The sequence below is a fragment of the Gigantopelta aegis genome, chromosome 2 (genome assembly GCF_016097555.1).
Source record: "Gigantopelta aegis isolate Gae_Host chromosome 2, Gae_host_genome, whole genome shotgun sequence".
NCBI lineage: Eukaryota > Metazoa > Mollusca > Gastropoda > Neomphalida > Peltospiridae > Gigantopelta > Gigantopelta aegis.
Genome location: NC_054700.1, coordinates 32,715,227 through 32,829,645, shown reverse-complemented (window position 1 = coordinate 32,829,645; position 114,419 = coordinate 32,715,227). Strand labels below are relative to the sequence as shown.

Sequence of the window (114,419 nt, the reverse complement as noted above, 5' to 3'; positions counted from 1 at the left end):
TCCTCCAACGGGGATTGATCCTAAACTGACCACACATCAGGCGGGTGCTTTAATACTGAGCTACGTTTGGCCCGCTGCACTAAAAGTGATTTTTGCAGATTACGTATACCCTCCGTGGGGTCGGGGGGGGGGGGGGGGGGGGGGGGCAGCTGCCTCCCTGAGAATCTTTTTTGTTTTTGTTTTTTTTACTCCAGAAAATAGCATACACATTTCATCTACCAGTCGTGGTGCATTGGCTGGAACGAGAAATAGCCCAATAGATCCACCGACTGGGATCGATACAAGACTAACGCTTTACCACTGAGCTACGTCCCGCCCCTCTAAAACAAAAACAAATACACCCCCAAAACACCTACTAAATACATTTTGGTATTATGCAACTTTGATAAAATAGACCTAATGTAATACAGATATGCCGCTTCTTCAGTATAAAAAATTATGACCAATCATCGCCAATATGAATTTCGACTAAAGGCTCATATACACTGAATTTTTTCGAAATGTATTAGTTTCAATGAGAGTCTCGACTAGATGTGTGCGATGCCAATCTAATTAAAATTAGCTCCACTATTACATGTGGATCTAACACCAGCCAGTTGGAGCTCATGTCCACCAATCAAAACCTTACTTGCAGAATCCTGCCAGTGATTTAAAAATAATTTGAAAACATTCCGAATTATCCTGAGGGTATACGACATGTTTCGTATGAATTACGAATGCCTCAAAACATGTTTTATTTTATAAAATAAATAATTTGTAATGTAAAACTGAAGACTGATTATTATTTTTTTTTTTATAAATAAATAAATAATTTGTAATGTAAAATTGAAGACTGATAACCCACCCCGTACGTATTGGTATGGTTCGCTGTACTGCGGCCACTAAAATAGACTCGCCCGATGTTTTTAGAATTTGTATGCTCCCAAATAACGTTATAAAAGGCGAAGTGTGATTGGTCAATATTTAAATTATTATTTACCGACGAAATGTTACCTGGACATTGGGGACTACGCAGTGTTGTTAGTTTTAAATCACTGGCAGGATTCTGCAAGTAAGGTTTTGATTGGTGGACATGAGCACCAACTGGCTGGTGTTAGATCCACATGTAATAGTGGAGCTAATTTTAATTGGTGCGATGCGTTCGTCTGCAAAAACGCACGCGGCCAGTCGCAATGGAATAATTGTATATGGTGTATATGGCCAAAACGCAAGTCGCAGACACACCAGACAAAACAGTCGAACCGCACGCATGCAGTCTGTATGAGCCTTTATAGATCAGGGACCTAATTCACTAAAAACCCAGTCTAATTAAAATGTAAAACTGAAGACTGATTTAGTTTTTAGTTTTTTTTATAAATAAATAAATAATTTTTAATGTAAAATTGAAGACTGATAACCCGTGTACGTATTGGTATGGTTCGCTGTACTGCGGCCACTAAAATAGACTCGCCCGATCTTTTTAGAATTTGTATGCCCCCAAATAACGTTATAAAAGGCGAAGTGTGATTGGTCAATATTTAAATTATTATTTACAGACGAAATGTTACCTGGACATTGGGGACTACGCAGTGTTGTTAGTTTTGATTGGTGGACATGAGCTCCAACTGGCTGGTGTTAGATCCACATGTAATAGTGGATCTAATTTTAATTAGATTGCTAAAAACCGGCCTCGGTGGCGTCGTGGTTAGGCCATCGGTCTACAGGCTGGTAGGTACTGGGTTCGGATCCCAGTCGAGGCATGGGATTTTTAATCCAGATACGGACTCCAAACCCTAAGTGAGTGCTCGGCAAGGATCAATGGGTAGGTGTAAACCACTTGCACCGACCAGTGATCCGTAACTGGTTCAACAAAGGCCATGGGTTGTGCTATCCTGCCTGTGGGAAGCGCAAATGAAAGATCCCTTGCTGCTAATCGGAAAGAGTAGCCCATGTAGTGGCGACAGCGGGTTTCCTCTCAAATCTGTGTGGTCCTTAACCATATGTCTGACGCCATATAACCGTAAATAAAATGTTTTGAGTGCGTCGTTAAATAAAACATTTCTTTCTTTCTAATTCACTAAACTCTCGCAACTTTGCGATCTTGCATTGCAATGCTAAAAGACTTGCAAAGAGGATGCTTTGTAGTCTAACAGAGCCTAAGATACCTCTGTGAATTAGGCCCCAGATACGGATGTTCTTCAGCACGAAATTAGAAAATGTCAATCGCTGCAATAAGATCTTCGATTTTTATGACGAACAAAAAAAAAGAAAAAAAAAAGAAAAGCCCCCCCCCCCCCCCCCCCCCCCAAATCTCTTCAACCTTTCCATGTAAGAGACGTGGGTGGCTTTGGATCTGATGGAAGTACTGCAGCGGGTCGACCATTAGCATTAAATCCATCGAGTTATTCATTTGCGAATGAATACAGTTGGTGTTTTTAACGCCAAGACTGGCTGTCGACAAACCTGTAATTTCATTTCGTTACCACCACAGTCTCAAAGCATAGGAACCTCCTAGGACTTCAGAACTAATCACATTCTGTTGTCATCGGTTTGAAAATTTAATTTGTGGAGCTGGAAGGGGTTAATTGATGATTTCTCTGTAGATTGTGATAGTGAAAACAAACAACAGTGGTAGTCTAATGACTTCAGATGTAGCTAATAATGCTCGCTAGGACGACGAAAGGGAAGCGTAGGTTCAGCGAACCCTCAGCGCGTTGGCGAATCATTTGGCTAATTGTACAACATTTAAACCGTGTTAGCTGTGTAATTACTGACAATTGTATTTTCCGTCCGTGTATGGATGTAAGGAAATGTAATGTAATGCTGACCGTATACTTTTCCTTACATTCTGTGATACAAATGTCTGGGACTTATCCACCGGGAAATCTGAGAGAATGTGCCCAAGACAATCGTGTTTGAACCTTCAGTGGGTGTAAGCACGAGTCAAATGGTTCATTGATTGATTGTAATACAATTTGTGTACACACACACACACACGCACACATACACGCGCCACACTCACACACCACACACACACGCCACACACACACACACACACACCATACGCACACAACACACACACACACACACACACACAAAACACACACAGAGACACACACACACACAGACACACACGTAAAGACACACACACACACACACACACACACACACGTAAAGACACACACACACACACACACGTAAACACACACGTACACACAAAACACACACGTAACAACACAACACAACACACACACACACACAACACAACACACACAACACATACACACCACAACACACACACATACACCACAACACACAAACAAACACAGCACAACACACACACACACACACACACAAAACACAACAGACAGAGAGACACATACAACACACACAGGCACACACAACACAACACAACACAACACACACGTACACATACACGCACACTTAAAAGAAGCACGTACACATACACACACACGTACACACACAAACACAACACACACACACACAACACAATACAAACACACAACACAGCACACAGAGGCAGACAGACACACACACAGACACACACAGATACACACACACATACACACAGAGAGACACATGTACACACACACACGTACACACAGACACACACACACACATAAACACACAGGCACACACATACTCAATACATACACACACACACACACACACACATACACACAGACACACATACATACACACACAAACAGACGTTCACACACAAACAGACGTACACACACACACAGACGTACACACACACACACACACTCACACACACACACACACACACACACACACACACACACAGACGTACACACACACATTTGTTTGTTTGTTGCTATTTTAACAATATTTGACTTATGGGACTACAATCTTTACAAATATGACAAATATCCATATAGCAATGCGTATGAAATATTAAATTGGACCACCCGATATATAGATGTGTGTGTGTGTGTGTGTGTGTGTGTGAGAGAGAGAGAGAGAGAGAGAGAGAGAGAGAGAGAGAGAGAGAGAGAGAGAGAGAGAGAGAGTTCTAACATGTCAGAATGGGGGGGGGGGGGGGGGGGGACCTAACCCAGTGGTAAAGCGCGTTCCTGATGCATACTCGATCTAAAATCGATCTCCGTCCAGTGTTCTCATTGGGCTATTTCTCGTTCCAGTCAATGCTGCACAACTGGTGTAACAAATTATATGAAAACAAAATTTTAAAAAGAAAAAAAATATGCAGCGAAATAATCATGGTCTGCCCTTTTTTCAAGATAGGGTCTATCTTCCTACATATGGTCGGGCTAGCGGATAAATACTCTCTTTGCCTGTCTTTTATGCTATAATAAATGTCACATCATGTTACAGACCATTTGTTCATTAAATCTACCGATTGACACCCTCCCTGCCTACTGGACAAGACCCGCCACTGTTACCGACTGACACCCTTCCTGCTTACATGACAAGATCCGCCACTGTTGCCGACTGACACCCTCCCTGCCTACACGACAAGATCCGCTACTGTTACCGACTGACACCCTCCCTGCCTACACGACAAGGTCCGCCACTGTTACCGACTGACACCCTCCCTGCCTACACGACAAGGTCCGCCACTGTTACCGACTGACACCCTCCCTGCCTACACGACAGGGTCCTCCACTGTTACCGACTGACACCCTCCCTGCCTACACGACAAGATCCGCTACTGTTACCGACTGACACCCTCCCTGCCTACACGACAAGGTCCGCCACTGTTACCGACTGACACCCTCCCTGCCTACACGACAGGGTCCTCCACTGTTACCGACTGACACCCTCCCTGCCTATACGACAAGATCCGCTACTGTTACCGACTGACACCCTCCCTGCCTACACGACAAGGTCCGCCACTGTTACCGACTGACACCCTCCCTGCCTACACGACAGGGTCCTCCACTGTTACCGACTGACACCCTCCCTGCCTATACGACAAGATCCGCCACTGTGGCCCGACTGACACCCTGCCTACACGACAAGATCCGCCACTGTGGCCCGACTGACACCCTGCCTACACGACAAGATCCGCCACTGTAGCCCGACTGACACCCTGCCTACACGACAAGATCCGCCACTGTGGCCCGACTGACACCCTGCCTACACGACAAGATCCGCCACTGTAGCCCGACTGACACCCTGCCTACACGACAAGATCCGCCACTGTGGCCCGACTGACACCCTGCCTACACGACAAGATCCGCCACTGTTGCTGAGTATTGTTAAGCTATATTATTATGATTACCTGTTAAGTAACCTTATATTTATATAGCTGAATTATTTCCCTATATCAGACTGCAGAACTGGACATTATCGACTGGTTCTCGGGTTGCCTCTGCTGACACCAAGGCAGCGGTTCAACACTCGAATCGTAGATAATGACGCGCCAGAAATAGATTGTTGTTTTCGCCAAGGCTGATAACCTAAAGTTGTATCTTTTCTCAAAGTCCTAAAATCGATGTCTTCATCCCACTCAAATAAAAAAGTACTCAGCGATGTTCCGGAAAACGTGGTGTTCGCAGATGGTTACACATTCCGAATACGAAGGAAGATTTCGTTTGATATCAGTGACAAAAAAGAAAGAAATGTTTTATTTAACGACGCACTCAACACATTTTATTTACGGTTATATGGCGTCAGACATATGGTTAAGGACCACACAGATAGTGAGAGAGGAAACCCGCTGTCGCCACTACATGGGCTACTCTTCCGATTAGCAGCAAGGGATCTTTTGCGCTTCCCACAGGCAGGATAGCACAAACCATGGCCTTTGTTGAACCAGTTATGGATCACTGGTCGGTGCAAGTGGTTTACACCTACCCACTGAGCCTTGCGGAGCACTCATTCAGGGTTTGGAGTCAGTATCTGGATTAAAAATCCCATGCCTCGACTGGGATCCGAACCCAGTACCTACCAACCTGTAGACCGATGGCCTACCACGACGTCACCGAGGCCGGTGATATCAGTAACAAGGAATATTTGTTTTTTTACGACACTGACCGCATCGCATTTTAAAACTAGGCTGCTTCTAGGTGATGACCCGGTCACCACAACCATACCATCCATTGAAATAAATACAAATGAAATTGATTGTTCTGTGCGTACAACTTAATTTGAAAATTATTGCTCTGTTAACTGCATGCACCTTAAATAAGTTTTAGTTGAAAAAACTAAAACATTTAAAATTATTTTAAGCTTTTATTATTATTATGTTTATATATATATATATATATATATATATATATATATATATATATATATATATATATATATATATATATACTACTACTCAAAAGAATTTAAGGGTCAAACATTTATAACCAAATAAGTTTTAGAGTGTATTAGATTGATGATGTAAACTACACCAAAAATTTAATTTATTGTTCCATATTTACAAAAAACCACAAATAAACGTCACTGCATACAAGAAAGTCACATGACATGCTGTCAAAGTTGAAGGTTGTCAAACATGGATTTTACACATTAGAACATTCGTTTAAAAGTGTGTGAATCCACCCCTGGCGCGAATACACTCGACACATCGTTGCCTCATGCTGTTGATCAGACGTCTGAAGAACTCTTGGGGAATGGCCTGCCACTCTGCCATAAGAAGTTGACCCAGATCATGAAGGTTGGCCGGAGGGGCATGGTTATCCCGAACTCTCCTGCCTAATTCGTCCCAGGCGTTCTCTATTGGGGCCAAGTCAGGCGAATATGCTGGCCAATCCATCCTGGCGATACCTTGTTGTCTGAGAAAGTCCGTTACCACCCTGGCGCGGTGGGGTCTGGCATTGTCATCCTGCAGAACTGCCCCACCGCCAATCTGCTGAAGGCCTGGGATAACCAACGGCCGGATAATCTCATTCAGATAGCGGATTCCATTCAGATTGCCATCCACCACATAGAGGGGGGTCCTGTGGTGGATAGAGATGCCGCCCCACACCATGACGCTGCCACCACCGAACCGGTGACGTTATCTAACGTTAACGTCAGCGAAGCACTCCCCAGGACATCTGTAGACACGAACCCGACCGTCGTTGAACTGGAGACTAAACCTGGACTCATCAGTGAACATCACTCGACCCCACTGAACACGTTGCCACCGCAGATGAAGTGTGCACCAGTGACGTCTGGCCGTTCTGTGACGTGGTAGGAGTGGTGGTCGAACAGCCTGGCGACGGCAGCGTAGATTATTGGCTCTCAGATGATTGCGTATGGTTTGATCAGACACTTGAGTTCCAGTCGCAGTCCGCAGATTGTCACGTAATCGGCGTGCAGTGGTTGTGCGTTGACGTAGAGCCATATTGGTGATGTAGCGGTCCTCTCTATTTGTAGTGCTTCGGGGTCTTCCCGAACGTGGACGATTTCGAACAGAATTCGTTGCTTGGTACCGTTGCCACAGTCGGCCAACGACACTCTGACTGACACCAAGTCTCAGAGCAACATTTCTTTGCGTATTGCCATCCTGAAGCCAAGCAATAGCCCTTCCTCGATCTTCGATAGTCAGTTGAAGTCGTACCATTGTCGAATTTGGAGTGTGCACCGTACACGAACGCAAGCTCCAATTATACGGAAAGTCAGCATTGGGAACATGGAATACACGTGCAAAGCGTGCAAATGAAGCTATGGGCACTTAGCAGACCTTTCGCTTTCGCCCTAATTTACGTGCAAATGTAAGCATGTTTTCGCCATTAGAACTAGTCGACAGTGTCAATGACAGTGGATTTTAATTCATTTATGGGTTGCTTAGACCCACTTTCGTCAAAATGGAACAATACCATGCGTGACATTATGGTCTAGCTAATATAATTGATATATATATATATATATATATATATATATATATATATATTTACATATTTATGTTACAACTCTGTATTTAAAGGCGTATCTAACACGCTTTCGCTTGTGAGATACGTTTTGAAACAACTCTTTGTAGGATAAATGGTATTTAACGACCTTTCATAGTATTCTCTATTGACGCAAACAGGACAATCTGATTAAAATTAGCTCTACTGGGTCTACCAATAGATCTAACAGCATTGCGTGGACTCCCATGTCCAGGTGACATTTCATCTATAAATAACAATTTAAATATCAACCAATTACACCTCGTCTTTTATAGCGTTATTCGGGAGCATACAAATTCAAAAAATATCGGGCGACTATTTATGCAATAGGCGAACTTGTTGGTCTATTTCAGCATTGAAAAAAACAGGGAGAAAAGTGTAGTAATAAACTCTAGATTATATACTAGTATAAACAGATTGTATGGCTATACCAGCACGATTTGTTTTTGTGTTCTTTGTCTTAAAACGAATTTTATATAAAATTTTATATTGAAATTAATTTCCGGCATACTTCGTAATTCACCCGAATCATTTCGTATACCCTCGGCATAATCCCGAATGTTTTCAAATTCTTTTCAAATCAGTGGCATGATTTTGCAAGTAAGGTTTTGATTGGTCGAATGAAAGGTCAACTGGACATGAGCTCCAACGGGCTGTTGTTAGATCCACATGTAATAGTGGAGCTAATTTTAATTAGATTGCAAACGGAACTACAATTATAATAAATTCATCTGTTTTCTCCATCAACATACACCGTCGTAAACAGTTTGGGAAAAAGATGCATAAGATAACTTCAGCGTTTTCAACTTTCCCTTGCTCAAGACACTTACATTCCATTTAGTGCACCGCCAGATGTTGTCTATTTTACTAAAACGCCTGTTTGAATGTGTCCTAGATTGTAAACATGATCTGAAAGAAGTCGAAGAATAGCAGGTCACAGCACTATGTATGTATGTATGTATGTGTGTGTGTGTGTGTGTGTGTGTGTGTGTGTGTGTGTGTGTGTGTGTGTGTGTGTGTATGGATGTATGTATGATTTTAATAAAATTTAATAAAATAAAAAAGAAAAGAAAAAAGGTTTAATCGGGGTGGGTCATGGACCCCGTGCTCCCCCCTCGCTACGCCACTTGGTCACAGGAAGATAACAAAGGTTGATTATTCATTCAAATGCGTGGGTATTAAATGTATACCAGACACGCCAGATTTACCTGCAGTGAGAATGGTTTGAGTTTGTTTGATTAATTAATCATCAGCTATTGGATGTCAAACATTTATTGTTACGAACCCGTATTTAGAGAGTTAGCAGTGTTAGTTTTACCTCTCAATAACATCCCTACTTAAAGGGACATTCCTGAGTTTGCTGCAATTTATAAGAGGTTATCGACTAACAGACTTTTTAACGATTGTAATTACATATCAAATATATTTAAACGTGTTTCTGATCGTTCTAATATTTTGTATTAGATTAAATTTCATTTTACTTCCTAAACTATTTTGTTTCATACGTATAAAATTATTTGAAGACAACATCCAGTTTGGGCTTCTTACAAATATTAAGACGACCAGAAACACATTGAATATACAGACACTGATATTCTAAACCAGAAAATATATTTAATAAGTAAGTTTAATCGTAGAAATATTTTATTAGTCGGAAACATCTTACAATGCAGCAAACTCAGGAATGTTCCTTTTACACTGTTTTCACTAAAAGCTGAACAGTCAGTGTTCGTCTTTTAGGGGAAAACATTGTTAAGTGGTGGTGCGAGTGTAAAAGCCGATTACACGACTAAGCTGTGAGTCGTATGTCTTACCAATGATCTTAATACTAGAACTCTATCCGTCTGTTTCAGAAATAAGCAGATTTCATGGGAATATTTCCACTACTGGTACATTATAGAAGTGATGTAGGACTGATTTAGGTAAAGCCTAAAACACTGGGTTTAATGAATGAATGAATGAATGAATGAATGAATGTTTAACAACACCCCAGCACGAAAAATACATCTTCTATTGGGTGTCAAACTATGGTAAATGATATTGGGTCTAGGTCTGGATCTGGATCTTGCGAATACCAGTCGAAAATATTTCATTTTCATTTCAACTTATTTTCGTGCTTTTATCCAATTAAGGTTCAAGCACGCTGTCCTGGGCACACACCTCAGCTATCTGGACTATTGTCCAGGACAGTGAGTTAGGTGTTTGTAGTTAGTGGTTAGTGAGAGAGAGAAGAGTGTGTAATGGTCTTACACCTATCTATCGAGTCGCTATGGGTGGGAGCCGGTACTGGGCTGCGAATCATGTACCTACCAGCTTTCTGTCCGATGGCTTAACCACGACACCATCGAAGCCGGTAGTAGAAAACAGAAACGCACCGCATCTGTGCTGGCGCGAACTGTCCAGGGTGTATACCACCAAATCAAATTCTATGGACGACAATAGTAACATACTTGGCTAAAATTCCTACCAGCAGCGTATCAATCGACATATATACCATGGATATACATAATACCACCCCTCACCTTTAAAGTAAATCAGACAAAATTGGGGGTTACGCTGCTCATTTCAGAGATAACGAGTGACATTTATGACTACCCTAGTTCCGCACACAATTTGACTACTTTGCTTTTTTACAAGTACCCCATACATATTTCAAGCACACGGCTACTTTTACACAGTGGTACTAGATGAAATAAAATTGCATAAAGTTTGACGATCTCATAATTACAGAGGTCTAATATTAACGTGTTGTAAATATTATGACATAATGTAAATAATGTCAACACGTTATACAAGTATTAAACATAAATACCCAATTATTCATAATTGGCATATTGGATTTTCTTAGCGTTCTGACACACCAAACCTTGTGTGGACTCTACTTCTTAAAATGATTAGCAGACAAATATTTGAATACAAGAACACATGAACTGTCTGACTTTTTTTCTCCAGTCTTTTATACTACAAACCATTCTATAATTAAACAGTACTACAACAAATAACATGAATAAAAATAATACATCTGCAATGACACATTATAAATAGCCAAAGTAGTGTCGGAAATTGAATAAAACTGATTTTCGTCGAGTATTTCTTTCATATTAAACTGACAAGTAAATATTTTGTAAATACCTATTTAATGATAGTCTACCTAATTTAGCATTTACTTGTTTGGGCTCTCATTGATGTACAAGGTGGTGTTTACTCTTGAAATTAAAAGAAAAATGTCAGTAAACAGGTGATTTGTGCACTTTATTGGAACAGACTATAACAAATTGTGATCAACATAGTCTATTCCAAAAAAGTGCACAAATCACCTGTTTTCGTTTAATTTCAAGAGTAAACACCACCTTGTACATCAATGAAAGCCCAAACAAGTAAATACTAAATTAGGTGTTTACTTGTCAGTTTAATATGAGACATAATCGACGAAAATCAGTTTTATTCAATTTCCAACACTACTTTAGTTACTCCACCTCCCCATCAAATCGATTATAGGTGTAAGACAATTTGATGTACTAAGCTCTGCGCTATTGCATTTATATGTGAATGATTTATTACAATACATACAATCTGAATGCATATATAAGCACATGTTTGCCGATTACATACAGACATCATTAAACACCCGACAGTAAGACGAAACTTAACTAATAACATGAAATATAAATACGGCGGTTAAATATTAATATACCAGGATAATTACAGACTACCATTTCAACGATAACGGGCAAGCACTTGAAATGAGATTTTTCATTAAACGGAAATACTTACGAACGTGGAATCACGCAATTCTCTAGACTTTATCTGGGCTCCTTGACTGATATGTAAACAGTCTTGTGCCTATGAGAATGAAGGAAAGAAAAAATGTTTTATTTAACGACGCACTCAACACATTTTAATTACGTTTATATTACGTCGGGAATATGGTTAAGGACGTGCCTGTGAGAAAAAAAGGTTTTGTTTAACGACACCACTAGAGCACACTGATTTATTAATCATCGTGCTCATGATAAAGACCGTCCTCGGTGGTGTAGTGATTAAGCCGGTGGACGTTAGGCTGTTTGGTTCCGGGTTCGCATCTTGGTACCGGTTACCACCCAGTCGAATTTTCACGACTGAATGGGTAGGGATAAGGCCACTACACCGATTTCTCTCTCACCTACCACTAACCCACTGACCTGAGCTAGGTACCCAGGGCAGTGTGCTTGAACCTTAATTGGATATAAACACGAAAAATAATTATTAAAAAAAAAGAAATGAGATGAATGAAGGAAATGTTTTATTTAACGACGCACTCAACACATTTTATTTAAGGTTATATGGCGTCAGACATAGTGTTAAAGACCACACATATATTGAGAGAGGAAACCCGCTTTTGATTCTTTTCATGGGCTTCTCTTTTCGATTAGCAGCAAGGGATCTTTTATATGCACCATCCCACAGGCAGGATAGTACATACTGGCTGGAACGAGAAATAGCCCAATGGGTACACCGACGGGGATCGATCCTAGACCGACCGCGCGTCAAGCGAACGCTTTACCACTGGGCTATGTCCCGCCCAGAAGAGATGAGAAAGTCCATATAAAAGTGTCGTTGCTTCTATTGGTCAGCTTTAGTCTACATCGAACAGCGGGTTTCATCTCTCATATTAACACGTTAACCTACGTTCTTTATAGAGAGCCTACTTTATGTTCTCAGGAAGGCAGGCTTCAACATAGTAAACACAAATATTTGTCATCATCATCATCAGCACCACCACCATCGCCACCACCACGACAATTATCATCATCATCACCATTATCATCATCACCACGTCAATCATCATCACCATCATCATCATTGCCTTCATTTCTATCATCACAACCACCACCACTACCATCATCGTCGTCGTCGTCGTCATCATCATCATCATCATCACCACCACCACCACCACCACTACCACCACTATTATCATTAGCAGCATTAGCATCATCACCACCACCACCGCCGCCGTCACCACCACGACAATCATCATCATCACCACGTCAATCATCATCACCATCATCATCATTGCCTTCATTTCCATCATCACAACCACCACCACTACCATCATCGTCGTCGTCGTCGTCATCATCATGATCACCACCACCACCGCTACCACCACTATTATCATTAGCAGCATTAGCATCATCACCACCACCGCCACCACCACGTCAATCATCATCACCATCATCATCATTATCATCACCACCACGTCAATCATCATCACCGTCATCACCATCATTGCCTTCATTTCCATCATCACAACCACCACCACTACCACCATCGTCGTCGTCGTCGTCATCATCATCATCACCATCACCACTACCACCACTATTATCATTAACAACATTAGCATCATCACAACCACCACCACTACCACCATCGTCGTCGTCATCATCATCATCATCATCATCACCACAGCCACCACTATTATCATTAACAGCATTAGCATCATCACCACCATCATCACCACCACCACCATCATTATCACCACTATCACAACCACCACCACTACCACCATCTTCATCATCATCATTATCATCACTGGAAATCAATGTGCGTGAAAACAATAATGTAAACATTTCTCGTCCTGGCCTAATGCGCCGTGTAGAACACAGCGTTGTTTTAATCATAAGAAAACGTTATATACTATATCCATTCTGCCTGTCTACACACGTTATGGGTTTACTAATTACGTGATCTCATTGCAATAAGTCGTCTTGACATGAGGGTAGTACGAGTCTGCTATCAGGAGAATTCATCGTGAAGTCATCACTATGATGCTGAAATGAGTTCATCGATGTCTTGGTGTCAGATACAGACCACTCACTGACACACGGAGAAGAAACGTGTAAATCTGTCATTGTTCATCTTCAGAACCATCAATCGAACCCGACCAGGACGACATAATTCCTTCTAACAAAAAACGTAAAAGTTTGTTTTGTTTAACGACACATTGATTTGTTAATCATCGGCTGTTGGATGTCGAACATTTGGTAATTTGATATATAGTCTTAAAGAAGAAACTCGCCACATGTTTCCAATAGTAGCAAGTGATCTTTTATATGCACCATCCCACAGACAGGATTGCAAATTCCACGGCCTTTGATATACCAGTCGTGTTGGATGGAACGAGAAATAGCCCAATGGGTTACATCCCGCTGACCCCCCCCCCCCCCCCCGTAACAAAATTAAAACAAATTACTCCCCACAGACGGGGGTGAAGAAAATTTTGCAGGAGGGGGCTCTAGATTGAGGCGAGCAAAGTTTCTAGGGGGGATTCTGATCATGCTACCCTAGAAACTATATTTAAAAATAAAATCGCTTTCTTACACACCCGTTGGTGTGAACATCATTCGTTAGTTTTGAGAACACATACTTGTTTACATATGTACGTGTGTTAACAATTTCAAGACATACCACTGGCTGCTCCTAAGTGATGACCAGGTCACCCAATGTCATACATCCAATGAAAAAGCAGCACGATCGAAATCGATTACACTGTGACGTATAGTTAACCAGACAACCATTTGTCTGTGACACGTAAGTTAGCTACAAGTACAAGGGTTTGTAAATAACTTTTAGTTGAAAAAGATGTTAAAATGTGCTTATAACCTGGTTTTTGAGGATATGTAAGAAATAGAATAATAAATTCGTTGTTTAAAAACGTTTCAAACTCGCTTTCGCTGGTTTGATATATTTTAAAACAATTCGTTGTAGGATATATGGTATCTAACGGCCACTCATGTAGTATTCTCTATTTAAACAGTTGGGTTTCGACTCTAAATTCCCCACATTTTAAACACCCACAGAACACCACTACTAAACCAACACCACCAGACCAGAAAGCTAGAAACGTTAAAAAATTGTATTGTTTAAGGGGGCGGGTCGTATCTCAGTGGTAAAGCGCTCGCTTGCTGCGTGATCGGTCAAGGATCGATCCCTGTCGGTGGGCCCATTGGTCTATTTCTCGTCCCAGCAAGTGCACCTCGACTGCTATACCAATGGCTGTGGTGTGCGCTATCCTGTCTGTGGGATGGTGCCTATAAAAGATCCATTGCTACTAATAGAAAAATGTAGCGGGTTTCCTCTCTAAAACTACATGCCAGGATTATTAAATGTTTGACATCCGGTGTGTCGATGACTAATAAATAAATGTGCTCTAGTGGTGTTGTTAAACAAAACAAACCTTTTAACATTGTATTGTTTAACGACCCATCTCTGGCTCACATTGATATATTAATCATCGTTTATTGGATGTCAACAATTTGGTAATTCTGATACGTAGTCTTCAGAGGAAACCTGTTACATTTTTTTCATTAGCAGCAAGCATTCTTTTGTATGCAAATTTCCTACAAACAGAACACACACCACGGCTCTTGATGTACTAGTCGTGGGCCACCGGTTGGAACGGGAGGGAGGGGTGGGGGCTGGAAAAAAACTTGTTAAAAACGATAAAGAAGAAACTGTTGTGTGTGTGTGTGTGTGTGTATATATATATATATATATATATATATATATATATATATATATATATATATATATATATATATATATATATATATACTTTAACGTACATAGCAATGGTACAACTATTTTCAATTAGTGCATGTTTAATGACCAGTAATGCGACGAAACTCGTCATTTAGATATAAAGAAAAGAAAGAAATATTTTATTTAACGACGCACTCAACACATTTTATTTACGGTTATATGGCATCAGACATATGGTTAAGGACCACACAGACTTTGAGAGGAAACCCGCTGTCGCCACTACATGGGCTACTCTTTCCGATTAGCAGCAAGGGATCTTTTATTTGCGCTTCCCACAGGCAGGATAGCACAAACCATGGCCTTTGTTGAACCAGTTATGGATCACTGGTCGATGCAAGTGGTTTACACCTACCCATTGAGCCTTGCGGAGCACTCACTCAGGGTTTGGAGTCGGTATCTGGATTAAAAATCCCATGCCTCGACTGGGATCCGAACCCAGTACCTACCAGCCTGTAGACCGATGGCCTAACCACGACGCCACCGAGGCCGGTCATTTAGATATTGTCCAGTAACATAAGTAGCGGAGATAATAATCATATAAGTCTCTCTCTCCCTTCATGCAACTAAGAAAATGCAGACGGCAAAAAACCTTAAGGTAAACAAAAGTGCAGCGGGGAATTAAAAACGCCGTGGGCAATTGCAGGGGTTGTTCACGTCAATTCAAAATGCTACAATTATAGCCACTATTGTAATATATAATATTCAAATTTAAAAGTCAGCTTCTGCAAATATACACCCTCGGCCTCTTGGAAGATATACCTTTAACTCCTGTCTTGTCTTGGGGTTTGGTTTTGCGGTATGTCTTTTTTGTAGGTGTTTTGTTTTAGAATTTACTTTCATAATGTTGTGACGTTGATCTTCAAGTAAATTTGTCAATTGCTTTCGTTAGTTAAAATATACCACATCCCCTCCTAATGTATATGTGCATACGATGGCATTTTCTTCTCGTGGGATCATGATGGTATTGCGATTACTGGCAACAAGGGTTCATTCATGCAATCCTGGAGAAAATTTAATGACTTAGTAAAAGTAGAAACCTGCTCTTAATAAGAAGCAAAAAAAGACTGTTTTAAGACCATTTTCTAAGAGACAGGATATCACATACCAGTAATGGATGACTGGGATGGTTTATTTTAACACTTCCAGCAGTTTCTAAAGAAGTCCAGCAGTCATAAAAAACCCATCCCAGAAAGACAGACTTGACCAACATTATACTTAAGTAGAGTGCGTCCGGCAGTCGGAAAATGACTGGTAAACTGAATACAGTATTGACCAGAGTATCACCTTAAAGGTAGTACTAAACCAAATAACTTCCGGCTGGGTTAAAGTTCGAGGTGCACCCAACGTTTGATAGAGAAGTGAACACCACAAGTCCTGTGATTGGTTATAAATGTGTGTGTTGGTTATATTAAAAACATATTTTCATCTGGGCAACATATGTATGCACTTTTATTTTATCTAGTACCACTGTTTTAGATAGCCTTGTGCTTGAAACATGTATGGAGTACCTGTAAAAGAAAATACTCAAATTGTATGCGGAACTAGGGTAGTCATAGACGCTACCCGTTATTTCTGAAAGTGTTGTGTGATTTACTTTAAAGGTGAGGGGTCGTAGTATTTATATCTGTGGCGTTTATGTCGATTAATACGCTGCAGGTGAGAGTTTTAGCCACATATGTTGCTATTGTCGTCTATGGGATTTGATTTGGTAGTATACACCCTATAGACGCAGACCCGTTTCAACCCGCGAGGATGGACATCAAGTTTGGATTTGAATAGTTACAATAGAGCGAAACAAGAGTTTCTGGCGTTGAAATGGAGGAAATACCCTTACAAATACACTAGAGCTCATCTCCTTTACAATTACTTCTTAGAGATACGTGCGTTTTTAAAAATATGAAAGATGAATTTTATGGTGTTAGAAACACCAAGGTAACCAGAAACACTTCGGACATACGAAAATGGATAATCATTATCAAAATTATAAAATCTAAGCAATGTCCGATTTCAAATATCAAAAAGGGCTATAATAGCGAAAACTACGCTATTTTTAAACATTAAAGATGCATTTTATGGTACTAAAAACGCCTGGAATATACGGAAATGGATAATCTAAATGATAAAATCTAAGTAATGTCTGAATTCAATCATACAAGAAAACCCGGCTCTAACAGTGAAACATACGCTGAGCATAGCGTTTAAAAACTAGGGTCTGTCGCTTTAATATCGCAACAGTTTATTTTTAAACTCACGTAAGAGATCTTTCACATGGTCACGTTTACCCGACAGACGAAACGTTCCATCTGTGGTATGCATAACAAGGAACACGACCAATGCTTTGTCACCGACTTAAAGCCTGCAGTAATTTATCTACGCAGCATTCCATTTGTGAGGAATTATCGCCAAACTCAACAAAGCACGAGTGTCGTCCGTCATGCTTACGTTTAATGCGACTTGTAAATTTACTCTTTTCCTTCTCGATTGACGAAAATTCCTCCTGAAATTGTGATGCACACGAGATCGTCCGACGACAGATATATTTGGGGTTTATTCTGTTACGTTCGTTTGAATATCGATAAATCTGATTTCTCAAGCTGAGTTTGAAGTGCAGCCTGCAGAGCGCTAACAGCCAGACGATATCGAGTATACATCGTCTGTGAGACAATAATATATATGTATAAATAGATAGATAGGATGATGACAAGAAACAAGCAGCATCAAGCATACATTATTGAGCAGTCGGTAGGGTAAAAACGGTATCAAGCGGATGGCACCAAGAAAACGCCCAAAACAAATACAGAAAAGAAACCTATATATTCCAGTGGAAGACACGAAGACTACATGAAGAGTAGAATGCAAGATCGGGCAGGACCTTGACCTTTGCAGTGTTTCCGTAAAAAGAACGCCAAACTCTTGAATGTCAGCGTAATATCGACGTCAATGTTGTATTGGTGAAAAAAGAACACAAACAATTTTGCTATGTTACCAATAATATTGTCAGCCTATCTACGTCTTCTCGGATTGTAGGACTGAGCACGACCTTAACCTTTGTTTTGTTGCCGTAAACAGAACGCCAAACGTTCACATGTCAGCATAATATCAACATCAATACTGTATTTGTAAAAAAAAGAAAAGAATACAAACAATTGTGCTATGCTACCAATCGTATTGTCAACCTATCTACGTCTTCTGTGTGTGTTATCAACCAATGTGTCAGCGGAAACTATACCTTCACGTAACCCAATGTCGACATGCGTATTTCAGTCGTGGAAGTAGAAGGTAAAACCTGTTCTGTATGTAATGGTATCTCACCTTGATATCTATTGCGTAAACTATGGTAGACGTGTCAAGGCAATACTAAATCCTCTCGTTCTGTCTGGGATTGTGTCTGCATATTTTTATTCTTAGTATTAAAACCGTCCTGTCTCAATATGAGGAATAAAGAATACCATTTATGCGTGATTGCGTGCCGTGAAAATCTGGTTTATTCGTAGAAGGAAAATGAGACAACGTTATCACATTATGGCAGCTTTATACGTCATCATTTGCCTTCGAGTCACCAAGAATGTTTGGTAAGGGTTTGTGTTTTGTTATGTGTGGGCCTGGTATATTTTATGGTTAATATTTAATGTTTTTCAAAGCAAGGAATTGAAAAAAGAAGAAGAAAAGAAAGAAAAAGAAAAAAAGAAGAAACAAAAACCTATAAAAGAGGGGTTCGTTTGTTTCCTTGGCTCATCCTCACCCCTGATGACGCACCTGATTTGTAACTACTGTGGTTGCCGAAACGGCAACAAAAGGAAAATAATCTACAATGTAATTTCGTCCGATGAATGCTATTCTGATAGTGAAATCAGTCATTGAAAGACGCTCTGCTTGATAACCGTGTGTGATGGTCGTGTCTGGCGTCGAGATTTACACTGTTCATACAGAATACAGGACGTTTTCTCAGTGTGATGATTCATGCCCGTGTCTGACGTTGCCGTGTGCGTTTAAAAGACTACAAAACGCTCCCTGGGTGATGATGATGATGTGTTACCGTGTTTGACGTTGACGATTGTGTATAAAGACCGCAATACCCTCCCTGTGTGATGACGATGTGTTACCGTGTTTGAAGTTACCGCGTGTGCCGACGCCGTTGATGCCGTGTTGTGTGAGACAGATGACGACGTCTAACGCCGCTGACATCGAGATGTCGGAGAAGGTGTCGTTACACGCCGTGGAGGACGCGGAAACCAACTCAGGAGAAGAAGACAAATCGTAAGTTGGTTTTTTTTTTTTTTTTTTTTTTTTTTTTTCCTCTTTTTTTTTTTTTTTGTCTTTATGCAGGCGCGGATTTGAACCGAAGCCCAACGGGTCCGCCTCTATATTGGGTCAAAATTTGTTTTGTTTAACGACACCAATAGAGCACATTGATTTATCGACTATTAGATGTCAAACATTTGGTAATTTTGACATAGTGTCTTTGTTTGTTTTGTTTAATGAAACCACTAGAGCACATTGATTATTACTCATCGGCTATTGGATGTCAAACATTTGGTAATCCTAACATAAAGTCTTAGAGAGGAAACCCGCTAATTTTTTCCATTAGTAGCAAGGGATCTTCTATATGCACCTTCCTACAGACAGGATATCACATACCATGACTTTTGATATACCAGTCGTGGTGCACTGGCGGGAACGATAATGTATGTATATATATTTGGTGCGGATTTGAACGGGAGCCAAAGGGCCTGACTATTTTGTGTGAATTACCGGTAATTCATTTTTAAATACCTATAATGTTTTTAATAAGGTGAGGCGCATTGGGGTGGGGAAGAGGGGGTACTGACGTTGGGGGTAACAACCACACTGTTTATGAATAGTGTTATGCGGCGATACAAAAACAAAGGGGTGTGTTGGGAAGGGGGTTGACCCTAATGACCACCACACCCCAGTCTAATCTAGTCGTAAGCAGTCGTGTTTGTCAACGCCACAGAACTATCTTAAATTAGGGGGCGGAACGTAGCCCAGTGGTAAAGCTCTCGCTTGATGCGCGGTCGATTTGGAATCGTCCCCGTCGGTGGGCCCATTGGATTATTTCTCGTTCCAGCCAGTGCACCACGACTGGTATGTGCTATCCTGTTTGTGGGATGGTGCATATAAAAGGTCCCTTGCTACTAATTAAAAACATTTAGCGGGTTTCCTCTCTAAGACTATATGTCAAAATTACCAAATGTTTGACAAATTAATAAATCAAGGTGCTCTAGTGGTGTCGTTAAACAAAACAACCTTTACCTTAACTTAATGTTACAGTTTACCCATTAAAACATTCTATATAATTTTCATTACTGTTTTTCACTGAGCACAATTACTATTAAAATGTAAATATTTCTCATGGTCTTCCAAATGTCTTTTCATAAAGCATGCATTAAATATGATCCTGGGCCCCGTTCCACAAAGCGATCTTAGCCCTAAGATCACCTTAAGTGCATAGCTACCTTATGCACTTAGGTGATCTTAGTGCTAAGATCGCTTCGTGGAACGGGGCCCTGGCGAATATCAAAATGTATCTGCATATAATTACTACATGTATGAGTTTCTTGGGTCGTGTTTTTAATGGTATACATACTTTAACAGACCAAGATGCACATCAATGTTATATTTTGATTGTACATGTATTAATAAACCACGACATGTGGCACCACTCCTACCGTAATGATGTCAGTAATGATCCCCCCCCCCCCCCCACACACACACACACTCAAAAACACTGATTTGATTTGATTTGATTTTACACAGCTGCAGGCTTTAGTGGAAACTCACATCAATTATGTCACTTTTCAAGGGAGTTAATTCAATTATCTTTTTTTCCTTTTAGCCAAAAACAATTTTAGTGCAGGATTTTCAATAATTGTTGTGTTGTGTTGTGTTGTTTGTTTCTTTGTTATGAATACTGAAGTTCTCATTTTAAATATTGCACCCTCCCTGGATATTTCAGGTTCCCTTTTTCAAACATTTCTCCAACTCCCTGGAAAAACCCTACATTAGCCCCTCAGTAAAGAAAAGATAACTACTGAAACTGATGTTGCCACAGTTACTCTATTTGTGTTGAAAACGCAGAAAAAAACATACACACAAGTGCACAGCCATAAGACTGTTATAGGTGTGTTGTTATTCAAATAGTGTGTGCGATGTAGACCAATGACAAAGCTCTCGCTTGATGCGCGTTCGGTCTCGGATCAATCCTCGTCATTGAACTATTTCTCGTTCCAGCCAGTGCACCACGACTGGCCTTGGTATATGCTATTCTATCTATGGTATGGTGCATATAAAATATCCTTTGTTAGAAACATGTAGCGAGTTTTCTCTCTAAATATAAAAAACCCAAATCTTTGATATTCAGCAGCCGATGATTAATAAATCAATGTGTCGTTAAAAACCCAAAGTTTTTTGTTTGTTAGAAGGAATTATGTCGTCCTGGTCGGGTTCGATTGATGGTTCTGAAGACGAACAATGACAGTTTTACATGTTTCTTCTCCGTGTGTCAGTGAGTGGTCTGTATCTGACACCAAGACGTCGATGAACTCATTTCAGCATCATAGTGATGACTCCGTGATGAATTCTCCTGACAGCAGACTCGTACTACCCTCATGTCAAGACGACTTATTGCAATTGCGATCAAGCAATTAGTAAACCCATAACGTGTATAGACCGGCAAAAAAGGTTTACTTTTATAACCATCGGTGGGCCCATTGGGTTATTTCTCGTTCCAGCCAGTGCACCATAACTGGTATATCAGCTTGCCTGTAGGATGGTGCATATAAAAGATGCCTTGATACTAATAAAAAAAACCCCAACAGTTTCATCTCAAAGACTATATGTCAAATTACCAAAGGTTTGACATCCAGTAGCCGATTATTAATAAATCAATATGCTCCAGCGGAGTCGTTGCACAAAACAAAGAAACTTATTAAACTATTTCGTTACAACTCGCTAAAGGTGCTTACTATTAAAGTAACTATCCTGAGTTTTTGGTGACTGTTATGATGATGTCGATCAGCAGAGACGTTTTAACGATTATATTTACATACTAAATCTATTTATCTAAATAAAATATTGGTGGTTGTATATTAAACGTGTTTCTGATCGTTTTGATGTTTAGGTCATGATCGTTTTTCATGTTTTCCTAAACTAGGTCATTGAGTATAACTTCATTTTATTTCCTAATACCCGGTATATATATATATATATATATATATATATGTATATATATATATATGTGTGTATATATATATATATATATATATATATATATGTATGTATGTATGTATGTATGTATGTCAAGACGATCAGAAACACGTTTAATATACAACCACCAATATTTTATTTAGATAAATAGATTTATTATGTAAATATAATCGTAAATATAATTGAAATATATACAGGCATTAGGATGATCAGAACCACGCTGACTATACAGACACTGATATCGTAAAGAAGAAAACGTATTTAATATGTAATACTCGTCGTTACAAACTGTATCAGTGGAAATCACCTCACACTGTAGCAGACTCAGGAGAGTCCCTTTACAAATACAATTCTTGTTAACGACGTAGCCCAGTTTTTAAGTGCTTGTCTGCTGCGCGATCGGTCTAGGATCGATTCCCATCGGTGAGCCCGTTGGGCTATTTCTCGTTCCAGCCAGTGCACCATGACTATTATATCAAAGGACGTGGTATGTATTGTCTGTAGGATGGTGCATATAAAAGATCTCTTGCTACTAATGGAAAAATGTAGCGGGTTTCCTCTCTAAGACTATGTCAGGATTACCAAATGTCTGACATCCAATAGCTGATGATTAATATATCAATGTGCTCTAGTGGTGTCGTTAAACAACGTTTCTTGTCTCTGACCCCATAATGTCTATAGTTTCGGTAAAATAACTCGCTACTATGGTGTAACGCCTGTATATATACTGACACACAATGAAAACGCAAAACAGATATTTTTCAATATTTTGTTGTGATTAATGAAAACTATATTTATTGGACTTAAAATAATAATTTATGATTGGTACTTTTGTCTGGGTTTAATCCTGGTTTTGTTCTCGTTACACATACAATAGCAGAAACACACAAAATGGTGTGAAATGCGTTCACTACATGCTCAATCATGCTGCATGCAATGCACGTGAAATGCCAGTATGTGGACACATAAAAGTCACGTAACGGTGTCATATTCCTCGTCACATTAAGAATGCCACCACTCGGAGAAGAACAAAGGGAGCGAGCGTTGGGCATGGTTCAAGGGGGGACTTCGCAAAGTCAAGTTGCTAGGACCTTCAGAGTCCATCCATCAACTATTGGACGACTTGTTGAACGTCATCGACAAACCGGGAGTGTCCGTGATCGACCTCGACCTTGTCAACGTCCCGTTACGACCCCACGTCAAGATCGGCAGTTTCGACGACACCACCTCCGTGACAGGTTCAGAACTGCGACGATGACAGCAAGCAACACGATAGGACGTCATGGAAGGCATATCCATCCGATGACGGTCATCCGTCGACTCAGAACGGCTGGACTCAGATGCAGACGCCCGTACAACGGTAACATGATGACACCGCGACATCGTGCTGCGAGACTACAGTTTGCTCTCCAGAATGGTAATCATCCACCAGCCTTTTACCAGCATTGTTTTCTCAGATGAGTCCCGTTTCTCTGTCTCCTTTGCCGATGGGAGAGCACGTGTGTACAGGAGACTCCATGAACAGTACGCTGACGGATGTGTGAGGGAACGTGATCGGTTTGGCGGCGGTTGTCTGATGGTATGGGGGGGGGGGGGGGGGCAATCAACTGTGATTTCAGGAGTTTCATTATTGTACACGATGCCCTTACAGCCCAGCGTTATGTTGACGTTATTCTAAGACCAGTTCTCCAGCCACTTTTGCGCCGTCACCGAAGACCAGGAGGTCCCCTTCTGTTTTAACAAGACAATGCCCGTCCACATAATGCAAGAATTACCCAGGCATTCCTGCAACAAGCCGGTATCACCGTTATGAACTGGCCCGCCGTTTCACCGGATTTGAACCCAATTGAACACATGTGGGATGAGTTAGGACGTTGTGTACGTCACCGCCAGCCACCACCGCGTAACGTCGCTGAGCTTGCACAGGCGTTGCAGGAGGAGTGGAGGAACATTCCTGTGGCTTATTTGAGATGTTTGTGCCAATCCTTTCCCCGTCGTCTTCACGCATGCTCACGGGTCAATGGTGGACACACCAGATACTGACCTTGATATGGGGGGAGGGGGGGGGGGGGGTTCGATTACGAATGCAACTCGATTACTGATGATAACTGGCCATGTTTCCATGTGAATGTATCTCATGAATACCAGTCATTAATGTCATATTACATTATCCATCAATTCATTAATAGTTTGTCGTTATTTGCAATGAAAAGTTGTTTTTGCATTTTCATTGTGTGTCAGTATATTATCGATCATCATATACTCATGTGTTGTTTTTATCATGAATAGCGAGTCTCTGATTCCACAATAATATCACATTGGTCTTTTATCATCGTGATTCATTACCCAGCCTGGTACGGTAACACTAATAATCTCTCTATTACTATAACTCGGCCGAAAATGGAAAATATGTATTTATTGTTTCTTTTTGGAGTTGGTAAATTGTTTTAATATGGATTAATTGTAATATATTTTTGTGTTTTTATCCAAATAAGGCTCAAGCACGCTCAGCTGGGCTTAAACGAGAAAGAAGTCATTGCTATAACCTTATATCTACCTGGTTAGAGAGAGAGAGAGAGAGAGAGAGAGAGAGAGAGAGAGAGAGAGAGAGAGAGAGAGAGAGACATACATACATACATACATACAGACAGGCACACATACACACAGACAGACACACAGACACACAGACAGACATGCACATACACAGATAGACAGACAGACATACACACAAACAGAAACACACAGACAGAGACAGACAAACAGACAGACGGACACACACACACACACACACACACACACCTTACATAATACAGACACCACACACTCATACGAAAATAAACCCGGATGTACATCTTTCTTGACGTTCTGGATTATTAAACTGACACGATCGTCTGCTTGCTTTGGACAGGTTGAATAGTTAACATAATCTCGAGACTGCACTCGAGGAGACGGCGACTGCTGCGCGGGGAGATTGTCGGTTCTCTATCAGGAGTCACTGCGGCAGTTACGTGCCATCTAATAATGTTCACTTCCATAGGAGTCAAAGAAATCAATGAAATATCTTTTAGAGAAAAAAAGAGAAGAAAAAAAAGAAGAAAAGGAAATGGTTTATTTAACAACGCACTCAACACATTTTATTTACGGCTATATGGCGTCAGACATATGGTTAAAGACCACACAGATATATAGAGGAAACCCGCTTCATGGGCTACTCTTTTGGATTAGCAGCAAGGGATCTTTTATATGCACCATCCCACAGACAGGATAGTATATACCACGGCCTTTGTTATACCAGTTGTGGAGCACTGGCTGATGCGAGAAATAGCCCAATGGACTCACTGACGGGAATCGATCCCAAACCGACCGCGCATCAAGCGAGCGCTTTACCACTGGGCTACGTCTCGCCCCCGTTAGAGAAACAAAATGAAAGTGAAAGTTTGTTTTGTTTAGCGACACCACTAGAGCGCATTTATTACTTAATCATCGGCTATTGGATATCAAACATTTGATAATTCATTAAAGTTATGTTTGTTTTGTTTAACAACACCACTAGTGCAGATTAATTAATCATCGGTTATTGGATGTCAAACACGTAGTCATCGGAGAAAAAACTGCTACATTTTTCCTAATGCAGCAAGGGATCTTTTATATGCACTTTTCCCACAGACAGGAAAGCACATACCACGACCTTTGACCAGTTGTGGTGCACTGGTTGGAACTAGAAAAAAATCAAACCTTTGATATACCAGTCGTGGTGTCCTGGCTTGAACGAGAAATATTTCAATGGGCCCACCGACGGGGATCGATCCCAGACCGACCGCGCATTAGGCGTGCGCTTTACCATTGAGTTACGCCCTGCCCCCGGAATGTATGCATGAATAATTGACGCCCATCAATGTCCCGTTATTTCTAATACAGTGAACACAAAACAGAACTAAGGATTATCGTTACTTTGTAATTATAATAGATTTACCACATTACATTCATTTTATTTCAACTTATTTTCGTGCTTTTATCCAATTAAGGTTCAAGCACGCTGTCCTGGGCACACACCGCAGCCATCTGGACTGTCTGTCCAGGGCAGTAGGTTAGTGGGTTAGTTGTTAGTGGTTAGTGAGAAGGAAGACGGTGTACACCTACCCACTGAGTCGTTAAAACTCGCTCTGGGTGGGAGCCGGTACCGGACTGCGAACCCAGTACCTATCAGCCTTATGTCCGATGGCTTAACGACGACACCACGAGGCCGGGTGCCTGATTACCAACGCCCAATTGAGTGAAATGATAAACAGTAATTCTCACGGATCTCAATGTGTGCTAATCCCTTCTTAACAAGGCGGCGTGACGTGTGGTAAAGCATTCACCTGAGGAGTGGTTGGTCTGGGATGGACCTTCATCGGTGGCCCCATTCAGCTATTTCTCGTTCCAGCCAGTGCAGCACAACTGGTATAACAAATGTCGTGGTATGTGCTGTCCTGTCTGTGGGATGGTGCATATAAAAAAATCCCTTGTTATTAATGGAAAAATATAACGGATTTCATCTCTAAGTCTATGTGTGAGAATTACCAAATGTTTGTCATCTAATAATCGATGATTAATAAATCAATGTGCACTAGTTGTGTTGTTAAACAAAACAAACTGGGTTTTTTTGTTAAGTTTTCGGTATATACACAAATGTTTAGAAGTCAGAAGTGACGATCACATCTACCAAATAAACACCATAAATTGTTTAAAAATAAAAACCAACCAGTCAGCTAAACAACCAATATTGTGAAAGACACAACCACCCAACCAGCCAAACAACCAATACTGTTTGTATTACAGTAACTATATCGTGGCGTCGTGGTTAGGTCATCGGTCTACAGGCTGGTAGGTACTGGGTTCGGATCCCAGTCGAGCCATGGGATTTTTAATCCAGATACCGACTCCAAACCGTGAGTGAGTGCTCCGCAAGGCTCTATGGGTAGGTATAAACCACTTGCACCGACCAGTGATCCATAACTGATTCATCAAAGGTCATGGTTTGTGCTATCCTGCCTGTGGGAAGCGCAAATAAAAGATCCCTTGCTGCCTGTCGTAAAAGAGTAGCCTATGTGGCGACAGCGGGTTTCCTCTAAAAAAACAGTGTCAGACTGACCATATGTTTGACGTCCAATAGCCCATGATAAGATAAAAAATCAATGTGCTCTAGTGGCGTCGTTAAATAAAACAAACTTTATATCTGTCTGTATGACGACAACAGACGTGTTTTCCGGACATGAGCAATTGTTGCCTGGGTTGTAGGATGTCTCAACCTAAGTTGTACTACATGTGGAATAAAACCCCATCAATGAAATTAAAAAACCAAACATTATTGGCCATATTGGAACCCATATAGGTACCCATCTTCGATTAAACTCATATTTCCAGTAGTCCAGTCATAAATAGGTTGTTGTAAAGGAATGCCTTCATCCCTGATAAAGCTCAGTCATAGACATCAATGCTTCATGTACAAATCAGACAAACGTCGGTTTCTACGTTTTGACCATATTGGCCGCCATCTTTGAGTTAAATGACGAACATGTCTTGATTAAGTTTGGTAGTTCAAAATGCAGCATATACCATTATCTTTGAAAACACACACACACACACACACACACACACACACACACACACACATATATATATATATATCTCAGAGATGGGGTAATCGTAATCAGTAATCGTCATCTATTGTAATCGATTACGTGTCCATGTAATCGCAATCGTAATCGATTACATTGTTTGAAGGAAGGAAGGAAGGAAACTGTGTTTTACGTGCCCCTATCCACAGAGGTTCAGGCACGCCCACTTCGGATTTAGCCTCTGACTTCGCCAGTGACCAACTCCGGAGCAGGATGAGTTTGAGTTGGGCAGAATTTGGAAAAAAGCCATTTAGTACGGTCAAGCGCGAGCGCGGACCAAATAGCAGTAGACCTCAAGTAATGGGAGCGTGTTCTGATTGACTGAATCGATTCCTCGGTAAAACTTGTGTACCTGAGTGTACATAAGCTATCTGCGTCCAAAACTGTCGACTAAAAAGTTAAACCAAAAGTTAGTTTGACTGCTCGGCCGAAAGGGTTTTAAGGTGATTTGAGCAATTTAGACGGACTGCGTAAAAGGTTACGACTGTTTACATTGTTTTGGAAATGACGGCCTAAAGGGTTAAAGTCAGTAAAGTCCATACTCACGGAGGCAAAGGAGGTTGGTAGGAGGTTGGAGGTTGTCTACGGCGTACCAATGAAATCCTTGGTGTCAAGGCGCGGGAGGTATTGGCGTACTCGGAGGCTGCTAGGACTCGGGTGATGGACCGGTACTCTTCCCCAAGATGGTCTTAAGATCCGATTAGTGTTGGGTTGTCCACTCTGGGAGCAGCAGCGCTGGTTGTAGACTCCGGACCGCCAGCAAACAAGTGGCCTCCTAGAGACGTAGAAGCATAGTCACCTTCATCAGACTTGCTGGTAACGGGTGGTAGAACTGACGTCCTCGACCTTCATTTCAGCTACGCTAAACGGCCGGCCTCAGTGACCAAGTTTCAGCTGTATCAACGGTCGGCTATTTGTTGTTGAGGCATGGCCTGTCTCTGTTGCCACTCGGGGGAGTGGTCGCCTTCCGCTTTGCAACCGCCCCCTTCCGGGCCTGCGTGGTTGTCAAATGGCGACAAGTCCGGAAGCGCTAACGAAGATCGTGGTGCAGGTGGCCGGTTGATCGGGGTGTCACAGATCACTGTGTCGACATCAGCTGGCTCTCTTAGCGTGGAAGCTGGTTCCGGGGCCGGAACGTTTACTTCTTGCTCGGGTGAGCGGCGTTCGAGCAGAAAGTCGCCGCCGGCGGTTTAGAATGAATAGGTTCTTCCTCCACCTTCCTTTCTTCTGTAGGTCTAGCAAAGGTCATACCCGGTGTACGAGACTCGATACTCCAGGGGAGCCGTAAGCACAATTAGTCCCCCCAGGTGGGGGGGGGGGGGGGTAATCAGAGTAATTCACTGCCTGCTAAAATAAAACTGAAAGTACAGAATGACATTGTTTGAGAATGTCATGTAATCGCAATCGTAATCGATTACATTGCTAATGTAATCGTAATCAGCGATTACTTTCATGATTACTCATAATTATTTTATCACTAAACTTAGATGTGTTATAGTACGCTCCATAGAGTGCCTATATTTAACTAAGTTAGTAGAACTGATCTCTCATGCTTCAAGTAGATTATAGTCTTGAGAAACAGGGGATCATAACGTCTGGATTATCAAATGATTTACGAATGGACATGCACATAATGTCTCTAAATGTTTCGTTTCATAAAACACTTGAATGAATAGTGTTCTAGCTAGCAAAATATAAAAGGGCGCTGCACCATGCCCCAGTTTTGTATCCTAATTCATTGCCGTAAAAAAAATGAATAATATATATTTTTATAATAAAACATTTGCGTTCCTCTGAATGCATATACAGCGTTATCACAGAGGATGATATTAAAACCCATATAGTACGCTTCATAGACTAATATATTTAACTAATTGTAGTGTTTCATGCTTCAAATTTAGTCATTAAAAATAACTAAATTTATTATTCGAAGGACATGCACAATAAATATTTCGTTTTAAGGTCTCAATAACATGGATGTATAAGCAGAATGTTTTACTTTAATTTTCTACAGTATTCATATTTTCTTACATACACATTAGAATCCCCCCCCCCCCAAAAAAAAAACCCCACAAAAAAACAAAAAACAAAACAACAACAACAAAACCACACCCCACAAAACAACAACAACAACAACAACAAAAAACAACCCAAAAAACAAACAAAAACAACAACAAAACAACCAAGGGATCGTTGTTTCCAAAATACGTTGGAGGTCACTTATAAGTCATGTGATTGATTGCTCCACGGCGTAGACCCGGTTGCCACAGCTATACCATCCCATACATTAAGCACGATCAAAAATGAATTATCTGTGGTGTATGCGTTAAACAGAAATCGATTGCACTATGATGCATACTTTTTAACTGCAAGCCCAAGTGCCGTAAATAAGTTTTAGTTGGAAAAGACGTTTAAATGTATTTTATGCTGCGAGGTTAGTCAGTCAAACTGCTAGCTACATGTAGTACAATAGTCAAATAAAACCCCCAGTAAAACAGGACAGAATTGAAATGGCCGTTTTATTAAACGATATAAAATATGTAATATTATACATGTAGTAGCCACCTGACATTACAGGTGTTACTATTTCAAAAGATCACATAACACATATCTCCTAATAACAATTGACTATTGTAGGTGGGGGAGAATCCGCCTACCCACCTAACATGTACATGTATAAACAGTGAACTATGTTCACTTGCAAATAAAAACTGGTGGATATAAGTTGGGGATGGAGGCGGGACAAGAAAATCACATAGATTTCTTTCCTTCCGCTTCGGCGCCAATTTCAACAAGTGCCAGTCACGTGAGCATAAAAGAAACATACATGCGCTGCACTCATGGTCACCTTATTTACTCCTGCCAAATTGCTTACCGCAACGCCAAATAGTCCCGAAATAAACACGCCTTAACCCCCGCATAAATGCAATTAAATTCCAAGGAGACACGTTTTGTTCAAGATTTCATTGGAATATATTATGAACAACACACTAGCTTTGCCAGAAGCAGAAGCATATTACAGAAGTAGGCTACAGAGCTAAAGTAGATGTCTTATTCTGTATAATCTTATGTTTTAAGTGTTTCCTACTCCTGAAATCCTCGCTGAATCCCTCTCGAGTGTTTTGAAGAAAACTACAATGATCTCGTCCCGGCATTATAATACACGTTCTGTCGTCTGCCATCTTTGTCGTCTGCTAACTGTAGAATCGCTAGAAGCAAGTTCGTCTGATAGCCTTTCATTTTGGTGTTTACAGACGACACTTTTACCCAAAGCGTTTTCCGTTATAGTGCCAGTATATTCGGCCATCAAAACAATCGATTCCAGCCCTCTTGTCTTTGAATTCTGCCATTTGCAAAAAAAGGGACAACTTACTCGCGTCATCCGGGAAATTTCAAGAGCCTTATTAGTTAGAAGTGATGGATCCAATTCGGAATTATTTCTCGGTGAATGACCTTTATCAGTGTTTAATTAACATTAGCATTATACATTAAACGTATATTTTTGGTTATGATTTATGAAAAAAAGTAAGTGAAATGCATACAACAAAATTGTAAAATGTCAATGAAATTTTCTGTAACACCAATTACGATAAAAAAAAAAGAAGTAAAGTTTGTTTTATTTAACGACGCCACTAGAGCACATTGATTTTTAATCTTATCATCGGCTATTGGACGTCAAACATATGGTCATTCTGACACTGTTTTTAGAGGAAACCCGCTGTCGCCACATAGGCTACTCTTCTTTACGACAGGCAGCAAGGGATCTTTTATTTGCGCTTCCCACAGGCAGGATAGCACAAACCATGGCCTTTGTTGAACCAGTTATGGATCACTGGTCGGTGCAAGTGGTTTACACCTACCCATTGAGCCTTGCGGAGCACTCACTCAGGGTTTGGAGTCGGTATCTGGATTAAAAATCCCATGCCTCGACTGGGATCCGAACCCAGTACCTACCAGCCTGTAGACCGATGGCCTGCCACGACGCCACCGAGGCCGGTAATTACGATAAAAAGACAAGAATTGAGATGTTGTGTCGAAAGCTTAAAAGATATATGGAAATTAGACAATGAAAAGGAGCATTCACTCAAATATCTTTCTCCTGTCTGTCTGTCTGTCTGTCTGTCTGTCTCCCACACACACACATCACACTATACACACGCGCGAGTTCGCCTTCACGTGTTCTTTAGTTCTTTAGACCTCGGTTTTAATATGCACGAGGACATATTTACCTACTTCTGTTATGGGGCTGGGCGTAGCTTGATGCGCGGTTGGTCTGGGATCGATCCTCGTCGGTGGGCCCATTGGGCTATTTCTCATTCTAGCTAGTGCACCATTACCAATGTAGCGGCGTTCCTCTCTGAGACTGTAAATCAGAATTACCAAATGTTCGACGTCCAATAGCCGATGATTAATAGATCAATTATGCTCTGGTGTTGTCGTTAAAGAAAACAAACTTTACTGTTACTGTTATGCAAAGTTATTACGGTACCAAAATGAAATGTTTACTATCCGAATTTGTTTTTCGTGACAACTGAATCCAGGAAAATACATTAAACAATTAAAATGACACAATAATGTATATGATTTCATTACGCATTCTTCCGCATACGATTTATTTTACGGATATTTCTGGAAAATAGTTATATTCCCAAGGGAATAAATCATTTTATCTTTGAAAGCCTTATTACCATGTCGGTTACGTGAGATTGGCCCAGATGTCAGTTACGCCATGCCTAGCGTGTTCTGGGGCTGTTACCAACACGGCTTTTGATTTTTTACGACTCCAATCAAATATCGAATTAGTTGGCATTTTGAACACAGATTGGGACAGCAGATCGATAACCGCCGAGAACGGAAACACCTACTTTGATGATATAGTCTCCATGAATTTAGACGGCATATCATAGACGCGTAAAGTAATGTCGTCGAAATAATATGAATATGGATGAACGTTAAGCGTCACCCCACGCACAAATGACGATCAGTGTGTAGCCCGCAACCGATTGCAGACATAAGCAGCAGTGTATTAAATAGAATCTCATCAGGGTTAAAGTTCAAAGTGCGCCCAACTTTTAAAAGTGATTTTGTTTGTTGCTATACAATGCTGTGTAAAATGGCCAGTAAATTCCTGTAATTTGATTCGAACTAGCGTCAATATGACTGCTACTATTAGTGTTTTCCCTAGCTTGTTTTAGCATGGTGCAGCACCATGCCTCAGTAGTCTAGCACCATCTTGCCTTAATAAGCACCATGCTGCCCTGATATTAAACAAGCCATTTTCGGTAATTAATTCGAAAATTGCCTTTAAAAAACACCCAAAAAAGTAAATATTAATTAATAAAATATGCCTTTTATATCTTTTTCCATTCATTTATTAATGCAAGCACATAAATTACATTAATGTTTAGACGACAACAACCAACCGACACGACCAAGCTCCGACACTCCCGTTGAATAGGAACAGCTAAAATACGTTGAGACACGATGGCTTGATGGTCATTACCATTATTCATGGGGCCGAGCCACACCCAACTCCATCTGGATATACGGGTCAACATTTACTGTCGACGAAGCAATTATCGTAGTTGCCTAGAGAAGTCATTTCATTTCAACTTATTTTCGTGCTTGTATCAAGCACGCTGTCCTGGGCATACCTCTCAGCTATCTGGGCTGTTTGTCCAGGACAGTGGGTTAGTTGTTAATGGGTAGGTATAAGACCACTACACCCTCTTCTTTTTCACTAACCACTGATTCGTTAAAACTCGCTCTGTGTGGGAGCTGGTACCGGGCTGCGAACCCAGTACCTACCAGCCTTATGTCCGATGACTTAACCATGAAACCACAGAGGCCGGTCTAGAGAAGTCATTGTTGGCCTATTGACGTGCGAGATTTATTATATAAACACGAATTAATCTTACTGTTGTAATAAAGACCATTCTGACCGTGTAATAAAACGTATTTTATTAAACAAATGTGTAATACAAAATCTGGTGTGTATAGTTACGTATTCACTCGAATGACGTCAAGTTCCTATCCAGGATGGGCAGCCCTCTGTCAATTCCACAAAATTCAAATAATTTTTCCTGACGAAGTAAGTTGTGTTATTTATTAAAACTTTTATTAATCATAATATATACAAAGGTAGTATATAATAAATATATTAAAATTTCTTTAAATCTGATTTTTGAGGATGCAAATGAGTAGGGAAGTAATATAATGCCGTGTCGTCAGCTCACGTCAGATCTACCAGTGCTAACTTCCGTCGATTTGATAGTAAGATCTTAAATTCCACTCAGCCATCCCATCATTCTAGCTCACTACATTAGCCCACGGTTTTGGACCGGAATTTCCCTGAAAACATTCACAACCTTATAACAACGTAATGTCGTGGAATTGTCCATTATTTTTAACACAATTGCCAATCAGAAGGAAAATTGACGTGCACATGCTTGGATGTTTGGTAAAATGGAACTCTAATCGACTTATATTATCTTATTGAGAGGCTTTTACGTCGATTGCCTAAACTTGCTAGTCGCCATTTCCGCTAGACAGACACGACCGAATTACAGTCTATCGAGTATCGTACAGAATTACCATAAAATGGATGTCCAGTGTCTTCGTCTGTCCGAGAAAATAATTGTTATATTTGCTAAACATTAAAAATATCGATCTGCTGTCCAGGAAAGAATGAACTGTCCAGATTTTGCAGTACAGGTTTGGCATTTTCTTCTTCTTTTTTTTTTTTCTTCTTTTTTTGACAGTAGTAGAGGTATATGAATAGTGAGGGGGTGGTGTTCTTGGATGATTAAAATTGATTAAGAACGGTCATCGTATTTAGTCTGACTAAACTTTACTTTCTAGGTGTTTGGCTGTGTGTATTCTTCTATAAAGGAGTTAGAAAAACACTGTTTTAAATGGAGCAAAAGTCACGTCGTCTCTTATAAACCTGCCTAACCTGGTTACTTCTTCACAGTTAGACTAAGTAAACTTTACGTTGTACGTGTTTCGAGACAGATGGAATATCTGGACAAAAGTAAATTGAATAGTCTTGAAGTTTAAATGCGAGTAATATGTTTGTATTCTATGGTGCAACTTTTGTCCAGATATTCATATTAAGTCTTTAAATTTAGGAGATGGCCTATTGCTGTTGATGTAATAAAGCAATAAAATATGTTTTCAATCAATAAAGAAATGTATTTAACCACAGGTACATAATCTCCCAGGAAGAAATTTATCGTTTTAAATTGCGCAGAAACACACATACACACGCACGCACGCACGCACACACACACACACATGTGCGTACGTACGTACATAATACATACATACATACATTAGTCTCGCAATTTGCGGGCGATTCGGTGCCCACATGGGACAATTTGTGAGGCCAGAAAGGATTTAAATATCCCCTGCGCCAGTGCGTTAATATCTATTATCCTGTTCAATTATTTAGACCCAAAGTTTTTTGCAAATGTTACGTTTATTTCCTATTCGATATTTGTTTTCTTTGCATTCACATGAAAACAAACCCAAACCCCGACAGGTTTTATATACAAATCATCATATAAAATGCACGAAGTTGACTTAATTCCACTTTTTAAAAATCTCTGTGTGTTCGGAATGCACGTTATTTCTCCTATAAATAACTACGGTCATTTGCATATCAAAACATTGGGATCTGAGGCTACGTGAAGGCCATTATAGCTTGTTTCACTAAATCAAGGTTATTATTGTTTTGCAGTGTGTAACAGCATTGTCTAATCTTTCCGTTAAACATAGATGTAAACAAACAGAACATGTAACCCTTTCTTGTAGGTGCATTATATTTAATCAATTTAGCTAATGTATTATGTATTTTTATTTTATTATATCAGTTATATATTAGCATACCATACCTAAACTAACACAACTGAGGTGTAGCACAGTAATAAACACAAATCACCTCACACACCGCAGGAATGTGCTTTCCAAATTTAAAAATAAATTTAATGCAGGGCCGGACCCAGAAGACCAGATGGGGGGGATAAAATGTCAAAGGCCACCAACATCAAATAATAATAATTTTTTATATTTAATTTGCCTCTAAATTGGGAACTCATACGTATATATATATATATATATATATATATATATATATATATATATATATATATATATATATATATATATAGTATTTATGGTGGTGTTAGGGGCTGGGGTTTGGGGGTGGGGTGTTACATTTGTAATGCGAAAAACCAAAGGGCTATTGTTCGGACTCGTATGGGTTCAACCACTTTTTCATCCCGCAGACACAGCCCTGAATGTCCAAAATACGATAGCATTGCTTGGTCAATAACATCATTATTTCGATCTATGACTGCACGTGCTATTGTAGCAATGTGTAAACCACGTAAATTACAAGTTAGGTAGGGTATATAAATTCATTGAAAATGTATTAATCGACATTCTTGTTATTGTTATTTGAGGAAAAATATGGGTAAATCGAAAAACACTTCAGTTGATGTAAAATCGTGTATTAAGAACGTTTTCGATTATTGTGAAGATGAATATCAGCGCGGTAGACCTAGGTATGCTTCTTATCGAATTGTCGATCGAGTTGCCGCTGCACTTAAAGTTTCGGTTTCAACAGTAAAAAGAACTGTGAAAAATCTAAGCTCTACGAATCCGAGCACAGAAATCACTGTTCAAAAACGCGACCGAAAACTCATCGATTTATTTGATAAAGATGTTATTAGACGACGAGTATAAAGATTTTATAGAGAGGGCGAATTACCTACATTACATAAGATTAACGTGGCTTTAAGGGAGGAATGTGGAATCAACATATCCATATCAACTTTACGAAGAACACTCCATGACCTCGATTTAAAATACCAACATATGTCTACAACCGGAAAAGTGATTTTTGAGGACGCCAATATATCAGACAGGAGACTGTCTTATCTCCATGAAATATCCAGTTTACGAGAACAGGGTTATTTAATAGTGTATCAAGATGAGACCTGGGTGAATGTCAACACAAGTACCGCCAATCACCTGCCGAAATCAGACGCTGCTGATAGAGTTCTTAAACTCTGTTCGTTGACTGGGAAGGGAAAAAGACTTATTATTTGTCATGCTGGCTGTGATAAATATGGATTGATAGATGGCTGTGAATTGATCTTTGAGGCTAAAAAACACAGACGGAGACTATCATGGTGAGATGAATCATGACAATTTCATCAAATGGTTTGAAGAACAACTTATGCCTTCTCTTCCAGAACCTTCTGTTATCGTCATGGATAACGCAAGCTACCACAACAAATTAACTGAGATTACACGATGTCCTGCACTAAATGCTAAAAAGGAAGAAATTCAGTCGTGGCTACGAAACAAAAATATACCTTTTGAGAGTAACATGACAAAGCCAGTTCTTTATGAAATTGTGAAAAGTAACAAATGTGCACAGCAATTTGTTACTGATGATATTGCTGAACGCCATGGGCACTTGTGTCTAAGACTGCCGCCAAGACATTCTGAACTCAATCCGATAGAACTGATCTGGAGTCAAGTCAAAAGGGCACATAGCTCGTCATAATGATGGTAAAATGACCACGGTGCGAAGAGAACTTGCACATGCATTGAACTCTGTCACACCTACACACTTCTCTGACGCGTTAAACATGTAATAAAGATCGAAGAAGATTTTAGAAAACAAAATAGTTTTATAAGAAATAAAATACCCCCTGTGATAGTCCCCCTTAACGAAGATAGTGATGAAGAAATGAGTTCGTCGACTGATTAAGTTATTTCTCCATACCCATCAGGAGTATTACTTTAATGTATGCATGAACTCTTTAACACCAAAAACAATTTATTTCCATATCATTCACTATCAAACAACCTAACAACCTATAAACCAATCGACTAGAAATGCATATAGACTACACATACATACGAGAGAAATGTTTATTTAACGACACACTCAACGCATTTGATATACGTTTATGTGGCGTCAGACAAAACGGTTAAGGAGCATTATGACAGTGAGAAAGAAACTCGCTACCGCCACATGGGCCACTGTTTCCGATAAGCAATTTTGATAAGCAATAAGGGACGTTTTATATGCACCATCCCATAGACAGGATAGCACATACCACAGCCTTTATACATCAGTTGTGGTGCACAGGCTGGAACTAGACACAACCCAATGGGCCCACCATGTAGGATCGATCAATCGACCTACCATGAGCGAACGCTTTACCTCTGAGCTATGTCCCGCTCCATATACAAAAGAAGCCTTAAGTGGGGTTGGGGTTGTGCAGAGGGTCACACCTCCACCAATCGCATGCATACCATATTCTTCTCTCTCTCTCCCTATAACCATATATTAAAATATGTTGAGTGCGTCGTTACATAAATGACGTCTCTCTCTCTCTCTCTCTCTCTCTGTATGTATGTCTCTCCCTTCAGCGCGCGCGCTTGTGTATTCCACAATATAATTATAATATTGATACATTTCTCTTTTTCAAACGCGAGCGCTTGTGTCACAATTGATACTTTATTTTTTCAAACCACTTGAACTCCACCCTGAATCCGCGCCTGCTTCATGTTTACAGATATTTTCTTAAATATAGGTCATACTACGATTTGTGCGGATAGGACGATAGAACCGAACATTAGTTTGAAACGCACTATAGAATGATGCTTTTGATATGCAAATGACCTTAGTTATTTATAGGAGAAATAACGTGCATTCCGAACACACAGAGATTTTTAAAAAGTGGAATTAAGTCAACTTCGTGCATTTTATATGATGATTTGTATATAAAACCTGTCGGGGTTTGGGTTTGTTTTCATGTAAATGCAAAGAAAACAAATATTGAATAGGAAATAAACGTAACCTTTGCAAAAAACTTTGGGTCTAAATAATTGAACAGGATAATAGTTATGTAACAGTCAACCTCGACATACATACAATATATAGATATTCATACATCAATACATACTAAACAGTGCCAGGTCTGCCCACTGTTTCGTGCACGTAAGCGGGATCGACCGCGTAGATTGTAGGCCCCATGCATGTGGTTGAGTTAAAGAGCATCCTTTTTACGGATGCCTCAATAGCTCAGAGCGCATCGTGGGTAGTCTTGCAATTTGCGGGCGATTCGGTGCCACAGGTTCGAGTCCTAGCAACGGCATGGGACAATTTGTGAGGCCAGAAAGGATTTAATTATCTCCTGTGCCAGTGCGTTAATATCTATGTAACAGTCAGCCTCGACATACATACAATATATAGATATTCATACATCAATACATACTAAGCAGTGCCATGTCTGCCCATTGTTTCGTGCACGTAAGCGGGATCGACCGCGTCGATTGTAGGCCCCATGCATGTGGTTGAGTCAAGGTCAAGGTCAAAGTGTTTTACGTGCACATTCAGAACAAGCTGTCGTGGGCACAAGAGCCTGCCTTGGTCGGCTCCTCCGTCCATGACAGGAAAGGTGGGGGGGGGGGGGGGGAGGGAAGGAGGGACCGCCTACACTGGCAGGTGCAAGGGAGCACCAGCAGCCCGATTAAATCGGTAGCAGGCGGGAGGGGTGGTGGTGGTGCTATGTAATTTGAATGGAGCTGTTAATGCCAAAGAGAAAAGGTGCGCATTTTTGTTGAGGAAATTTGGCGCAATTTTGAACGGTCGGTCGAAAGGTAAATGTGCGAGCTAGTATAGGTTTTGAGACGAGTATAGCTCGTTAGTGGGTCGAGAGTAGCTCGTTAATTATAGACCTTCGTGATGCTGGTTGTCTCCCTAGGTTGTCCGTAGGGTCCTTATAAGGACCTGACCTCTTCTGGTCGTGGCATGACAACCCAGAGGAGACTCGTGCAATTGTGTAGACACTGATAGGCAAGGCGTTTTGTTCCGGGGTGGTCGACGTGCTGATGTTGGCATGGTCCTCCGCTTCCTCCTTAGTGACACCAAGTACAAGTTTCCCGCAGCAAGTATTTGGGGATTGGGTTGGGGAGGCTGATATTCTTTTGTTCGGCCTCCCCCGCGTGCATTGCAATTGTGTACCCGGAACCGGTATTCTTTTGTCCGGTTCCTTATTAGAGCACGTGCTGGGCCATTAAATGGGGGGCGGATGCATTGTTATCATTAGTCAATGCATCCTGTGTACTGTTGCGGTGAGCGTGTAGTCTGTATGTAGTCCTAGTTTAGTGTTAAGGTTGTACTTATTGTCTTACGTCCCTACTCTAATGATTCCAACGGTCTTCACGACCACCCCTCCCCCTCCGTCTTTGTGTAGCATTTAACGCAATGGCGGGGGGGGGGGGGGGGGGGATTAGACTAATATAGGTATCTAATTTAAAGGGCAAGCCGTTATAGTGTATGTATTGGTTAAAAAGCCTAGCGCTTGCATGGTTAACTTTATTATTAATGAGCTATCCTATTAGCGACACACATAACCCTAATGTAGGAGGTCATTTTTGATTCCCGCCTCCACCCCCACCCCCCCATAAAAAAAAAACCCCAACATTTTATGGAAATAAGTGTACATACATGCTAAGTCAATGCACATGCATGCACTATAATTGTTAACACACACTATACCCACCCAGATTATATCAGCAATTGTATACATGTCATCAAAATATAATGGTTAATTTCTTACTTGGTTAATCTTTGGTTCTCTGGTGTTTAGCTGTTCTTCTGTGCTCTAGTGACTTACCGCGGTCTGCTAGATTTGTTCATTAAATATAAAGTGCATGGTGCGAGTGCATACATAGTGCAATATATACAAGTGGTAATCCTGGGTCGAGGTTCACTGGACTGTACAAATGAGCGAGCTGGGGGAAAAGAAAGATGGTAATTAGTGGGCCTATCCTGGTTGGCTGCATGACTCTATTTGCGTGTACTTGCTACCGACCCACCGTCTGTCCCTTTTCACTAGAGTGCATCGGGTCCGAGTTCAATATTGGTTGCAGCTCTTTGTGAAGGGGCATACAAGTGTGTGGTTTTTGAGTAGTCCCTATGATAGCTGATTAGTGTTAAGTGGCACCCCTCTTTACCTGTTCACCTTTGGCCTCTAGGTCGGAAAGCATCGAGTAGAGTTCGAATTGGTAGCAGTTCCTTCTTAGTGGCGTACTAGTGAAAGGTTAGGAGTGCCTGTCGTTGTACTAATTAAAATTTTGGTTTGGTGGACTGGACGAACTGATAGACTGCGTTGAAAGTGTTATGCTTGAAGTATTTATCTGGGTTTAATAGGAAGTTAGGCGTGATTTGTTGATTATGGTTGGCTTCGGTAATTGATCCTATCACGAGTTGTCTCTGTTTTTCGTGTAGCGTGCAATCCAGGAGATAGTGTTTCATATCTTCGTGGGTGCCACAGTCGCATTCAGGGTTAAGTTTATTAAATGAGCAACTGTTAAGCTGAGAGGAGACACCCAATCGTAGTTTGGTTATTAGTTTATCTACAGAGGTTTTTTTATGTTTAGGTCGGATGGAGTTGACTAGTGGCTTGATGTTATAATGCCACGTATTGGTTGTAAGGTCCCAGTTAGCCTGCCATTGATTAATGTAGTGGTTTTTTTTGCTTGTGACATTAACTCTGTTATTCCTAGTGGTAGTGCAGTAATTGTACTAGTGATTGAGAGTGCTGTTTTGGCTCCATAATCCGCTATTTCATTGCCAATTATTCCTACATGAGCTGGGACCCATTCAAATACCACTGATAAGTTAAGTAGGTTTAGTTCGTGGAGTTTTTTGTGTATGGCTGAGAGGATGTCTGGTCTAGTGGATTTGTTAGTTTGGAGAGATTGAATGGAGCTAAGACTATCTGTAAAGATAACGCTTTTGGGATATTGCTTGTTTTTAATCCAGATTAGTGCCTCGTAGATGGCTGTCAATTCTGCTGTATAGACTGAAAGATTGTTTGACAGTCTGGCGTATTTAACTAGTTTAGAATGTTTAGATAAAAAAATTTCTACTACTGCGAAGCCATTATCTGGATTTATTGAGCCGTCCATGTAGACATGGATATGCTCTGGATAGTTTTTGTTAGCTGCGGCTTCAAACAGGACTTTTTTGAAGGGTGGCAAAGGCGTTTCGTCGGTAGCTTTTTAAATTAGGTATGGAGTGTGGCAGTCCACTGGATGGTTGGGGTGGTAGAGGGCCACCGGCGTGTTATCAATTCCTACCTCTATTTCAAGTTTACTAGCCCTAGTGGCAAATGAGTCATTAAGTTTACTATTAGATTTAAATTCCAGTCCCGGTTTAGCTATGATGGGAGTAAGTTCCTGAACTGGATGATCTAGGTTAAGCGAATGAATTTTAAGATGATAATTAAGATGTTGGATACTGCGGCGGTATTTGAGTGGCATGATGTTGAATTCTACCTCTAGACTTTGGCCGCTAGTATTAGCTGGAACTTTAGCTATTGTTCTTAGTGCTTGATTTTGGATAACATCTAATTTTTGTAGAAGCTTTGGGGAGGCACAACTGTAGGTCTGAGCTCCATAGTCAATCCTGGAGAGTATACATGCCTTGTATACCATAAGCATTGCTTCCGTTTGTGCTCCCCAGCTAGTGCCAGAGATGGCTCTGAGTATGTTTAGAGTATTTTTAGCTTGTCTAACAATATTATTGATATGATCCCTGAAGGTTAGTTTTGTGTCAAAGGTGACTCCTAAAAATTTAAAGGTTTTGACTCTAGGGATTGGTTTATTGTTGGAGTTTATATGGAGAGTATCTGGTGAGTTTACTTTACTAAAGAGCATACAGACTGTTTTAGTTTCCGAGAGTTTAATGCCCCAATCTGAGGCCCATTTATTTAGTTTATTCATGTCATTTTGCATTAGGTTAAATAGTTGTTTAGTCACCCTGCCTGTGCGCCAGATGGCGCAGTCATCAGCAAAGAGTGCCGTGTTTAGCGGGTTTTTTGATTTGCTAGTACTTTTAGCATTAAGCGCCTTGGTTATGTCATTAATAAAGATGTTAAATAAGGTCGGCGAAAGAACCGAGCCTTGTGGAATACCATTAATTATTTCTGTTTTATCGGAAAAGTGGCCGTTTACTCGGACTGAGATTGATCTGTTATGGATAAAATTGTTAATAAAGTTGAACATGTTTCCTTTAATTCCATTGGTTTTTAATTTGTGAAGTAGGCCTTGCCGCCATACCATATCAAAGGCCTTTTCTATATCAATAAATATGGCTAACACCTTATTGGATTTGCGGAAGGCATCGTGTTTGCTATTTTGGAGCCTAACTATCTGATCTATTGTTGAATGTTTGGATCTGAATCCGCTTTGTACATTAGTTATTAAGTTATTCTCTAAGAGTTAGTTGTTTAGTCTTTTATTAATAATGGTTTCTAGCGTTTTGTACATATGCGAGGTGAGTGTTATCGGTCTATAACTCCCCGGGAGGGAGTGGTCCTTTCCCGCCTTAGGTAGGCTAAAGCATTCTGCATGTTTCCATGCTGCTGGCATTTGACCCTCCTCCCAGATTCTGTTATAGAGCGACAAAACCACCTCTAGGGCTACATCTGGCATATGTTTTAGTAAAGTATAGCTAATTTGATCAGGCCCGGTGGCGGTACTTTTTTTGTCCTTAAGGACCGCTTTTAGTTCTGATAGTGTTAATGGTTTGTTAAACTCTAAGTCATCCGTGGTAGGTTGCTTATCACTTTTAGTATCAGTTGTTTGTAGGGTATTATTTTTTTTTAGTTTATCAAGAAATTGCTGGGGGAAGTTTTCATTACTGCTGTTTTTACTACCAAAAAATTAATGTTTTACTTAAAAGATCGGCTTTTTGTTTATTTGTGGTTGCTGATTTTTTTTTTTGAAGGACTGTGGTGAAAGTACGGTGTCCTTGTATAGCTTGAACTTTTTTCCACATTTCCCTAATAGATGTTCTGTTATTAATTTGCCCGCAGAATGTCTGCCAGCTGGTCTGTTTAGCTTCAGTAATTAGTTTGCCTATTTCGTGCTTAGCTATTTTGTATTTGGTATGGTATTCTGGTTTGCCGGTTTTTTAAAAGAGTTTTCGCATCCTGTTTCTGAAGCCGCATTTTAGTTTAATTTTGTCCGTCCACCAACTAACAGGTTTATTTTTATTTGGTTGTTTGGTTTTGGGTATATTGTTTTCGGCTATTTTAATTATTTCGTTTGTAATGATAGTGGTAGCTTGATCGATATCTATATTAGTATCTAATTTAAGTTTGCTGCAATCGCTTGTAAAGCCGGCCCAGTTGGCTTTACTAAATTTGAACTTGGGAATGAATTTGTCTTGTTCTGCGTATTCTATATTATTTTTATAGTTAGTTAGGATAGGGAAGTGGTCGCTATTAAGAGCATCTATTACCTCCCATTGTGCGTTCGCACCTATGTTATTAGAGGTGATGGTAATGTCGATGGCAGACGAGGTTGCTAATTGGTCATGATAGAAGGTGTCGCTGCCATCGTTGAGACATACTAGGTTGTTTATGTTAATGAATTCTTCCAGTATGTCTCCTTGTGCGTCGGAGTGCTGAACTCCCCACAGTGGATTATGGCTATTAAAATCTCCTACCAGGATTAGGTTATTATTTGGTTTGGTAAGTTCTTTTTATAGTCATTAATAGTTAATTGCTTGTGGGCTGTTCCTGGTGGGCTATATACGTTAATAACGTCTATATGCATTTGATCGTTTAGTACCGTAAGTCCTAGGACTTCCAGATTGGCATTTAGGGCTTCGAATTTAATGTCGCTATGCGGTATGGTACTTTTAATGAGCGTGGCTATTCCACCTCTAGTACTAATTTCCCTATGTTTATAGTAGGTTGTGTAGCCTGGAATTTTAAATGTTTTAAATTTTTTAATATTCTTTTTACTGGAGCCTTTACCTAGCCAAGTTTCTTGAAGGCATATAATATCTGGCTGGATGTTACTGGTGCTAATGAATTGGATGAGCTCGGTACCATGTCCCATTGAACGGAGGCCTTTAGCGTTCCACTGGAGAACGCTAAGGCCTTTACTTATAGATTTATTTTTATTAATATGGGAGTGTGGAGACTTATCTCCGATACTGTAGTCCCGTAATTGATTAGTTTATTTAATATATTTTTTTTTAATTTATTTTATTTTATTTTTTTTTATTTACCCGTAATTGTTCATTTCAACTACCAGTGTTTCAATTAATGTTTTAAGCTCGGCTATTTGAGTTTGTTCATTTGTTTTTACTTTTTCCGCATAGGTTATATTTGTTGTAACTGGTTTTGGCGTGGGGTAGCTAGTTATTTGCTGTTTTGGTTGTTCTCTCCTATTATTGAGCTGTCTAAGCGCACGTTGATAGTGGTGGCATTTGTCATTATGGGCCATGTGCTTACTTAGACAATTCGGGCATTGGATGGGTCGGGTACATGGCAAATTGCGAGAGCTCCTGGGGTGTTTTTGGCCGCACCTGTAGCAGGTGGGCTGCTCCTTGTGGTGTTTGCACTTATTGGCGCCATGGCCCCATTGTTGGCAGTGGTGACATTTAGAGGGTTTAATTTCATATGGTAGGAGTTGATATTGACGGCTTTGGATGAAGATATATCTGTTATTGTTTAGTTCCGCTGTGATAAGCACATATCCATTTGTCCATGTTGTGGCATCGGTAATATCGAGTTGCGGGTTGTTGGATTGTAGGCGGTTTAGAGAGGTTTCTTGGGCTGATAGGGGGTACAGTTTGATTAGCCATTTAGTAGCAGGGTTGGGTTTTGGTGGTTATGGGCATCCCGGGGGGTGGTTGATGGGGTGGTTGGGCGGGTTGGGTTTTCCTGCAGGATGGGGTTTTCTTTGTTGGTATGGGGTACGGGGCGGGGTGCGGGGTGGGGTGAGGAGCTGGTGTGACTTGCTGGGGTTGGGGTGGGGGTAGTAGAGGGTAGGTGGGAGGGGGTGGAGATGGAGTTTGGGGCTGGGGTAGTGGTGGGGGTGAGGGAGGGTGGGGGATGGTGTTGGAGAAGGAGATGGTGAGAGGGGTGGTTTGGTTGGCTGGCGGGGCTGTTGGTGGAGTGGGCTTGCTGAATTTCCTGTTGACGGGCGCTACTGTTTTCTTGGTGTACTGACCGACTTTTTGCACTTTAGTTTTTAGGAAGTTGGTTGCCGTAAGTTTGCTTTTAAGTGGGCTTCTACTTTTGTGGTATGCTAATCTTTTTATTGCCGTAACTCTAGGGGGAAGTTTGGCTGTTGGGTTACCTGTTTGGTTCTTAACGCTAAAGGTTTTTTTGACTACGCCACTTGGTTTGGTTTGCCTACTTTTATCAACTATTGGGACTCTGGATTTTGTGTTGTCTGCCAATCGGCCCTCCGCAGACAGCTGGTTTAGTTGTCTGTCAGCTGTCATGACGGCGGGTGCGATCGTTTTGTCCGAGTCTGCTACTGTCTGCTGGCTATCCATTGGTGACGCGGCGGTTGTGGCTGGTCGGTTGTCGCTCTCTAAGTTTGGGCTAACTTGGTTGATCTGCAAGTCAAAGTTAAGCTTTTTGTGGCAAGATTTCGGTTGGTTATTTGCCATTAGTTTGGCTTTAATGGCGCTGTGGATTTTTTGGCTAACTGTTATGGTTTCGCGGGTGGCTGACATTAATTTGGGCGATCTAGTTGGGCTGGCCGGGTCGGAGTTTGGCATGACTGGAAGGAGTTGGATTAAGGTTAGCTCGTCCGAGTCAGGGTTGGTTTTAAGGTGGAGGGTTGTCCCTAAGGATTTTAAGGCCTCTTCCGAACCTTTGACGAAGGTGTCCCCGTTCGTTAGTTGGGCATGGTAGATCAAGTCGGGAATTCCCCCTTTGGTTTGGGCATGGTGGTTCTCCAGTGTCTGCTGCCAGTATAAGTATTGGTAGAGAGTTGGATTTTTGTTGTTGAATGCTACCTTGCGGATTCCTTTAAGGGGTTGCCCTACCGTCTTTGCCTTTTTGTGGCTTCTCCCGGGGGTGGCCAGGGACTCGAATTTATTGCTGAGTTTAATTTCTGGGTGGACGTCGGCTTCCACGTCGACATCTAAGTCGCTATCGGATTCTACATAAATTTCCTGGCTGAGGTTTGGGGATCCTCGTCTTTTAATTGAGCTACGGGGGGTGGGGTGTGGGTGTGTGGGAGGGGGGCGGGGGCTGGGCGGCCAGTTGATTGAAGCGCTAGTTTTAGGGCTGCTTCCGCGTTGTTGAGGTGGGGGTTAAGGCAAACAAATTCAATATCCGTGTTAACATCGGTTTTTGCTAGTTTTTAGCCTGTCTTACGGGTTGGCGCGGTTGGTTTGCGAGTTTGAGGAGGTGCTGGAGAGGGGGACCTGGGGGAGACGGTTATCTTGCTATTTTCAGTCCTGGCTTCGGTTTGATGATGATGATGATAACTAGTTTAACGTGCCCATATACCACTAGGGTTTCGAACACGCTGATCCCGAGTCCGACCTTCAATAAGATCGGTGGCCTGACTCGAGATGGAGGGGGGGGGGGGGGGGAGGGGGGGGGGGGGGGAGAAAATGGGCAGAATTTTAAAAATAGCAATTAGTAAAAAAAGTTAATAGAATAAATAAAAAATAAAAAAAAGATTACAAGCCAAAAATAAAAAGAATTCACTGCTCGGCCGAATATTTATATAATTTGGAGCATTTTAGAAGGACAGTCCAAAATTAAATAAGAGAAAGAAGAGAGGATCGGACTATTTAATAATATTAAAAAAAAAAAAAAGAAGTAATTTCGACATAAAATTTTGAACGCAGATCTAAAAGTTTAAAGTCCGATCGATATGTCCACGCGAGTGGCCTCGTTAAGGCCGATTGACTACGGCGTGCTGATGAGTGGAGTCGCGGCAAAACGGGGGATGAAGCGCTTTCATTTCTGGTGTTGTAGATGGCTGATGACGCTTCCGTAGTCGTCGCCGAAGAGAGCCTTGATGATCCGATGAATGGTATGGCTATCCATTTCGATGATCAGGATCGCTTGGCGGTAGACATCTCTTCGGCGTTGAGTGACGACTAGTCCCGCCTTGCCGGCTGGAGACTTGATAGAATGCAACTCAAAGTCGCTTCCACCAGGAAGGTGATGTAATTCCTCGTCCAGTGCTCCACCCAACAGCGTTGCCTTCTCCTTGGTGTCGCCTTGGATGAACTTGTGGAAGCTGGATCTGATCTTGCCGATCTGTACTTGCCAGACAGCTTCCAAGTCCACAGGGGCCGGAGGTGGTGGTGTCTTGGGTGTTGGAGGAGGCCGAGCCTTGTCTGGTTGGTCGCTCAGCTGAGCGACGGCCTTCCTCTTTCCAGCGGCGACTAATCGGGCCTGTGGCGTGGCACTTGGCGGTATCGGAGATACCGGCCAGTTCTGCCTAGGCCACGTGACGGTCGGCGATGGAGGGTCGTTGGGTGTCTCACACACCGCAGTGTTGAGAGGATCCCTGTCGTCTGTCGGCGGTTCCCGTGGGGCTGGTCGCGTCGACTCAGGCTGGGCTGGGAGCGGCGTTGCAGAAGGGACCGCCGCTGGCGGTTGAGCACATTCAGACACATATGTTCTCATCTATTCGGTTTGAACATATATTCCGGCTATACTGCCGATGGCTGAAGTTGTTTTGGTGACTGGGCTGGAACTATCAAGGGTGGCCATATTGTCGTTTAAGTAATTTGAGCGTTGGTTTCTTAGGTTATTGACTCGTAGGTTGATGTAAAAGGTTATCTAGGTATTACGAACGGTATTGGGATTGGGAATTCTATTAACGTACCCCTATCCACGAAGGTTCAGGCACGCCCACTACGGATTTAGCCTCTGACTTCGCCAGTGACTAACTCCGGAGCAGGGGGGGAGGGGGGGGGGAGGTAAGTTTGAGGTGGGCAGAATTTGGAAAAAAGCCATTTAGTAAAGTCTCTTTTTTCTCCAGTTTCTCTCGAACGATGAGGTTGTGTTCCGAGAACGTGGCGATTTCTCTCCCCCCCCACCCTAGGTGCTGTGCTTCGTTCGCTTGGGCCTTTGGCCAAGTATAGAACTTAGCACAATGGAGACTCAGCGACCGTGACGCTACATTACGGCAGCGAGACGAAGCGACGCGCAACCAGTAGAAGACGAAGGAGGCGACCTAAGACTACACAGGGGGAGCCTAACTTGGCGGCTCAACCGCCAGGGGCGGCTCCACCTGTCCCGAAGAGGAGGATGAGATGCGGAACGGTGCAGGGTGATCCAAACCCGGTGGCCAAACCACCGGGGGCGGTTCATTCTGCTACACCGGCCCCACCAACTCGACCGAAGCACTCGCCAGGAACCATCCAGGGGGGACCAAAGCTGTCAGCTCCACTGACAGTGGAGGCTCCTCCTGTTGAGGTTCCTTCATCGATGGACACGGGACACGTGGTCATTATTGACCCGCCGGAAAGTCCACCACCACCTCCGGTTGTTGTTGAAAAACCAGCGGAGATCCAGCGAGAATCCAAAAGGAGGAAGATGTCATCGGTTACCTCACCGAAGAAGTCCGACCAACCTGACTGGATTATCGTATGTGATAAACTCCCAGCAAAGTATAGAGGAGCGGTCATTGGCGATTTCACCGATACCAAACAACTGAAGGGTCCCTGGTCAGACAAGCACTGGCGCCAACTTCCGACTGGACAAGGGAAGTACCAGCTCCAGGAGGCCATCCACTCCAACCAACTTTATGTGACATCGCAGCAGGACGGGCTGTACAGACAAGGACTCCTGATGCCTACGATGCCCAACGCGACCATTCATCGCATCTTAAAGATGGTACTGCGGGACATCTACACAGGAGCCCTTGAACGTAACAACCAGTTTTTGATGGAAGGACTCCCCAACTTCTGCCCTGATCAGCCCATCAACTCACCATGAGTCCTGCTGCGTCAACCTTAACTAGGACAGGTAACCTCCTTTTTGGGCTTAGTTGAATTTTCGATCGAGCTTCAAAATTCGTATGTTTATTTTTTTCATAAATAGTCCAACGCATTTTACTTTGGCGCCCGTTCAATTGCTCAAATCACCTTAAAACCTTTTCGGTCGAGCAGTCAAACTTATTTTTGGGTTTAAATTCTTAGTCCGGACATGATGTTAGGTGCAGTTATTCTCTGTAGACTATAGCTTTTTCTAGTTAGACCCGAAGGAATCGAAATTCATTTTCGGTGTCTACTAGTCGGTCCGCGCAGTCGCTGGACACAACTAAATTCGTATTCCAAAATCCGCCCACCTCAAACTTATCCCCCCCCCCTTCTCTGTCCTGGACGTAGTCACTGGCAAAGGCCAGAGATTATGCCCAGGACAGACATGCTTGAAACCTTCGTGGTATAGGAGCATGTAAATAATTTTTGGAATGGAGTAAAGTCAACGCGAGCGCGGACCAAATAGCAGACACTTCGCAAACTTGAAGTAACACCGAGTGGGAGCCGTGCTCTGATTGGCTGAATTTCGATTCCTCGGTGAAGCCTGTAATTTACCTAAGTCTACAAAGAGTAACTGCATCCAAAAACATGTCTGGTTTATGACTGCTCGGCCGAAAAGGTTTTAAGGTGATTTTGAGCAATTTAGACGGACTGCCGAAAATAAAGGGTTACCGACTGTTTACAAAAAAAAATAAACAAAGTTTTTGAAATGACAGCCTAAAAAATTAAAGTCAGTAAAGTCCATACTCACGGAGGCAAGGAGGTTGGCAAAGGGGAGGACGTCACGGAGAGCCGATGTAATTGGTCGAGTCGAAATGCGGGATGGCTGGCCGGTATGTGGATCCTGCTATCGCCTTGGCTACTGTGCGATAATCTTCCCCGGCTATGATCTTAATAACTCGATGTAGGGTCGGGTTGTCCATTTCTGGGAGTAGCAGTCCTTGTTGGTAGATCCCGTTCCGGCGCAGAGTGAGACATAGTCCACTACCATCCCGCATTGTGACGCTGTGTAAACAGAAGTCTCCTTCTGTCGTGCTGGCTGGTACAGGTCTGAAAGCCGAGTGCTTTGGTTGAGTGAAGAGCTTCCTGACGTCCTGGATGTTAGTTTTGACTAGCTGAGAGTAGCGCGATTGTAGTTTGCCGGCCTTGAGTGACCAATGCTCCTCAGCGTCAGTAGGTGGAATTGGCGGTTGTGTCGGGGGTCCTGGCTTGGCTGGTTGTTCCTCTGGTGACGCAATCGCCTTCCGCTTCGCAACGGCCACAGGTCGGGCCTGGGACTCGACTGCGGCACTCTTCCTGGGTGGAGGTGGCATCGCAGGAGTCCCGGAAGCTGAAGTCTTCGGAGTTGATGGGGGCGACTCCATAACCGCCTGGTTAAGTTTCGCCCCTGGTGATTCGACAGTTGGGTCCGGCTGGGCTGGATCCTCTGGTTTCACCGGTGTAGATCGGTGCATGGGGTGTCCAGCGGAAGGGGCCGCCGCCGGCAGTTGAGCTGCCGGTTTTGTCCCCCCCCCCCCGGTCCGCTCCTGGCGAGTCCGTCTTCCTCCTTCTTCTCTTCCTAGGTGGTTTCCTTACCGGGTCACCGTACACCAAGGTCACGGTTGCCCGTGGCCCGGTGTACGTGACGCGGTATTCTATAAGCACTCCATAACTGGCAATGAGTCCCCCCAGGTGGGGGGGGGGGGGTAACTCAAGAGAGCAGGCACACACGTCTTGCTTCATCGCTAGCCGTTTTGAGAGTATTTGAAGTTTAGTTAAGGTCAGGTCAGGTAAAAAAATTAACGTGCGTATATACCACGAAGGTTTCACACACGCCTGTCCTGGGCTTAATCTCTGGCCTTTGCCAGTGACTAAGTCCAGGACAGGGGGGGGGGGGGGGATTGAGTTTGAGGTGGGCAGAATTTTGAATAAGTATTTAGTTCAGCTCAGTAACTGGTTTAACGTGTCCATATACCACTAGGGTTTCGAACACGCCTATCCCGAGTCCGGCATCCGATAGGATCGGGGGTCTGACTCGGGACAGGGATAACCTAACAAATAGGGTCAATTTTGAAATTTACATCCAAAAATTAAATAGTGGGCCTTTAAAATTTTGATGCGCATCTCTAATTAAAAATAATAATTCTACTCATGAAATTTGGTCGCTAGATTAGATCGGGCGGTCAAAAAGAAATTAGATAACTAGGGCCTCGAACACGCTCATCCTGAGTAACCTCCGACAAGATCGGTGGCCTGACTCGGGATGGGGGTTGGGTGGGGGTGGGGGGGTGGGGTGGGGGGGGGGTGAGTGGGGGGGTGGGGGAGTGGGAGAGTGTCCCCCCCTGGGCCGTTCCTAACACCGGTTTCTTCCTTCTTCTTCCTCTTCCAGTCCCCCCTTTCCTCTTCTGTGGAAGCGGGTCACCGTACACCAAAGTCACGGTCGCCCGTGACCCGGTATACGTGACCCGAAACTCCAACATAGGGCCGATGCTGGCATCGAAAATCTTTGCATGTTTTTAATACTGAACGTAATGTAAACAATAGGCAAGCTTTAGTTTTAGCTAAACGTATATACAAGACTTATGAGCGTAGAGTTAAAAGAAATTACTTGAGATCTGAAGGCAATAGGATTGGTTTCCTAAGAAAATGTAATCCTCGGCAGTTCTTTAGTTTATTTAAAAAGCGCAAACGTGAACCGAAAACAGATTTATCTCTGGATGATTTTTTAAAACATTTTAAAGATTTAGCCAGTAACACAGACGACCCTCCAAATGCTGCAGAAGAACACGACGAGGGCACTTACGCAGAGCTCGACTGCCCAATCACTGAAGAAGATCACGAAAATCACGAAAATCACCAGGAAAAGACCATTTACTTAATGAATATTTTATTACGTTCCAAGATGTATTTGTTCCTTTTTTGACTCGAATTTTTAATGTTATATTTGATAGTGGGATATTTCCTTCAAGTTGGTCGGAAGGTATTGTAATTCCTCTATATAAGAAAGGTAACGTAAATGATACAAATAATTACAGAGGTATTACACTTGTCAGCTCTCTGAAAAAAGTTTTCACTGCAATTTTAAATAATAGATTGTTAAAGTGGTCAGACGAAAACGATGTTATTACAGATGCCCAGTTTGGTTTTAAACCAGGCTACGGCACAACTGATGCGATTTTTGCACTCCATGCTGTTATTATGAAAATGTTGGCGAGTAAAAAGAAATTGTATTGCTGTTTTGTAGACTATAGAAAAGCGTTTGATAGTGTAAATCGATGTAAATTATTATTTAAGTTAGCACGTTCCGGTATTACCGGCAAACTCTATAATATTATAAAATCGATGTATGACGGTTTGAAGACATGTGTTAAGTATCAGTCTCAGTTTTCAGACTATTTTAATTGCAATACTGGACTAATGCAAGGAGAAGCGTTATCACCATTTTTGTTTTCTATGTATATTAATGATTTTGAAAATGAGCTAATTAGTGGCTTATGTGAGCCAATGTATTTACACGATATTTCGTTGTTTCTTGTAATGTATGCTGATGACACTGTTCTTTTATCAGAGACAGTAGAAGGTCTTCAGAAGATGCTTGATGTGCTCTATGCATATAGTACAAATTGGAACATCAGTGTTAATATAGATAAAACAAAAATTGTTGTATTCAGAAATAGAGGTAAAATAACTGTTAAAGAATCATGTATATATAACGATGACCTAATTGAAATTGTTGATTGTTTTAATTACCTTGGATTGACATTGAATTTTAATGGAAAGTTTACTATATCACAAAGGGTAATTGCTTCACAGGGCAGAAAATGTATGAATCACATTTCAAGAATATGTAATAATCTATGCCTTAATAAGGACACGAAGTTGCACGTTTTCGATACCTATGTTTCTAGTGTTTTAAATTATGGATGCGAAATATGGGGTTTTCATCCTGCTCATGATATTGAACATGTACATATGGATTTTTGTAAACGAATTTTGAATGTCAAGAAATGCACCACAAATGTAGTTGTTTTGACAGAACTTGGAAGAGTTCCTTTAAGTATTATGCGAAAAATTTGAATAGTTAAATATTGGTTGAAATTACTACAAACCAGAAATTGTATCTTAAAATCGTTATATGAAGATATGTTAGAACACATGAATCCCTCTAATTGGCTATACCAGGTAAGATATTTACTACTATCAATAGGTTTCGGAGATGTTTGGTGTAGTCAGCATGTAGATAGTGCTAACTCATTTTTAAAATGTTTAGAAATACGTCTAACGGACCAGTTTATTCAAGAGAAAGATGCTACAATAGACAAATCTCCAAAATGTGCATTATATAAACTGCTGATAGACACTTTTTGTTTGCAATATTATCTTAGAATATCAATTCCTGAATGTTATGCCACGCTTATTACTAAATTTCGTGTATCTTCCCATCAATTGCTCATTGAACAAGGAAGATATTATGGTATAGAAAGATCGGAAAGAAAATGTAAATTGTGCAATAAGGACGATACAGAATTTTACGAATATCATTATTTTACGAATTATTACTGATATGTCCATTATTATACAGGTTTACGAATTACTTACATAAAAAAATATTATTGGTTCAAACCATACCTGTCTGTGTACACAGGTCGGATGACAGGGTGACTTCTTCCCCCCCCCCCCCCCATGTCATTTCTGTCAGATTGTCTAAATCGGTCGAAAATACGTTGAAGAAACAAAGTCACCAGCTTTCACTGCCCACATCCAAAGTTACATGCATTTAATTTATTATTTTGACTTCTCAATTGTTGTGTCTTGAAGCATTCTATATTGTACCAGACCTCGCTCTGAAAACAGAAGATGAAATGATGGGAGTGATTTATTGCTTCCCTCACTCAGATTATGGGGAGAAGCCATTAACAAATGACCATACTGGACATTGATATTTAATCAGAGAGGAAGCAGACTTCAAGAAAAAGTGCAAAATGCACTATTCTGACTGACACAGCTGTGAGAAACTGCATCGCAACTGAGAAGAGCAGCAAAAAATACAGAGTGCCAGCAAAACGGCATTTGGCAGACGCATACCAAGATACGGCTAAGTCCACTGCTACAAGTTTTGTGGAGGAATCAGAAGGTGTACATATTGCCTTTCAGGAGAAAGACCCAGAGCTGGGTGCTTATGTGCTCACTGAATACGTCCGGAAGCAGAGCACTGTTCACTATATCGGTGTAATCACACCACCAAAATATGACGATGAAGACTATAAAGTCCAATTTCTCAGAAAATCTACCAGGCATACTAAGTCATGTGCATTTATTGAGCCTATCCAGGAAGAAATAAGCTCAGTTGAAGCAGATTTGATTTTGGGAGTTCTTCCTAAATATATTGCGCAAACCACCAAACGGCAGAAGGGAATCAATTCAGTGTCAACTTTGATGAGTTCAATCTTGAATAAGATTCAGCATTAGCTTAGGACTAGGTGAAACTACACCGAGTCAATAACATAGTAAACCCTAAACAGGTACCGAGGTCATTGTTGAAAATGTAATTCACCCCTTAGTTTATTACAGTATGTGCATCTCAGATTGACATTTATTGCAGGAATAATAATTAATTTTTTTACATGTGTGTTGTTTCTCGCTAGTTTCACTGTTTGAGATCATGGCCCACAGGACCCCAATGGGTGGCTCACTGGTCCCTTACTCTGGGGTGCGATGAGCCATCATGGACCCTGTTACATAAGTGTCTCCCATAAAGATGTTGATGAAGATAACCTATCAAACTCTATGTTGTAATCAAGAGCAATAATGCCTCTATAAGCATGAACAGTTTTGCTATCAACAGCTATGAAGGTTTGAGTGAATTGGCCAAATATCTTAAAAATGGTTCATCGGTCCCCAGTTTCCCCTTACATGCCGATCGGTCCCCAGTTTCCCCATACATGCCGATCGGTCCCCAGTTTCCCCTAACATGCCGATCGGTCCCCAGTTTCCTCTAACATGCTGATCGGTCCCCAGTTTCCCCTAACATGCCGATCGGTCCCAGTTTCCCCTAACATGCCGATCGGTCCCCAGTTTCCCCTAAAATTCCGAGGTGAGCTAAAACTACTGTCTTTCAACTAGTCTTAGGGAGAAGAAGATTTTTGTTTTGTTTAACGACACCACTAGTGCACATTGATTTATTAAACATCGGCTATTGGATGTCAAATATTTGATAATTATGAGTCATCAGAGGAACGTCGTTACATTTTTCCATTAGCAGCAAGGGATCTTTTATATGCACTTTCCCACAGACAAGAAAGCACATACCACGGCCTTTGACCAGTTGGCTGGAACGAGGAAAACCCCAATCAGTTAAATGGATCCACCGAGGTGGTTCGATCCTGCGACTCAAGCACCTCAGGCGAGCGCTCAACCGACTGGGCTAAATCCCGTCCCTAGTCTCAGGGGAATGATGGGGAGCTGAAGTGATAGATATCCTTAAATGGCAGGGGCTTAATGCGCGTTCGGTTTGGGATCGATCCCCGTCGGTAGGCCCATTGGGCTATTTTTCACTCCAGCCAGTACACCACGACTGGCACATCAAAGGCCGTGGTATGTATTATCCTGTCTATGGGATGGTGCATATAAAAGATCCCTTGCTGCTAATCGAAAAGAGTAGCTCATGAAGTGGCGACAGCGGGTTTCCTCCCTCAATATCTGTGTGGTCCTTAACCATATGTCCGACGCCATATAACCGTAAATAAAATGTGTTGAATGCGTCGTTAAATAAAACATTTCCTTCCTTCCTTAAACGGCAAGATCAGTTATGCTATCAGCAAAGACCTTTTGAGAAAAGAAAGCTAAAAAAAAAAAAAAAAGGTTTTGTCTCGTACGAGAATAGCAGATTGCACATCAACCGATGCAGTCGTCATTGTTGTCTTTTTACAATAAGCTATTCTTGTGGATATTCTCGTACGCTAAAGGTTTGTTTTCTTTAACAACACCATTATCGTACGAGACACTCGTATTGTGTGACGTCGCCTTTAGGAAAGAGAAAACCCACTGCCATTTCACTGGTATACTCCTACCGAATGTGGTATTGTATTAGGAGTCGGAATACTGATGGTGGCAATTAACATTCATTCATTCATTCATTCATTCATTCATTCATACACACATTCATTCATTCATAAATACACACATTCATTCGTTCATTCATTCATAAATACACACATTTTTCTCTGAAATATTTATGTCATTTACTTTAATTAAGGGTGAGGGGTGGTAGTATTTATATCCGTGGTGTATACATCGATTGATACGCTGCAGGTAGGAGTTTTAGCCACATATGTTACTATTGTCGTCTATGGGATTTGATTTGGTGGTATACACCCTATATAATTGTCGTCTATGGGATTTGATTTGGTGGTATACACCCTATATAGTTGTTTGGTAGTAATGATAATATGAATAAATGTTGTTATTCAGATTCGGGGATTTTCGTTTAATTCTGGCAAAACAGGCCTCCCCACCACCTTCCTACAAAAATGGGAGTCCGTAAGCCTATTGATAACATCATGAGTGTACGAACAACAAGAGAATCCGTCATTGCAACGACCTTTAAATATTAAGTTACTTTGCTTTAACTATTTCCAAAGTGAGAAAACCATTATAATAAAATTCGCAACTGCACAAGTTTAGAGGGAATATATACAAAGCCGACTGATTAGCGCATACGTACGAGATCAAACTGAAGCACTTTTTGGCTACCATGTCTAAAGCTCGTGGGAAATAAAGGACGGAACTGAAAAAAAAAAAAAAAAAGCCTCAGACATGATATCGGTCTGTGATTCGTCATGTTGTGAACTTTGACCTCTCCAGTAATTTACGACAAAAGATCGATACATAGAAAATTAAATCTACACCAGACAATACACCGATTTAAAGCTAGAATCTCGAGTATATATTTTTATTATTAACCATTTAGAATATTATAGGTCATCCGGGTTAATATTCTTACTGATGCGCCCCATTCTTCGATATCCTTCCCTTGTTTTCATATGACGAGACTGTGAAGTTTACTGTGACGTCATCATTAAACTAATATTCCTTTCCTTGTTTACAGATGGCGAGACTGTTAAGTTTACCGTGACGTCGTCGTTAAACGAATTATTATGCCTTCCCATGTTTTCATATGGCTAGACTGTTAAGTTTACTGTAACGTCATCGTTAAACTAATGTTGCTTTCCTTGTTTACACATGTCGAGAGATACATTAGTCCACCATGACGTCAACATTAAACAAACATTTCTTTCTTTGTTTCCAGGTAACGAGACTGTTCAGTTCACACTGACATGATCGTTAATAAAATATTTCAGTCCGTTTTAAGATGGCGAGAGAGATATTGTTAGTTAAACAAACATTCCTTTCCTTGTTTACAGATGGCGAGATATGTTTCAGATCACAAACATTAAGTCCTTCTTTGGATATTGCCAGAGAGATTGTTCACCGTGGTGTGATTGTTAAACAAACATTAATTTTCTTGTTTTCAGATGGCGAGAGAGATTTTTCAGTCAACATGACGTCATCGTTGAATCAATGTGCTCTAGGTCTCACTACACAGATATCATCTGCCATTGAAACCCATGTTAAATTGCCCAACTTGAAGATTGCCAATAGAACGGGTTCTCGTTGGCACCAACAACATACACCATTGCGAACATACATTATATAAACATTTATTTTCACTCCAAAATTAAGAACATTTCCGTCTCAATTTTTTTGCTATATGACCGCATCTGGTTCGAACAGGTGGTTCATTAACCAATTCACTCTAGCTGTCCCTTACGTTATACACCCATGTCCCAAAAGGCCAATGCACAATATTACAAAATAACATGGGCAAAATACAGCCAGAAGGCTTACCATCAGACATACATCTTGTTTTAATTCTTCACCATTTCCTAGAAGTGAATATGTGAGCCATATCTTGTGTCACAATTTGGAACTATAGTGGACCGTGATCAATGAACTCTCACCCGGAAGTCAACTGTGTAGTGAGACCTTAAAGTCTATTGACAGATTTTGTCAAACTTAGTTTGAAGTCAGTTTGATAATTTGGGTCATTTACACCATGAGAAGCCATACTAGACCAGTGTAACTTATGAACTCTAAACAATACAATATGCTCTAGTGGCGTCGTTAAATAAAACAAACTTTTGTTTTTTTTACTAAACAATACACCAAAAGATAGATGCACCATACCATCCAATAAATAGAGGATAATAAACGAGTTACCAGTTATTATGAAATTTATGTCCCGAGTGAAATAATTTTCACTTGTCACGAGCTTTAGCGAGTGACAAATGAACATTATTTCACGAGGGACATACATTTGATAACTGGTACCGAATTTGTTATATTATTTATTACCCCAGCAATTTTCTTTTTTTTAAGCCTACATCGGCTACACCTCCATGTATATAGAAACGACGTAAACTACTTTACTGTTCTGGGTATTGTTTTAACTTTGTATTTTATTCACGGTTTACTGATAATTTTCAAAACCGAAAGTTCTATATATTCTGTATAAAAAATCAATAATGAATTGCATTAAACTACCATTTTATTACAAATTTAACACTAAAACCAGAAAGACGTAAAAGCAAACGCTTTAAATTACATGACGTCATTGTGTGTGCTTTGCAAAATTGTGATGATATCATATTTTGTACCGACAAGGTGATTGGTTTGTTGGCGTAAAATCGTCCAATAGTAGTGTACGTTAAATCAATGCATGATAATTTCATTATGATTTTTATTTTCCCCGTTATGAGTGCCTGCAGGGGTAATAAAACTTCATATCACATTGTTACTCCTTGGTCATCAACATAATAGATGACCATTAAACAAAGAGCCACTACATGATAATGTATGACCTTTTTGGTAGTTCTGGTATAAGAAACATTAGACATACATCTTGTTTCAATTCTTAACCATTTCCTAGAAGTGAATATGAGAACCATATCATGTGTTAGAATTAGGAACTATAGTGGATCGTGATCAATGAACTCTCACCCGGAAGTCAACTGTGTAGTGAGACCTCTAGTGGTGTTGTTCAACAAAACAAATTTTAATTTTAACTTCCATCGTTAAACAAACATTCCTTTCCACATTTACAAATAGCGAGAGAAGCTGACCGCCATTCTGCAGTGTAACAAAGTTCAGTACACCGTGACGTCATCGTTAAACAAACATTCCTTTTCGCATTTACAGATGGAGAGTGAAGCTGGCCGCCATTCTGCAGTGTAACAAAGTTCAGTACATCGTGACGTCATCGTTAAACAAACATTCCTTTCCTTGTTTACAGATAGCGAGAGAAGCTGACCGCCATTCTACAGTGTAACAAAGTTCAGTACACCGTTACGTCATCGTTAAACAAACATTCCTTTCCTTGTTTACAGATGGCGAGAGAAGCTGGCCGCCATTCTGCAGTGTAACAAAGTTCAGTACACCGTCATCGCCTTCGTCGTCCTCGACAGCGTCATCGTCATCCTGGAGCTGCTTCTAGACATGGGGATCATTGAACGTAAGTTTCAGTGATAACAGTGTGAAATTATGATAATTTTCATCATCACCATCATCATCACCATCATGACGACGACCGCCATCAATTTCATCGTTTCTTCTTTGTCTTCTTCCTCCTCTTCCTCTTCCTCACCATCACCATGACCACCATCACCATCACCATCATCACCATCACCATCACCATTACCATCACCATCACCATCATCACCATCACCACCACCACCACCACCACCATCACCATCACCATCACCACCACCACCACCACCACCACCACCACCATCACCATCACCATTATTACCATCACCACCATCATCACCACCATCATCACCACCACCATCATCACCATCACCATCACCATCATCACCACCATCACCATCACCATAACCATAACCATCACCATCATCACCATCACCACCACCATCACCATCACCATCACCACCATCATCACCATCACCATCTTCACCATCACCATCACCATCATCTTCATCATCACCACCACCATCACCATCACCATCACCATCACCACCATAACCATCACCATCATCATCATCATCATCATCATCTTGTTATTGTTGTTGTTCTTGTCCTCCTCCTTCTCCACCTCCACATCCTTCTCCCCCGTCTTCTTCTATAACATCCCTTTTCAGTGTCTCATTTCTCAAATTTGTTTTCAGTTCCAGAAAATCACCCCACCAACCAGACGGCGTCACTGGAAGGTGAACAGTACTCTAATATAACCGAGAACCATCACATAGTCCACCGGTCCGCCCCTCACGTCGAATACGAGATAGCAGTTAACGAGACGCATGCAAATGTCAGTGCACATGGCAACTATACTCACACAGCGCACCACGGACACACAAATAAGGAAATAGCAGAGCACGTGCTGCACTATGCAAGTTTAACAATCCTGACGTTGTTTGTCATCGAGGTATGAGTGTGACACCCTGGTAACTCGGGTTAGTTAAAGTTTCTTTTGTTTAACGACACCACTAGAGCACATTGATTTATTAATCATCGGCTATTGGATGTCAGACATTTTGTAATTTTGACATATAGTCTTAGAGAGGAAACCCGCTACTTTTGTGTGTTCTAGTGGTATCGTTAAACAAAACTAACTTTAAATTAATGGCAAGGCAAGGAAGGGCCACAAATACATTTGATAATTTGTAATTTAATTATACATTTTTCAATATATATTTCATTTAAACTATTCCTTTTAACAATGAAACATTAAATACACCAATGTATTAAGACAATATCAATTTAATTATATATATATATATATATATATATATATATATATATATATATATATATATATATATATATATATTAAAGGGACATACCCTAGTTTTTAAACACTAAGGCATATTTTTGACTATTAGAGCCGTTTTTCATAACTGAAATTATACTTTACTTAGATTTTATTGTTTAGATTAGCCATTTCCGTACATTCGGAGTGTTTTTGGTCGTCCTGGTGTTTTTAATATCACAAAATGCATTTCTCATATTTTTTAAAATGCACGTGCGTCTGAGAAGTAACAGTTATGGACTCAAGTTTTAGTCTATTTTTAGAGGATATTTCACCGTTTCAAAGTCACAGACTCATGTTTCACTCAATTGTAACTTTATTCAAATTGTTTAAGGTTTGTAGATTAACTAAACTTAGTGTCCATTTTTTACGGGCTGAAACTAGGGTCTGTCCCTTTAGGTAGTACTAGACCAAATAACTTCCGGCTGGGTAAAAGTTCGAGGTGCACCCAACGTTTGATAGAGAAGTGAACGCCACAAGTCCTGTGATTGGTTATAAATGTGAGTGTGTTGGTTGTAAAAAATAATAGTTTCATCTGGGTAAAAAAAAAATGCAATTTTATTTCATCTAGTACCAGTGTGTTAAGTAGCCTTGTGCTTGAAACATGTATGGGGTACCTGTAAAAAAAAGTACTCGAATTTTGTGCAAAACTAGGGTAGTCATAGACGCTATCCGTTATCTCAGAAACGAGCAGCTTGACCCCCAATTTGTTCTGATTCACTTTAAGTGTGAGAGGTGGTAGTATTTATATCCGTGGCGTTTATGTCGATTGATACGCTGCAGGTAGGAGTTTTAGCCACATATGTTACTATTGTCGTCTATGGGATTTGATTTGGTAGTATACACCTTATAGCACATATTCAGTGCATAATAAAAAATATTATGATTTTGTCATTTTATTTAATTAAACTATCCTGTTTGATTATTAGCCATCACTCGACAATGCAAGTTCACAGTGACCTTGACCTTGACAATAATCTCTGTACATGGCTCTGAATGGAGTTTGAATCAAAGTTAGCACTGAAGAAAAGTTGGTTTTGGCCTATAATTCATACTGTAAAGATTTCAATAATTTCTTTTTACATGGTATTTGACCTGCCATATACAACTGCTCTTAAATATGGTATTATATATAGGCAACCTGAACTAAGGTTTTAATAGCAATTTATTTTTATATTAAAAATAGCATGTGCCAATAGTGGGTTAATGTCTTTAGTTTCCATTAACATTGTTAATTTTTCATGTATGAAATTCTGAAAACTCAAATTTGTAAAGAACTTGATTTTTATTGTCATTTTGACATATTTATAGGGTGCTAAGTTATATTTTAGACAAATTTGTAGTTTTATGCAAAATTTTAAGTAAATTTCAAGAAAAACTTTACCAAAAACATAATTAAATTTGTTGTAACTATTGTGCCTTCTGTTCTAATTTATACATAACAATAAGGTTGCTAAACATATACTTAGATATCCAGATCATTTTTTTTTTTCTTAATAATCACTTAGTTAGCTCTCATGAAGAGCATTTTGAGTTTATACTAGATTCAGAACCATTTTTTTCAGATTTGATAATCTGCCTTGGCTTAAGTTGATAATTTATTTTATTGTTAAAGCTGTATTACCTAATGTTACTAGCTAAATAAAATGCTGGATTACAGATTGTAGGCATACATCCAATATACATATTGTATTCATCCGGATTAGAAAATAATGCAAGAAAATAGATGTTCGGGTAATTTTGTCATTTAAAAATAGCTTTTTTCAGTAATTAATCATAAATAAATGTGTGAAAGCTGCATGATAATTCCAGATATGACAACTATTAAAACCTCCAACTACAGTAGGCTATAAATAAAATATAGTCAGGAATATTGGTGGCTGCCAATGGTTTTTATGGTTCATTATGAAAATCAGCATGGCTGATGGATTTGAAATTCCCACACCTGGTAACTTGAAGACACCCACACCCAACATACAGGATTTCCTCCCAACACTAATGTTCAGGACAATAAGTCATTACTTCATACAGGTACAGTCATGTTTGTGTTTCCTTCCTCAGACAGTGTATTTTTTAATACTGATATTTCTTTGATGTGCCTGTTAAGGTCTTCATAATCTAGGGGTCAATCAAGTGCATGTGTTTTAATGGAATTCTTTAAAGGGGTAGAGGTAATCTGACTATCTTTGTTGTTTCTACATATATACCTGAGTACACACACCCAACTGAAAGTAAATATCTTCAGGAGTTTTATTTTAAAACATTTTGTTGTTTAATATGACATATTGCATTTGTACAAAACTACATGCAATATATATGCCTTTTGAGGTGTACACTATATTAGGTTGCACTGTAGAAACAACAGTTTCAGTGAGGTTGTCAGTTTATGTCAGAATACACCAGACCCTGGTTGTCATAAAGACACATAGCTGGACACTTTTTGAAAAATGTTTGTTAGCAGTATAGGTAGTACTAGACCAAATAACTTCCGGCTGGGTCAAAGTTCGAGGTGCACCCAACTTTTGATAGAGAAGTGAACGCCACAAGTCCTGTGATTGGTTATAAATGTGAGTGTGTTGGTTGTAAAAAATAATAGTTTCATCTGGGTAAAAAAAAATGCAATTTTATTTCATCTAGTACCAGTGTGTTAAGTAGCCTTGTGCTTGAAACATGTATGGGGTACCTGTAAAAAAAAAGTACTCGAATTTTGTGCAAAACTAGGGTAGTCATAGACGCTATCCGTTATTTCAGAAACGAGCAGCTTGACCCCCAATTTTTTCTGATTCACTTTAAGTGTGAGAGGTGGTAGTATTTATATCCGTGGCGTTTATGTCGATTGATACGCTGCAGGTAGGACTTTTAGCCACATATGTTACTATTGTCGTCTATGGGATTTGATTTGGTAGTATACACCCTATAAGTGATTTGATGGTGCTAGCGGTCAGTCATGGGACATAACCGACAATGCATTTCTTGTCAGTAAATATCGTATGTTGTAATTATATTTTAAGAAAACCTCTTATTTCTATTTAAAAACAAATATTGGAATACAAGATAAAATTTAACATGTAACACTTATCTGAACCTCGAGCAAACGCTTTATTGCTATTAAAATATACTTCCAATGCTTTATTAATAATTCTGTATGTCGGTATTTACATTGCTAATATATGGGCGGAACCTTGGAACCGACCATCCTTCTAAAACATTAAAGATACCTTCATGTTGCTCTGACGAAATTTCGTTTATTTGTCTATTGTCTTGTTTTTGTGTTGTTTTCTTTCAATATTTTAAAGGAAAAACACATATCCCCCCCCCCCCTCCCCCCGCCACCCGATTATGATCGGTAAAGTGTCTCTTAATTTACGTTATATCTGACATAACCAATTATAGCCAACAGCCTGGGAACTGGGAAACTCTATTAACGTGCCCCTATCCACAGAGGTTCAGGCACGCCCACTACGGATGTAGCCTCTGACTTCGCCAGTGATCAACTCCGGAGCGGGGGGGAGGGGGGGGGGGGGCAACAGCCTTTCGTATCTAAGTGACGTGTGAGTTTTTATCCTTTCTGAAAAAACTATTTTTCCTGTGATAAATTGACCCCTACTCCCATTTCCTATGCCCGCTCATGTTTAAACAAAGGGTGACAAACGCGACCGCATCTATTACCGAGCATGAGACATATAATTAAGTTCATTGTTCTATTTATTACCCCAGACGATTTTAATGGCGTCAGTCTAAACCATTAACATACTCAGAGACATAGTCTAATTAGTGTCTTACTCCAAAAGTGTTTGTGTTTTGGTTAACGATGCCACTAGAGCACATTGATTTATTGACTATTGGAAAGGAAAGGAAGTGTTTTATTTAACGACGCACTCCACACATTTTATTTTACGGTTATATGGCGTCGGACATATGGTTAAGGACCACACAGATATCGAGAGGAAACCCGCTGTCGGCACTTCACGGGCTACTCTTTTCGATTAGCAGCAAGGGATCTTTTATATGCACCATCCCATAGACAGGATAGCACATACCACGGTCTTTGTTGTACTAGTCGTGGTGCACTGTCGGGGATCGATCCCAAACCGACCGCGCATCAAGCGAACGCTTTACCGCTGAGCTATGTCCCGCCCAGACTTTATGGAACTACAATACAACATAATTAGGAGCTAAATAGCAGATGAGATAAAAACCGTCCGCGCATCAAGCGAGCGCTTTACCACCGGGCTACGTCTCGCCCCTCGACTATTGGATGTCAAACTGTTGGTAATTTTAACAGTCACCAGAGAAAACCCGCTACACGTTTTTCGATTAACAACAAGGAATCTTTTGTATGCACTATGACAGCAAATACGATTTATTTTTATATAACAGTCGTGGGGACACTGGTTGGGACGGAAAAAACAACCAGAGAATGGGTGGACAGTGTAGTTGTGATCCTATGACCTAAGGACACCAGGCGAGCTGAATCTCGAAACCCGAGATGTTAAGATTATGAAATAAATTGTTATTTTGTTCAGAACTGGTTCCGGTTTTTTTAAAGTTAAAAGCAGGGGCCAGTAACCCAGTACTAAAATACTCGCCTGATGCGCTGTCGGTGGGCCCATCGGGCTCTTTCTCGTTCCAGCCAATGCACCACGACTGGTATATCAAAGGTCATGGTATGTGCTATCCTGTCTGGGATGGTGGACATAAAAGATCCCGTGCTACTAATGGAAAAATGTAGCGGGTTTCATCTATAAGACTATGTCAAAATTACCAAATATTTGACATCTATAAACCTATGATTAATAAATCAATGGGCTTTGCTGGTGTCGTTAAACAAAGCAAACTTTAGTCTGACCACTTGGGTGAGTGTTCAGTGGTTACGTCTGGCATTGTAACGAGCCACCACGTACAATGACCTTTGAGTTAGTGATATGTTTATTCAAGCGATATGACAGATGCTAATGTATTAGCTTTTATCAGATCTACAGACCGAGGTCACCAAACTAAAGAATAAGATCTGGTTATAGTGCGACACTATATAGACCGTATAGACTCCAGCTGGGTTTGCCTATACTGGTAAATGGGCCCACCAACGGGGATCGATCCCAGACTGACCGCGCATCAAGCGAACGCTTTAACCACTGGGCTACGTCCCGCCCCTTGTAACAAATAAAGATCAATGAGTGATGTTCCAATGATCGATGATAATAAAAATCGATCGGTTGGGTTCTACCGATGTGATAATCGATTATAAAAATCCATAATCGATTGTGTGGGAAAAGATTAACTGTCATAGTTCGCCTAGTTTAGATGATACAGTTGTTCTAAATAGGTTGGAGTTTGGGTTTATTTTCACGTGTACCTAAAGAAAAATAAGATATTAAATAGTTCTTAAAGGTTTAATTAGCGGTTTATAGGGTGAACACGACAAACTATGCCAGGGCCCTGTTCCACGAAGAGTTCTTAGCGCTAAGATCACCTTAAGTGCATAACTACCGTATGCATTTAAGGTGATCTTAGCGCTAAGATTACTTTAAATGTATAGCTACCGTATGCACTTACGGTGATCTTAGCGCTACGATTACTTTAAATGTACAGCTACCGTATGCACTTACGGTGATCTTAGCGCTACGATTACTTTAAATGTACAGCTACCGTATACACTTACGGTGATCTTAGCGCTAAGATTACTTTAAATGCATAGCTGCCGTATGCACTTACGGTGATCCTAGCGCTAAGATTACTTTAAATGCATCGCTACCGTATACACTTACGATGATCTTAGCGCTACGATTACTTTAAATACATAGCTACTGTATGCACTTAAGATGATCTTAGCGCTAAGATTACTTTAAATGCATAGCTACAGTATACACTTACGATGATCTTAGTGCTACGATTACTTTAAATACAAAGCTACCGTATGCACTTAAGATGATCTTAGCGCTACGATTATTTTAAATGCATAGCTACTGTATGCACTTACGGTGATCCTAGCGCTAAGATTACTTTAAATACATAGCTACCGTATGCACTTACAGTGATCTTAGCGCTACGATTACTTTAAATGTATAACTACCGTATGCACTTAAGGTGATCTTAGCGCTACGATTACTTTAAATTCATAGCTACCATATGCACTGACGATGATCTTAGCGCAGAGATATCTTCGTAACACGGAGCCCTGGTCGTTATAATTTAAATCCTTATAAAGTCCATATAATTCTAACCGATTGTGGGATCAAAAGTTGATGGCTTGGTGCAAACCGATTATAACCAATGATCAATGTTGAAATCCCAACCGATTCCTATCACTACTACTAATATCGTGGGTGGACTTTTCAAAATCTGTAATCACGGATTCAGAATATGACTGGGTATTTTACGTATTTTAAAGGCATATTGTCACAGACCACTGACCTATTACATGGCCTAACAAAGTATTACTAAAAAAAAAAATATATATTTGATTTGTCCCTAAATGTACTTTATTCAACCATCTACGTAACCACCATACTGCACTTATTAATGATATTTTGTAAAAATAATTGAATTATGGCAATGGTCCATAATTCAAACATTAACATTGCTGAGAGGCTTGACATGAAATTTCACTCCATTATGGTGTAGTTAAAGTGATGCAATAGCTAGATTTGGTCTGTAAAAAGTTATGTAATTTTGATTTATTATTCATTTTTCGAAAAATAAGGTCCTTAAATCTGTGACAGTATGCCTTTAATGTTTTCTTTGGTGTTTTATTAGGTGATAGCCAAGGTTGCCGCAGAAGGAATACACTTGCTGCAACATAAAATGGAGGTAAGAGATTTTCTCGATATCCTAATTACACCCCAAAACAAACTTTAACTCTATTTATTACAAACCCATTTAATTTTACTATAGTAGTAAAAACCATTAAGACCGTGTTGTAACAAAATATTTTATTGAAAATCTGTGCTATACAAGTTATTTATTGCAGTCGACCACTAACCGGTCTCGTGATATATAATAATCTTGCGCACTATAAACGAGTGCACTAAGCAGCATGGGGAAAAAACCGGTATGTCGTTCTGTATATATATTGTACAAAATAAATTGGTTTCTGGTTTTACAAAGCATATAAAGCTGGCATTTTTGTGTGCATTACTGATTAAAAAAAAAGTACTCATTTACAGTGTTCATGAATCAACTGTGATGAAAACGTGCTCACGTGATGTAGCACTAGCAGAAACTGAACGAAGAATCTACTCGCCTTTCATTAAATTTGTTGAAATTAAAAGTTGTTTGTTTTGTTTAACGACACCACTAGGGCACATTGATTTATTAATCACCGGTTGATGAATGTTAAACATTTTGTAATTTGTCTCGTAGTCTTCAGAGCAAACCCGCTACATTTGTTTTTGCAATCAGCAGCAAGGGGTCTTTTATATGCACTTTCCCCATAGACAGGACAGCACACACATTCGTGGGACACTGGTTGAGACGGGGGAAAACCCAATATGAGAATGGGTCCACTGAGGTGGCTCGATCCTACGACGCAACCACGACAGGCGAGCGTTCTATCGACTGGGCTAATTTGGTAATAGTGTAATAAATATATAAAAGCGAGAGCCTGAAATTGTGCTAAAAATCCACAATTTTAAAGTAACATACCCTAGTTTTTAAACACTACCGCGTATTTCTCACTATTAAAGCTGCTTTTGATAACTGAATTCAGACATTACTTAGATTTTATTGTTTAGATTAGCCGAAGTTTTTTATGGTCATCCTGGCATTTGTAATGCCACAAAATGCTGTTTTTCATAATAAAAAAAAAAAAAAACCGCACGTATCTCTGAGAAGTAACGGTTATGGAGAAGAGCTCTAGTCTACTTTAGAGGGTATTTCCCGATTTCAACGTCACAGACTCTTACTTCCATCTGTTATAACATATCCTGGCGTGTTACAAGTTAGTAGATTAGCCAAACGTAGCGTCTATTTTCAGTCTAGGGTTTACGTCTTTTATAATTAGTTACTTTCACGATTGTCTCCCTTTGTGTTACCCTCGCACGGATTTTCTCCAACGTGAAATGTTTTTCGAGTTTTTGTTTTTGGATTTCAGGTTTTTGACGCCATCGTCGTGTTGGTTTCATTCTCCATCGACGTCGCCTTCTCGTTCGCCCACGTGTCCGACGCAGCACGTGACGTTGCGGGGTTCATGGTTGTACTGCGCATGTGGCGAGTAACCCGGATCATAAACGGTACTGGTCAATATGTCAATGTTATGTCTTGTACATGTGTGTTACAGTTTATAATGTTTGTTTTGTTTCACGACACCACTAGAGCACATTGATTTATTAATGAGCAATTTAAGGAAACCCGCTGCATTTTTCCATTAGTAGCAAGGGATCTTTTATATGCACCATCACATACCACGGCTTTTGATATACCAGTCGTTGCGCACTGGCTGGGACGAGAAATAGCCCAATGGGCCCACCGACGGGGGTCGATCCAAAACCGACCGCGCATCATGTGAGTGCTCACCACTGGGCTACGTCCCACTCCCGTGTTACAGTTACTCAAAACATAAAATCAGTGTTTTGCAAGGGCCACGTAACGGGGGCGGGAGGGGGCAGGCGGATTTCCTCGATTCCCACTTTTCCCTATTATTGTGCTCAGAATTCAGGAAATGCCATATTTGAACACCATAAATTCAAACTTTTGGATTCTTAAATTTCCTTTCCCCGGGCCATCAGTTTAATATTGCCCTCCCCACCCCCACTTTCAAATACACTCCGCAGGCCCTGTGTTTCGTGTAGACAAACAAGCACATATTGACAGTTGGATCCAACAGCCGATGATTAATAAATCAATGTGCTCTAGTGGTTTCGTTAAACAAAACGAATTTTATATTGACAGTTAGTTTGGGATATTGAAACAGACACACGATCAGACAGAGAGACATACAAACAGACAGACTGATATACAAACAGACAGACAGACAGACAGGGAGCTTCAGATAGACTAACGGACGGAGTAGTTAACACATGGATAGACGTAGGCACATACGTGATATCATCGTATTTCTGTCCGCTGTTTGCTCTATCGGATTTGATTTAGGTCTCACTACGCAGTTCACTTCCATTATAGTTCCTAATTGTAACATATGTTGTGGTTCACATATTCATTTCTAGTAATCGGGGAAGAATTGAAATCATTGGTCTTGTTCAATGGTAAGCATGGCTGGATGTTGCCCATGCTATTTTGTAATATCGAGCTTGACGTTTTGGGACATGGGTGTACAGTGGAAGAGCCAGTGGATGTGAATGGATTCCTGAACCAGCTGTTCGGACAGGTCATACAGCTAAAAACTGAGACGGAAATGTTCTCAATTTTGGAGTGAAAATAAATGCTTACATAATGTATGTTCGCAACGGTGTATGTTGTTAGTACCAACAAGAACCCGTTCTATTGCCAATCTTAATTTGAAGTTGGGCAATTTAACATGAATTTCAATGGCAGATGACATCTGTGTAGCGCTCTTAAAACCTAACGAATATAGTTTAAAAAACAATTGTGATTAAAGGCATATTGTCACAGACCACTGACCTATTTAATGGTCTAACAAAGTATTACCTGAACAAATATAATTTGATTTGTCCCTAAATGTACTTTATTCAACCATCTTCATAGCCACCATACTCCATTTATTAATGATATTTTGTAAAAAATAATTGAATTATGGCAATGGTCCATAATTCAAAAATTAAAATTGCCGAGAGGGATGACATAGATTTCACTCCATCATGGTTCAGTTAAGGTGATGCGATAGCTAGATTTGGTTTCCAACAATTAATATAATGTTTTTTTATTGTCTATTTTTAGAGAAATAAGGTCCTTAAATCTGTGACAGTATGCCTTTAAAGCATATTGATTCCTTAACCATTTGCTACTGGATGTCAGACATTTGATAATTAAGACACCGGAGTCTTAGAGGAAGCACGCAACATCTTTCCATTAGCAGCAACGGATCTGTTATATATATATATATATATATATATATATATATATATATATATATATATATATGTGTGTGTGTTTGTGTATGTATGTGTGTGTGTGTGTGTATATGTATATATGTATGTATATATATATATATATATATATATATATATATATATATATATATGTGTGTGTGTGTGTGTGTGTGTGTGTGTGTATGTATATATGTATATATATATATATATATATATATCTATATATATATGTGTGTGTGTGTGTGTGTGTGTGTATGTGTGTGTGTGTATGTATGTATGTATGCATGTATGTTTGGTTGTATATATACATACATACATACATACATACATACATACACACACACACACACTTTGTCATGTTCCCACTGACAGGAAGACACGTCATACAACGTCCTATGGGGCATTGGTTGGGTTTTGTGTTTCACGACACCATTAGAGCACATTGGTTTATTAATCAACGGCTATTGGACATCCAACATTTGGTGATTCTGACATATAGTCATAGAGAGAAAACTCGCTATATTTTTTCATTAGTAGCAAGGGGTCTTTTATATGCACCATTCCACAGACAGGATAGCACATACCACGGCTTTGATAAACCAGTCGTGGTGCACTGGTTGTAACGAGAGATAATTCAATGGGCCCAGTGATTAAGATCGACCCCAAACCAACCGCGCATCAGACGAACGCTTTACCAGTCGTGGTGCACTGTTGTTGTTGTTGGTTTTTTTGTGTGTTTTTTTTGTTTTTTTAAATAAAGTTTATTGACCCCAGAAAACAAATATAGTAGTACCAGGGCTGGGGCCCTAGTATCGCTACTTTACAATCATTTAGTATGTTAAACATTGTATATATATATATGTATATATACCGGCCTCGGTGGCGTCGTGGCAGGCCATCGGTCTACAGGCTGGTAGGTACTGGGTTCGGATCCCAGTCGAGGCATGGGATTTTTAATCGAGATACCGACTCCAAACCCTGAGTGAGTGCTCCGCAAGGCTCAATGGGTAGGTGTAAACCACTTGCACCGACCAGTGATCCATAACTGGTTCAACAAAGGCCATGGTTTGTGCTATCCTGCCTGTGGGAAGCGCAAATAAAAGATCCCTTGCTGCCTGTCGTAAAAAGAGTAGCCTATGTGGCGACAGCGGGTTTCCTCTAAAAACAGTGTCAGAATGACCATATGTTTGACGTCCAATAGCCGATGATAAGATAAAAAATCAATGTGCTCTAGCGGCGTCGTTAAATAAAACAAACTTTACTTATATATATATATATATATATATATATATATATATATATATATATATATATACACACACACACAGATAGATAGATAGATAGATAGATATAGATATAAATATATAGATATATATAGCACATTAATCAAACAGTTATAATGGACAGATACATGTAAAACATAGTTTATAGTTTTATGGGGTTAATAGAGAAGCTAGAAATAATAGAAATAAAGAGATGGAAGGAGAGAAAGAAAGAAGATTGAAAGATTGAAGGAAAGGAAAATTAAATTAATTTAAAGGATAAATTGCAATAGAAAATAGTACATTTATCATCATTATTATCATCACCACTACCGTCATTACCATTACCATTACTACTAATGTATTATTATTTCACATGTATAGGGATAATGTATAAGATGTCAATTTAATTTAAAATCAAAACAGAATAGTAAAAGAAGATAGAAAAAAAAGAGTGCTTGGAAGGGTAAGAACCATGTGTATGGAAGAGAAGAAAAAACATTGAAAGAAGGCAGTATTGTGAAAAAACAACAATTAATAAGGTTTGCTTTGGACGAAATCTATTTCCAGATAAGCTACGTTTCTGCTTTTTTCTGTTGGTAAAAAGTGGTATTGTTAAGTTTCATTCAATAAAAAGGTCAAGCCAAGAATTCCATTTTTTATGGAAAGTTTCATAGCTACAATTTTTAAAAAGAATATATTTTTCGATATATTGCCTGCAGCCTCTTTCTAATTCAAATGATTCAGAGAGAAATCCATTTTGTATTATACTTAATCGGGAATTATTATACAGTGTTTTAATCCAGTTTTGAATTGACGTTTTAAAGTTAAACATATCAAGTGTTTTATGTATAAAAGACCAGGATAATCTTTTTCAAAATCAATTAATAATAGTAGTCCCGGAATGTCATTCATTTCGGTGTAAAACATGATATCGTATATTAATCTTGTATTTTCGCCTATGTATCTATCCTTTATAAACCCAGTTTGATCTTTGTTAATTATTTTATCAAGAACCCTTTTAATTATATTTGCAATACAGCCAGAGGCTATTTTATAAGTACAATTTAGAAGAGTTATAGGCCGCTAATTTTTAAAGAATTCTTTAGATTTATTTGGTTTAGGAATACATGTTATAATACCTAACTTTTGTACGTTAGACACTTCTTTAATACTGTAACTATAATTAATAGACCGAACTATAAACTGTCCAATATCACTCCAGAAAAAAAAATCAGCTGTAAACCCATCCGAACCGGGACTCGTCATTTTTCATATTTTAAAGAAAAGTTAACACTTCTAAATATGTTATTTCACCCTATAGCTCCTCTGCTTCCATGTCTGTCAAGATATTAAATTTAAATTGAGACATTATTTCTGTGAGGTCCTTATTATTTCTTTTGCAGATGATGGGGAGTATAAATTGTTTTTTAAAATTTTGTTTCTTTTAGAATCTCATCTTGATAATTAATTTCTGTTCCATTTTCTAACTGTAATTTTGATATCAGTTTACTGTAATAATTTCTAGATTCTAAATTACAAAAATATTTTCATGGTTTTTCACCATCTTTGATCCATTTAATATCTTGATCTTATATAATAACCTTTAAGTTTTTCTTGTCTCAGTTCTAATAATTATATTTTTTCACTTTCAGTAGTATCTAAGTCGAACATATTCTCATCTTCTTCTAGTGCTTTGATTTCGTCACATATTTTTTGTTCTAATTCATTATGGTTTTTCTTTTTGTAAGCAGAAAAAGCTATTTTTTTTACCTCTTATTTCCATAAGTAATGTTTCTAAAAAGAGTTGACTATTTATTACAAATTGCATTTCATCGTTTGAAACCATATTTAGATTTTAAAAATCATATACTGGTACAGCAGACTGACATTTTTCGTTAATAATTATTTCTTTTACGACATTTACATAATCCCTGTCCGTTAATAATGAATTATTAAATTTCCAAAGTCCTCTGCCTTTCTTTGTTGGATTTAAAGTTAACAATGGAACTACTCCTGAATGGTCTGATCTATAACTATTTTCAATTAAAACATTTTCATCAACAGACATTAGGTTATTGGATAACAAGAAATAGTCTAACCGAGCTCGTTTAACTGGGTTTTTTTTCTCTCCAAGTATATCTTTTTAAACGAGTATGTAATTCTCTAAATGGATCCTTAGGATCAAGTGTGTCTACATATTCCAAAAGCTTTTTCTGTGATTCTGGATGGTTGACGTTTACATAATACTTCGTGTCTAATGTTTGGTTTAATACTAGATTAAAATCTCCACATAATATATAACTTTCGTCTTCGAAATCTTCAATATATTCTAGAATATTTTGAAAAAAATTAGGATCATCTATATTAAATCCGTATATATTCACAAGGGTAATTCTTTCACCTTCTATAGTCATATCTACAACAATAAAATTACCTAAGTTGTCCATCTTGGTGTTACGTATATCAAGCTCAAAATTATTATTATACAAAAATCGCAACACCGCTTGCGTTTCCTGTATAAGAACTGAATAAACATTTGTATCCCCACTGAATCTGAATATAAGGTTCTAGTTGTTTTTTTAAATGCGTATCTTGCAGGCAATAAATATTGAATTGTTTATTTTTTAAAATAATTTAATATATCTTGTCTCTTTTCCGGATTCCCTAAGCCTTGGCAGTTGAGCGTAATACTGTTCAAAGTGGCCATCGTGTCATCCTAAAGTATAACATAATGTATAGCTCGCTTGTAAATGATTTCTGATAAAACAGATATAAACGACAAGAAAAGGAGAAACAGATGCAAGATAGAAAGTGGTGCACTGGTTAGAGCAAGAGATAACACCATGGTCTCACTGACTGGGATCGATCCTAGACCGACCGCACATCAGGCGAGTGTTTTGCCACTGGGTTAATTCACTGGTTGGGAATGATAGAAAAAAATCAGAGAATGGGTCCACGCAGGTGATTCGATCCTACAACCTGGCTGTCGTTATGTTATTTATAATTTACATTTTCTCTTTATCAACAGACATCCGGTCGTGGTCTGCAGTATTTGCGATCTCTCGACATTCGATTGATATTTTCTTTCAATTCAGTGTGACAGACTGCAACCTTTTTTTGCTCTCCTCTCTCTCTCCATGCGTTCGATAAGACGGGATGTTATGTCATGATAAAGCTGAAGGCTACTTTACCAACCGGCGGTTCCAGAAAGCCTTGCAGTGGGGTGCAATGGAGATATGGTTAACACTAGTGTGTGCATGTTGTGGGAAGCTGTATGGAATATAGAATGTAGATGAAGTTACAGACAGGAACTTGGGATGGGATGTCAATGGAATATGGTGGTATTTGTAAACTAAGCGGTAAGGTAGATAACGTTAATTTTGACTGTGACAGGGGAAATGAGTTTTTAGTTTGGAATCTAGGCTATGAAGTAGAAAACTTTTGACCGTGAGTGGGGATTGTGGCGGATCTATTGGTATTTGGAATCTAGACGTTGATGGAGATGACATTTGGCTGTTGGTGGGGATGATGACGGAACTGAGTTGTATTTGGAATCTAGATGTTGATGGAGATGACATTTGGCTGTTGGTGGGATGGTGATGGAACTAGGTTGTATTTGGAATCTAGACGTTGATGGAGATGACATTTGGCTGTTGGAGGGGATGGTGACGGAACTGGGTTGTATTTGGAATCTAGGCCATGATGTAAATGTCAGTTCACTGTAAATGTCATTTGACTCTAAATGTCAGTTGACTGTAAGTGTCATTTGACTGTAAATGCCATTTGACTGTAAGTGGTGATGCTAATGGATTATTGTGATGTAACTGGGTAATATAATATGGAAGCTAGACGGTAATGAAGAATACATTTGACTGCACGTGAGGATTCCGATGGATGTCAATCCACACTGAAATGTGCGAATATAACAAACGTTGAAATGAAAGTGAAAATATGGATGAACGTAGAACAAAATAGTTTGCGTCTGCTGTGTCTGCAGAATTTAAAATTTTAAATAAAATAAAACCATAAAAGGTAATTTATTTTACAAATGGTAAATATTAAAATTTAAAACGGTTCTTGCATTCTTCTTCATTCGTATCTATAGCTGAAGTGTGTATGTGCAACAGGTTTCCTTTTTGAACTCGCCATTGTAAACGTGCAGAGAAAAACATTTCTATGTAGTATAGGAATACACATAAAATACAGCGCACTTGAAACATATTGTTAATCAATATGTAGCACCACGACGCCGAGGTCACGGTGACATAGTGTGGTTTCAGTCGATATGATCACAAATCGAGTGGGCGATGAGACATGGGTTAAGTTAACACTATTAAAGACGCACGAACGTGACATACATCGAACCTTCCGTCGGCGGGTCCACTGGGCTATTTCTCGTCCCAGCCAGTGCGCAACGACTGGCATGTCAAAGGCCGTGGTTTGTGCTGTCCTATCTGTGGGATGGTACATATAAAAGACCCCAAAGGGCGTGACGTAACCCTGTGGTAAAGCGCTAGTTTAATGCGCGGTCGGTGTCGATCCCTGTCGGTGGGTCCATTGGACTATTTCTCGTCCCAGCCAGTGCGCTACGACTAGTATATCAAAGGCCGTGGTATGTGCTATCATGTCTGTTGGGATGGTGCATGTAAAATATCCCTGGCTACTAATGCCAAAAAAATGTATCCGGTTTTCGCTCTAAGACTGTATGTAAGAATGACCAAATGTTTGACATCCAATAGCTCTAGTGGTGTCGTTAAACAAAACAAACTTCAACGTTTCTATCGAATCTTAGTCTGACAACTGTTACATCTTGAAATGTGATGGTCACTCGAAATGTTTCTAATTTTGATGTAATATTTAACTAATATAGGCCTAAATGTAACACCATTGTCGAAAACCTTTATATGGCTAGACAGTTATTAGATACTTAATGGGAACTGTACCTTTTTTTACTTAGATCTAAATATGTAACAGAGGATTTTTAATATATTTTCTTTTTTTGTCAAACAATTTCTAATGAAAGCTTCTCGACAAGTGTGATGACACAGCAGACAGACTGCACGAGATGAAATAGTAATCTTATCGGGGTGAACTCACGGACGTTCTCTCTATTGTGGGGCGAGACGTAGCCCAGTGGTAAAGCGTTCACTTGATGCGTGGTCGGTCTAGGATCGATCCCCGTCGGTGGGCTCATTGAGCTATTTCTCGTTCCAGCCAGTGCTCCACAACAGGTGTAACAAAGGCCGTGGTATGTACTATCCTGTCTGTGGAATGGTGCATATAAAAGATCCCTTGCTGTTAATCGAAAAGAGTAGCTCATGAAGTGGCGACAGCAGGTTTCCTACCACAATATTTGTGTGGTCCTTAACCATATGTCTGACGCCATATAACCGTAAATAAAATGTGCTGAGTGCGTCGTTAAATAAAACATTTCTTTCTTTCCTTCGGTTTATTATATAACTTGTCGATTTACCGTTATTCTCAAGCAGCATACAAACATCTGTTTGCGTCATTGATCCCTGTTACAATCAATAACACGACTCTATCCTAGTCTGTTGTACAGTATATACCGAAACTCAAGAGATTTCATAGGCATAATACACTTTTTATAATGAATCCTTTTCATTCGTGATATAATGCATACGAAATATAACCCAAATTGAAACCCAGATTCATAAAATACTCTACAGGTCACAATCGAACGTGGTGCACCAGTGTACAGTCTTCTGACACTGGATTTGATGAACAGCGTTTGTTGGGGAAATTTTACGAGTGGAGCTGATTGCTCTTCAAGATTATATTATGTTTTCATGAACTAGCTGCTTTAAATGTGTTAATGCAAATATTATTCTTTATTTAGAGAAGGAAGGAAGGAAGGATGTTTTATTTAATGACACACTCAGCACATTTTAAAATTACGGTTATATGGCGTTGGAGATATGGTTAAAGACCACACAGATAATGGGAGAGAAAGCACGCTGATGCCATGCAATGTTTTTTCCCCCGATTAGCCGCAAAGATACTTTTATATGCAAAATCCCTGTATAGAACATACCACAGTCTTTGTTACACCAGTTGTGGAACACTGGGAGGAACGAAAAATAGCCCAATGGGCTACCGGTGGGATCTATCCTATACCAACCGCACCTCAGACGAATTCTTTACCACTGGGCTATGCCCCGTTCTTCAGAAACTGAAAGTCCGTTTACATATAATGAGAGAAGAAACCCGCTGCCGCCATGCAATGGTTTACCCGTTTCGATTATTGGCATGGAAACTTTTATATGCAGCATCCGACAGACAGAATAGTACATACCAGGGCCTTTGTTACACCTATTGTGAAGCACTGGCTAGAATCCCACTGGCGGGATCGATCCTAGGCTGATCGCACATCAGGCGAGTGCTTTAGCACTGGGCTACGCCCCGCCCCTCACCAACTGAAGGTCTCTTTACGTAGAAGACAAGTTAGGTCCAAATGTCATCAGGACAACCATGTTTGTCTCATTAAGATAACATTTGCATGGCAGCGATGGACACAAATGATGGTCATACAGACTACAGAAATTGGCCCTGTTGCAGATATTTGAATGAATGACATTTATATACGACAGACGGCAGACAGCAATTGCCACTAAAAATGCATTATATACCTTTTTGATAACCAGTTTCACGAGCAGCTTTTGCGTTTACCCTTATTTTCGACACTGTCCAGATATATTCAGAATTCAACATTGTCAGGAGTTATGGCACAACTCATAAGCTTTTATTCGCATATGTCTCAAGTTTCCCGAATGGCTACTGAAAACGAGCTCGCTATGAGTCTAATAAGTTGTCTAATTTCCACATTAATTGCTACTGAAAACGAGCTCGCTATGAGTCTAATAAGTTGTCTAATTTCCACATTAATTGCTACTGAAAACGAGTTCGCTATAAGTTTATTAAGTTGTCTAGTTTCTAGATTAATTGCTACTGAAAACGAGATCGCTATGAGTCTAATAAGTTGTCTAGTTTCCAGATTAACTGCTACTAGTTTGCAGATTAATTGCTACTGAAAACGAGCTCGCTATAAGTCTAATAAGTTGTCTAGTTTCCACATTAATTGCTACTGAAAACGAGTTCGCTATAAGTTTATTAAGTTGTCTAGTTTCTAGATTAATTGCTATTGAAAACGAGCGGGCTATAAGTCTAATAAGTTGTCTAATTTCCACATTAATTGCTACTGAAAACAAGGTCGCTATAAGTCTAATACGTTGTCTAGTTTCCACATTAATTGCTACTGAAAACGAGCTCGCTATGAGTCTAATAAGTTGTCTAGTTTCCACATTAATTGCTACTGAAAACAAGCTAGCTATAAGTCTAATTCATTGTCTGGTTTCCACATTAATTGCTGCTGAAAACGAGCTCGCTATAAGTCTAATAAGTTGTCTAGTTTCCACATTAATTGCTACTGAAAACGAGCGGGCTATAAGTCCAATAAGTTTTTTCTAATTTCCACATTAATTGCTACTGAAAACAAGGTCGCTATAAGTCTAATACGTTGTCTAGTTTCCACATTAATTGCTACTGAAAACGAGCTCGCTATACATCTAATAAGTTGTCTAGTTTCCACATTAATTGCTACTGAAAACAAGCTCGCTAAGTCTAATAAGTTGTCTAATTTCCACTTTAATTGCTACTGAAAACGAGCTCGCTGTAAGTCTAAAAGTTGTCTAGTTTCCACATTAAAATTGCTACTGAAAACGAGCTCGCTATGAATCTAATAAGTTGTCTTGTTTCCACTTTAATTGCTACTGAAAACGAGCTCGCTATAAGTCTCATAAGTTGTCTAGTTTCCACATTAATTGCTACTGAAAACGAGCGGGCTATAAGTCTAATAAGTTGTCTAGTTTCCACATTAATTGCTACTGAAAACAAGCTCGCTAAGTCTAATAAGTTGTCTAGTTTCCACATTAATTGCTACTGAAAACAAACTCGCTAAGTCTAATAAGTTGTCTAATTTCCACATTAATTGCTACTGAAAACGAACTCGCTATAAGTCTAATAAGTTGTCTAGTTTCCAGATTGATTGCTACTGAAAACGAACTCGCTATAAGTCTAATAAGTTGTCTAGTTTCCAGATTAATTGCTATTGAAAACGAGCTCGCCATAAGTCTAATAAGTTGTCTAATTTCCACATTAATTGCTACTGAAAACGAGCTCGCTGTAAGTCTAAAAGTTGTCTAGTTTCCACATTAAAATTGCTACTGAAAACGAGCTCGCTATAAGTCTAATAAGTTGTCTAATTTCCACATTAATTGCTACTGAAAACGAGCTCGCTATAAGTCTAACAAGTTGTCTAGTTTCCAGATTAATTGCTACTGAAAACGAACTCGCTATAAGTCTAATAAGTCGTCTAGTTTCCAGATTATTGCTACTGAAAACGAACTCGCTATAAGTCTAATAAGTTGTCTAGTTTCCAGATTAATTACTATAACCGCTCCTCAGTTTCTAACGCTTGCTTCCACATTTGAGAAGCAAGGATTACCTCAAATTCCATAAATTGACTGGGGCTGGCAACTAACAGCTCAATGTTTTTGAGCCACGAAAAATGGATTTAATGGCATCACCCGAGTTTCTGCTCAAAATAATACGGTGCCAGTGTACAGGGGACTGCGACAGTTTACGCTATAGTTGCAGAAAGAATGGTATGGATTGTTCCAGTGCATCATGTAGCAACTCTTCTACTGATTCCGTGGATACTGACACCACACTGGATGAATCCTTAACCACATAGTGCTGAAAGGTAATGTCCAACTTCCATCACGAGCATGTATGCATTGATAAAAGTATTATCATAATCAGATTTTACGAAGCTTAAATCATTTCAGTGCTGAACTATATTCATTAAACTGGGTCGGAAAATGAAAATTCACGTATTGCAATGTATTAGAAGCCTATATATGTGCAAACTATGTCATGATTCAAAAGTCCCATAACTACATTATGTGTTACAACACTTTGGCCGTATTCATATGGTAATGAAAGAGATTATTTGGATACCGCAAACACATTTATGCTTATTTTGTTCCCTTAAATGGTGATTTTCTCATTAAATTACATTCTGTATGATATCTTAGTGATGCAGGAGTGTTACAATAACACTTTGTAACTCCTAGCTATCGATTTTCTGCTCAATCGTTTTGGGAAAAGTCGAGAATCGGTGCAAAAATGGCCGCCATTTTGTTTTTAGTCAATTAGGTCATTTCCGGTGGGCCGATTTTGTCCTATTTTGGATATGTTATGTAGGGATAATCCCAGAATACGATAAAACAAAACAAAACCCTTCTGTTGCAATTTGTCCGAGGTTCGCCTATTTTTCAGGTTATCTTTACTGGACTAACGAAGAATTTCGAGCCTTTGCTTATCTATGATGACGTTGGTTTTCGTATTCAGTAATTGATACCTCGCTGAGACTGGGTTTTAATTTGCTCTGTTATGCTTAACAACTGGCCCCGTGCATATAAACCTTAAAGTCTAGACTTTAATAAAGTCCATCCAGACTTTAGCGTCATGGCAACGCCATTCAAATAGCATTACGTTAAAGTCTGGACTTTATTAAAGTCTAGACTTTAAGTTTTATAAGCACGGGCCCTGTCCACTAAAAAAAGGGGAAAATTTGCTAGGAATAGGTCAAAGGATTTGCAGAAAATAAACGTTCTTTAATTTGCTCCGTAATGCTTAACAACTGTTCACGCAAAAAGGAAAACATGCTAAGAATAGGTAACATGATTTGCAGAAAAATAAACGTTCTAATACATCTCTGCTAGTTAGATCCGGAACCTCTAATACATCTCTGCTAGTTAGATCCGGAACCTCCATAAATGTCATGTAGAGTGTTAGATATATCTCTGAACATAAGTAGGGGATCCTACTTTCACTACAAGACAAAGCCTAATGAAGCGATGTACTTTCAGATCACTTGTACATGGAATTACCTGACCGACCATTGAAGCTGGTGTATTTGTGTCGACTTAGCTTCCCAAATCAGATGTGTTCACATGGTAGCGAGAGGCTTCGTAAATAGCAGTGTTGTATTACCGTTAAGTCAATTTGTTATGTCTAGACGTATTTACCGTGCCACGTGTTGTCACTTAATTGAATTTACCAGATCCTCTTTTTGCTTTAGAATACTTTGTACAGATTCGTTGTGATGCCATTAATGACTGCTATTTTCTACACGACGTAGGTATTATTATCTTCATGACAATTACTAAATAGGATGCTTTTGCCAGTTTGATATTCTCAACACATTTTATTGTCAAACAAGTATTTAAAGTATAATGAATCACGAAAAAAGAACACAAACCCAAATATGTTTGTTGTAGGCCGAAACCGTTTCATATGAAAAAATTATATGATGATGATGATAATGATCGAAATAATGATAACGATGGTGATGACGATGATTATGATGATTGACAGTGGTGATAATGACGGTGGTGATGCTGATGATGATGATGAAGATGATGATGGTGATGATCAAAATGATGATAACGATGGTGATGATGATGATGACGGTGGTGATAATGAAGATGGTGATGATGATTGTGATGATAATGATGATGCTCAAAATGACGATGACGATGATGATGATGATGATGATGGTGGTGGTGGTGGTTGTGGAGGAAACATAAATGTATTCTACTGACTTGCAGCACTTTTTATAAGCACCTTTCAGAAGAAAAGACAGCAAATATCATTTTATGTCGCTGTGATGTTTAAAAAAATAAATTATTTCAGTTTGGCTTGACGTGAAAAGAATAGAAAAAATAATTTGGAAATTATAACTTTTTACTGTTGTAGTTTTCGAAACAGTTTTCCTTTTCTTTTTACGTCAAGAGAAACTGGAAGTATTGACAAACACACTTAAAATGGAGGCTGGTACGGTGTGTAATAACTGTTTGAATGTCTCCAGTGAGAGCTCTCTCTCTCTCTCTCTCTCTCTCTCTCTCTCTCTCTCTCTCTCTCTCTCTCTCTCTCTCTCTCTCTCTCTCTCTCTCTCTCCCAAGGAGTGGCAGTCCTCCTACATTGAAGTATCTGTAATTAGTCGTGGGAGCAGCATAGACGTACGGGCTACCATTTGTTTTAAGGGGTAAGGGGTGGAGTGTAGGTATGTTGAAGCAGGCTGATGTATGCCTGAAATAAACTAAAATTCCCAAATCTGGATTACAACATTTATTCATATTAACATCACCACCAAACCACTATATATAGGGGTTGCAAACAAACCACAGCAACTAATATTGTGGGCAAAATAATAGAAATTCATCGTTAAAAGGTTTCAGGCCTGCTCAGTTTGCTCGAATATCTCTATCGTTTTTGTCCGAATTTAAGGATTTGCTCCATCAATTGGAACGGCCTCGGTGGCGTCGTGGTTAGGCCATCGGTCAACAGGCTGGTAGGTACTGGGTTCGGATCCCAGTCGAGGCATAGGATTTTTAATCCAGATACCGACTCCAAACCCTGGGTGAGTGCTCCGCAAGGCTCAGTGGGTAGGTGTAAACCATTTTCACCGACCAGTGATCCATAACTGGTTCAACAAAGGCCATGGTTTGTGCTATCCTGCCTATGGGAAGCGCAAATAAAAGATCCCTTGCTGCTAATCAGAAAGAGTAGCCCATAAAGTGGCGACAGCGGGTTTCCTCTCTCAATATCTGTGTGGTCCTTAACCATATGTCTGATGCCATATAACCGTAAATAAAATGTGTTGAGTGCGTCGTTAAATAAAACATTTCTTTCTTTCTTTTTTCCATCAATTGGGGAAGGGGGAGAGGTTCCCTCATGTGCGTCTTGTTTCGTACGCTTATGGGGAGCAGTAATACTCTTGTCCAAACAGACGTTAAACTGCGCCTTGTGCAGAAATAATATTTTTTAATATATCAGTGGTTTATATCTGACTCACCAAATCACGGAAAATTGAAATGCAAACACACTTTTTGTTGGCTGAAACGATCCTTGTTACGTCATTGGTGACTGACGCTCTAACCATTATTGAATCACAATGTTAGAGGAAATGTCCTATTATAGAATGATTTATTAAGCAATTAGGGCAACGAAAATATCTCTTCCATTAAGGATGGGGATAAAGAATTAATAAAATAGGAGGAAAACCCAACCACTGGTCAATAGAGTGATCCATATAATTGTGACGTTAATGGCAATGTATTTTGCGAATTCCACGCATCGATGTCATCTGCATTTACAACTTGAATAGAATGTCTGTAAATGGGGACTAACTACAGAGTACATGCTTTCCATGTCTCGGCGTATTAACGACGTCATGGGTAGTTAGTTAAATTTGGACCTGGATGTTTTTGAAGCAGTATTAGTGATGATGATGATTTAATGTGCTAATGATCTCAGCGTGTGAGCAGAGAGGGAAATTAACCTGCATCGGTGGCGCAGCGGTTAAGTCATCGGCCTACAGGCTGGTAGGTACAGGGTTCGCAGCCCGGTATCGGCTCCAACCCAGAGCGAGTTCTGTAGGGCTCAGTGGGTAGGTGTAAGGCCACTACACCCTAATCTCTCTCACTAACCACTAACCAACTAACAACTAACCCACTGTCCTGGATAGACAGCCCAGATAGCTGAGGTGTGTGTCCAGAACAGCGTGTTTGAATCTTAATTGGAAATAAGCATGACAATTGAAATGAAATGAAATGAGGGAAATTATGCAGGAAATGGATACATTTGTGGCGCAGGCGCAACACTGGGCCGGGACGGGGGGGGGGGGGGGGGGGAGGGGGTCAAATATTGATCTTCATGTAGGGCGGAAGCCAGTGAACATTTGGGGAGGGCTCACTGATTGAGATGGAGGGCGCAAAGCACCCGATTTTCTGGGGGGGGGGGAGCGGGGCTGGGGTCATGACAATGTGATTCACGACGATGTCATAATTTGTACCTAGGAAAAGCGTGGCCGAACTTAAGTAGATGGGGGCACGTTCATAGGACATACCTTACAATGTCTGAAGAAGATATCTTTGCCACGTCTATTGAATGATCCTATAAAATAAACCCTTGTCACGTCTGTAGAATTATCCTATGTCGTGTGGTCCATTGGCTATTTCTCCTTCCAGCCAGCAATACAAAACTGGCGTAGGCGGCCGTGGTATGTACTAACCTGTCTGTGACAATATGCATATGAAAGAATATGTATCTATCCCTTTCTTCCTCCATCTCTCCTCTCACTCCCTTTCTCTTCTCTGAGTGTCTATCTCCGTCCTATATTTCTCCCTCCCTCCCCTCTCCCTCTCTTTCTCTCCCTCCGGACAGGACATAGCCCAATGTGCGGTCGGTTTGGAATCGATCCCCGTCGGTAGACTAATTGGTCTATTTGTCGTTCCAGCCAGTGCACAACGACTGGTATACCAAAGGCCGTGGTATCTGCTATCCTGTCTGTCGGGTCGTGTATATAAACGTTCCCTTGCTACTATTGGGGAAATGTAGCGGGTTTCCTATCTAAGACTATATGCCAAAATTACCAAATGTTTGACATCCAGTAGCCGATGATTAATAAATCAATGTGCTCTAGTGGTGTCGTTAAAAACAAAACATTTATTTTTTAATTCTAATAAGTTGTCATTTTGTAATCGAATTCCGCATTATATCATACACCTCAATTGGCTATGGTGATAAACGGTTGTAATTAATGTAATCTGTTTTCAGGTGTAATCATGTCGGTAAAACTGGAGGCGGATAAAAAGTTAAATGCCCAGAAATTACTAACCAAGGCTGCAGTGGACGAATCGACACGACTCAAAGATGAAATAAACAAACTAGAGGTTAGTGTAACAAACTAGAGGTTAGTGAAACAATACGTTGTAACACACTAGAGGTTAGTATAACAATACGTTGTAACACACTAGAAGTTAGTGTAACAATACGTTGTAACACACTAGAGGTTAGTGTAACAATACGTTGTAACAAACTAGAGGTTTGTGTAACAATACGTTGTAACACACTAGAGGTTAGTGTAACAATACGTTGTAACAAACTAGAGGTTTGTGTAACAATACGTTGTAACACACTAGAGGTTAGTGTAACAATACGTTGTAATACACTAGAGGTTAGTGTAACAATACGTTGTAACAAACTAGAGGTTTGTGTAACAATACGTTGTAATACACTAGAGGTTAGTGTAACAATACGTTTTTACAAACTAGAGGTTAGTGTAACAATACGTTGTAACACACTACAGGTTAGTGTAACAATACGTTTTTACAAACTAGAGGTTAGTGTAACAATACGTTGAAACACACTACAGGTTAGTGTAACAATACGTTGTAACACACTAGAGGTTTGTGTAACAATACGTTGAAACACACTACAGGTCAGTGTAACAATACGTTGTAACACACTACAGGTCAGTGTAACAATACCTTGTAACAAACTAGAGGTCAGTGTAACAATACGTTGTAACAAACTAGAGGTTAGTGTAACAATATGTTGAAACACACTAGAGGTTAGTGTAACAATACGTTGAAACACACTACAAGTTAGTGTAACAATACGTTGTAACACACTACAGGTTAGTGTAACAATACGTTGTAACACACTACAGGTTAGTGTAACAATACGTTGTAACAAACTAGAGGTTAGTGTAACAATACGTTGTAACACACTACAGGTTAGTGTAACAATACGTTGTAACACACTACAGGTTAGTGTAACAATACGTTGTATCACACTACAGGTTAGTGTAACAATACGTTGTAACACACTAGAGGTTAGTGTAACAATACGTTGTAACACACTACAGGTTAGTGTAACAATACGTTGTAACAAACTAGAGGTTTGTGTAACAATACGTTGTAACACACTACAGGTTAGTGTAACAATACGTTGTAACACATTTCAGGTTAGTGTAACAATACGTTGTAACAAACTAGAGGTTAGTGAAACAATACGTTGTAACACACTAGAGGTTAGTGTAACAATACGTTGTAACACACTACAGGTTAGTGTAACAATACGTTGTAACACACTAGAGGTCTGTGTAACAATACGTTGAAACACACTACAGGTTAGTGTAACAATACGTTGTAACAAACTAGAGGTTAGTGTAACAATACGTTGTAACACACTAGAGGTTAGTGTAACAATACGTTGTAACACACTACAGGTCAGTGTAACAATACGTTGTAACACACTACAGGTCAGTGTAACAATACGTTGTAACACACTACAGGTCAGTGTAACAATACGTTGTAACACACTACAGGTTAGTGTAACAATACGTTGTAACACACTACAGGTTAGTGTAACAATACGTTGTAACAAACTAGAGGTTAGTGAAACAATACGTTGTAACACACTAGAGGTTAGTGTAACAATACGTTGTAACACACTACAGGTTAGTGTAACAATACGTTGTAACACACTAGAGGTTTGTGTAACAATACGTTGAAACACACTACAGGTTAAAGTAACAATACGTTGTAACAAACTAGAGGTTAGTGTAACAATACGTTGTAACACACTAGAGGTTTGTGTAACAATACGTTGTAACACACTAGAGGTTAGTGTAACAATACGTTGTAACAAACTAGAGGTTAGTGTATCAATACGTTGTAACACTACAGGTCAGTGTAACAATACGTAGTAACACACTACAGGTCAGTGTAACAATACGTTGTAACAAACTAGAGGTTTGTGTAACAATACGTTGTAACACACTACAGGTTAGTGTAACAATACGGTGTAACAAACTAGAGGTTAGTTTAACAATACGTTAGAGGTTAGTGTAACAATACGTTGTAACACACTAGAGGTTAGTGTAACAATACGTTGTAACACACTGCAGGTTAGTGTAACAATACGTTGTAACAAACTAGAGGTTAGTTTAACAATACGTTGTAACACACTAGGGGTTAGTGTAACAATACGTTGTAACACACTAGAGGTTTGTGTAACAAACTAGAAGTTAGTGTAACAATGCGTTGTAACACACTAGAGGTTAGTTTAACAATACATTGTAACACACTAAAGGTTAGTGTAACAATACGTTTTAACAAACTAGAGGCTTGTGTAACAATACGTTGAACACACCAGCGGTTAGTGTAACAATACGTTGAAACAAACTAGAGGTTAGTGTAACAATACGTTGTAACACACTACAGGTTAGTGTAACAATACGTTGTAACAAACTAGAGGTTAGTGTAACAATACGTTGTAACACACTACAGGTTAGTGTAACAATACGTTGTACCAAACTAGAGGTTTGTGTAACAATACGTTGAAACACACTACAGGTTAGTGTAACAATACGTTGTAACAAACTAGTGGTTAGTGTAACAATACGTTGAAACACACTACAGGTTAGTGTAACAATACGTTGTAACAAACTAGAGGTTAGTGTAACAAACTAGATGTTAGTGTAACAAACTAGAGGTTAGTGAAACAATACCTTCTAACAAACTAGAGGTTCGTGTAACAATACGTTGTAACAAACTAGAGGTTAGTGAAACAAACTAGAGGTTAGTGAAACAGTACGTTGTAACAAACTAGAAGTTAGTGAACCAGTACGTTGTAACACAATAGAGGTTAGTGTAACAAACCAGAGGTTAGAGTAGCAATACGTTGTAACAAACTAGAGGTTAGTGGAAAAAACTAGAGGTTAGTGAAACAAACTAGAGGTTAGTGAAACAACACGTTGTAACAAACTAGATGGTAGTGGAACATAACATTGTGAAACATTAAAGGTTAGTTAAGCAATACGTTGTAACAAACTAGAGGTTAGTAAAACAAAGTAGAGGTTAGTGATACAAATTAGAGGGTAGTGAAACAACACGTTGTAACAAACTAGATGTTAGTGGAACATAACATTGTAACACATTAAAGGTTAGTCAAACAATACATTGTAACAAACTAGAGGTTAGTGAAACAGTACTTTGTAACAGACTAGAGGTTAGTGAAACAGTACGCTGTAACACACTAGAGGTTAGTGTAACAGTACGTTGTAACAAACTAGAGGTTAGTGTAACAAACCAGAGGTTAGAGTAGCAATACGTTGTAACAAACAAGATGTTAGTGAAACAAACTAGAGGTTAGTGAAACAACACGTTGTAACAAACTAGATGTCAGTGGAACATAACATTGTAACACATTAAATGTTAGTCAAACAATACATTGTAACAAACTCAAGGTTAGTGAAACAGTACGCTGTAACAAACTAGATGTTAGTGAAACAATACGTTGTAACAAAATAGAGGTCAGTGTAACAAATTAGAGGTTAGGAAACAGTACGCTGTAACAAATTTGATAAACAAACCAGAGGTTACTGAAATACATTACAAATCTTGTAAGTTTTGAAAGCAAACTAGAGTACAGAAAAAACCAATACCCTCCACATGTTCAATAGTTTCACAAACAAACGAGAGGTAGTGAAAACCAATACACTCCACATTTTCAATAGTTTCACAAACAAACGAGAGGTAGTGAAAACCAATACAGTCCACATTTTCAATTGTTTCACAAACAAACGACAGGTAGTCAAAACCAATACCCTCCACATTTTCAATAGTTTCACAAACAAACGAGAGGTAGTGAAAACCAATACCCTCCACATTTTCAATAGTTTCACAAACAAACGAGAGGTAGTGAAAATCAGTACCCTCCACATGTTCAATAATTTCATAACAAACGAGAGGTAGTGAAAACCAATACCCTCCACATTTTCAATAGTTTCACAAACAAACAAGAGGTAGTGAAAAAGAATACTTTATAGGTCTTCGGTAGTTTGATGTTGATGGAAAACAATAAACTAGAGGTTTGTGAAAACAATACTATGGAAGCCTTCGGTAGTTTGACAAACAAGCTAGAACTGTAACATTGTAGCTGCTTAGTATTTCTCTTCTGTTTACCTCTTTTGGGGGGAGGAGGAGAGGGGGGTAATTCTGTGATTTTTTTTTGATTTTTTGATTTTATTATTATTATTATTATTAATATTACTTGTTTTTATTTTGTAGAATGAAATCATCTTACTGAAGGAAAAACTGAAAAAAGACGCAGATCCGGAAAATCCAGGCGAGGTTTCATTAAATACCGTGAACAACATCAAATAGTTAAAGACATTTTTGTGGTGAGAAACTAAAACACTTTTGTTATGTAGTTCGGACTACCTGTGGTGAAACGCCTAGCCACACAACGTTGGAAACAGCGAATACGTTTGCAGTCCAATGATGGTACACGTTTTTCAGTCTATAAGCCATGTGTTGAAACACCTACTCGGTCAACGTTCAAAATAGGAAATACGTTTGCAGTACAATGATGGTATACGTTTTGCTGTCTATAAGTCACGTGGTGAAACGCCTAGTCCAACAGCAATGGAAACGACAGACGCAGTAACGATGATGACATATGATAAGGTGCAGTATTTGGATGATGATGACCTCCAAGTGCTGCGCATCAGATCAAAAGTTAAAATTTGTTTTGTTTATCAACACCATTTATAAACACAGATTAATTAATCATCGGCAGCTGGATGTCAAGCATTTGATGATTCCGATTCACAGTGTTCGGAGGGAAACATGGCTTCATCCATCCATTAGCAGCAATGGATCTTTTATGTATACTTTCCTACCAAAGATCGCAACACGTGATACATTCTCAATGGGTTTCATTCGTTTTGTGAACCGCTTCGCGTTCGAATTAGTGGATATCAACATAACCCGTTTGTTCGCATTCTCGTTCGCATTTGCGATGGCATTCTCGTTCGCATTCGAGATGGCATTCTCGTTCGCATACGCGTTCGCATTCTCGTTCACATTCGATGGTGGAAAAACATCATAATTAATGGTGTTGCAAAGACGGTTGTTGGGTGAAATGGAAATATGACAGGGTAATATTTAATTTGTATGTGTCATTCTGTATTAATGTACGTTCAATGATAACACTTCTACCCACAATGATAATAATATTGCTGCTATTTTGTAGAACTAAGCCCATGTTTTTTAAAGATTTAAAATCCACTCTCGACATTAGCGAAATGTCCTGGCTTTGCCTACATGCTATTTGTAAAGGCGAGATATTGTGAATTGTGAAAGCCTCGAGTCTAGTACAGTTTAAAGTTTTATAAACACGTGTTCTGAGGAACATTTATGAGGGCTCGCTGGACTGGTTTTGGGGCTCAAAGCTAGCGGAATGTGATGTGATAGAAGACGATGTGTACCAGTCAAAGTTTGCACGAACAAATGGTTTTTGGAACACTGCTGCAGTGTAGCTCTACAGACTTGGTATTATAAAAGAAGATGGTACCAGTCAAATTGTTCGCGAGCGCTCGGCCTCCTGAACACGGTACTAGTCTAAAAGTAGATCGACAAACTTCTGCTTCAGAAACCTGGCCTGCGTTCAGCAAGCCATTTTTTCGCTAAACGTTTGCACACTCTTTTGACCGGTTCTCTGGTCAAGCGAGCGTAAAGGACAACTGGCTGGCAGAACTTACCCCTAGACTGACTGTTTAGTTATCTGCTCATTGTGTTTGTTGTGTATCAACAGAGAGGCTGGTTTAATGTGTGTGTATGTACCGGTTACCAAGTAATCTGTGACGCTTGAGTTTCGTAACCTGTAAAAACTCATTATATTAGTATAAATATTACATCGGTTTCTGAAATGTATTGTATTATGATATAAATTAGAGTATATATATATTTGGATGAGTTGACTTTAAAAAAAAAACATTTAAAAGAATTAGGTATAACAACATCAGGCGTGTGAACAAGACAGTATGCAGGTGTGGGGGTGGGGGTGGGCTGGGGTTTAGACAGTGGCGAGCGAAATTTCTGGGGGTGAAGGGTGGGGTCTGGTCATGGTTCTTCAGAAATTATATTGAAAAAAAAGAGAAGAAAAACCCGACTGCATACACACCTGAACATTTTATTTATTTAGTTTTAAGTTTTCCTGTGTTGTGACTACTTGACTGTAAGGTATTATTATATTGTCTTGGTTGAACTAGTATATAGACCGAGATGGACAAACAACAAGAATAACGTGAAAATAATTCAATAGCCAATAAATACTATTTAAATTATCTTATTAAAAATATTCTTAGCCATTCTGGTTGTCAAACACTATGCCACGAAGACCAGGGGTAAACGGGTGGAGTGCAATGGGACTATGTATTTGTTTTAACGCGTATTTCTGACGCAGCCAGATTTTATTTGTGTCATTCGGGGCCGAATACAGGAAGTATTTTGCGGGGGAGGGACACTAACGGTAAAAGGGCATATGAATCATGTCGTTAAAAGAGCATCCCTATGCAACAAAAAAAAAAGAGGGGGGGGGGGGGGAGAAGAAGAAAAAAGGGGCACTTGAATATTTTAAGGGGAGACTGGTCCCCTGACCTCTTTAATCCGTCTCTGTTATTCCGTGTGTGTGTGTGTGTGTGTGTGTGTGTGTGTGTGTGTGTGTGTGTGTGTGTGTGTGTGTGTGTGTGTGTCTTAGTGTGTGTATGTGTAATGGACATTTACCCTACGTCGTATATAGTAGGCTAAAAGAACTAGTGTACATTAAAGGCAGTAACAAGAAATTGAGGCGGGATTAGTGTCCCGTATTTTTCAAGGACTTGAGCGTTTCAATTTATTATATATATGTATCTATATATATATATATATATATATATGTTGTTTGTTGGGATTTTTGTGTTTTTTTGCTTTTTTTTAATTTTAAGTTTTAAGTTTAAATTTTTAAGCTGGGTCTCCAAGAAACACAATGAGTCACTCGGGTCTATAACTTGAGACGAGTAAAACCTCGACACTCAGTATGCAGTGTTTTTGTTGTTGCTCTTATCCACGTCCACCAATCACTTGCCATAGATCAGCTTTGTCTGTCAAGACTTTAGGTTGGTAGGGGATGACGGTGTGTGTGTGTGGGGGGGGGGGGGGGGGGGGGGAGAGGGTGTGTGCGCGTGTGCGTGTGTGCGTGTGTGCGTGCGCGTGCGTGTGTGTGTGTGTGTGTGTGTGTGTGTGTGTGTGTGCAATAGTTGTGTCCTGCCTAAAGCATTACAGAATTATACAAGAAGACGTCTGACAAACACTGAATAAACTAGTATTCTAAAAATGAGTGGTTTTGCTTACAAATCTCACAACCAGCCAACTGTATTAGGAGGTAATATACACTACCAGATCAGGTATTATCTGGCAATGTCCGGAGATACGAATAGAGGAAAGAAGAAACCTAAAAAAGGAAAACCCCACCCCGTATATATACTAATTTCACATTTCACGTTAATAATGCATGTTAAATGATCTAAAAAAAATATCCTGCGTATTGTCCCCCTAAGAAAACTATGTACTCGTCCTGAAAAAAAGAAATCATCAACGTTTTTGGATTCCCCCCAAAATATAAAACATAACAGTAAAAACAACACGGTAAATTTTGACATAGTTTTAGAGAGGAAACCCGCTACATTTCCCCATTAATAGTAAGGGATCTTTTATATGCACCATCCCACAGACAGCATAGCACATACCATTGTCTTTAATATACCAGATACCAGTCGTGGTGCACTGACTGGAACTAAACGAGAAATAGCCCAATGGGCCCACCAACGGGGGTCGATACTAGACCGACCGCGCATCAGACGTGCACGTTATCCACAGGGCATGGGTGGGACATAGCCCAGTGGTAAAGCGCTCGCTCGATGTGCGGTCGGTCTGGGATCGATTCCCGTCGGTGAGCCCATTGGGCTATTTCTCGTTCCAGCCAGTGCTCCACGACTGGTATATCAACGGCCGTGGTGTGTACTACCCTGTCTGTGAGATGGTGCATAAAAATATCCCTTGCTGCTAATCGGAAAGAGTAGCCCATGAAGTGGCGACAGCGGATTTCCTCCCTCAATATCTGTGTGGTCCTTAACCATATGTCTGACGCCATATAACCGTAAATTAAATGTGTTGAGTGCGTTGTTAAATCAAACATTTCCTTTTCCAAGGACAGCAGAGATACTTTACATGTTACAGACTAGTAACTAGTAGCAAGAGATCTTTCATATGCACCATCCCACAGACAGGGTAACACATACCACGACCTTTGTTTCCCCAGTTGTATAGCATTGGCTGGAACGAGATATAGCCCAAGCTTCCTACCGACACATTGTAATGAAGTGAAATGATTGTCCCACTAAACTATCTGTTTCAAGGATACAACCTACCAGTCTAAATACCACGTGTTATCTTGTAATTGCCTGGTATTAAGATAGTATCGCACAGATAAACTATATTAACAGTTTAGATTAAAGCGGCGATGTCGACTCTCCGTCAATTGTCATATTCTAGGAGTACAAAATACAAACGCAGCTTGTGACGAATGCATTTTTGAGTAACAATAAAACACCTGTTCTAAATTCGAAAATTACCCCCACGCCTACCCCAAACAACAGATTAAACCCCAAACGAGAACGTGATCTAACAGCCGAAGTCTGGTTTCGCTATATTATAAGACCATTTACTATTAATGCCAAATACTAACATACTTACAGGTTTAATAAACGTCTGTTATTACCACCAAGGTTATTGCCAGCTGCCTTTATTCAACACAGACGTCTATCGCTATAATAATCTACTGTTTCAAAATATCCAAATAGTATTTGAAAATTTTGAAACAGTAGATTATTAACCCACGTGTTAAAATGGAGATTAATACATTTCTGTGTGACCTAATTAGCAAATATACTAAAAACAAAATATTATGGAAAAGTGGTGTGAGAATGTAAAATATTGAATGTAGATTACGTATTCTAAATGATTAGCAAATAACAGTTTTCATTTCAGTTACGTCTATTTTCGTGCTTCTATCCAATCACAGTTCAAACACGCTGTCATGGGCACACACCTCAGCTATTTGAACAATCTGATTAAAATTAACTCTACTGGTCTCACCAGTAGATCTAACAGCATTGCGTGGACTCCTATGTCCAGGTGACATTTCATCTATAAATAACAATTTAAATATCGACCAATTACACTTCGCCTTTTATAACGTTATTCGGGAGCATACAAATTCTAAAAATATCGGTCGAGACTATTTATGCAATAGGCGAACTTGTTGGTCTATTTCAACATTGAAAAAACAGGGGGAAAAGTGCAGTAATAAACTCTGGATTGCATACTAGTATAAACAGATTTTATGGCTATACCATCACGGGATTTTTTTTCGTCTTGAAACGAATTTTATATAAAATGTTATGTTGAAATTAGTTTCCGGCATACTTCGTAATTCACCCGAATCATTTCGTAACCCTCGGCATAATCCCGAATGTTTTCAAATTCTTTTCAACTCATTGTCATGATTTTGCAAGTAAGGTTTTGATTGGTCGAATGAACGGTCAACTGGACATGAGCTCCAACGGGCTGCTGTCAGATCCATATGTAATAGTGGAGCTAATTTTAATTAGATTGCTATCTGAACTGTATGTCCAAGACAGTGGGTTAGTGGTTAGTTGTTAGTGACATGGTAAGTCAGTGTAGTGGTCTTACACCTACCCATTGAGTCATGGTGGGAGTCGGTACAGGAATTCGAACACAGTACCTAGCAACCTTAGGTCCGATGGTTCAACGGCTTCATCACCGGGGTCAGTGGATGATAACAACATACTCGAGATTGCTGCTTTAATGAGTGGTGTATCACCAATATACAGATATCTTACTGTATGTACGTCAGACCATCATGCAGGCAATGAAGGCAATACGCTCAGTTACATTGGTAGTAGTTCTGAGTCTGGTGTTGGCTGAATGCCGACATCGTCGGCGTCGTAATGAGTATCCCGACCCACCGCCCAAGACGAAGGGCGTGCCGTGGCCGATGCCAGCTCAGTACTCAACATCACCGCTGGTGTTTCACGTGGATGGTCTGAATTTTGAGTTTGTTGCCACCGGGAAGACGTGCATCACTTTGGAAGAGGCCTTCCGGCGCTACTACAAGATTATATTCGGTAACGACAACAACAGCGGTACACGGTGGAATCGGCATGATGATGATGGTGATGATGACGAGGTTGTTGTTAAGAATATATCTGTTAACGTTCACGAGTGTGAAGACGTCTACCCCACGCCATCTTCAGACGAATCTTGTGAGTATGGCGTACTAATATTTAATACATGTTTTTCTGTCTGTCTGTCCTTAAAACCTCAAAGTTTTGACTCGAAGCGTGAATAAAGCCTAGGAACATCAACGTGATAGAAACTCCATAAAAACCATATGTTCTAGTAATTAAATCTCAAGATTTTACCAATCTCTGCTCCAAAATTCACGTTTACATATTTCATTCTTTTAAATAATGCTACTATTGTTCAGACTTGGTTTTGTTGTTTTTTTAGGTTTTTTGTCTTTGTCTTTGTGTTGTTGTTGTTGTTGTTTTGGGTTTTTTTTTCCTTGTTCCAACCAGTGCACCACAACTGGTCAAAGTCCGTGGTATGTGTTTTCCTGTCTGTGGGAGAGTGCATACAAAAGATCCCTTGCTGCATTACGAAACATGTAGTGTGTTTCCTCTGATGAATACGTGTCAGAATACCATACCAATCCAATCCAATCCAATCCAATCCAATCCAATACAATACAATATTTATTGCAACCATTGTATGAATATACTGGTTAAGGGGACGATTATTTAATCACTGTGCTCTAGTGGTGTCGTTAAACAAAACAAACTTTAACTTTGGTTTTGTTTTTGTTTCTGTTTCTGTTTTCGTTTTCGTTTTTTGTAGGGGTTTTTTAGTGGGGTTTTTTCTTCTTTAATTATCCCTTTTTCTATTCGCTAACACTAACACAATTGTGAGATTTTCACCGTTGAAGCCATATTTGTGCAATAATTTGGACTGAAGTTAATTATATTTTACAGATGAGTTGAAGCTGAGTTCTACCACGCAGTCTCTGACGTCATCGTCGGTGTGGGGGGCACTGCGGGGGTTGGAGACGTTCAGTCAGATCGTGTATCGCAACGACGTGGGGGCGGTTTGTGTTTTACGTAACATACTTTTTAAAGTTATTGTTGAATATATCCAATTATTATGGCCAGAATAAGATGTTTTGACATCATGATCTTATACTGCCGTCACATGTACATATTATAAGATAAAGTTGAAATTAAATTAATTTTGTTCTATAAATAATGCATGCATTTAAAAATAATCTGCATACTTCATAAATAATATAACATATAATATACAAATAGCATACTTAATACAGGCCTAACGTATACTTCGAGATTGAAATTTGATGATAGAAGTTCTGTACCGGTACTACTACCATTACCACTACCATTACCACTACCACTACCACTACCACTACCACTACCACTACCACTACTACTACCACTACTACTACTACTACTACTACTACTACTACTACTACTACCATTACAACTACCACTACTACTACCATTACCACTACCACTACCACTACCACTACTACTACTACTACTACTACTACTACCACTACTACTACTACTACTACTACTACTACTACTACTACTACTACTACTACCACTACCATTACCACTGCCACTACTACTTCTTCTTTTATTTTTAAATTTGTTTATTGACGTATTTAATGCGAGAGATAAGTGAGCACCTTGTATGAGCACCTTGTATGACCACCATATTAAACTATTTCAGTACATAGTGAACGAGACGACCATCTCCGACTCACCGCGGTTTGGTTACAGGGGAATCTTCATCGATACCTCGTTACACTACATCCCAGTCTTCATTCTGCTACAAAATCTGGTAGGATGTGCTCTATACTTTAACAATCTGGGTTTTTTTTAATCAGTATAAAATATCTGACATATCAAGTCTCAAGTAAAAATGATTCATTTTACCTCAAAACCAAACAAACATTCTACATCTCTCTTTCTCTGTCCGTGTCTGTCGGTCGGTCGGTCGGTCGGTCGGTCGGTCGAGGTATATATCTCTCTCTCTCTCTCTCTCTCTCTCTCTCTCTCTCTCTCTCTCTCTCTCTCTCTCTCTCTCTCTCTCTCTCTCTCTCTCTCTCTCTCTCTCTCAATTACTCTATCTTTGTCCGCTGTACATTTTGTCCACAACCGCAAATTAACGTTTGGTCGATTCGTTCATTAAATGTCCCCCATTAATTGACCTTACATTTAACCAAACACACACACGCACGCACGCACACACACAACACACAAACACAAACACACCACTTCAAACTTTCCCCTACAAAACCAATCAAGTAACCTATATTTTAACTTAATATTTTACCACAAATATATATTGTCATTCATATGTGATCTTTAATAGAAAAACGTTCTATTTACCAGGACGCCATGGCATACAACAAGATGAACGTTTTCCACTGGCACATTACCGACGACACGTCCTTCCCCTACGTCAGTAAAACATTCCCGTCACTCAGTCAGCAGGTAAAACTAAAAACTAAAGAAATACAAATTCCGAAATGGGATCGTTCGCACTCCCAAACCCTCATCGTTGAAGCATATACTTTGCAACACTATATGACACAATAATCGGTACACCACTGTTTGTTACCATACGTATATTTGTATTGAATGAATGAATGAATGTTTAACGACACCCCAGTACGAACAATGCCACGGGTATTGGGTGTCAAACTATAGTAAATATAATTTTATAGCAACAATATAAGAAATATTCCACGTGACTGTATAGGCATTTTCACTAAAAGACAATAATTATATTGAATATTTTGTGATAAAGTGTGTGTCCTTTCTTGCGTCGTGTAATATAATGTGATTGAATATAAAATATTTTCTTTTTAAAGGAACATTCCTGAGTTTGCTGCAATTTTTAAGATGTTATCAACTAACAGAGACTTTTTGACGACTGTAATTACATATCAAATATATTGTTCTGCATAAAATATTAGTGGCTGTATATTAAACGTGTTTCTGATGATTCTAATATTTGTACTAGGTTAAATTTCATTTTATTTCCTAAAAAAATATTTTTTCGTACGTACGAAATTATTTGAGGACAAAATCTAGTCTGGGCTTCTTACAAATATTAAGACGACCAGAAACACATTGAATATACAGACACCGATATTCTAAATAAGAAAATATATTTAATATGTAAATTTAATCGTAGAAATATTTCATTAGTCGGAAACATCTTACAATGCAGCAAACTCAGGAATGTCCCTTTAAGCAGTAAATGTTAAATATTTTTTCAACGAAGATCAAAAAGTTGTATTACTTTCTGAACATTTGTATCGCATGCCATGAGCTAATGTTTTAATGTTAATACTATATACAATTGTATGTAGGGAGCATACAGCCCGTATAACCATGTTTACACTCAAGATGATATCAGAACGGTTCTTGAATACGCCAGGCTACGTGGAATTAGAGTAATGATGGAATTCGACATGCCAGGTAAGATAATAATACCATAATAATAGGCCTAATCATGCACTGCTAATGTTAATGCTTCAATTAATAATAGGCCTAATCATGCACTGCTAATGTTAATGCTTCAATTAATAATAGGCCTAATCATGCACTGCTAATGTTAATGCTTCAATTAATAATAGGCCTAATCATGCACTGCCAATGTTAATGCTTCAATTAATAATAGGCCTAATCATGCACTGCCAATGTTAATGCTTCAATTAATAATAGGCCTAATCATGCACTGCCAATGTTAATGCTTCAATTTAAAACCAAAGTAAAAAAAAAATGAAACAAGAAACAAAACAGAAAACAAAACCCCCACTCCCACAACCAACAATAACAATAAACAAAACACCTCTGCAATACTAGTATATGAAACACACACACACACATGCACATCGACACACACATACATCCATACATGTACACACACACATATACGCATGCACGCACAGACACACACACAAACACGAACACACAAATATTAGTATTAGGTATGGTATAAGTAAGCAGACTATTCCATAGTATGTTCACGATAATGAATGAATGAATGAATGAATGAATGAATGTTTAACGACACCCCAGCACAAACATACACATCGGCTATTGGGTGTCATAAATGGTAAGTATATGAAATTTTCAGTACCATGGGAACAAACATAGGCATTGCAAGCGGGGGAAAGGGGGGCGGGGTGAGGGTCGAAGCACTGCGGCTAATTCCGACAATAATACATTAGCCATCTTCCTATACCTTTAAACAAACGTGTGCCTATGTAAGACTCCTTTATGTAAGTATTGTCACACACAGGTCACAGTCTTGCGTGGAGAGCTATCCCCGACTTGCTGGCCAGGTGCTATGACGGCTCCACGCCCACGGGGCAGCTCGGGCCGATGGACCCGACCCTGGAGACGACCTACACGTTTCTGAGAGAGTTCTTCAAAGAGTGGACTGAGACCTTCCCCGACAGTTACCTCCACCTGGGCGGAGACGAGGTCGACATGCGATGCTGGTAACTTTTATAACACATACAGGGGCGGGACGTAGCCCAGTAGTAAAGCGCACGCCTGATGCGTGGTCGATTTAGGGTCGATCCTTCTTGGTGAGGTCTCTTGGGCTATTTCTCGTTCCAGCCAGTGCACTCAGACTGGTATTTCAAAGGCCGTGTTAAGCGCTATCTTGCCTGTGAGATGGTGCATATAAAATACCCCTTACTACTAACGGAAAAATGTAGCGTGTTTCCTCGTTATGACTGTCAAAATTACCATGTGTTTGACATCCAATAGGCGATGATTAAAAAACGACGGGGATCGATCCAACATCGACAGCACATCAGGCGAGCGCTTTACCACTGGGCTACGTCCAGCCCCTCGGTGTAGACGAGGTCGATATGCGCTGCTGGTGACTTTATAACAGACGCAATCAGCATTTAATGTAAAACTATATTTGAAAATAAGGTTACAAAAACTTGAAATCCAACCCATTTTTATTTATTTTCGTGCTTCTGCCCCACTGAGGTTTTAAAAAAGAGAATTTTTTTTTATCCACGGTTACAAAAACATATGGTTAAGGATCATATATATATATATAATAAGAGAGGAAACCAGCTGCCGCCACGCCATGGACTACTCTTTTCGATCAGCAGCAAGGGATCTTTTACATGCACAATCCAACAGACACGACCTAATTATAAAGACAATAGGAACATTGATTCTAGAGTTTTATTGGATTATATTGTAAAGTGTTTGACTGTTTTGTTTGTGTTTTGTGTGTGTGTTGTTTTTTTAAGTAATAAAAATAATAATGAAACTATAATAATTAAAAGAAATTCACCTTGAATTAATCTCTTTATGACATACATATATGTTTGTTGTTGCTTTTGTATCAGGGAAAACAACCCTCGCATCAGAGAGTTCATGGAGAAGATGGGTTACCATGACGACTACACCCGACTTCAGCAGTACTTCTTTAACACAGTACTGGAAGAGTTATCTATCCTTTTTCCGTCAAGAAAGACGTTGGTCTGGCAGGACACGATTGACGTGAATGTCAAGGTAAGCCTGTTAAAGGGACATTCCTGAGTTTGCTCCACTGTAAGATGTTTCCGACTAATAAAATATTTCGACGATTAAACTTACATATTAAATATAGTTTCGTGTTTAGAATATCAGTGTCTGTATACAATCGGAACTCCTCGTACATTTCTACGAAAAATAAACTCGGACACAATGCGTCACCATTTTGGACGGAACTGTTTTCAGTCACATGATCAAAACATGCTCATTCTGTGCTTCAGTGAATAGACAACTACATACAACAACAAATGCATCGAAGAGAATACACGAGAATGATATAATAAAAAAGATAACAGACACATTAGGCTTTAAACCTATTGACAGTTATAGAATATGTCACAGATGTGTAAATAAAATTATTAAATTCCAACATTTTAAAACCCAGATTTTTGAAAATCTACAGAATGCAGGTAATCATATAAGCACAGGGACGCCACCCAGCACTGGTCCGACGCCGAAACGAAGGAAAACTGTTGTTGACAAACTTATTGAGTCTGTTGAGAAGTTAAAAGTACATACAGATCGCCCACATGCCAAAGCTTCATCACGAAGAAAACTAGTTTTTAATGATCATATATATCAAAAGAAAGGTAATTTTATAAACAAATAAATATTCCTGTTGTTATTTTGGACATTTCTTACCGATCGTTTTATATGATAATGGTCCAGCTACGGAGTAAAATGCGTGTCAAATTTATAAATGTATTACAATTTCTTCAATTTTAACTATAATTAAATATGTTGAAGTAACCTTTTTTAGAAGTTTCTAAAACAAATTTGAAAATACAAATCCATCACGAAACAATTTTTTAGTCGTCATATCTTTATCTTTACTCATGAACCACGGGAGCCGCCATATTTGATCGAACTACATTATGTTACGAACTTCGCCCTAACCGCGTCACCAAATACATGAAAATTTGGTGTATTCCTACAACTTGTGTCCGAGCCTATATCTAGCGTAGCGGAATGTGACGAGGTGTTCCGATTTTGTCTGTATATTCAATGTATTTCTGGTTGTGTTAATATTTGTAAGAAGCCCAAACTGGATTTTGTCTTCAAATAATTTGGTACGTACGACAAAAATATACTTTAGGAAATAAAATGAAATTTAACCTAGTACAAATATTAGAACGACCAGAAACACGTTTAATATACAGTCACTAATATTTTATGCAGAAAATAATGTAATTACAATCGTTAAAAGGTCTCTGTTAGTCGATAACATCTTACAAATTGCAGCAAACTCAGATAGGTCCCTGTAAATATATACTTAAATGGTTTATGTTAGGAACATGTATATGTATTAAAGCAACCATAACCCGTAGGTCCATGGGTGGGCATGTCATTATTTCTCTTTAGGTCGCGGTATCAGAATTGATCTACAGGTCTGATTCCTTCTCAATTTTAGGGGACCGTGAAAGTCATCGTCCAAATTATTTAAAACATAGAACGACGACCATCGACTTATTTTCATTCAAACGTCCATCCACTAATATATCGATTACAGATCACTAATTAACCAAATAAAGCCATAGCACATTTTGTCCAAAGCCTTTTGGTCCTGAAGATGCAGTCCAGGTTGCTGGTCTGTGTCCCCGGGACAGTCTGCTTGAAACTTAATTGGATATAGGCAAGTCACCGGCACGCTCAACAATTCTGAGAGAGCAGTTTATCGATGCTATATTTAGCTACTAATAATGGTCCCACGATTACTGCAATAAACTTCAACTTAAACACATTGCTATAAGCATTACGCTGAGGCTTTGTGCTTCAGCATTTGTAATTAGTCAACAATGTACATCGCATGCTTTAGTATTGACGCTTTTATATTTTTTTTTTTACCTTTTAATATTTTTTTCAGGGTAATTTTATTAGTATTTAAAATGATTTTAAATATTTTAAAGTAATATCAATATAGTAAATATTCACAGTGTGCACAGTAATTTTTAACCAGCTTTGTTCTCTGTGCAATTATAATTGTTTCTGGTAAAATATTAAAGATTGTGGAACATTTTATGCAATTAACGAATATTTGTGTTTTCAAAGATATTCAATTATGCGATATAATTTTCTGTGCAGCAGAAAAATATGCAAATAACCTAGTTATGCTATAAACCGATATTAAAATAACCTAGTTGTGCTATAAAGCGATATGCAAATAATCGATTTAAGCTATAAACCGATATGTAATTAAGTGGAATTGACCGCTTAATTTCATAGCCCCGGTGCATGTAAAAAAAATTGCTAATAACCGGTATAACCAATTATCCGATAGAGCCACATTCCCAGATTATAACTAATAGTAAACTGTACAAATGCCTAATGGACCGTACTGGTAACTGCAGAACAAACACTGCCACTGTCATAACAAAGAATCCCAATATCTGTATATATTTCATTTGTTTATTTAAAGCACCATGGGGTTTATCCCAAATGTAGCATTCAGTTTAGACTAATAGTAGGGTTTGTTTTTGTTGTTGTTGTAATTATGAAAACCTCATCTGTTTAGCTAATGACAGCTAATAATATTTTTTTAATACGACCTTGAACCCTGGTTGAATATAAACAGAAATATATTTTAAAATTTAGTAAAACGAACGAAATGTTTTAACATAATTATTTATTGAAATGTAGCCAATCATATTAGTTTTAACAAGGTCAGTTTAAAAGTAGCTAATGATAACAATTATAACATGATAAATTTAATGGTTGTCACTCAATCAATTTTAACATATCTATTTATTGAAGGTCGCTAATAATACCATTTTAGCACATCTTTTTAAAGGTAGCCCACGGTATCATTTTAACATATATCTATTTAAAGGTCGCCAGTAATAACATTTTAAATATAATCTATTTAAAGGTACCCAATTATAATATTTTAACATAATCTATTTTTAGATTTCCAGTAATATCAATTTTAACATAATCTCTTGTTAGGTATCCAATGTATCCAAGGTATCCTTTTAACATGATTTATTTTTAGGTATCCAGTGGTAAAACGTTTAACACAAATCTATTTTTAGCTATCCAATGATAACACTTTTAATACAATCCATTTTAAAAAATCCAATGATAACACGTTTAACATAATCTGTGTTTTTGAGACCTGGTATCCAGTGATAGCGTACTTGAACCATAACTGGATATAAGTTCGACAATAATTCTAAACAAACGATATGCGATCTATTTAAAGGTATATGCGATCTATTTAAAGGGTTATGTGATCTATTTAAAGGTATACATGCTCTATTTAAAGGTACCCAACACCACGATCGTGGAGATTTGGAAAGACATGGACCCTGGCTACAGGGAGGAGCTGGCCAAGACGACGAGTCTCGGCTACACGACGTTGTTGTCGGCGTGCTGGTACCTCAATTACATCACCGTCAACATCTCCACCACCATCCACTGGCCAGACTACTACCTCTGTGATCCGCACGACTTTGACGGTGAGAGATCCTTGCTAGGCATATGTTAATATAGCTGTCCCGTATCCAAGAGAGGGTCCTTAGTTAATTAATGACAGAACACCTCAGTTTGCCCTGGGACCTAGAATACCGTCAATCATACCTTTTCATGTAGGATTAATTGAAATACCGTATTCCCTCCCCCCCCAAAAAAAAAACAAAAAAACAAACAAAAAAAACAAAAAAAAACACCTGAAATGTTCACCATTTCACTATTCTAGGAAGGTTGCCTTCCCAGATCTAGACTCCTTTCCTTTTAGAATATGCATACTTACGAAAAAAATATATCTTTCAGCAATGCTGTTGCTGTGTTAGGAACAATGGACACATATAGTTGCTAACCCATCCATATTTCTTGATGACATTGTGTCATTGGTTAAATGTGATCACTAATAGACGCTTAAGCATGGATCCCGATGTTCGCAACAAGAACACGCATATGCCACACCCAAACCCCATGAGTTTATACTCCGTAAGCTAAATACAAGTTCTGTATGTCTTTTGAAGGTACTGAAGCCCAGAAGAAGCTGGTCATAGGCGGAGAGGCCTGCATGTGGACCGAATTCGTGGACGGAACAAACGTTATCCCTAGATTGTGGTCAGTAAATATAATATATGTTTGCCTGTCCGTATAGCTCATGTCCGAACTGTACACATTTGATATTAATACTCAATACACTGACTGTCGGATGATCTTAATGAACTTAGGTCCATGAAAAGTATTTCAAAACTTCAAAAGGAACACATAAAACTGTTCTAGTGGAGATGTTTGCGGGGGTGGTGGTGTTTGATGATGATGATTAATGATGATAATGATGACAAGGATGATGATGATAGTAATGATGATGACGATGATGATAGTAATGATAGCGATGATGATGACGACGACGACAACGACGATGACGACGACGACGATGATGATGATGATGATGATGATGATGATAATGATGATGATGTCAGCTGATGATAACCGCCTGGACGGTATTTCTAGGACGGACGTTAATGGGTGGGTCAATATGAATAAAAACCCAACTGGTATTTCGCTACATGGACAACTAGTCTTACCGACTAGCAGAAATTGATATTTTATATACACTTTATTTTTTCCCACATCCATGGAATAGTGGTTGTCAAAAATGCATGATTTGTGGTTTTTTCCATTCAGGCCACGAGCTGCCGCAGCAGCGGAACGTTTATGGAGTCCCCAATCTATCCGAGACATCGAGGAAGCGGCGCCACGAATTGAAGAACATCGCTGTAGAATGCTCAGGTAATGATTTAGTTCCTAAGGTAACTGATATCAATATTTTGACTTCGTAATATACATTTGCGCATGGGTCATGGAAAATTAATGTAAAAAATATGTTTTGTTTAACGATACCACCAGAGCACATTGATTTATTAATCATCGGCTACTGGGTGTCAAACATTTGGTAATTTTGACATATACTATTAGAGAGGAAACCTGCTACATTTTTTCCATTAGTAACAAAAGGATTTTTTAAATGCACCATCCCACATACAGGATACCACATGCCATGGCATTCTATATATCAGTCGTGGTGCACTGGTTGGAACGAGAAATTGCCCAATGGGCCCACCGATGCGGATCGATCCCAGACCAACCGCGCATGATATGAGTGTTGTACTACTGGGCTACATCCCGCCCCGATACAATGAATGAATGAACATTTCAACGAAACATCAACATAGAATACTATACATCGGCTTTTGATGTCGAAACAAATATATAAAACTGACGATTCTTTTACTATCAGAAGCTAAAAAGCATATTTGTTGAACGACACACATTGTATATCTTTTACCAATGGCTATTAGGTAATTTATATGTGAAGACAATAATAAAAATAGGTTTTTTTTTTTTTTATGAGCAGGAACGTTACTTGGTACAAAGCGCAAGAAGAAACAACACATCAAAAACGATGACTTATTTCGCATAATAAAAGATGTGTATTTATACCACCAGGTTACAGTGGAGAGAGAAAAATCCAGACCACCTTATTCAGAAAGAAAGAAAGAAAGAAGTGTTTTATTTAACGACGCACTCAACACATTTTATTTACGGTTATATGGCGTCAGATATATGGTTAAGGACCACACATATTTTGAGAGGAAACCCGCTGTCGCCACTACATGGGCTACTCTTCCGATTAGCAGCAAGGGATCTTTTATTTGCGCTTCCCACAGACAGGATAGCACAAACCATGGCCTTTGTTGAACCAGTTATGGATCACTGGTCGGTGCAAGTGGTTTACACCTACCCATTGAGCCTTGCGGAGCACTCACTCAGGGTCTGGAGTCGGTATCTGGATTAAAAATCCCATGCCTCGACTGGGATCCGAACCCAGTACCTACCAGCCTGTAGACCGATGGCCTGCCACGACGCCACCGAGGCCGGTCTACCTTATTCAGTGACCTTTAATAAACAGTGTGCTGTCTTAACGGACCACGATGTAATACACATTACGGTTACTGTTTAATACAAGTCTGACAGTATTTGAAAATATCGACATAAGGTAAATTAATTTGCATCTATCAATTCAGTTTAAAATATGCTTCTTATATTTTTCAGACGTGGGATACAAGCCGAGCCAATCAATGGACCGGGATTCTGCGAGGAGGAAGTCACAAATCACTGACGAAACTGCCTTTGTGTACAGTCTATTTATTGTAAATATATGGCGTATGACCCACAATAAAAACACATACTCAAATATTTAGGGGTTTTTTTGTTTTTATATGAGTGTTTCTGAGGAAGCCACTGATAAATTCTCAAAAAAAGAAAAAAAAGAAAAGAAATATATTTAATGACGCACTCAACACATTTTAAGTACGGTTAAACATGGTATCGGACATATTGTTAAAGAACACGGAGATAATTAGAGAGAAAACCCGCTGCCGACACTATGGGCTACTATTTTCGATTAGCAGAAATGTCTCTTTTATATGCACCATCCCACAGACAGGAGTTTTATTAAACCAGTTGTGGAGCATTGGCTGGAACGAGAAATAGCCAAATTGGCCCAACGATGGGGATTGATCCTAGACCGACCCGCACATCAGACGAGCGCTTTACCACTGGGATACGCCCCGCTCCCATTTTCTCAACACATTAAAGGGAAATAACTCCTTAGCACATTATAAAGTAAACTAGCACGAAAAGAAAAGAAGAGTAAAGTTTGTTTTATTTAACGACGCCACTAGAGCACATTGATTTTTTTTCTTATCATCGGCTATTGGACGTCAAACATATGGTCATTCTGTCACTGTGGGTTTTTTTTTTAGAGGAAACTCGCTGTCGCCACATAGGCTACTCTTTTACGACAGGCAGCAAGGGATCTTTTATTTGCGCTTCCCACAGGCAGGATAGCACAAACCATGGCCTTTGTTGAACCAGTTATGGATCACTGGTCGGTGCAAGTGGTTTACACCTACCCATTGAGCCTTGCGGAGCACTCACTCAGGGTTTGGAGTCGGTATCTGGATTATAAAAATCCCATGCCTCGACTGGGATCCGAACCCAGTACCTACCAGCCTGTAGACCGATGGCCTAACCACGATGCCACCGAGGCCGGTAAACTAGCACGAAGACACTTGGCCCAGATAATACGTACGGAAACACACTGCATTTCCTACAGAACAGAGGCAAATGATTTTTTAGGGAAGCACATACTACGACATTGGATTACCAGAAAACTGTTTGGGACAGGAAAACCCCCGACAAAGTATACCGAGGAGAATCGATCCAAGAAACCATCGTACCTCGAGCGCGAGTTCAACATCCAGCCCCTATAATAACACAAACCATCGTAATGAGATAATATGTAGGCTTACACTCAGCTCCTGTTTTTAATTTTAGTAGTATAATTTCAGTAAAATTGATCATTGTTGGCCCCACCCTGAAATAAGTACATTTTAAAATCCTGACTGAATGAATGTACATGCGGTTATACCCATGGCATCTCTCTGGTCTTTAAATGTGCATGATACAACTATAAATAGCATCTAAAAATGAAAAAATATTTAATTCCAAATATATTTATTTATTCAATTTACTCTTTTAAAAAAATAAAACGTTCAAGCACGCTGTCCTGGGCACACGCCTAAGCTATCTGGACTGCCTGTCCAGAACAGTGGGTTAATAGCTGTTAGAGAGAAGTCTGTGTAGTGGCCTTATACCTACCCACCGAGTCGTTATCCTCACTCTGGGTGGGAGTCGGTACCGGGATGCGGAACCCAGTACCTACCAGTCTTATGTGCGATGGTTTAACCACTACACCACCGAGACCGGTATATATTTATTTATCATAGCTATAAAAAATTATTATTCAAAGTATATAGTACCTGTCGGTGGACCCATTCGTCTGTTTCTCATTCCAGCCAGTGCACCACGACTGGTATATCAAAGACAGCGGTATGTGTTACTCTGTCTGTGGGATGGTGCATATGAAAGAGCTCTTGTTACTAATAGAAAAAACCGGCCTTGGTGGCGTCGTGGTTAAGCCATCGGACATACGGCTGGTAGGTACAGGGTTCGCAGCCCGGTACCGACTCCCACCCAGAGCGAGGTTTAACGACTCAATTGGTAGGTGCAAAGCCATACACTCTCTTCTCTCTCAATAACCATTAACACTTAACAACCATTAACCATTAACACTTAACAACTAACCCACTATCCTGGATAGACAGCCCGGGATAGCTGAGGTGTGTGTGCCCAGGACAGCGTACTTGGACTTTAATACAAGGATGAAAATAAATTGAAATGAATGAAATAATAGAAAAAATGTAGCGGGTTTCCTCTCTAAGACTATATGCCAAAATTACCAAATGTTTAACATCCAATAGCCGATGATTAATAAATAAATGTGCTCTAGTGGTGTCGTTAAACAAAACAAACTTTCTCGTTCCATGAAATCAATCATGACAGAAGGAAATGTTTTATTTAATGACGCATTCAACACATTTTATTTACGGTTATATGGCGTCAGACCACACAGATGTTGAGAGAGAAACCGGCTGTCGCCACTTCATGGGCTACTCTTTTCGATTAGCAGCAAGGGATCTTTTATATGCACCATCCTACAGACAGTATAGTACATATCAAGGCCTTTGTTACATCAGTTGTGGAGCACTGGATGGAACGAGAAATAGCCCAATGGGGACACCGACGGGGATCGATCCTAAACCGACCGCGCATCGAGCGATCGCTTTACCACTGGGCTACGTCCCTCCCCGATCAATCACGACAGAACTGCTTTGTCTTCCAGTGCGGATTGTCTCCCTTTCATCACGTCATATTGTCACTGAAATGGACCACAAGCTTGATTAGTACTCACAAAGGCACTTATTGAGGAGACTGGTTGAACAGAAGCCAAACGTTCGTTAGGACTGGTCTAAAAATTACCATAGGGGGAATCAACAATACTTTACCATATTCACTAATAATTAAAAACAAAAATGTTTTGTTTAAATAGTGTTAGCTACATTATTTCTTACCTGTATTAAAAGATACGTTTAAGTAGCAAGCCAAATATATACATAGATATTATATAAAACAAAAAACACGCGAAAACGTGTTATTTTGATCCACCCACCTACACGCCGGGTGGGAGTCGGTGAACTAAAAGAGAGTGAACGGAATACAATTGGTTAACTGATTACATCAAAAGTATTAGCAAACCAAAGTCCTTGATGGGCCATCACCAGTTCTAAGAGCAGTGGACAACAAAGTAACCGGTAAGTTGGTTTTACAAAAACAGTTTGTCTAAATTAATCATCGGCTATTGAATGTTAAGCATTTGGTAATTTTGACATAGTCTTAAAGAGGAAACCCCCTACACTTTTTTCCATTTAGTAGCAAGGGATCTTTTACATGCACCATCCCACAGCCAGGATAGCACATACCACGGTCTTTGATATACCAGTCGTGGTGCAATGGCTGGAACGAGAAATAACCCAATAGGCCCACCGACGGGGATCGATCCCAAACAGCCCGCGCATCTAGCGAGTGTTTTACCACTGGGCCATGTCTCGCCCGCGGTAAGTTGGTGAAACATTTTTATAGGCCTAATGTGTAAATTAATTTTGGAATATTACTAATATTGTCTTTTCTTTTTCAATTAAATATTACATTAACTGTTAGCAAGTATTTTCAATGACGAGTTTAGTAATACGTATTCATGCCTGTGGAAGGGTCGGGACGTAGCTCAGTGGTACAGTGTTCGCCTGATGTGCAATCGATTTAGGATCGATTCTCGTCGGTAGACTCATTGGGCTATTTCTCTTTCCAGCCAGTGTTCCATAACAGGTGTAACAAAGCCCGTGGTATGTACTATCGTGTCTGTGGGATGGTGCATATAAAAGATCCCTTGCTGCTAATCGAAAAAAGTAGCTCATATAGTGGCGACAGCGGGTTTCCTCTCTCAATATCTGTGTGGTCCTCAACCATATGTCCGACGCCATATAACCGTAAATAAAATGTGCTGAGTGCGTCGTTAAATAAACCATTTCCTTCCTTCCTTCGTGCCTGTGGAAAATGGTGGGTGGGAGAATGGTCGGCGGGGAGACTATGCCGCCCACTCGAGGACAAAAATGTACTTTACTCTTCTACTCTATGTAAATACAGATACAAATCTGCCCCCCCCCCCCCCCCCCCACCACCACTACAAATATCGTTCCTACGGGCCTGATATTCTCCATCCAGTAAAAGGGTTGGGCGCTTAACTCGGGAGGTAAAACTGTAGCCTGAGGTGGAGGGGGTCGCACAATTTATCATTTTCTGTGGACCAGTCGGGGTTTTCCACCGCTACAATCAGCGTCCCACGACTTGTATATATACATGTGCATAAGGCCTTGGTATGTGATGCCCTATACATGGAAAAGTGCTTATAAATGATTATGTGCAGCTATTCAGTAGGGGTATTCAATGTGGCGGTATCGGGTTTGCTTTCTCACTATGTAGAATATTGTATGTGGCGGTATTGGGTTTGCTTTCTCACTATGTAGAATATTCTATATGGCGGTATTGGGTTTGTTGTGGCACTATCTGGAGTATGAACCCAGTATGTACTCGGATTTGTTTTTTGTTACAGGATCAATGGAGGTGCTACACGTTATGGTTGGTGTCCTTGTGGCCAACTGCGTAAGTAGATCTGGTATTCTTTAATTAGAATGTAGTGACATTGTATAACGTACAGAGCCGATATACGTATCATATTGCTAATAAAAATAAACAAATAAATAAACGAACGAACGAATGAATGAAAAAATTAATAAAGTTAGTGTTATTTATTTTGAATTATTTTTAAGTGCGAGGTATTTAATGGTAGTGCACTCACCTGCGGCAGGGGAGGGTGGAGTATGATGGTATGGTGTATCGTAGGATCGACACTCCATCGTTTGTGTGTGTGTGTGTGTGTGTGTGTGTGTGTGTGTGTGTGTGTGTGTGTGTGTGTGTGTGTGTGTGTGTGTGTGTGTGTGTGTGTGTGTGTGTGTGTGTGTGTGTGTGTGTGTGTGTGTGTGTGTGTGTGTGTGTATTTGTGTTATGTTTTTATTGTTTTTATTGTTTGTTTGGAGGAGTTGGGGGGAGTTGGGATTTTTTTTCCCAGTGATCAGTGATTGACATATCACAAACCGTGGTATGTGCTGTCCTATCAAGATAAACTTGCATGTAGATTATTGCTATTCGATTCCGTTCTATTCCTTATAATAGTATATGCAATGTATTGTATAATAATATTCAATAATACATTAAACGATATTTTAGTTTTATTTTCAGGTCGTGGTCTACAGTACAATTCCACCTGACAATGTGTTAGAAGGTTAGTAAATCATACGTTTATATGGTAGATTACGTAACTATGTGCATCTACTTGCTCTCTCCCATGTTAAAAAAACCTCCGAAAAACATTTGAACATTGGTATGATGAGTTATTAATATTTCACTGGCCAAATATTCCCTGAACGAGTCCAATGGAGATGTCTTTTCTTCTTCTTCTTTTTTTTTTTTTTTGGTTTTGGGGTGGGGGGGGGGGGATCTTTAAAAAAATCATGAACTATTTTCTCGTGGAAAATGATTAAAATGCAAATATTTTCCAGC

At 39.6% G+C, this 114,419-nt stretch overlaps 2 protein-coding genes and 1 long non-coding RNA gene across 3 annotated transcripts; 2 read left to right on the top strand and 1 right to left on the bottom strand.

Moving 5' to 3' along the window:
* Positions 1-19,286: 19,286 nt before the first annotated feature.
* On the top strand, positions 19,287-93,010 carry LOC121377867 (voltage-gated hydrogen channel 1-like). The gene is made up of 7 exons (XM_041505969.1): positions 19,287-19,706; positions 60,620-60,744; positions 61,418-61,674; positions 68,815-68,868; positions 70,151-70,289; positions 87,035-87,150; positions 91,336-93,010. The coding sequence occupies exons 1-7, from the start codon at positions 19,588-19,590 to the stop codon at positions 91,429-91,431; spliced, it is 906 nt and encodes a 301-aa protein (XP_041361903.1). The 5' UTR covers positions 19,287-19,587; the 3' UTR covers positions 91,432-93,010.
* Positions 54,938-58,451, bottom strand: LOC121377878. The gene is made up of 3 exons (XR_005958662.1): positions 58,177-58,451; positions 57,898-57,960; positions 54,938-55,018 (listed from the first exon to the last, which is right to left on the bottom strand). It is a non-coding gene; the product is annotated as an uncharacterized LOC121377878 (long non-coding RNA).
* A 4,020-nt stretch (positions 93,011-97,030) lies between the features above and the next one.
* LOC121388284 (beta-hexosaminidase subunit beta-like) lies at positions 97,031-109,035 on the top strand. The gene is made up of 11 exons (XM_041519568.1): positions 97,031-97,433; positions 98,202-98,314; positions 98,977-99,087; positions 99,642-99,743; positions 100,628-100,736; positions 101,563-101,764; positions 102,641-102,806; positions 106,090-106,282; positions 106,808-106,898; positions 107,466-107,570; positions 108,894-109,035. The coding sequence occupies exons 1-11, from the start codon at positions 97,031-97,033 to the stop codon at positions 108,958-108,960; spliced, it is 1,662 nt and encodes a 553-aa protein (XP_041375502.1). The 3' UTR covers positions 108,961-109,035.
* The last annotated feature ends 5,384 nt before the right edge of the window (positions 109,036-114,419 follow it).

What these genes read in the sequence shown, in the direction of transcription:
- LOC121377867 (XM_041505969.1), top strand. Translation starts at nt 19,588, where the DNA reads ATGCCGTGTTGTGTGAGACAGATGACGACGTCTAACGCCGCTGACATC. An exon ending in TCAGGAGAAGAAGACAAATC is followed by an intron (nt 19,707 to 60,619) that starts GTAAGTTGGTTT and finishes CCTTGTTTACAG; the next exon opens with ATGGCGAGAGAAGCTGGCCG. An exon ending in TGCTGCAACATAAAATGGAG is followed by an intron (nt 68,869 to 70,150) that starts GTAAGAGATTTT and finishes TTTGGATTTCAG; the next exon opens with GTTTTTGACGCCATCGTCGT.
- LOC121388284 (XM_041519568.1), top strand. Translation starts at nt 97,031, where the DNA reads ATGCAGGCAATGAAGGCAATACGCTCAGTTACATTGGTAGTAGTTCTG. An exon ending in TCATTCTGCTACAAAATCTG is followed by an intron (nt 99,088 to 99,641) that starts GTAGGATGTGCT and finishes TCTATTTACCAG; the next exon opens with GACGCCATGGCATACAACAA. An exon ending in CATCGCTGTAGAATGCTCAG is followed by an intron (nt 107,571 to 108,893) that starts GTAATGATTTAG and finishes TATATTTTTCAG; the next exon opens with ACGTGGGATACAAGCCGAGC.